The sequence below is a fragment of the Schistocerca americana genome, chromosome 3, assembly GCF_021461395.2.
Source record: "Schistocerca americana isolate TAMUIC-IGC-003095 chromosome 3, iqSchAmer2.1, whole genome shotgun sequence".
Classification (NCBI taxonomy): Eukaryota; Metazoa; Arthropoda; class Insecta; order Orthoptera; family Acrididae; genus Schistocerca; species Schistocerca americana.
The window spans coordinates 269,068,520-269,212,698 of record NC_060121.1 but is presented as its reverse complement, the minus strand read 5'-3'; positions in this window follow the sequence as shown (position 1 = coordinate 269,212,698).

The window sequence follows — 144,179 nt, the reverse complement described above, 5'->3', positions numbered from 1 at the left end:
AGTAAAACTACCTACATAAACATATACTTAGCTGGCCACGTTGGACTGATAGCGCAACCTGTTGATTGGTGCAACAAGCTGAACGGGTCTCGTGAAGCTTACCAGACTTGCGGAAACCCAAGCTGGCCTTTTTTAACCACTGTGCTTCAGCACACATGTGCTCTTGTATCTCCGTTGTGGCAACTTGAGCTGCTGTAATGGTTGCGGCGGAGATGGGGCAGGCACGCAGGAAGGAGAATTTGTTGAACACATCTGAACGCAAATGCTGACAGATTCATTGAGAGAATCTTGGTGGCATCCTTCAGTTGTCTGTCAGTCTTTAAACAGGTCACGTCTTTCACAAAGGAGGTAACAAAACCTTCATTTGACCAATACTTCAGTATGCGCGTTAGTCTGGAATCCATACCAGTTAGGCCTGATCGAGGAAATGGAGAAGAATCAAGGAAGAGAAGAAATTACGAAAGCTTCACGAAGATGCTTAGCCAACTTAAGTGGCAGGCGCTGCAATAGAGGCGTTCTACTTCATGTTGTGGGCTACTGTTTAAGTTCGGGAAGCGTACTTTCCTTGAATAGTTAATCGATGCATTGGTTCGTTCCATGTGTATCTCGCAGATAAGACCATGAAGATAAAACTGGAGAGATTCGAGCCCACACGGAGTCTAACCAACAATCGTTCTTCCCGCGAACCATTCACGACTGGAACAGGAAAGGGGGGAATTACAGAGGTATACAAAGTATCCTCCACCACACACCACAGAGGGATTGTGGAGTATAGATGCAGATGTAGATATGTACAAAAGCTGGATTATAGTGTAAATCTTTCTCCAGCTACTCAAAAACTAAATAAAGAATTCAGAATCAACTGATCTTAGGAACTGTTTTTATATGGCTTTTAAAAAAGTTTTGTGTCTTTCGTCCAAATGGATAAATTGGAATAAGATTATTTTACGATAGGTAATCGACAATTGGGCGGCATTCAAAATTTGTGAGTTATAGTCATTTTTCAACAAACAAGAAACACACTGCTGGATTCTAACGTGCTCGTATTTTTCTTGAATATTGAAATTTTGATATGGTATTGACCAAAATATCATGAGTGGTGTATGAAATAGTTGAAGTCATGGATGTGTGAAATATTTGATAACGTCGGTGTGTCAAAAGAAAGAGCAGCCTACATTTTTATGAAGAATTAACTACGAAGAAGTTTTGTGAATGATGGAGTGTCACTTTGTGGAATAAGACCAAAAAGGAGGACAATAATTTCTCAGCAGTTTTTTCAACAGTGTTCGAAGGACTGCAACTGGTTTTGTGCACCAGTTACTACTGCCAGATAGACACTGGATTCACGGCTTCATGCCAAAACCGAAACAGGAAACAAAATAGCAGGAATAAGATCTGAAAAGGCGAAGTAGATTTCTTTTCCCAGAAGTTACTCTGCAAGCGACTGGAATGTATATGAATCATTGGCCTAAATAAAGCACAGCTGAGTATTTGCCGGCCGGCCGTGTGACCTAGCGGTTCTAGGCGCTCCAGTCCGGAACCGCGCTGCTGCCTCAGTCGCAGGTTCGAATCCTGCCTCGGGTATGGATGTGTGTGATTTCCTTAGGTTAGTTAGGTTTAAGCAGTTCCAAGTCTAGGGGACTGATGACCTCAGATGTTAAATCCCATAGTGCATAGAGCCACTTGAACCATTTGAGTATTTGCGTACTTGAAAAATACGAATCTATAAATCTAGAATGCAAACATTTACTTCGTTATTCTAGAACAGTTGTAATTAATTGAATCAACCTGGCAAACAAATATTCAAAATTTATAGAGAAGAAGCATTACCTGTGAATGAGAACTGAATTTGCTTGATGATAGAGCTCATCACTACCGATTCCCTTTCACTCTGTGATATACGGTGGGCCAGAAGTCGCTCCCTATTTTTAAACGTCCATAAATTTCTTGATTGCTGATGTTTATAAATGAACGATCCCTGAGAATACCTTGACTGTCCTTAGCATCTTGTTACGGTGATCCTCGAGACGGAAGGGAAGTTGACTGTAAAAGAGCGCGCCCAGGTCGCTTCACAGTCTGAAGTGTGCTGACCTATAGCCATTGTTCAAAGATGTTCGTGGCCCTCAAGCCACACCTGATGTTACAACCATTAGGAATAGTCAGACTAAAGCTAATAACAGCTGGGTCAGTTGTGAACAAACCACTAGGAGTACGATCCTCGGTGGCGCAATCTCCAGAAAATGTAGCGGCAGTGAGGAACGTCCGCGCAGGCAGCTCGTGAGAGTGGAATCAGGAGGAACACGGTGCGTGTTGTGTTGAAGAAGTACCTGATCTACAAACCCTGGAAGCCCCATCCTGTTTAGGAAATATCGCAGGAGGTTTGTGGCATGCGGTGGAATATGGGGAACTTATGTCATCATGGTATTAGTATTGGCCAGATTTATTCAAGAACATTATTTGGGACGATGAGGTGGAGTTTCACGTTGGGAGGTTCGTCAATCAACACGATTACCATTGTTGGGCAGAAACAAATCCAGGAAAAACAATGGGAAAGTGCAAAGTTCACCGAAGTTGACCGTCTGCTGCGGTATGGTCGCACATCATCTCACTGGTCCATTTATTCTGCAGGACACCAGGAACGGCGACCGGTACTGCGAGATGCTGAATGAATATGTGTGGTCACTGATACCACAGTGGGATCTGTTACGTACATACTTTTTCAGCAAGACGGAGCATCAGTTCGTTTTTCCTGCATCGTTCTTCACTAGCTGGACGAACACTTTCCAGGACGTTGGCTGGGACGGCGAGAACCCCATGAATGGCCTCCGAGAAGTCCCATCGTAACCCCTTGTGACTTCTTCTTGTGTGGTTGGGCCAAAGACGAGGTGCACCGAACAAATCCAAGCACTCTGAACACTTTAGAGAAGAGGATCACAGTCGTCCTCTGTAATGGGTAATGTACCTCTAACTTTCCTGCGGACATCAATTCTTGACATTCCTATACGTTTACGTCGGTAGGTCCACAACACACGAGCATGTGTGAAATTGTACTATAGTACACCCATTCTCATGGTCCTGAGAACCCGTTGTTCCATGTTCAAATATTCAGTAACAAAAAATTTTTGTCATTTAAAAACAAGAGACCGACTTCTCACACAAAGAGAGAGAGACGGTGTGGGAGGGAGGAGGGGGCGGGGGGTTGGGCAGTGACGGCTACTGGATCCGATCGTTCGAGGTGGAATATGCATTGCACTTGCTGTTGTGCACTCTAAACATGCCACAACAACGGCTTCAGAATTTGCGTGTTAGATGCCGTTATCTTTCAAACGTTGTGATCTATGCATCTGTGTCTGAATTTCGAATTATGCTTGTGTTTTAATATATCGCAACATTTTAACCTCTTCAGTCGCGAGGTATCATATACAGGGTGATCAAAAAGTCAGTATAAATTTGAAAACTGAATAAATTACGGAATAATGTAGATAGAGCGGTACAAATTGACACACATGCTTGGAATGACATGGGGTTTTATTAGAACCAAAAAAATACAAAAGTTCAAAAAATGTCCGACAGATGGCGCTTCATCTGATCAGAATAGCAATAATTAGCATAACAAAGTAAGACTAAGCAAAGATGATGTTCTTTACAGTAAATGCTCAATATGTCCATCTTCATTCCTCAACAATAGCTGTAGTCGAGGAATCATGTTGTGAACAGCACTGTAAAGCATGTCCGGAGTCAAGCTGAGGCATTGGCGTCGGATGTTGTCTTTCAGCATCCCTAGAGATGTCGGTCGATCACGATATACTTGCGACTTCAGGCAACCCCAAAGCCAATAACCGCACGGACTGAGGTCTGGGGACCTGAGAGGCCAAGCATGACGAAAGTGGTGGCTGAGCACACGATCATCACCAAACGACGCGCATCTGTCGGACATTTTGTAAACTTTGTTTTTTTTTGGTTCTAATAAAACCCCATGTCACTCCAAGCATGTGTGTCAATTTTTACCTCTCTATTTACATTATTCCGTGGTTTATTGAGTTTTCAAATTTATACTGACTTTTTGATCACCCGGTATAATAGGTTTTTTTTTTTTTTTTTTTTTGTCGGAAGTTTTTGCAGCTGAAACTTTTCTGCCTGTGGTTTCATGTACGACATACATTGCACTTGCCACAGCTCACTTTTTCACCCTTCTTCCGAGCACCACAAGGTGGCAGCACTGATTGCAAACTTCGGATTTTGCAACTACACAGCATGTTCGGCGAAATAAACATAAAGATATACACTGATCAGCCAGAACATTATGAACACCAGCCTAATATCCAGTACGTGGTCCGGTGACGTGACGCTTTTTCATCCATAAAAATTCCATCATGGAACCACCACCAGCTTGCACAGTGCCTTGTTGACAACTTGGGTCCATGGCTTCGTGGACTCTGCGCCACACTCGAACCCTACCGTCAGCTCTTACCAACCTAAATAGAGACTCATCTGACAAGGCCACGGTTTTCCAGTCGTCTAGATCCAGTCGATATGGTCCCAAGCCCAGGAGAGAAGCTGGAGGCAATGACGTGCTATCCGCAAAGGAACTCGCCTCAGTCACCAAATTTCGCTACACTATCCTAATGGATGCGTTCATCGCACATTCCGCATTGATTTTTGCGGTTATTTCACACAGTGTTGCTTGTCTGTGAGCATTGGAAACTCTACGCAGACGCTGCTGCTCTCGATCGTTAAGTGAAGGCCGTCGCTCGCTGCCTTGTCCGAGTTGAGAGGTAATGATTGAATTTCGGTATACTCGGTACACTCTTGAGACCGTGGATCTCGGAATATTGAGTTTCCTATCGATTTCCTAAATCTAATGTGCCATGCGTCTTGCTGCAGCTACCATTCCGAGTTCAGATCATGTTAATTCTAGTCGCGCGGCAATTAATAACGTCGGAAACGTTTTAAAATGAATCACCTGAGTAGAAATGACGGCTCGGCGAATGCGTTGTCGTTTTATATGTTGTGTACGTCATACTACCGCCATCTGTTATACTTGCATATCGCTATCCCATGACACCTGAGTGTATACGACTGTATGTGAAATACACTCCTGGAAATGGAAAAAAGAACACATTGACACCGGTGTGTCAGACCCACCATACTTGCTCCGGACACTGCGAGAGGGCTGTACAAGCAATGATCACACGCACGGCACAGCGGACACACCAGGAACCGCGGTGTTGGCCGTCGAATGGCGCTAGCTGCGCAGCATTTGTGCACCACCGCCGTCAGTGTCAGCCAGTTTGCCGTGGCATACGGAGCTCCATCGCAGTCTTTAACACTGGTAGCATGCCACGACAGCGTGGACGTGAACCGTATGTGCAGTTGACGGACTTTGAGCGAGGGCGTATAGTGGGCATGCGGGAGGCCGGGTGGACGTACCGCCGAATTGCTCAACACGTGGGGCGTGAGGTTTCCACAGTACATCGATGTTGTCGCCAGTGGTCGGCGGAAGGTGCACGTGCCCGTCGACCTGGGACCGGACCGCAGCGACGCACGGATGCACGCCAAGACCGTAGGATCCTACGCAGTGCCGTAGGGGACCGCACCGCCACTTCCCACCAAATTAGGGACACTGCTGCTCCTGGGGTATCGGCGAGGACCATTCGCAACCGTCTCCATGAAGCTGGGCTACGGTCCCGCACACCGTTAGGCAGTCTTCCGCTCACGCCCCAACATCGTGCAGCCCGCCTCCAGTGGTGTCGTGACAGGCGTGAATGGAGGGACGAATGGAGACGTGTCGTCTTCAGCGATGAGAGTCGCTTCTGCCTTGGTGCCAATGATGGTCGTATGCGTGTTTGGCGCCGTGCAGGTGAGCGCCACAATCAGGACTGCATACGACCGAGGCACACAGGGCAAACACCCGGCATCATGGTGTGGGGAGCGATCTCCTACACTGGCCGTACACCACTGGTGATCGTCGAGGGGACACTGAATAGTGCACGGTACATCCAAACCGTCATCGAACCCATCGTTCTACCATTCCTAGACCGGCAAGGGAACTTGCTGTTCCAACAGGACAATGCACGTCCGCATGTATCTCGTGCCACCCAACGTGCTCTAGAAGGTGTAAGTCAACTACCCTGGCCAGCAAGATCTCCGGATCTGTCCCCCATTGAGCATGTTTGGGACTGGATGAAGCGTCGTCTCACGCGGTCTGCACGTCCAGCACGAACGCTGGTCCAACTGAGGCGCCAGGTGGAAATGGCATGGCAAGCCGTTCCGCAGGACTACATCCAGCTTCTCTACGATCGTCTCCATGGGAGAATAGCAGCCTGCATTGCTGCGAAAGGTGGATATACACTGTACTAGTTCCGACATTGTGCATGCTCTGTTGCCTGTGTCTATGTGCCTGTGGTTCTGTCAGTGTGATCATGTGATGTATCTGACCCCTGGAATGTGTCAATAAAGTTTCCCCTTCCTGGGACAATGAATTCACGGTGTTCTTATTTCAATTTCCAGGAGTGTAGTAATGAAGAGCGTAACAGCAATGAGCTAAAAGGTAGTACTGCTGTTTTATTTGACGGCTTTGTGCCGTTCGGGGTAACTGTCGGCGTGGTAGATATCTGTCACTGCGAGCTCCCCTTGTCAGTGTTTAGCGCTGCACAGAGGCGCCCCGTGTTGCTGGGGGTGAGTGCGGCGCCAGCGTTGCGGCGACACGGGGTGGGGAGCGGGCTGTCACCCCTAGATTAATGGTTTAACGACGCCGGGGGCGGCGGCAGCCCCGAAGAGGAATACCAGATGAGCGCCCCTGTTCCCGCGCGCTCGCGTGCTGCGACAGCGCGCCACGTGCACACAGCAAACCTTTCGCACACTTCCTCCAACCTGCGTCTTGTACAGCCCTCCACTACACTCAGAACAGTACACGTTCACGATACTGCCCTGAAATGACAATCTTCAACTTATTTTTCATTTCCAGAATGAGATTTACACCCTGCAGCGGAGTGTGTGCTGATATGAAACTTCCTGGCAGATTAAAACTGTGTGCCGGACCGAGAGTCGAACTCGGGACCTTTGCCTTTAGCGGGCAAGTGCTCTACCAACTGAGCTACCCAAGCACGAGTCAACGCCCCGTCCTCACAGCTTCACTTCTGCCAGTACCTCGTCTCCTACCTTCCAAACTTTACAGAAGCTCTCATGCGAACCCTGCAGAACTAGCGCTCCTGAAAGAAAGGATATTGCGGAGACATGGCTTAGCCACAGCCTGGGAGATGTTTCCAGAATGAGATTTGCACTCTGCAGCGGGGTGTGCGCTGATATGAAACTTTATTTTTCATTTATTAGTAAAACCCATGGACATTGTTCCCAAATCTTCAATGACAAATGGTATCCGAAGTGCCTGAAACATAACTGAATGTGTGACGAGACCTTCCTGTTACGCCCACTTTTTTAAGCAACACTTCAATAATAACTCGGTGAACAACGGTACCGTGGATTACTTTCAAGCAAACGCGCACGTGATACATATAGTAGGCTGTGACATACGCTCTTTGGTTTTATAGATCATATGTGACTCTGTTCCGTATTTTAGAAACAATAAGAAACCAGCTGCTTTTTTTATGAAGAAGCAACTATTGTTTTGCCACGTTTTCATCTGCTACAATTGTCAGAATTGCAACTTATGATGAAGTTTTTGTATTTAATGGCGGGAACGTACGGAAGATGAAGGTGTTAGAGAGAATGGGTTTTAAGACAGGAAATCTCACTCCAGACGTCTTGAGATAAATAGATTTATAGCGCCTCTCTGCAGCTCAAAAGTCAGCCGAAGAGGTGGTTAAGGAATGAAGGCAGAAAACAACATATCAGAGAAGAACCCTTGAAGGGAAAGAGAAGCTTGAGTAAAAATCTGGGGCCTACATAAAAGGTCACATAAGAAAAAATGTAAGGTGAACTTTGAATTGCAATTTCTTAATGTTTACGTACCCTTCCCTCAGAATTTATGAAGGCTAGAATTATGAAATTTTGTACACTTTTGTACAAACCCAGTAAATGTTGTCTCAAGAGTAAATTTTTATATTCGCAATGTAAGCTGAGATAAGGGGCGGAGTGCTTGGAATTCTGCATGAACTTTATATTATAGTTACAGAGTCATAATTTAAAAAATATTAAAATTCTTCTATTTAATACATCAAAAAACTTCATGAGAGGAGCTTCCTACACGCAAAGTGATTAAACAGAGAGAATTTTCTAGAAATCTCTAGAACAGTTTCTGACAAAAGGTAGACATATCATTTTCGAAAATTAAATTTTCCTGTACAAATTTAAACATATATAACCCAGGAAACTTAACAGCAATGTGTTAATTTCATGTAAAGTACGGTGCAAAATTTCACTGACGTAGCTTTAAAACTGTGGTTTTGGTGCATGTTTCAAATGGCGTGTTTTTCAGGAATGTCCCCCATTAATCTTGATATACATGAGGTATTTGCAAAATTTTCTGTTGTCGACGGTGGATGTTTCGGTAGACACCTTGGTTGTAGAAGTCTGCATCCCGGCAGTTCAGCAAACTTTCCGCTTCAAAAAATCATGCCACGCGAAAAATGACTGCCACGCAGCAGTTTTTTCGTCCGAAGAAAGAAGAAGACGTCAACAGGCGCGGATCCAGGGTTCGGTTTATTTTGGAGGGGGGGGGGGGGCGCCGTTTGTTGCCACTACGTTTTGCACTGTCAGTACGAAATCCGTTGCGATTTGGTTAAGACGTGTGAAATAAATATCTCAGCGTGATTAATCCTCTTCAAGAAAGGATCGCAATGTGAAAGCGGTTCTTCAAGGAAACGCGGAACATTTTTGCAAAGAAGTTCCCCGGCGTTTCCACACTATCGGAGAGGAGAATACAGGATTTGATGACAAAGTGACGTACTACAGGATAGTTGCAAAAGCAAAGAAGAATTGACTCCGTCCGTACCTTCAAATGGTTCAAATGGCTCTGAGCACTATGGGATTTAACTTCTGAGGTCATCAGTCCCCTTGAACTTAGAACTACTTAAACCTAACTAACCTAAGGACATCACACACATCCATGCCCGTGGCAGGATTCGAACGTGCGACCGTAGCAGCAGTGCGGTTCCGGACTGAAGCGCCTAGAACCGCTCGGCCACAGCGGCCGTCCGTCCGTACCTACCCCGCTGTGATAGCGGATATTCGAGCACGAATGATACAGAGTCCAAAGAGGTCGACAGTAAATCGTCGCAACAAGTGAACATTTCGCGTAGATCTTGTCAACATGTTTTACAACGTAGAGGGATGACGCCTCGCAAACTGACATGTGTTCAAGAACTGAAGGGGGAAGACATGGCAAGACTTTGAATTGCTTTACACGAGCGTGTCAAATAGTTGAGAGTGGAATGTTGGATCAGCTTCTGTATTTGATGAGTGATGAAGCCTGTTCCGTTCTGTCATTTGAACTGCCAGAACACCAGATACCAGTCAACAAACAATCCCTATACGGTTAGTGAGGAACCTCTTCACGATGAAAAAATCGGAAGGTGGTGTGCCGTGTCCACAGGTCGGATTGTGAATCCCATATTCTTTTATACACGAATCTTTGAGGAAATCTGCGCGCAGTTGACTCCCAAGAGGAACGTAATCTTTCAACAGGATGGGACGATCTCACATACTTAAAGCGAGGTAATCTCACGAATTCAAGAAAGATTCATAGAAGAAAGATCTGTCAGCAAAGGTTTGTGGCCGACGCGTCTGCCGCACCTAACTACTTGTGTCTTTTACCTGTGGAGCAGTCTAAAGGGAAAAATGTACGCAAATAGCTCAATATCGTTAGAAGACTTGAAGGACAATATTCGTAATAATATTTTGATAATTGTTGTGGCAGAGTTGCGGAAAGTGTATACTAAGACGTTAGGGCGCGCGTGAAAGTGTACTGAAGCACAAGGAGGTCCTTTTCAAAATTTCAAATGGCTCTGACCACTATGGGACTAAACATCTAAGGTCAGCAGTCCCCTAAAACTTCGAACTACTTTAACCTAACTAACCTAAGGACATGACACACATCCATGCCCGAGGCAGGTTTCAAACCTGCGATCGTAGCGGTCGCGCAGTTCCAGACTGAAGCGCCTAGAACCGCTAGGCCACAACGGCCGGCAGGTTGTTTTCAGTGCCTAATGTAATGTAATATGAAAGACAAGATCGACTCAGTAAATATAGATCTTTGCATTATATTATTTGTTATTTATTTCTCATATGATTTTTACATGTTTATCTGTTTTTTGTTGTATCTGCTCGTGGCGGGCATCAACTCTTGCGTAACTGGTGAGCAGTCTGTGCTTGGGGCCAGTTTCTCGTGCGCCACCCTGCATTTTTAATAACAATAAAAGGTATAATATGTTTCAATATACAGTGCCTGACAAAAAAGTTATGTACGAGGGTAATCCCAAAAGTAAGGTCTCCTTTATTTTTATAACTAAATAACTCTGTTTGTGTGGCAGTTGGTCACACTGTTACGAAGAGTGCTTCACGCACTGTGTGTAAACATGCGCACGCCGCGCTGAGGCGCTCAGTCTTGGCTTGGCAGCCGTTGAGAATGGAGCCCCCGTTGGATGTTACCGCCAAGTGCGAATTGCGCGCAGTTATTCGGTTTTTGAAATCTAAGGGCACTGCGGCGATTGAAATCCATCGCCAATTGACGGAAGTGTATGGTGAGTCGTGCATGGATGTGAAAAATGTTCGTAGGTGGTGTAGAGAGTTTGCAGCTGGTCGGACCGAAATTCATGACGAACAAAGGAGCGCGAGACCGTAAGTTTCTGGGGAGACAGTGTTGAAGGTTGAGCAAAGCACGCGTGAAGATCGCCGGATCACCCTGGATGATCTCTGCACGTTGGTTCCTGAGGTTTCCCGAAGCACCGCTCACAGAATTTGGACGGAAACATTGAACTACCGGAAGGTGTGCGCAAGATGGGTGCCACGCATGCTGACTAAGGACCACATGTGGAAACTTTCTGAACGGCATGGCGGTGAGCTGGTATGACATGGGCATACAAAAACTGTCACAGCGTCTACAAAAATGCATCGACAGAAATGGTGATTATGTCGAAAAATAGCTAAAAGCTCAAGCTGTAAACTGATGTAAACCATTGTAGAAATAAACAGGTCCACGTACTTATAAAAAAATTGGAGACCTTACTTTTGGGATTACCCTCGTACACAGAATACATGGTCTGATGTTAGTGTAACGTCTTACGCATATTCACCTTCAGGTAGGTGAATCATTAGGATTACAGTTCTCTGTGGCAGGTAGAACGTCCATCAGAGTGAGTTAATATTCTTCGTGTTTAGTGTTGTTCCAAGGCCTGGAAAGACACACCAGGGACGTGAACAGCATGCGGTATTTGGTTGTTACTGTGAAGAGCATGGAGATGTCGCATATTCGTGTAAGACGGTGTTGTGCACCTGACAGTTTGAAAGGGGTCTCCATTTAGCCGACTGTTCAAATCGTATAATACCTGTATTTGTGGGGCATTACGATGTGGCAGTGGCCCGATGACTGACTTAATGCAACGTGAGGGCAGACATACAGGGGATAGGCAAAATAATGTGAACACCTGCACTTACTTGGGAATGGTTTATTAAAAAGAGGTTGGATCCCCATTCGATCTTTATACATCTGCCATTCTCCTTGGAATACTGACCTTTAATGATTGCATAGTCTCCAATGGAATGCTATGCCACCCTTTGATCGGAACCTCTTCTAACTCCTGTAGTGACGAGGGAGGCGGAAATCTGCTGCAGAGTCTGCGCCCACAAGGATTCGATAATGTTCAAGACTGGGACTGTGTTGCCCGGGGAAGACGCTGCAGTTCAGTTGCATGTTCGTCATACCACCATTGTACTGTCCTGGCTGTGTGAATGGGTGCATTATCATCCTAAAATATGGCACCATTGTTGGAGAACAACATTTGAATCAGGGAGTGCACCTGACCACCTAAAATGTTCACATAATCGTTGGCTGTAACACGGCCTTGTATTGATGGGACCAGCAGAATACCATGATATGGCTGCCCTACCATCACACTTCCACCTCCATGCTTAACCGTTGGACTGAAGCAATCAGGATTGTAGGCTTCTTTTCGCCTTCTCCGGGCGGAAACCCGCCCCGGTGTTGGGAATAACGAAAACGTTTACTCGTTGGACCATATGACGTATTTCCACCGATAAGCCGTCCAGGATTTACTCTCCTGACACAATGTTTTAAACTTCTTTGCATTGGTTGTAGTCACTATGGTTTCCGTATAGTAGCCCATCCATGAATATTCGCTTTATGGAGTTCTCGGCGGACAGTGTCGATAGATACGGGGTCTCGAAGATGGCTATTCAGCTCTACAGTCACTTTAGCAGCCGTAGTTTTGTGGTGTTTTGACATAGCGTACGACGATCTCTATCATTTAGCTTTGATTTGCGCCCAGTATTACGTTTACACGATGATGTCTTTCCATGTTTCGTATGGGCAGTCATGACTGCTGAAACAGTTGCTCTTGAAACATTCAATAAGTTGGCTGCCTTGGTTACTGATGCTCCAGCTAATCGGGTTCCCACAACCTGTCCTCTTTGAAACTCTGTTAGGTCTTTTATTGCACGTCCATCTCGGCCTCCGAATGCAAATACGAAGTGTTCACTACTCGTAAACATCCTGCACTGATGGCTACTCCGTACTGAACACGCACAGTCCAGAGCGACACGTCCTTACCTGCGTTGTTGACCGTCTTCCGATTACTAACACTGTTCATATTAGTTTTCCTATCCCCCGTAACTCGTCGTCAAGGTTCCTGTCGACCACATGCGACCACCAAAAAGGAGGACTGCGTATTGTACACCAAGCAACCGTATCCCGTTCTCATCTGCGCCTGTCACCCGAGAACAAGTAGCGGACTACTCGCAACATCTGTCACCCGTACCCCTGGTTATAGACTAGCCGCAGCCAGAGGGGAATTACCGTCCCATGAGTGAACTGTAGTCACCTCACCACGAAGAGCAGCGTTTGGAGTGGCCTGTTGATGAGTGGCGTCGCATTGTATTCTCTGATGAATCACGGTTCTGCACTATCCCGGATGACCACTGTCGGCGAGTATTGCAGCGATTCAGGGACAAGTACAGCGGTGTTACTGCTGGAATCATGGTGTGGGGAACCATCTGGTAAGACTTCAGGTCATGGCTGGTAGTGACCGAGGGAACTTTGAAGGCACAACGGTACGTCACGGACACTCTGTGTTACCTCTCACGCGACAGTATCTTGGCACCAGTATCCAACAAGACAAACACGTTGAAACACGGCACGTGTCTCTACAAACTGTCTGCGTGATGTTGAGGCCAGCAAGATCCGCGGAGTTGTCCCCAATGCAACATGTGTGGGTTCAGTTCGAATGCCAACTCCATGCTACTGCCACTATCCAGTACATCAAGGACCAGTTACATCAGTTGCTGACCAGCTTGCCTTAGGAGAGGATGCAACAGCTTTATGTCGCCTCCTCAAGATAATCAGTGCATGCATCCAGGTCCGACGGGGTGCAACGTCATATTGATGAGTGGGCACATACTGCCAAGTTCGTTGTTCATATGTTTCGATATGGTATCGGAATGTTCCATGCGTTTTCCTTCTTTGAAAGAATGAACCAGTATCTCTGTTGCACTGTCAACACTATCTACGCTTTTCTCGTTCCTATATATTTCTGTTTTCTATCTTCTACCTCGCCTAATAACCTTACGCTATTACTTCTCTCTCTTCTCCGGGACAGCCAACTTCTTCTCCAGATCTGATTCCATCTGTTCTGCAGCCATACATTTCTGCTTGATATCATGACTCACATTCGAAAAGTTACGAAGCTGTTTAACACAGTGTTCGTTACACTCACTTCTCTGAAGAACCATATTTCATTATTATATCTATTATTGTTGTTACTTCTACTACTACTGCAATTACTATTATTATTTCTTTGTTGCGGCGTTCTGGAAGTCACGTCTGTTCAACTATCCATTTTTCCCGAGCTTTAACTGCCGTCCGGTACTGCTGCATGTTCTGTTCTCTCTTTGGTCCACGACTAGACCGAGGTATGAGTCATCGGAGGTGATGTTCCTGGTCCTAACCAAACTCGCTAACATCTGTAAGGAATCATATAGTGTTTCGTTTTGCAGTCTCCCATGAAGCCCACCATAGACCATATTAAACGTAAAAGGAACCGACCCATTTGCTTCATTTGTCTAAGCAGGAGGAAGTGTGTAGTACGAGGGTCGTCCACAAAGTAAGTTCCGTTTCTGTTTCTATCCGCGGCAGCACTACGATCGTAGTTCCCAGCATGCACGGCAGTACTCTGACTCAAGGAGAAGACATGTACGCCATTTTCAGATCGCTGCTGCCGACGTGTGCTTTGTAGCGCTTCTTTATAATGTCAGCCGTAATTGAAAATGCCGCCGCGTGTGAGATCAGATCTGTGATTCGTTTTCTAAACGTAAAGAAAGTTAAATCCAAGGAAATTCAATCTGCGAGGCTTACAGACAAAATGCCATGAGTGATTCAATGGTTAGAAGACGGGTCAGACTGTTCAATGAAGGACGTGATCAAGTGCACGATGAAGAACGATGTGGACGCCTGTCTGTGATCATTATTGATGAACTGGTTCACACAATCACCCTCCGTACAGCCCGGACCTCGATCCTAGCGACTTTCACCTCTTCTTATACCTAAAATCTGTCCTTGGTGGTCAACACTTCAACGATGATGACGAGCTGAAAGAACATGTTACCACATGGTTGAATACACAGGCGGCAACCTTCTATGAAGGAGGCATACAAAAACTTGTGCCACGCTATGGCAAGTGCCTACAAAATTTCGCATGCTATGTACAAAAGTAGTTTAACAGTTGAAGATTTTTGTACAATAAATATTTTTTCTGTATCTGTACACGTTTGTTTTATATAATCAAACGGAACTTACTTTGTGGACATACCTCGTATTCATACTTTGACCCTGTAGTGTAGGATAGCGACATTAAGACGATCTCTACATTTACATCTACATCCATACTCCGCAAGCCACCTGACGGTGCATGGCGGAGGGTACCTTGAGTACCTCTATCGGTTCTCCCTTCTATTCCTGTCTCGTATTGTTCGTGGAAAGAAGGATTGTCGGTATGCCTCTGTGTGGGCTCTAATCTCTCTGATTTTATCCTCATGGTCCCTTCGCGAGATATACGAAGGAGGGAGCAATATACTGCTTGACTCGTCGGTGAAGGTATGTTCTCGAAACTTCAACAAAAGCCCGTACCGAGCTACTGAGCGTCTCTCCTGCAGAGTCTTCCACTGGAGTTTATCTATCATCTCCGTAACGCTTTCGCGATTACTAAATGATCCTGTAACGAAGTGCGCTGCTCTCCCTTGGATATTTTCTATCTCTTCTACCAACCCTATCTGGTATGGATCCCACACTGGCGAGCAGTGGGCGAACAAGTGTACTGTAACCTACTTCCTTTGTTTTCGCGTTGCATTTCCTTAGGATTCTTCCAATGAATCTCAGTCTGGCATCTGCTTTACCGACGATCAACTTTATATGATCATTCCATTTTAAATCACTCCTTATGCCTACTCCCAGATAATTTATGGAATTAACTGCTTCCAGTTGCTGACGTGCTATATGGTAGCTAAATGATAAGGGCTCTTTCTTTCTATGTATTCGCAGCACATTACACTTGTCTACATTGAGATTCAATTGCCATTCCATGTACCATGCGTCAATTCGCTGCAGATTCTCCTGCATTTCAGTACAATTTTCCATTGTTACAACCTCTCGATATACCACAGCATCATCTGCAAAAAGCCTCAGTGAACTTCCGATGTCATCCACAAGGCCATTTATGTATATTGTGAATAGCAACGGTCCTATGACATGCCCTTGCGGCATACCTGAAATCACTCTTACTTCGGAAGACTTCTCTCCATTGGGAATGACATGCTGCGTTCTGTTATCCAGGAACTCTTCAATCAAATCACACAATTGCTCTGATAGTTCATATGCTCTTACTTTGTTCATTAAACGACTATGGGGAACTGTATCGAACGGCTTGCGGAAGTCAAAAAACACGGCATCTACCTGGGAACCCGTGTCTATGGCCCTCTGAGTCTCGTGGACGAATAGCGCGAGCTGGGTTTCACACGATCGTTTTTTTCGAAACCCATGCTGATTGCTACAGAGTAGATTTCTAGTCTCCAGAAAAGTCGATATACTCGAACATAATACGTGTCCCAAAATTCTACAGCTGATCGACGTTAGAGATATAGGTCTATAGTTCTGCACATCTGTTCGACGGCCTTTCTTGAAAACGGGGATGGCCTGTGCTCTTTTCCAATCCTTTGGAACGCTACGCTCTTCTAGTGACCTACGGTACACCGCAGCAAGGAAGGGGGGGGGGGGGGGGGGGCAAGTTCCTTCGCGTACTCTGTGTAAAATCGAACTGGTATCCCATCAGGTCCAGCGGCCTTTCCTCTTTTGGGCGATTTTAATTGTTTCTCTATCTCTCTGTCGTCTATTTCGATATCTACCATTTTGTCATCTGTGCGACAATCTAGAAAATGGTTCTAATGGCTCTGAGCACTATGGGACTTAACATCTGAGATCATCAGTCCCCTAGAACTTGGAACTACTTAAACCTAACTAACCTAAGGGCCGGCCGGTGTGGCCGTGCGGTTCTAGGCGCTTCAGTCTGGAACCGCAAGACCGCTACTGTCGCAGGTTCGAATCCTGCCTCGGGCATCGATGTTTATGATGTCCTTAGGTTAGTTAGGTTTAACTAGTTCTAAGTTCTAGGGGACTAATGACCTCAGCAGTTGAGTCCCATAGTGCTCAGAGCCATTTGAACAATTTTTTTGATGACCTCAGATGTTAAGTCCCATAGTTGTCAGAGCCATTTGAACCCAACCTGAGGAAATCACACACGTCCATGCCCGAGGCAGGATTCGAACCTGCGACCGTAGCGGTCGCGCGGTTCCAGACAAAGGCGCCTAGAGCCGCTCGACCACAACGGCCGGCCGACAATCTAGAGAAGGAACTACAGTACAGTTTTCCTCTATGAAACAGCTTTGGAAAAAGACATTTAGTATTTCGGCCTTTAGTCTGTCATCTTCTGTTTCAGTACCATTTTGGTCACAGAGTGTCTGGACATTCTGTTGCGTGTACAAATAGTCCCTAGCCAAGGGCTATGCAAAACATTTGAGCCTGCCTTTTTATCATCTTTAGAATTCCATGTATGAGCACCGGAAAATTGCGTTTATATGCTCGGCGTTTTGTAACATGCATTCTGCCGCACACTTACAGATTAAAAAAAATGAACATGAATTGTATTTCCCGAAAGTGAAATTTGGCCCCTCAACGGGTCCGTCGTAGCAGTAGCAGATGCTGTGTTGAACAGCGCAGGTATAGTATATGGACCCCCTGTGAGAGCAGAGCACGTGCTGCGTTGTACAGCACAGGAATACATGCAGGCCCACAGAGAGCGGCGGGTACTAAGAGGCGTGAGCGGCACACCAGAGCTACTGTGTGATAACAGCGGCTGTGGGCTCCGCTATGTGTGGGCCTCGTGTTGCCGCCGCTGGCGTTCCGGGTAAACCGCGGTCCCCGTGCTGCTGCTGCTGCTGTCCCACGGGACCCTGGCTGGGCCGGCGTGGCCTTCCTTATCGCCTGCAGTCAGCACGCAGTAGTGTCTCCTAGCGCTGCAGCTACCTGCGTGTCATACACCGCGCTTTCTGCGGTTCGCACCTGGCTGAACAAGTCGCTGCGCCTCTACTCCCCTGTTCTTCTTGTCTTGTTAATCGTCAGCCGACCGGAGTGGCCCAGCGGTTCTAGGCGCTACAGTCTGGAACCGCGCGATCGCTGCGGTCGCAGGTTCGAACCCTGCGTCAGGCATGGATGTGTGTGATGTCCTTAGATTAGTTAGGTTTAAGTAGTTCTAAGGGACTGATGACCTCAGAAGTTAAGTCCCATAGTGCTCAGAGCCATTTGACCAAATGGCTCTGAGCACTATGGGACTTAACTTCTGAGGTCATCAGTCCCCTAGAACTTAGAACTACTTAAACTTAACTAACCTAAGGACACCACACACATCCATGCCCGAGGCAGGATTCGAACCTGCGACCGTAGCAGTCGCGCGGCTCGGGACTGAAGCGCCTAGAACCGCTCGGCCACCACGGCCGGCCCATTTGAACCATTTGTTAATCGTCTGCTGACATACAGGGTCTTTCACGTCCCGGTGTCGCGCGGGAAAACAATAACTTTGTAGGCACCCTGGGGTCGTCGATTATTATGCAGCTTGCTGCTTAAGCCGTCGGCACACGGACCGTGCTGTCGAACGTTAACGTTGAGCGTGCCAAGTTCAACGTGCTGCTGAACGCTCAGGAACGATGCGACTTGTGCATACCGTACGTGGGCCCCAACGTGGTATACGCCATCGCAACGGACACCAGCAGCTGTTGAGGGATGTTTCTAGTTCGTTAATCACACTGTTTACTCAACGGGTCCGCGTAAAATTCTCACGTTAGCTCTACTAAAACGCACATTTCCTCAATCGTTCACGAAAAGGAAAGTACCATGTCCAATCACAGGACACAGGCTTATAAAAGTTCCATTACAAACAGTGCAGCACAAATTTGGAATACTTCTCCGTATAAGAATAATAAATAATGTTTATTATTTCATCATTCCCACATCTTAATAGAACCCCAAGGTCAGTCTTACTTGATAACTGTTCCTACCCAGTAGCAGAATCTTTGCAACATGTGAATTACGAAGCGTAGAAGCAAAAGGACCAAATATACAAGTAGCGCAACCTGTATAGTAGATTAAGCCAATCGAACAAAGTCACCCCTCAAAAAAAAAAAAAGGTGAACTTATATTCACATGACATCATATATTATAGTATATACTTATATTAAACTAATAATAAAGTATCTGCACCTAATAAAACGCGAATGTTAGGAAAAAAATTGTAAGTGTCAATACGCGAACCACCGCCCCGACAAACAACTCTCTACCAAACGGTGATTCTACTCATTACGCTAAGCCAACAAAAACCCTTAATTTCTAATCATAGTATGTTACCCCTTACTGAAAACCTTAATCGTAGATATGTTACTAATTGAAATTTAATTATAAGAAATTGTGTCAAGAACAATGCGTTTTGGGTGGATCTTCAGTGTGTCGCTACCTTCAAATAGCCTACTCTCACAATACGCAAGTTACAATAATTCTTTTGCCGCGAATATAATGTTATATGTATATATATATATATATATATATATATATATATATATATATATATATATAACGTATAGGCTTGAAATGAATGCCAGTATGGCGCCTCACAAGTGCGTACTGAAGGGAGACGGCGTGCGTGTGACGGTTGGCGTTGTGCCATCTCATTGATCAACGCTCAGACGCACGCTCAGAATATCTGAGTTCAACGTGCTGCCGAACGCTCAGGAACGATGCGACTTGTGCATACGGTACGTGGGCCCCAACGTGGTATACGCGATCACAACGCACTCCAGCAGCTGTTGCGGGATGTTTCTAGCTCGTAAATCACACTGTTTACTTAACGGGTGCGCGTAAAATTCCCACGTTAACTCTATTAAAATGCACACTTCCTCCATTGTCCATACGCGAGTCACGATATTCTATATGTAATATACACAAATAAAAACTTCTATGTCCATGTACATGTTTTAAGACGAAAAGGAAAGTACCATGTCCAATAAGTAAGGACACAGCTCTATTACAAACAGTGCGATACAAATTTGCGATACTTTTCCACATAAGATGAGTATTACTTCATCATTCCCACATTTTAGTAAAAACCCAAGGTCATTCTTACTTGATCACTGTTCCTGCCCAGTAGCAGAATCTTTGCAACATGTGAATTACGAAACATAAAAGAATTATACAAGTAGCGCAAGCTGTCCTGTAGATTAATCCAATCGAACAAATTCACTCCTCACAAAAAGGTGAACAAAAAGGTGATAACATCAAATACGATAGTAAGTACTAATATTAAGCCGGCCGGTGTGGCCGAGCGGTTCTAGGCGCTTGAGTCTGGAACCGCACGACCGCTACGGTCGCAGGTCCGAATCCTGCCACGGGCATGGATGTGTGTGATGTTCTTAGGTTAGTTAGGTTTAAGTAGTTCTCAGTTCTAGGGGACTGATGACCTCAGATCGTAAGTCCCATAGTGCTCAGAGCCATTTGAACCATTTGAACTTATATTAAACTAATAATATAGCATTAGAACCCATTAGCGAATGTTAGGAAAAAGATTTAGACACGGCGAGACGCGAACCACCGTCATTTCATTCAATTTGACAGGAATCTGTAGCCGGCCGGAGTGGCCGTGCGGTTCTAGGCTCTACAGTCTGGAGCCGAGCGACCACTACGGTCGCAGGTTCGAATCCCGCCTCGGGTATGGATGTGTGTGGTGTCCTTAGGTTAGTTAGGTTTAATTAGTTCTAAGTTCTAGGCGACTGATGACCTCAGAAATTAAGTCGCATAGTGCTTTGAGCCATTTTAGTAATCGGTAACGCTACTCACTACGCTAAACCGACAACATTTCTCATTTACCCAATCCTACAATGTTGACACTTGCTAAAATCTTTAATCGTGGCTACTTACTAATTGAAATATAATTATAACAAATTGTACCAAGAACAATGCGTTTTTCGTGGATCCTCGGTGTGTCGTTGCCTTCAAATAGCATACTCTCATAACACGCAAGTTACAATAATTCTTTTGCCACGAATAAGATGTTTCTCATTATTTTATTGCAACGAATCACACAGTTAATAACGGGTTTTCGAGTGATTCTCAATTAGCTGGTACTCAGAAACCGCATATACACGTATAGGCTTGAAATAAATGCCAATATGACGCCTCACAACTCTGTGCTGAATCTAGATGGCGTGCGTGTGACGTAGGTGGCGTTGTGCCATCTCATTGGTCAACGCTCGCACGCACGCTCAGAATATCTAACATGCTAGACATTGCCCTGCAATTTCGGAAAGACTCCCGAACGTGCTATTCCACGCTATGACTTCAGAAACTCGGCACGTTCAACGCTCAACGTTCGGATACACGGTCCGTGTGCCGACGGCTTAACACTCGATCATGAAAATAACAGTGGTCTTTGTCATTTCTGTGCAAAACTCCACCCTTATCTGTTAGCGTCTTCAGACGGTCGCATGTTGTAGCTGCACTAGGAAGTGCACGCGTGAATGTTATAGCTGCAGTACGAATGTGTCTCTTGGTGTGTTCACATGCAGATTACTGTGTAAACTGTGTGCAGTGATATCATGAATTAATCCTACGTATATGGTCCGAATGTCAGGGACGAAGTTTTGACTTGCTTAATATGGAAGTGAAATCGAGATCGAGAATTGAGAGTTCGCGGATATATTATATAACATGATAATTCAGAAATATGACGGGGATGACACAGAAATACGTGACGTTCGCTGGATAGATATACTGATTTTGAAGGACAGGAAGAACCTGAACCTGAGGTTGGCTGTTCCAGCAGCACAAGACGTTCATCTCCAGAGCATCACCGAGCGAGGTGGCGCAGTGGTTAGCACACTGGACTCGCATTCGGGAGGACGACGGTTCAATCCCGTCTCCGGCCATCCTGATTTAGGTTTTCCGTGATTTCCCTAAATCGTTTCAGGCAAATGCCGAGATGGTTCCTTTGAAAGGGCACGGCCGATTTCCTTCCCAATCCTTCCCTAACCCGAGCTTGCGCTCCGTCTCTAATGACCTCGTTGTCGACGGGACGTTAAACACTAACCACCACCACCACCATCCAGAGCATCGAACAGTCCAGTGAGCGTGAGTACTATCTATCTCCACCCAAACAGTCGAGGCCGAGTGTATTAGAAGAAACTGATGACAGCGTACTAGAGAATATTTGTGAAGACTATTACAATCGAGGTTTCAGTTTCTATAGCAAACTGATGAGGCGTTAAAATCGCATTAAAAATAAATTAAATTGCAAATTACTTCTGAATTACGTGTCTGAGCCTGTTTCGAAGGAAACAGACTGTCGCAATTACAAACTATGACAGGATGAAACGTCGCAGTTTCATAGAACGAGGTCGTATGGATCTACAGTTCACGAATGGCATCTGCAAATGTAGGCACTAGAAGTGTCTAAAATGCTTGTCTTCCACAATTTCGAAGCTTCGATTTCTTTTATCGACAATCTTAAGGTTGAATTATAGCATTTCACCAGGCATAATTACTACATTTGACACGCGTAAGGACGTAGAAGACTATAATAGTATACATGCCTGCCGAGGTGGCCGAGCGGTTCTAGGCGCTACATCTGGAACCGCGCCACTGCAACGGTCGCAGGTTCGAATCCTGCCTCGGGCATGGATGTGTGTGATGTCCTTAGGTTAGTTAGGTTTAAGTAGTTCTAGGTTCTAGGGGACTGATGACCTCAAGAGTTAAGTCCCATAGTGCTCAGAGCCATTTGAACCATTTTGAAGTATGCGTCAGAAGGCACAACAGTTTGTGGAGAAAGTGAACAAGTTCGTGACAGAGCAGTGTGTGCAGAAAGGTAACAGTGACCAGAGTCAATTCTAGTATGGAATGCCTTCATCATTATCAACACTGTCTCATAGAGGAGACAAAACTAGTGCGTTGCAGTCTGTAGATAGCAGTACCTGCAGCCACATAATTAATGTGGTTTTATCAATGACAGTAGACTAACAAACAAGGTACACATCTATTTTCAATAGTATACGCCTATGTTTCAATATGCTTGACGAGAGGGAGGTTATGATAATGACGTGTCAATATCATCATTTTAAAATGTAATAAATGTGGCTTTTTATATTGGACTGCCTGAATTCAAAAGTGACTTTGAATGTAAACACGTGGCTTGAACGAGGTGTGCATCTTGTTCTCTTCCACTTTGTTTTATCCACTTCATCGAAATCCCGTATCTGCACTATGAGGCTTCATCGAAATCCCGCATCTGCACTATGAGGACAAATAGAAGCAATATCAGGTGTGTAGGATGTGTGTGTTTTGCGCTGTTGTAATTACTTTAAGCAAAGGTTTTTTGGTACTGCTGTTTGAAAATGTAATGATACGTTGATGTCACTGAATACCGTACAATTTCCTTCCTATGGCATTGGTATATTGTTACTTCTGTCTGTTAAAATGTCGATAGTGGTTCAATAATGGTTCAAATGGCTCTGAGCGCTATGCGACTTCTGGGGTCATCAGTCGCCTAGAACTAGAACTAATCAAACCTAACTAACCTAAGGACATCACACACATCCATTCTCGTGGCAGGATTCGAACCTGCGACCGTAACGGTCGCTCGGTTCCAGACTGTAGCGCCTAGAACCGCACGGCCACTCTGGCCGGCGATTGTGGTCGAATGCAACATTTTGCGTGGTAATGACACAGACCATTGATTTTTTTTATGATCAGTTGTTAATTTAAGCATGGTTTCTTGCAGTTCCAACACACACACACACACACACAAGCGAGCGCGCGTACACACGTGCATGCACACTTCTGAGTTTACAGATGCAACGTAGCATTCGTCATGTACCTAACTCACGCGTTTGTTTACATCGAGAATTACATCTAAAGTAACTGTGGCGACTTTATTGTACGCCCCAAAATTTCCTCAAAGTCTATTGTATTTATAAACTTAATATTGCCGATCTTAACACCTCACACATGGCTCCATTTAACTAAAAAAATCAGTGCTGTCACATTCCTTTTTGGGCGTACACTATGTGATGGAGAGTATCCGAACACCTATTAGTGTACATTAAGGGGAGGTTTACTATCTTTGGCCAGAAAAAAGCATGTTCTTTGAGAATTTTTTTCTCGGGATGTGTTATAGATATCGATGTCAAATTTGGTCAAAATGTTTATTGATATTTCCTCTACAAACTGGAATTTTTTCTACCGAAAATGTCGAAGAGCAAAGGCGGAAGTGCCGTCTGAACGGAACAAAATTTCGATGTAGACCTCCACGCACGGAATGTCACAGGTCACCCGGCAAGTCTAAAATCAAAATTGAGTTGACGATAGCGAAGTATACAAGATTCTTTAGGAGTTGTACCTCGTTTAAGTTATTTGGACCACAGGAAACAAAATGGCGGCCATTTGAAAAAATAGGGTTTATTTCATCGATTTTTCGACTTCGTCGGCCAAGTAAAAATATTTATAGTTGATGAATCGGAATAAAAGTGGTAAACTCCCAGACAATTTAGTTAGCTTCGTCTGAAACAAAGAATCATGCCAATCGGTTCAGCAGATTTGAAGTTACCATACCGCGCGTTAAAAAAAAGTCACTTCGAGAAAAACGCGTTTGATATTTGGACTACATATAAATGCAATATTACGCAACTTACGTTCAATCTGCTATTCCGGGTCAGTAAACTAGTCCTTCCTCTTCCTCATAGAGGGCGTTCCGCTCGATCTGAGCCATCCTGCTCTGCCCCAGAGCCGCTCGTACGGCCTTCGACAAGCGGTTTTCGGCCACTTGAATCCGGTGGTCGTCCGAATGCTCGGCGAACTGCATCGAATAGAGTCCCAGGGTGACGTCCGTCGTTGTCATGGTCTTCAGAATTGCTGAATTCCCTTCGTTGAAGTTGCTCACAGACAGGAAAGTCGCAATCTCCACAGTCTTCGCACCAGAATGCAAATGCTTCGGGGCTAACTTCGAAACACACGCGTTCAAACTTTCATTTGAATTTTGTGTGTTTCCTCCCAAGAACGGGTGCAATAACTCGTCCTCCGAAAAAAAACCTGGTGCGTGAAAATGGCCGATTTCAGGCAGGTCAATTTTTTTGTTCAACCGCGAATAACAAACATTTCCGTTCCGTATTCGGAAAAATTGTTTCAGGGGTGGATTCTAAACACTTTTACGGATCCAAAAATGCAATTTAAAAATCGATTTTTTGAACCAAAATATAGTAAACCTCCCCGTAATATGGGATGTACCCATTCTTCGCCTTTATGTCGGCTGCAACTCTGCTAGGAACACTTACAATGAGATGTCTGGATGTCTGTGGAGGAATGGCAGCCCATTCTCCCTCAAGAGCCGAAACCAGAGAAGATAGTGATGTTGGATACTTGGGTCTGGACCGAAGTTGACGTCTTTACTCAACCCAAAGGTATTCCACTTGGTTCAGGTCGGGACTCTGAGCAGGCTAGATCATTTCAGGAATGTTATTCTCCGCACATCATTGCCTCAGAGATGCTGTTTCATGACAGCCCATAGTGTCATGCTGACACAGTCAGCGTGTCAGTACATTACCTCTACCGTAGACAATACACTTTGCTGTAGAACGTGTCCGTATCCTTCCCCGTTTACAATTTTCTTAAGCGCGGTAAGGGGATCACATCCTAACCACGAAAAACACTTCTATAGCGTAAGATCACCTGCTCCGTACTTCATTGTTGACACTACACGTGAACGACAGGTAACGTTCGCTAGGCATTCGACAAATCCAAACTCTTGCATCGGACTGCCACACAGCATACCGAGACGCATCACTGCAAATCCATTGTGTAGTGGTGTCGCACCTTACACCACGTAAAGCGTCGCTTAGCGATGTCTAGAAATGTGTGGGTTATGAGGAGCTGCTCCTTCATTGTCTCCCTTTCTTTCTAGCTCCATACGCACAGTCTGTGTGCTAGCTGGACTGCTCGTAGCGCCTTGGAACTCACAGTTAATCCCTTTCGCTGATTCGTGTGATGTTTTGCAACTATACTACGCAAAGCTCGATAGTCCCTGCCAGATAGTAGGCTACATTAGGTCTGCCTTATCTTGGTTTAGTTGTTCTTACGCGTTTCCGTTTTACAGTCACGTCATCAGAACCTTTAGAAGGCTTGGAATATCCCTTCTGGATTTTTTAACCAGGTAACATCGATTAGTCACAGAGCTGACCAGACCTACCCATTCTGCTGCCACATTTTTGACAACCCAATAACCCTGTTTCCTTTTATGTTGGCGGGTCCGCCTCTCGAGATATCAATAGGACAATTCCGCATCACATATGGGTATTCGGATACTTTTGATCAGACATAGTACAATGTGTACTGCAATGAGTCTCGCTTTGTTATTTTTTTGCAGATTTTTTCAGAGTATTGATGTATAATTACTACTTTAGCAATTTAAATATTTATCTACCCAGTGTAGTAATTACTGGATAGTATTACCCATGTACCTAGTGCAGTGGTGAACGACTAGCGTTAATCATTTATGTTAACTGCTAATACGATTCACGAACAGACGGGCACACGACTTCCCTCCCTTAGACAAATGAATACCGGAGAGGGAGGAAGGACATGCGGCCTCGAAATTAAAACAAAAATAAATTTGTCAAACCACTAAAACATCAAACTATGTATAACAGCTTAAACGCAGTAGCACGTCCTCTTGCATTGGTACATGCCTGTATTCGTCGTGGCATACCATCCACAAGTTCATCAAGGCACTGTTGATCCAGATTGTCCCACTCTTCAACGGCGATTCAGCGTAGATCCCTCAGAGTGGTTGGTGGGTCACGTCGTCCATAAACAGCCCTTTTAAATCTATCCCAGGCATGTTAGATAGGGTTCATGTCTGGAGATGTCGTTATCCTGAAGGAAGTCATTCACAAGATGTGCCCAATGGGGGCGCAAATTGTCGTCCATGAAGACGAATGCGTCGCCAATATGCTGCCGATATGGTTGCACTATCGGTCGGACGATGGCATTTACGTATCGTACGGCCATTACGGCACCTTCCATGACCACCAGCGGCGTATGTCGGCCCCACATACTGCCACGCCAAGACAACAGGAAACCTCCACCTTGCTGCATTGGATGGACAGTGTGTCCAAGGCGTTCAGCCTGACCGGGTTGCCTCCAAACACGTCTCTGACGATTGCCTGGTTGAAGACATATGCGACACTCATCGCTGAAGAGAACGTGATACCAACCCTGAACGGTCCATTTGGCATGTTGTTGGGCCCATCTGCACCGCGCTGCATGGTATCTTGGTTGCAAAGATGGACTTCGCCATGGACGTCGGGAGTGAAGTTACGCCTCATGCAGCCTATTGCGCACAGTTTGAGTCGCAACACAACGTCCTGTGGCTGCACGAAAAGCATTATTCAACATGGTGGCATTACTGTCAGAGTTCCTCCGAGCCATAATCCGAAGGTAGCGGTCATCCACTGCAGTAGTAGCCCTTGGGAGACCTGAGCGAGGCATGTCAACCACAGTTCCTGTCTCTCTCTGTATATCCTCCATGTCCGAACAACATCGCTTTGATTCACTCCGTCTGGACACTTCCTTTGTTGAGAGCCCTTCCTGGCACTAAGTAACAATGCGGACGCGATCGAAGCGCGGTATTGACCGTCTAGGCATGGTTGGACTAGAGACAACACGAGCCGTGTACCTCCTTCCTAGTGAAATAACTGGAAATGACAGGCTGTCGGACCCCCTCCGTCTAATAGGCGCAGCTCATGTATGGTTGTTTATATCTTTGGGCGGATTTAGTGACATCTCTGAACAGTCAAAGGGATTCTGTCTGTGATACAATATCCACAGTCAACGTCTTTCTTCAGGTGTTCTGGGAACTGGGGTGATGCAAAACTTTTTTTAATGTATGTATTTGACTTTAGTTTTTGATTTGTCCTCGTACTTGGTGCTTCTGATATTTAGTAGTGAGCAGTCTGTGTAAAGCGAAATAGGCTTGTTTCGGTATTTTCTCCGGGAACCTCCTGTTGGCAGACAGTCCCCATGAACTCACAAGTGGGCTTAACTACAGGTCTTTATGATATTGAGGGCGGCATCATATAGCACTTTCACCATTGTTGGTACCTCTAATACATTGACAGTTAGTACAGATAATGTGCTACCAATATCAGGCGAATTCTCCCGTGACTGTGAAGAACCCATCACCGAAAGGTACTGTCAAGAGGATTACTAGCGCTTCGATTATCACCGATATATTCAAAAATTGCAGATGAGGAAAACAGTTTCCTCAATCCTAGAAGATTATAACAAATATATTGATTATTCTAACGTCTGAGTCTTCAAGAAGGTGAGGAACAGGCTGTAGAGATGGCAATGGTCCAAGATGTACGTTCGTGGCCCTGCTGCGGACATGGGAAAATAATAGACACCCCATTAATCAAAACTGTGAAACACAGAACCGTGCCATCCGAATTACAGAAAAAAAAGGTTCAAATGGCTCTGAGCACTATGCGACTTAACTTCTGAGGTCATCAGTCGCCTAGAACTAATTAAACCTAACTAACCTAAGGACATCACACACACCCATGCCCGAGGCAGGATTCGAACCTGCGACCGTAGCGCTCACGCGGGTCCCGACTGAAGCGCCTAGAACCGCACGGCCACACCGGCCGGCTCCGAATTACAGAAGTGTGATTACGTGGAGGATGTTTTGAGGCTTTCTGCCCAGATGAATGGATGTAGTTATGATGACATGCATGGGCTACTTCAGGCGCTTCCTATAGCAACTGGAGAAGGGATTGCTATTACATAAACATGCATCAAGAACTAGGATACCGTTTATCTCCTAAATCATTTATATGCAGTAGATAAGAATTGGCAGAGAGCCTCAAACACTTCCTTGGCGAACGTCAGATATTAGTTTCTGTTCTACTCGATGACTTCCCGTCATGACCTTTTTGACAGGAAGTCACGAATTCGGTCTCTCAACTGAGACGATACACCACGGAACTGTATTAGAAACCGCTTGTGAGGAACGGTGTCAATAGCCTCCTGAAAATCTCTACACATAGAAGGCAATGCCCCAACTGACTGATTCACTAAGTGTCTCATCATCGCCGAGCCCAAACGACTAAGGATAGAAACTTGAAATTTGGAGAGGGTGTTGCTTGTTTAAGAAGGGATTTTTCGATATTCCGCCCTAAGGGGAAGAAATAGGCCACGAATGTTTTTTTTTTTTAACATTTTGAGGTTGAGGCCATTTTGAGGTTGCATCTACGAAAATTGGTATCTGGTTCCTCGGTCAGAATTAAATAAATACGTGCTTCAGCATTTTTGGAAATTAAACCGCTAAGGCGGTGAAATAGTGGGTGAAAGATTTGTTTGAAAAATAAATCATTATTAAATAACTGTTAAGGCATTTATATAGCTACGTCTATGAAAACTGCTATTTGCATTCTCTGTTACAAATAAAAAGTCCGTGTTTCGTTGATTTTCGAAATTCAAACTCTTAGGGAGTGAAATAGGGGTGAAACTTTTTATGAAATATTTCATGATGAAAGCATTTTTAAAACTAAATCTATGAAAATTTGAATTTGGCTTCTCGGTTAGAAATAAAATAACTATGTGTTTCACTGTTTGGAAATGCGATCCCTATAGCGGTGAAATAGTGGATGAAAGTTGTTATGGAAATATTACATTATGCAAACGTTTTTGAAGCTATATCTTTGAAAATTTGTATTTGGTTTCTCTGTTAGAAATAAAAAAAATTCTCATTTCACTGTTATAGTTATCTAAGCTCTAAGGGGGTGAAATAGGGAATGAAATATTTTAAGAAAATATTTCACTGTGAAAGCATTTTTAAAGTTAAATCTATTACAGTTGGTATTCAGCTTCTTGGTTAGAAATGAAAAATACGTTGAAACACGTTTTTGGAAATTCAACCCCTAATGGGGTGAAATAGGGCCAGACCGATTCACTGGCCCATCCTTGCTAAGCCAAAACCGCTCAGAATATAAACTTGAAATTTGGAGATAGCATGGATGTTATATCGTAGGAAACATTTATGAAGGGATTGTTTGAAATTCTATCCCTAAGGGGGTGAAATAGGACATGAAAGGCTTTTGGAAAATATTCGCTATTAAGGCAATTTTGAAACTAGGACTATGAAAATTGATATTTGGTTTCTCAGTTAGAAATAAAAAATAAGTGTTTCAGAATTTTTGTAAATTGAACCACTAAGGGTGTAAAACAGTGGGTGAAAGTTTTTTTGAAAATATCATCATTGTTAAGGAACTACTAAAACATTTTTAAAGCAGCATCTATGAAAATTGGTATTTGATTTCTCGGTTACAAATAAAAAAGTCCGTGTTTCAGTGTTTCAGGGAATTCAACCCCTAAGAGAGTGAAATAAGGGATGAAAGGTTTTATGAAATTATTTCATTATGGAAGCAATTTCAAAACTTAATTTACGACAATTTTTATTTGGATCATCATAGAAATTTTAAAAAAATACGTGTTTCAATGTTTTTGTAAATGTAACCCTAAGGGGGTGAACGAGAGGATGAAAATTTTTAAGAAAATATTTCATTATATTTAGAAGATCAGTAGTTCACTTCTTGCGTCAGTGTAAAGAAATACATACGTATTAGGGATGAAAGTGTCAATGGAAATATCACCACAAGAACGCAAAAGGCATAATCAACAAATGCCTTGGATTCCAGCTACCAGAATCGCTTTTTGGACAGAAATACATTTGGAAAAGACCATGATTATACGGCCTTAATTAGCGTGAAAAGATTAGAAAGTGTTGCAATTTGTGAATAACATAAGAAACATTCGATTAACGAAAAACAAAACAATACCACGCAGTCCATACGAACGAAGCATGGAATCAATCTGAGGTCTTCTGTCTATAGCACTCATTAGCCCGTGTTAATAAAGAGACAGTTGTGTTTCACTGGTTCGATATTTTCTGAATCCGCGCTATACATTAACAGATCGTTTGTTCGAGGTAATTCATAATGTTCGAACATAGTATACGTTCAAAAATCCTATTGCAAATGAAGTCAGTGATATGGATCTGTAATTCAGAGGATGACTTCTATTTTCTCTCTTGCGTATTGGTGTAATCTGTGCAACTTCCCAGTCTTTAGGTACGTATCTTTCGTCATGCGTACGGTTGTAAATGTTTACTAATAAGGGAAAATCAGCGTCGCATCCCCCTCAGACTTAGTGGTAAGTTGGCCCAGTACATAGCGCGTCAAAAACAACACACATCAAGTACGAGAACAAGAAGAAGCTGTACTGAACCGTGAAAAAAGAAGCAAAATAGAAACAGTGAACGGTGCAGGCTTAAGATGTGCAACATCGAGCGAATTTCGTGAACCACACCGTTGTGATTGGGCGGTCATCGTGTGACTTCCAAACGGGAGATCCGTGTTCAAATCTCCCTCGTGCCTCTTTTTTTCACAAATTTATGAACTCTCCGTCCGGTCATTCTCGTGACTGTTCTCCCTCTGTACTTGTAATACTATACATTGGCTATAGACCATGACTCATGTGGTAAGAATATATTACCGTCGCAAGTACTTGTAAATGTGATGAATAGTGAGAGAAGGCGAGATGCCGCATAGACCTCTCACAGAAATGAAAACAGCAGGTAAACGGGTGTGAAATGTGTTACAACAAAGGAAGACAAGAGTCAAAAGTTGTGAAAAGAAACACAAGAATCATTACATGCGGTATGTGTGTAGAACGAATAGGAGATATGTACGTCTGGAGGCCTCATCGTTACATCTCGTTGTTGCAGACGGACGTTACACCACTACACAGACACGAATTGGAATCAGCAAACCGACACGTTAATGATCGGACGGAGAGTTCATGAAAAAATGGGGGCTGCACGAGGATTGTTTGAACACGGATCTCACATTCCACAGTCCACACCGTGACCACATAGTCAAGACGCCGTGGCTATTCAAATGCGGTCATTGCTGCACATCTTGAACTTGGACCGCTCACTGTTTCTATTTTGTTTCCTTTTTCATAGTTCGGTAAACCTTCTTCCTGTTTTCATGCTTGATATATGTTCAGATTTTGACGGGCTGTCCACCGAGCCATCTTACCACTAAGTCTGAGGGAGGAGTGCGATGGGGAGTTTCCCTTGTAAGAATAAAGCTATTAGAGCAACATAGTCTAAAGGAACCTAACACAGGTCAACGACGGAAAAACATTTTTGCTGAAAATACCTTATTCTTGTGTTTTTTACGGTAGGAAATCCAAGTATGATACTTAAAAAACCGTGTCGCCCACCATTTCTTCACGTTTTACAGTTAAATTTATTAAATTGAGGGATTTTTTAGAGAATTTAACAGCTTTTATATAGTTAAAGTAATTTAAAAAGGAGGTGTAATGAATGTATATGACGTTGGTAGCAATGCTGAAAAACATTTGGTGGCAAAAAAAAGTAGATTCTGTTTTTGTGTTAAGAGATGGTGTTTTGTTTACTGTCAGCCTAACCTCACTTCCCCATTTACTGTACATGTGCTCAGTACAATGTCTAATCGTGGTTGTAAAAACTCTGTTGACAGTTTTTGTTATATTTGTGGTGAATTTGTGATTACAAAACACCAAAGAAACATTACAGACTTTGTGAAAAAAGCTTATCTATCATACTTTGGATCTAAACTTGGTGATCAAGATAAATTTCGGGCGACGCATAAGGTATGTTATGTGTGTTGAAGATCTGAGAAAATGGACGAAAAAGTAGAAAAAAAGTCTTTAGATTTGCTGTTCCTGTGATATGGAGGGAGCCAATAAATCATTCCAATGATTGCTACTTTTTCAGTGTTGATATTACTGGTCATAATTCGGAAAACAAGAAGGTAATGAGCTACCCTAACCTTCCATCTGCCATCCGACCAGTAGGGCATGGTGTAGATTTGCCGGTTCCTGAACCACCAGATGATTTAAATTCTATTCCAACAGAAGTATTTTCTGATGTACAATCTGATTTACATGAACCAGATAATGATGAATTCCATTGTAATACACAAAGTCTAGAGCCCAAATTGTTTACTCAGCCCGAGCTTAACCATTTGTTTAAGGATCTGGGCTAAACAAAAGAAAAGGCTGATTTGCTTGGCTGTAGTTTAAAAGGAAAGAACTTATTGGCATTTGGAACCAGCATACACATGTTTTTTCAACAAGAAGGTGATTTAGTGTAGTGCTCAGACATTCCCAGTCTTATGAATGAGTTTGGTACTGAATACAAAAAGGAAGACTGGAGGATGTTTATTGATTCATCCAAAACTAGTTTAAAGGTTGTTTTATCACACAATGGTAACAGGTATGCATCTATACATGTTGGACATTCTGTACATATGAAAGAAAGCTATGAAAACCTAGACATAGTGCTAAATAAAATAGGCTATTCTGCTCATGGTTCGATGATGTGGCGATCTAAAAGTAACATGCGTGTTCCTTGGTCAGCAAGGTGGCTTTACCAAATTTCCATGTTTCCTGTGTGATGGGACTAGCGCTAGGGATCAACACTGGTGGAGTAAGAACTGGCCTGTGAGGGAGTTTTTAAAACCTGGTGAGAAAAACATTCTACGCAAAAACCTTGTAGATCCAAAACAACGTACTCCTACCACCTCTACATATAAAGTTAGGCCTAAGGAAACAGTTTGTAAAGGCTTTGCCTAAAGAGGGACTATGTTTTAAGTATCTTTGCCAAAAGTTTCCGCACCCTTCAGAAGCTAAACTAAAAGAAGGCGTCTTTGGCGGACCTGACATTAGAAAACTGATATTTGATGTTAACTTTGAATCCACAATGACGTTAAATGAGAAAGAAGCTTGAGTATCATTCAAGCAAGTCGTTACAAAGTTCTTAGGGTACTGAAAAGACTGAGAATATGTTTCTATTATAGCTACATTGTTAAAGAAGTTTAAACCTTTAGGATGTTTAATGAGCCTGAAAGTTCACTTTTTGAACAGTCACCTTGATTACTTCCCAGACAAAATGGGAGATGTTAGTGAGGAGCAAGGAGTGCGTTTTCACCAGGACATTAAAGTGATGGAAAAACGCTACCAAGGCAGCTGGAACACCAACATGATGGGGGCTACTGTTGGTCACTTCACTGAGAAGTTCAGCAAGCGACTCGTCGTAGAAAAAGCTACACAAGAAGTTTGAAAGAAAAAAGAGAAAGAAAATACAAACCAATTCCAGCTGACATGTGAAACATCTATTAACACATATCATTAAGTAGCTTACTGTAAATACAAACCATGCTTATGTTGTAACAAAGCGTTTCATTAATTTCTCCGTTTACCGCATAGCATAGGATTTTTATATTATATAGTAAAAAACATTTTGCTCGAAAACTATGCGTGATACAAAAAAACTAGGGCTAGATTTGGATTAAGTTCATAAAAATCTATAAAGATCAGCTATCAAAGCAAAAAAAGTTTTTCAAAAAAATGTTTTCTTTGGCCTGTGTAATTGGTATGCAGTCTGGTCCGGAAGATTTTCGTCCATTAAATGATTTAAGTTGCTTCGCTACACCGAGGCTATCGAGAACCAAATTACTCATCTTGGCAGCTATTCTTGATTAGAATTCTGGAATATTTAGTTCGTCTTCTTTGTTGAAGTAATGTCAGCAAATTATGCTAGGTAACACCGCATTAGTGGCATTTTTATCCCAGAGTGAGAGTTTTATTGTGTCTTGCCGCTGGTGTCCTCTACCATACGATTCTCTTTGGATTTTGTGCCAGAATTTCAGACAGAGTTTCGTTGCGGACACTACTAAAAGCAACTCGCATATAAGTCTGTAAAACATTCCCAATCCTCGACATCCAGTGTTCTTTTAAATGTGGCATGCTTTTTTCGTAGCTTCTGCAACAGTATTTATGTACCACAGGGGTTGACATAAATCTCTCTCAATTGTCATCAATACTTTTTCTTCAATTTCAGCTACATCTTGTCTACCTTACAGAGTTAGTTTGCAAGAAATGGAAACTGTCTCTTAGGAAAGCTTCGGGCAATTTTTTACATTCTTTTCTAAATAGATACTAGCTGAGAAACTTGGTGTTCGTTTATTCGAATCTTCCATTAGTCAAACTCATTTTCCTCCCTCTCCGTCCGTCACCGCCTCCCCATTCTCTGCCCATCGCCGCCTTCCCCCCGCTCTGTCCATCTCCTCCTACCCCCCCCCCCCCCCATCACTGTCACTCACCCCGTTATAACTCCCACCCTCACCCTAATTGGAGATTGGTGTTTTTTGCTTCTGCAGTACTTCTTTCCAGACAGAAAGTAATACATTTACCATGTTTGGTTGAAATCGACCCAGGGGCTTAGGACGAGTTGTTGAACTTAGACGTATGAGGCGTGTTTTTTTAAGTAAGGTCCGTTTCAACATAAGTACACAACGAAAGGTTATTTCAAAAAAGTATTTTCAGAAAGTACATACTTCACTCTATATTTCGACATAGTTGATAAGTTTGTTCAAACACATATCATACTTCTCAACCACTTTTAAAATACCCTCTTCATAAAAGCTTGCCGCCTGCTCCGATAACCAAGAGTTCACTGCCGTTTTCACGTCGTCGTCATCATTGTAACGGTTGCCACTGAGGTGTCGTTTGAGGTGAGGAAACAGATGGTAATCGCTCGGCGCAAGATGAGGACTGTAGGGTGGATGGTCTACAACTTCCCAGCCAAAACTTTCCAATAAATCTCGGGCTGACCTCCAGTGTGAGGTCTTGCATTGTTATGGAGAGGACAATTACCTTTGTCAGCATGCCGCGTCTTTTGTTTTGAATCGCTGTGCGTAGCTTTCTCAGGGTTTGGCAATATGCTTCTGCATTGATAGTGGTTCCTCGTTGAATGAAGTTGACCAACAAAATACCATGCCTTCCCAAAATACCGACGCTATGTTTTCGCGCTGGGACAGGCGAGTGTGTGTGTGTCTCCATTCCATACTCTGTTGCTTCGATTCGGGCGTGATATGCGAAACCCATGTTTCGTCTCCAGTTACGATCTGACTCAAGAAGCCGTCACTTTTTTCGTGACAACGAGTCAAGAACTTCATCGCACACTCAAATCTTTGGTTTTTGTGATCCTCTGTTAGGAGTTTCGGGACCCAACGGGAGCACAGTTTCCTAAACTTTAGGTGTACAGAAACAATGTTGTCAAGCACTGATCTCGACGTCAGGAAATTCGTTTGAGAGATCTGTTATCCTGAAGCGCCTGTTCTCATGAATCCTCGCTTCAACTGAAGCCACGAAACCGCCACAGAAGGGTGACCGGAGCGGTCCTCATCGTGGACGTTGTCATGGCCATCTTTGAATTCTCTTACCCACTTACACACTTTGCTTTCACTCATAACAGTATCACCGGACACTTCGAAAATCTGCCGATGAATTTCTGCAGCAGACAGGTTCCTTGCTGACAAAAACAGTATCACTGAGCGAACCTCATGAGCGAGTTGATAGTCTTAAACATTTTGAAAGCACAGAACAGAGCTGTACAGGTTAGCTACAGAGCTGAAACTGAGCACAGTTGTTCCCGAGGCACGCCGGGACACGACGCACGCGCTCGTTGCGGTATGCGTGCGAACTACTAGTATCTACAACAAACGGACCTTACTTAAAAGCCGGCCGGTGAGGCCGAGCGGTTCTAGGCGCTACAATCTGGAACCGCTCGACCGCTACGGTCGCAGGTTCGAATCCCACCTCGGGCATGGATGTATGTGATGTCCTTAGGTTAGTTAGATTTAAGTAGTTCTAAGTTCTAGGGGACTGATGACCTCAGAAGTTAAGTCCCATAGTTCTCAGAGCCATTTGATTTTTTTACTTAAAAGACTCCTCGTACATTGCACACATATGTCTCATTCTCTGCTGCTTTGCACCATGAGACTCGAGGAATGATGTTGCATTCACCTATGTTATTCACCTCAAGTCGCGAAACACGTTGACAGAATTGTTGGCGGATTATAGTTTTAAAGGTATTCCAAATCAACTAAATACAGGAAATAAATATCAATAGGTTGTTTTCAAGCATGTTTAGGTCACTGTGTCTCACCCACAACGATTTCCTAGTGTAGTGTGGAATCTTACTACCACAGTATTTTTATGTAAATAATAAGGCATGTGCCTTACAATTTTGTTTGAATTTGCTCCAGCTGTCCCTGAGTTACGTTTCAGTGTCACCTCCTCTTCATTCCCAACCCTGTGGCTTTTAGGTGGTTGTTAACCCCACAGTTCTTCTTTTCAGATAGTAAGAAAGCAGTAAATCCTTGATTCTTTAAAGAATCGAACTCTTGTCTTATAAACTGGCTTGACTTTGACTGTTAACATGTTCTAAGAAATTTCAGACTACAAACCCTTACACAATGAATGGATGGATGTAGTCCCTTTAACTCTGTCTTGTTTGCTTATGTGTCGTCGGAATGTTGGCATGCAAGCACGTTTTCGCTGCGTTGTGGCAAGCGGTTATAATTTATCGTTGAAAGACACATTTGAAGCCAGCACCATTCGGGGAAGCTAGCTCCCACGAAAATCACTATAGACGCTGTATGAAAAATATACCATAGGATGTTTAAAAAGTATTCCGTATTTTGAGAAATGGTAGTGTGTACCAAAACAATAAAAATACATCCTTTGAACATGGTCTCTGAAACGCATAGCTTAAGAGCTAAGAGCACTTGATCAGCTTTGTTACTATGAACCTAATCTCTTCTGACGCACACGCTCTGCAATTGCCAACAATCTATGGAATGCAATAAACTAATGAGGACATATTCCTCAATTATTGCCCATGGATACAGCATGCAGTAAACATATGTTAGTGCGGAAGTAAGTCTGTCAAGGCGGGTAGTGGACCGTGCTTGGACAGCTAAGGTGACAGAGCATTTGCCCTTGAAACGCAGAGGTCCTAGTTTCGAGTTCTAGTCCGACCAAAGTTTCATTCTGTCAGGAAGTTTCAGTTACTGTAAACCGTATTCAGGTTTCTGGGTAAGTGCACCGCATACATAAATTCTAATGGAATTCGTCTGTGCTGGTAAGTGCAAACATAGAACTACAATAAAAAAGCATTTCACAAACTTATCAGAACACAAAACTGGTTCAATTAGAACTAATGTATGCGCTGTACTTATCCAGAACTAACAGAACTAACAGATGTTTACTCAATGCTGTATCCATGAACAATAAAGAGAAACGTTTCCTCATTTGTTTACTGTATAATGCAGGCCGTTCGTAATAGCAAAGAGCTTTCAGTACAAGAAATGTGGTTGAGATTAGCGGAAATGAAAAAGTGCTCATAGCACTTAAGGTATGCATTTTAGACCCCATGTTTACTGGACATTTTTGTCTTGTTTTTGTCCGTAATACCGCTTCTCATAGTCTGAAATACTTCTTTTGAACACCCAGTACGCTTCTCTATTTATTTGTCTCAAGGAATTTGCTCATGGCTATTTCGCATATAATAATGAAACATGATGTATAGAGGACCTGGCCTGCCAGCCGAAACAGACAGCTGCTCAAGAGGGTTTTCTAATTGTGGTATGGCGCTGTATGATGGAGCATTAGTGACTTCTACTGTCACGTTTGCGAGCAACTAATCTGACGCACAACATTTCATTTCGAAAAAAAGAGGTCGTACATGTGTAATAAGTGTCAAAATAAATTTCTCATAGCGTAGGTAATAAAATTATTTACTTCAGTACCTACCACTTTATTAACTTAAACCATTGCGGTCGGCTGTCAAACGGGATATTCCTTTGTCAATCATCCAACTGTCTGGACACACATAATTTGCCCTGATATGAGAGTTTCTAGCATTTGTAGACTTAGAGAAAGCTTTTGACAATGTTGACTGGAATACTCTCTTTCAAACTCTAAAGGTGGCAGGGGTAAAATACAGGGAGCGAAAGGCTATTTACAATTTGCACAGAAACCAGATGGCAGTTATAAGAGTCGAGGGACATGAAAGGGAAGCAGTGGTTGGGAAGGGAGTAAGACAGGGTTGTAGCCTCTCCCCGATGTTATTCAATCTGTATATTGAGCAAGCAGTAAAGGAAACAAAAGAAAAATTCGGAGTAGGTATTAAAATCCATGGAGAAGAAATGAAAACTTTGAGGTTCGCCGATGACATTGTAATTCTGTCAGAGACAGCAAAGGACTTGGAAGAGCAGTTGAATGGAATGGACAGTGTCTTGAAAGGAGGATATAAGATGAACATCAACAAAAGCAAAACGAGGATAATGGAATGTAGTCAAATTAAGTCGAGTGATGCTGAGGGAATTAGATTAGGAAATGAGACACTTAAAGTAGTAAAGGAGTTTTGCTATTTGGGGAGCAAAATAACTGATGATGGTCGAAGTAGAGAGGGTCTCAAATGTAGACTGGCAATGGCAAGGAAAGCGTTTCTGAAGAAGAGAAATTTGTTAACATCGACTATAGATTTAAGTGTCAGGAAGTCATTTCTGAAAGTATTTGTATGGAGTGTAGCCATGTATGGAAGTGAAACATGGACGATAAATAGTTTGGACAAGAAGAGAATAGAAGCTTTCGAAATGTGGTGCTACAGAAGAATGCTGAAGATTAGATGGGTAGATCACATAACTAATGAGGAAGTATTGAATAGGATTGGGGAGAAGAGAAGTTTGTGGCACAACTTGACCAGAAGAAGGGATCGGTTGGTAGGACATGTTCTGAGGCATCAAGGGATCACCAATTTAGTATTGTAGCGCAGCATGGAGGGTAAAAATCGTAGAGGGAGACCAAGAGAAGAATACACTAAGCAGATTCAGAAGGATGTAGGTTGCAGTAGGTACTGGGAGATGAAGAGGCTTGCACAGAATAGAGTAGCATGGAGAGCTGCATCAAACCAGTCTCAGGACTGAAGACCACAACAACAGCAATGAGAGTAATATCTATACCCAATGCTCTGCAGCGATTTCCAGGCCGGACGTAAGTAAATATGTTACAATCGTTAATGAAATGTGGACCCAAGTTTTCGTTCTCGAATGGAGACACTGACTATGACAGCTGCAGGATATTCACGCAGATAAAACGTCGACGTTTTTCTTGCTGTTACTGGGACCATACTATACCGTGCAGTTGCAAACCACAACCTAAATTCAAAGTGCAAGCGATGAATGTATGGATATTTAGAGTTAGTCGTGAGTAAAGAAATTTCAATTGGCCCAGAATTGCATTTCTGTTCCTCTGAGCTTAACGGTTAAACATGACTGCTGACACCATTAAATTAAATTTGCAATCATTACCAATACAAGCACTATTCTCACGGTCACAATACCGGGGGGTAAAGCCACGCCGTCTCCCCTTCCCTCCACTTGCCATAGCTCTCAAGGAAAGGAAACAAATACCGTGCAGTCACGTGTTTTTCTTTCACTAAAATACTTAAAAGTCGGTATTACGCATGTTTCTAACAGGGCCAGACCTGGAACTTTGTTTTGGCTACTTACAAGTCGTTATTCGTTTCCCAGTATAATAAAAATAATTCATACCCCGCTATCTAAGCCCCCAACCCCTACACTCTATCATATGGTCGCCCTTGACTGTTCCACATCGGCAGTTTACTTATTTAAAATTCTCTCTCCGGTACATTGACCTACAGCAGCTTGTCGTAATTATTTTCCTTTATCTCAATGGAAAATTAAATGTTTAGTTCAAATGGTTCTGAGCGCTATGGAACTTAACATCTGAGGTAATCAGTCCACTAGACTTATAATTACTTAAACCTAACTAACCCAAGGACATCACACACATCCATTCCCGAGCCAGGATTCGAACCTGCGACCGTAACAGCAGCGCGGTTCAGGACTGAAGCGCCTAGAACCGCTCGGCCACAACGGCCGCTAGATGTTTAGTTGTGGCTGAATTTGTGACACTGTTGCAGTAAAGAATAACATTACACATATCTTTTACTGCGGATGTCAATGTATGTGGTACGTAAATATTAGAAAATGGAAAACGAGTGCTGGTCTTACTTCCAATTACAACTGTTATGTGATGGCATCTAACAGTGTCTCAGATGTCTGGGTATGTCGCATTGGCTTTAGACGAGGCGAATTTGGTGACCAAGACATTAACGTGAACTCGCTATTATGCTCCCCAAACCACTTCATCACGATTCTTGTCCTGCGACACAGACAGGTATCGCACTGGAAATGACATTTCTCTTGGGAAAGACAAGGTATGAAGGGGTGGCGCGTGATGGCACGGTAGTCCTCAACTGTCATTGTGCCTTCGATTAGTACCACGGGTTACGAACTTATGAACCAACCCAATACTGTCTTTACAGCGTTTCGTGCCCGCAATGCCAGGTATACTTCTTTTTTTTTATTGCTAATGTTTGTAATTTTTTTCTTTCCTTTTCTTTAAGTATTTGTATCTTTTATTTTTTCCTATTTTGGTTAATTTTTAAATGTCTTATTTTTTTTCCTAAAAGTTTTATTCTTGCTTGTTCATTCACTTTTTCTTTGTATTATATGTAAGTTTTGTTAAACTAAATGTTCTTTTTGCAGTAATTTGATTTAATTATCAAGTGATTTTGGATTTAGCAATTGACTTAGTATCGGCGTAATTCGTGCCAGCAGCCTCGGTTATAGGATTGATACAAATGAATATTATTGGTTAAAACAGTTGTTTATATTATTAGGGTTAAAATATAAATTTGTAAGGTGAAATGTTAAAATTTATTTGTAGCTCTTTTTATGAATCCGTGAAATTTAAATAATAAACTCGGAATAGATACCCTATTATTTTAAATGTTAATTATATTTACCAGGGTACTATTAGTTAAGGTCTTTAAACCCAAAGAATTTGGCGGTATCTCATTCTCGTGATGGCAATGGTCATAATGTTTGGGTTCGTCAGGGTATATTTATAAGAGGCGATCAAAAAGTTTCCGTTTGAGGGCGTTGCTGCAGCATGTATACAACGTAGCGCGACTCGGATGCGGGTGTATAAGCAACGACATGTAGACAAGGGATTAGTGTTGCATTCGTGCCTTTCCGACGTACATAAGGTAAGTTTAGAAACATGAACTATGGCGACGTTATTACCAAATACGTCCAAACACGACTATCGTGTTGTTATTCCTTTCTTGGCTGCCGAAGGATAACCACCGGTAGACGTCCATAGGGGAATGAAGAATGTGTATGGGCGGCATGTCTGTCGAAAATGTGTGAGATTGTGGAATGGTGCGCCAAGTCCTGTCCTGGTCGCGTTCGATACAAGACGCCGGTTGATGTGCAAAGCCAGCCACATCCATTACAGACAAATGGGAGACACTCGAGCACCCACCCTGTAGTTCTGATCTCCCCCCCCCCTTGCGATTATCGGGCCTCCGGTCCGTTAACAATGGCCTTCAAGGGTCGGCGATTCCTGTCGCGCCCGCATCTCGTGGTCGTGCGGTAGCGTTCTCGCTTCCCACGCCCGGGTTCCCGGGTTCGATTCCCGGCGGGGTCAGGGATTTTCTCTGCCTCGTGATGGCTGGCTGTTGTGTGCTGTCTTTAGGTTAGTTAGGTTTAAGTAGTTCTAAGTTCTAGGGGACTTATGACCACAGCAGTTGAGTCCCATAGTGCTCAGAGCCATTTGAACCATTCCTGTCGCACGAGGATGTGCAGTAGGCAGTTATGGACTTCTCCACCCAACAGGACACGGTGTTTTACTAAACAGGCATCTTCAGCCTGGGACGCTGATGGGATGATTGCCTCAATGCTCACGGCGATTTTGCCTGATTGGCCTTCCGATTGCTGATTGTACGGTCTCGAACGCAAACTTTTAGATCTTCCCTTACACGTGTAGACGTGGCTCTGCGCCCGGAAGCCGGCTGCCCGCAAAGCCAATCTGTTTTGCTAGTTGCTTTAATGATGGCGAGAAGGCGCAGTGAGTTCCTGTTCTTGAAACGCTGTTCTTAGAAGTAAATATACCCCACGGGAAATGCTTAGATTTTGACCCTCTTTGAATATGTTGCAGTGTCGAGAAAATAAGAGACATATTTTTCTACACGTGCCCACAAAACCGTTAAGGGGGTAAAAATGAAAAAATTGAGTTTAATGTTTCTGAATGAATACGGTTGAAACGGTAACAGATATTTAAAAAAACTTCAAATGAAAGTTCTGTGGTTTTTAACGTACTTTATAAGGGTGGACCCACATCTGTCGAAAAAATCATTTTTTTCGAAATCCTCTCCTCCCCTTCTCCAATAATTTTGGTTTCAATTTCAGTATTTGACTAATAGAAAAATGTATAACATAGCTAATACCTACTTTAGTCATATGTGGTTAGTGATTAAGTGGTATTCCAAAGACGTATATCTCAGAAATAAGCTAGAAATATCTCTGTATCACTGTATACGTGCTCGGGCACATGTACAGTGATACAGAGATATTTCTAGTATACATATAAATGGAAAAAGAAAATACAAATACAGCACAAGGTATTTTATATTAGATAAAATTAAAAGAATATGTGTATAGATTACATTTATCTGGGAAAGCCGTATTAAACAACCCAACATGACAACTGGCATTGAAGCAGACACGTATCAGACATGCGAACAGCGATACAGACATTTCTAGGTCATTTATGACCAATGCGTCTTTGGAATATCAATTTATGATATATGACTTAATTTGTTACTAACGACGCTATGCACTTTCTCTTAGTCAAATGCTGAAAGGAAAAGCAAAATATTGGGAGGACGAGATTTCGAAAAAAAGGACATCTGGGTGCACCGTTGTAACCTACATTAAAAACCATAGAACTTTTATTTGCTGTTTTTTATATATGTTACCGTTCCAACTGTATTCATACCGAAATATAAAACTCAGTTTTTTTTTTCAAGGTAGTGTTTCACCCCCTTAACGACCGTGTAGGCACATATAAAAAATGTCTTATTTTGCTCGACACTAAAACATATTCGAAGCAGTTTAAAATCGAAGTGCATCGCTTGGGTAGATTTACTTGCAGGGTTTAAACGTCGACGTCATGGACAAAACGTAAAGAATTTGATCCACTTTCAACGTCACTGTACCTATATCACAGTTGTAGAGATCATACAACGTGCTACTGACTATACTCAGGCAGTCACAATGTAAGCGACAATCTAAAAAGCGGATATTGTTTTCGTTAACTGCAAAATTCGACAAATTGTTGGAGTGGCGGTGCAGTTTTTTGCTGAAATATATCTTGATCGTGCCAAGCCCTCAGAACCTTCCTTTGCAAACTTTATAATAAAATCAAAGCACTGGAAGTGTGGAGAGTGAAATAAATCAACGATAAGCAACATCAACGAATGAGAGAAACTTAGCTAAAATGTAGGAGCGATTGGTATGGTGTTTCTGTACTAGATTTTCTTTACTGGTGAAACATCGTTTACAAACCAAGGGTAACTACTGGTGCGTTGAATTACCATGATAACTGAGAGAAACTTATTAAGAACAATCTCGGTCCGTCAACGTGTGGCGGAGGCCATTCAAGAATCACATCATTCATGACTGACTCCAGAGAGCCACAAGTCTCACAGTTCCTGAAGGAAGTAATCCGTGTAATAGCAACATGATGAATTTCCAACCAACTCCACGGAGATAATTACAGACCTTCTTTACCCACGTTCGTAGGTCATTGAATCGGATCTTCAGGAAGTAAAGAATGGCTTGATAACACTTCTCGATTTTTATCTCTGGGGAAAGTTAAAAATGGTATTCTAATGTCAAATACAGATTAATCTCGAAGATATGAATACCGTATAACACGAATTGTGCTTCAATAAGTTCATATGAATTTCATTATAATGTATTGTCTGTCCGGAGTCGCTTTACAAAAAAAATGTGTGAAATCTTATGAGACTTAACTGCTAAGGTCATCAGTCCCTAAGCTTACACACTACTTAACCTAAATTATCCTAAGGACAAACACACACACACCCATGCCCGAGGGAGGACTCGAACCCCCGCCGGGACCAGCCGCACAGTCCATGACTGCAGCGCCTTAGACCGCTCGGCTAATCCCACGCGGCGGAGTCGCTTTACAGCGTGTATCAATGTTCCACGTCTTCATTCTGAGCAGTCGTAACTATACACACGAGAAGTGTACCTGTATAACATGTTAGCTTATATTTAAACGATACGGCAGGCGATTATGGGACCTGTTCTCTTGACGACGGGATGGTGGTTTGTGGCGCTGTTATCTTCTTACTTTTTGATCAAGTTCGACAAATGTTATGTAGTTGCAGGACTCTTCGTAGTCTCTTTCCAATGCCACACAAAATGTATACAGCCCCATTAAGAAAAGTCGGTGTCATAGTTCGGCATCTATGAACGGTAAAAATTACTTGCGTTCTTCAGAAAATTCGCCGCATTATCCACTATAACTCAGCGAAATTCGCACATCCATATTTATTCGTTCTGGATCTATTTACATAAATGTGTCTTAGCTGTCACACCGAGTGTATAATGGATATTACGATATTAGACGTTTCTGAATCCCCTAACACCGACTGTCTCTAATGACGTTGAAGGCGAAGGGACATTAAACTCTAATACGGGATGAAACTTCCTGGCAGATTAAAACTGTGTGCCGGACCGAGACTCGAACTCGGGACCTTTTCCTTTCGCGGGCAAGTGAAAGGCAAAGGTCCCGAGTTCGAGTCTCGGTCCGGCACACAGTTTTAATCTGCCAGGAAGTTTCATATCAGCGCACACTCCGCTGCAGAGTGAAAATCTCATTCTCTAATACGAGATGTTTCAAAAAGAATGATCTGACTTCAAAACTCCATATTTTCTTGATAAAAGCATTCTAAAAATTGCAAAATACTCACAAAATCTTAAACTTTTAGCTATACTATTACAAATCCTCCATGTGTCCACCAGCAGCAGCCCGAACAATATCTAGACGATAGCTAAATTCGTCATAAACTTTAAACAATGTATCTGCTTGTACAGCAGCTATGGCTGCTTTTATTACGCTCTTCGCGTCTTCTATGTCACTAGGTAAAGGGGAGATGAACACATTTTTCGTCACATATCGAAACAATAAAAAAAATGCATGGTGTCAAGCCTGGCGATCTTGGAGACCAAGAATGCAGGCCTGTCTCTCGGGCTACCGTACGTCCTGTCCAACGTTGATGCAGAATGTCATTTAGAGACTGACGTACGTTGTTGTACCAGTGTGGTGGAGCTCCATTCTGTTGGAAAATGAAGTCGTCAGAGCCCTTCTGGGGTTGTGGAAAAGCCATTCCAGTTACTGTGTTTTTCTCAAAAAAGAAGGGACCGTATTCATTTTCACAAGAAAAGGTACAACAAACTCTCACTTTAGGTGAGTCTCTTTCGTGCTCAACAACGTCAAGTGGGTTCAGAAGACCCCATACGCGTACGTTATGTTGGTGTACTTTACCGCTAACACGAAATGATGCTTCATCACGGAAAATTTACCGTGGTAAAAATGTATCGTCTTCCATGGCCTCTAGCAGAGTACTGCTGAAGTTAATCCATTTCCTTTTATCACCAACCCGAAGGGATTGCATTAATTGTAATCTATATGGTTTATAGACCAAACGACGCCAGACAGTCTTATTTGGCACTGCCAGTTCTCCGCTTGCGCGCCGAGAAGACTTTCGTGCACTCTGCACGTTTGCCGAATTCTTTCCTCCATTCAGATTGGCAATACAAAAGACAAATATTTTTGGATGGAGGCGGATCAGTGCTAAAACGTCGACGAAAAGCACGCTGGATAGAAATAACTGACTCACTCTTTACAAACTGCAGCATACAAAACGCCTTCTGTTTAGCGGACGCCATCGTACTTCTGAAAGACTGTAAACTGAGAAGACGCATTAATTGACATGTAAGGGTGATTTTCTGAAACTCTAGGCCACGTCCATTCAAGCAACACATATTTCCTTGTCATCAGGTCCCGGATTTCGTAATTATTACCGTCCAAAATCAGGTTATTCTCTTCGAAACACCCTGTATTCCTTTACATCTGTTAATCTTAAACATATTGAATGATGTTAATCTTAACTCTATATTTATTGTGTCACGGCCGATTTCGTTCTTTAAACATCATCAGGTGACATTGCCGACAGTCTTCATAACAAATTCTCACAGAATTCTGCCAATATTATTGCTCAAGAAGTATAAATGTCTTATGAAATCTCAAAGGCACATTACGGAACATGTTGCGTAAACAAACGCTGTGCTGACTGCCTGGCAGAAGCTCAGCGATCTATGATTATTGAAACGTGGTATGCTCTTCGTACTAGACTCATCGCTTTCGTTAGCCTCGATGAACATGACAAGAAAAATCGAAGAAAATAGCCAACGGTTACGCTATATGACTATGTACGCAGGAAGTATTCCACCTTACATTTCCAGCTACTGACTACGGCGGAAAAAATACTATCCACCACGTAACACTGGCATCATTAACGGGTGTTATGTGGTATTTTAGAAATTAGAATCGGTCGTGTGCAATCCAGCTCGCTCTATTCGGCCAAAGACCCAGGAGACAGCAAATTTACGGAAGGCGTTCCACACAGTTGCGTACTGTCACCGAATAAACTGTTACGACTTCTGCACCACTTGTTAGCTGTAGACACAGTGGCTGCGCCAAAGACTGAGACGGCGTGGAGCAACAAAACCAAATTCGATCGTAAGCAGCATCAGACCAGCTTTGCGACTGGGTCAAATACAACACCGTGTGTCATTCTTAACGTAAAGAAATCTCTAATGTAACTTCGAGGTTATCTCAAAGGAGTGTCATAGTGCCATAGGACTATTAGTTTTCACCTATATTAATATATATATATATATATATATATATATATATATATATATATATATATCCTGGTGGATGATATCGGAAGCTCCATAAGGTTGTTCGCAGATGATGTTGTTGTATACAGAGAGGTCGCAGAGCAAGAAAATTTTAGCGAACTGCAGGAAGATCTGAAGAGGATCAACGCTTGGCGAAGGGATTGTTAGGTGAACCTCAATAATTGTAACATACTGCTTCGAAACAGGAAGAGTAACCCGTTATTTCACGCTTACACGAATGCACAAAATCACAGGAAACTGTCACATCCATTAAATACACTGACTGAAAAAGAATAACAACACCAAAAAACTAATTAATGTAGATTAATGAAATATGTCTAAGTAACATATTTAAGTGAGTGGCAGTGCAAAGTCACAGGTTACTGTAAGCTCTAGACAAGCCATTGCAAATGTGAGATGCTGGTATATTAATAACTGTTATAAGCACTAGAATGTTGAATGCAAGCATGAAAAGGTGCACGCATTGTGTTGTACAGGTGCGGAATGTCAGTATGTGGGGTGGAGTTCGATGCCTGTTGCAATTGTTCGGTCAATACGCTTAACGCAGTTTGTCGATGACGATGGAGTTGTCACCCGATGATATCCCATATGTGCTCGATTGGAGACAGAATTAGTGATCGAGCAGGCCAAATCACCATCTCGACACTCTGCAAACTACTTTGGGTTACAATAGCTGTATGTTCACCGCCGTTATCCTGTTGGAAAACACCCCCTGGAATGATGTTCGTGAATGGTAGCACAACAGGTCTTATCACCAGACTGACGTACAAATCTGTAGCCAGAGTGCGTAGGATAACCACGAGAGAGCTCCTGCTCTCATACGAAACAGCACATCAGACCATAACTCCAGGTGTACGTAGGGTCAGTGTTTCTAGCAAGCTGACAGGTGGATTGGACGCCCTCACCTGCCCTGCACCTAAACCATCACTGGCACCGAAGCAGAACCAGCTGTCATCAGAAAACGGAACGGCCCTCCATTCCGTTTTCCAGAGCTTTCGGTTGACAGCAATGAAATGGAAAATGCGGGTGCTTTGGAATCATTGTAATCCACACTACAGGGCGTCTGGCTCGGACCTGTCCTTGAAGTAACCAGTTTCTAGCAGTTCTTTGTGTCACTGCGGTGCCAACTGCTGCTCAGATTGCTGCTGGAGATGCAACACTGCGCGCTAGATCCCAACGCCGAACATGATGGTCTTTCCTCTCTGAAGCGCCACATGGCCGCCGGAGCCCGGTGTTCTTCTGATCATACTTTTTGTGACCACTGCTGCCAGCAATCATGTACAACGGCTACATTCTTTGCAAGCGTTTCTGCAGTATCGCAGAACAGACATCCAGCATCTCATAGCCCCCGTTCAAACTCAGTGAGACGTTGATAATGGTGTCTTTGCCGCCTTAAGGGCATTCTTGACTAATATAAACTCAACCCGTCCAGTCCCAAAGTAACAAACTCACGACGCTACAGCGTGTATTTGAAGCAAACCTGATTTGTAACTTCATAGGGCGCTATTAGTGCCAGTCTTATGGGATTGGTGCGATATTTGAATTGACATCATCTTTCAGCTGTAGAGACGCGCCTACCAGTTTTCATTTATGACTCACAACTCCTTCTTGCTGTTACGATTTTTTTTACGTCTGTGTTTGTGTAAGCGCATGGATCGATTTAAAATCGGATCTCTAAGTAAAACCAGTGGCAGGTAAATCAGATGACAAACTGAGATTCATTGGAAGAAGCCTCAGTCTACTCACGAAGGAGACAGGTTGGAAATCCTCTTTGACCAATACTTTAATACTATTCGTCAGTCAGGTACCTTAAGCCGGCCGAAGTGGCCGTGCGGTTAAAGGCGCTGCAGTCTGGAACCGCAAGACCGCTACGGTCGCAGGTTCGCATCCTGCCTCGGGCATGGATGTTTGTGATGTCCTTAGGTTAGTTAGGTTTAACTAGTTCTAAGTTCTAGGGGACTAATGACCTCAGCAGTTGAGTCCCATAGTGCTCAGAGCCATTTGAACCATTTGAACCAGGTACCTTAAGCAGAGAGTATTAAAAGTAAAGTCCATGACTCTTAACCCGTGAACGGGCTTCTGATCTAACTGCAGGTAGAGTGCAGCGTTTTGTTCTCCGCGCCAATGTAATCCGCTCATCATAAGAATAAACATGAAGTAAACAAACACAAACGCGATTGGTCAGAAGCCGTAGCACACGTACATTGGTGTTGTTGCGCTCTTGGAAGTAGTCCTACTTATGTATTAGATATCTTATTACTAAGTTACGTTAAATAAAACTTTAAGATATTCGAATGTATTAACAGCCATCAACGTTTGTCTTAGTCACACTTTAGCAACGTAGTTTTTATTTCAAAAATCATGTACAGTCAACCTCTGCAGCGTTATGCTCCGATTGTCGCGCTGTTAATGCGCAGTATGAAAATGGCTAGAAGCTGCTTTCTATTCTGTAGTGAAACATGCGCGTGGAGCACGGTTAAAAAGTGCTAGGAAATAGGCTGTTCTTAAAGTTTTTCATAAATTTACGGAGATAATCGGCTTTGAAGTTTTCCCAGCGTTGTACATAATGCAGTTGATAAACAAACTCACATTGAACATGTATCGCAGTCGGTAGCGTAATGGAATGTAAAGCATATGCGGTTATCCGTGCGTTTGTTCAATTTTCCCCAGCATCATTTTTTTCTTCTCGTTAATTTGAAATACCTACATCTCGTAGTTACGAAATTCATCATAATTTTTATGAATAATTCACGTCTTCTTGCTTCTCGTTACATATTGGACGCGAAATTCCTTTCTCCATTTCAAATACAAATTCTTAATTATCGATGTTTTATGAAAGACTGTTTACGAAAGTTATTTAAATTAAGAAAACAGTACAATTTAATTTTAAGGCAAAAATGAGAAACCAAATCCTCTTTATTTAGACTATGTCCAACGTTTTATAGTACAGAGGCAGATAAGTATCGTAGAAACATGAAAAACAATCATCTTCCCAGCATCGAGCACATCGTACAAATGCTGCATTTTTAAATTTGCTACTGTACCATTACAATAGGAACCCAACAGAACTGATCTGCTGCGGGATTTGGTCCGAGAAGTAACAAGACTTAAGCTGCCAGACGTACTGGAACTAACGCAGGCAGTTTTTCACATGTCACTGCCGAACGCTGGCGGGATATAGAACGGCTTGCCATAAAATAAGGAGAGAAAATGCGGCGCCTGGGTGGATTCGTGGATTCTGTTGTTGATAGGCTCGTTACGCACGTAGCAGGTGACTCTTCCAGAATTGAAATGTATTTCTCGAATTCGGATAAGGAAAAAGAAGACTAACTATAAGTAATAGCTTCAGTGGCTTCAATATATAACTATACGGCGATATCCTTAAATACTCTCTTACGTTACACATAGCTTATGCAGAAAAATTGCCCTGTGGTTAAGTCAGTAATTTTCATTTTTTAGTTACAATAGTACGTTAGTTAAAAACGATAACGTGTTGCGGTTTTCTTCTAGTTGTCTAAGGAGCGTAATGTGGGAGATTTGCAGTGTATTATTTCATGCTGCTTAAAAATGAAATGATATTCGAAGCTGTATTGGTCCTCTGCTCGTCTTATTTTACGCGTGAACTGCATCTGGCCACGTCACTGCAGTCTAGCTGTATCGGCCAGTGCTAAGTTGAATGCGCCGGTAAAACTGTTGTCCCGTATTTTCGCTAAGTCGATGTGCGCGTAACGCACAGCTCAAAACGTACCCTTATTATCGTACTTGACAGTGCTCGCGACAGGTTGGCTGCAGTACCACGTGAAACAGAAATCCAATGAGGTTCCAGGAAACTCGGAAGAGCACGTAGTGCAATGTTTACGTCAGGTTTATTCTTATGATGAACGGATTATAGGAGTGGGGCGGGGGGGCGTTGTGAACCGTCGCCCCGGCCGCCTTCTAGCCCCGAAATAGATTCCTGGTACTCAGTTTTATAGCAGATTGACTGGATCTGGGCCTGGGGTTGTCCTGAAGGGAGAGGAACGAGGAACAATATCATTCCTACGACTGGCTGAACATGTTATCTCCAGGGCCAGAGTCTAACATTCTACCCGATAGACTGATAGACTGACACGGCCACATCAAAGAGGATCGGTTGACGAAATAGAGAAGATCCAAAAAAGAGCAGCACTTGACTCCATAGTTTCGTTTAGCAAGTGCGAAAGCGTCACAGATGCGCCATCTAACTGTAGTATAAGGGACGTTCACAAAAAAAAAAAAAGAACGAGCCGGAGGCATAATTACCGAAACCAGTTCGTGTATGTTAGAAATATTGACCCTGGCTGTTGAGACACTTATCCCACTGTGACACAAGACGATGAATGGCTGTCTCATAAAATTCCCGGGGCTGCGATGTTAAGCAGTTCCGCACGTACAGCTGGACGTCCTCGTCCGAGGTGAATCGTTTGCCCCTCAGAGCATTTTTAAGGGAACCAAAAATGAAGTAATCACAGGGAGATAGGTCCGGACTGCATGGAGGGTAGCCGAGAACCTCCCATTTGAATTTATGCATGAGTGCCGCGACTGTGCTGGCCGTATGAAGCTTTGCATTGTCGTGGAGCAGAATGACCCCACAGGTGAGATTGCCTGGTCGTTTAGATTTGATCGCTTGGCGAAGGGTGGTCAAGGTTTGCGAGTAACGCTTGGCATTCGATGTTGACCCTGTGATTACGCCATTTTTGGTCCCCTTAAAAAGGCTCTGAGGGGCAAACCGTTCACCTCGGACGACGACGTCCAGCGGTATGTGCGGATCTGGTTAACATCGCAGCCCCGGGAATTTTATGAGACAGCCAATCACCGCCTTGTGTCATAGTGGGACAAGTGTCTCAACAGCCAGGGTCAATACTTCTGACATACAGGTACTGGTTTCAGTAATTATGCCTCCGGCTCGTTTCTTTTCGAACGCCCCTTATAGTAGATGCTACAAGAAAGGCGTTTTGCAGCACTTGTAAGGTTTTCGTACGTTTTCTGCCGTTGTAAATAATTCACATTTATTATACTGGGACAAAGATGCATGAGCGCGATGTGCATGTAACGGATAGGATCATTGGTTCTGTGTTTCAAGTAATCTGTGGTGTGCTTGGTCGCCAGTTAGTTGTACAGCGCTGAGGCAGTCTTATTAGAGGCACAGTAGCAAGCAGATGAGTTTTAGAGAAGGAGATCTGATATTTGTGAATGTGTAAGAAATTATCTGGAACACTTTATTGTGGAGATGAAAAACTTGTTTATAAAGCTATTTTGTTGATTGTATTGATTGACTAGATTTTTTGAGGAGTATTTCAAGGTGAAATATGCACGCACAAGAATGAGGTGTGTTTGTCAGATCTATTAATTCAAGGAAATCTGCGTCCGTTAGGTAGCTAATAATATTCATAATTCCAGTTAATTTGATCTCTTTGTTTTCATTACGTCACAGATTACGCAGTTGGCTGAAATGTCTGTAATTTTTGTAGTTAGGAAATTTCGTAACTGTTAAAGTTTTCTTATGTTACATCTACATCTACATGGATACTCTGCAAATCACATTTAAGTGCCTGGCAGAGGGTTCATCGAACCGCCTTCACAATTCTCTATTATTCCAATCTCATACAGCGTGCGGAAATAATGAACATCTATGTCTTTCCGTACGAGCTCTGATTTCCCTTATTTTATCGTGGTGATCGTTCCTCCCTACGTACGTCGGTGTCAACAAAATATTTCGCATTCGGAGGAGAAAGGTGGTGATTGGAATTTCGTGAGGAGATTCCGTCGCAACGAAAAACGCCTTTTAATGATGTCCAGCCCAAATCCTGTATCATTTCTGTGGCAATCTCTCTCCCATATTTCGCAATAATACAAAACGTGCTGCCTTTCTTTGAACTTTTTCGATGTACTCCATCAGTCCCATCTGGTAAGGATCCCACACCGCGCAGCAGTATTCTAAAAGAGGACGGACAAGCGTAGTGTAGGCAGTCTCCTTAGTAGGTCTGTTACATTTTCTAAGTGTCCTGCCAACAAAACGCAGTCTTTGGTTAGCCTTCCCCACAACATTTTCTATGTGTGCAATCTTTTATACGACGATGTCCGCCCCCGGTAGCTGAGTGGTCAGCGCGACAGTATGTCAGTCCTAAGGGCAAGTTTCGATTCCCGGCTGGGTCGGAGATTTTCTCCGCTCAGGGACTGGGTGTTGTGTTGTCCTAATCCTCATCATTTCATTCCCATCGACGCGCAAATCGCCGAAGTGGCGTCAAATCGAAAGAGTTACACCAGGCGAACGGTCTACCCGACGGGAGGCCCTAGTCACACGACATTTTTGTATAACAATCAGAGTTTAATTTTTCAAAAATGCCTTTCCTTAAAGTAAAATTCTCCTCTTTTATTCTTAGTAAAGTTTACAATATTTTATAGTACGTGCATTGCAGCTTAAGCCAAATGCAGTCACAGAGTGTTTCTGACAAGCAAAGTAAAATTTAGAAAAGATTATTTTTCTTTAGTTGCTGCATTTGCTGATTTCAGTTTACTTTCGAGAACGTCAGAACGCCATACACAAAACAGCATGCCGATCACGCGGAAACTTACTTTTCCTTCAAGGAAGTTCTCACGTTGCATTCTTGTGAGCAAATAGTTCGTCGTCAGAACATTCAGGTGTTGCACTAAGAAAGCAGATTAATTTACAGTAAACAGCGAAGGTAATATTAAACCGTTATTTTCTTCCATGTTGAGCAATATTTTATTTCGTGGATATTTGAAGTCAGACACTGCATTTCATGTTACGTAACTGTCATAACGTACTTCAATACCGTGTGTCAGGTAAATAGCTTGCGCTGAGGACATAATTAGTTTCTTTTGGCATTTAATTACGTTCGTTTTTTGAATTTCAAATTCAGTACTTCATTCAGATTTAAGCTCTGTTCACATGTGCAACAAAGGGCCAACCAACAGTCAGTATTGATCGGCATTTGAATACGATATCTAAAGGACACGTTACTCGTGGAGAAAGTTTTTGGAAAGAAGAATTTTCAGTATTTCACATATCGATAAATCACACAGAAAGCTTACACACTGTGTGGTTAACTGTTTTAATACCGAGACCCTACGGTCCCCGAAGATTTAACCAATATACTGTTTCCTTCTACATTTATCTCGCGAAGGTAGAAGTAGAGACATTCGAGCTCACAAACAGGCTTTCCAACAATTGTTCTCCACGCGCACCGTTCGCGACCGGTAGAAGAAAGCGGGTACGTGATAGTGGTACACAAGATACCCCCCGCCACATACGATAAGGTGGTTTGCGAAGTATAGGTGTAGATATAGATAGAGATATAGAAGCAAAATTATGGCGTGTTCTGTAACCATGTGTAGTCGCTAGGAGGAGGAAGGACCCGTGATACAGTGAGACTGTTCTTTTTGCGCTGGTGCGCACCGTCCTTCTCCAAGGCGGCTGCGCCTGACTTACACTTCCCCACGGTTTTGCCACGGCTTTCGGCTGCCGGTTTCCCCGTCTGGCTTCCATGGATCTCGCATTAACGCTATTAGGCGCCCACGATTAACACTGTACGCTAGTCACCACGGTTTTGTCCGGTTTGAATTGCTCCTAGGGAAGCGTCCTGTGCTGCACCAGGTTCTAGGAAGTACTGTCTGCTTGTGATAGGTCACTCTGCAGTTTCGGACGAAACACTAGAAACATAATGATGCTTTCTGCAAAGTTACGTGCGCATTGCAGGTAATAGTTTCAATTTTTCCTGTCTGAGGAATCAGCATGTCTTACTCCGATGACACGGATTCTGTTCCCGGTACTGCCAAGAACTTTGTGAGAGAATTGCAACATTGTACACTCCGGCCCGTGAGGACAACTGGTTAGCTACATCTAAGGGAAGCAGTCGGTATACACCGAAGGAAAAAAACCTCAACACCAAAAACCAATTATGTAGAACAGTGGTTCCCAAACTTCTGTAACGCGACCCCGTATTTTTCAGCAAATATTTTCGCGACCCAGTACATACATATGTATACTCTTCCACTACAGTCACTATGCAGTAGCTAATAGTAATATAAAAATTATATATTTATATGAAACTGAACTTAGTATTGTACGAAAAAATGCTTGCTGAGCAATAATTTTGAAAATGGTGAAAGGAACTTAATTAAAGAAAAGAAAAATATTTTGGCCCATAAGAATTTTATTTAATGCAAATTAAATGGTGAACTTAATGAGAGTTGTGGTATTGTTTAGTCCTGGTGTTAAGGACACTTTCTATGTCTGGATGGAAGCTTGTTAGTTTTAGTCGTAAATCGTTTTCCGCGCTAAGTTTGTTTCTATATTTATAAGCATGTTTACATGAGTAAGTAGTTGTGAATCCCATTAGTTCCTTCAAAACTATGTTTGCAAGCACTCGATACTCTCCCTTTAATTTGATCCACAGTGGAATTAGGCTTAATTCTTGAAATAAAGTTTTCAAAGAAGAATAACACGATAGTTCTATCAGGAAGTCTTCCGCAGATACCGACAGTTTAAACTTTTGACGATTGTCCTCTTCAAACAGATTTCTTATCTATAGCAGTTCATCAGGAATTCTTGGAAAGTAATTCCTACAACAAGAAACCAATATTAAGTAACACTCTTGAATAAGCAAACAACTATCAGTGGGATTAACGTGGAACTATCAGATTCTTTTGAGTTGGCTATGTGGGGACGGCGTAACTATCGTTATGAAAATGGAGGTGGTTCAGCCGGCTGCGGTGGCCGAGCGGTTCTAGGCACTTCAGCCCGGAACTGCGCTGCTGCTACGGTCGCAGGTTCGAATCCTGCCTCGGGCGTGGATGTGTGAGGTGTCGTTAGGTTTAAGTAGTTCTAAGTTTAGGGTACTGATGACCTTAGCTGTTAAGTCCCATACTGCTTAGAGCCATTTGAACCATTTGATGTGGTCCAACTTAATTAATTACTTTTCTGTATTCGGTGAAAAACAATAACATGAAAATTATAAACATGTTTAATAAGAAATACTTCAAATCTAACTGATTACTAGTAAAAATTTTTTCAGAATAAGTACCTGAAACCCCCTAAGAAATCACTGAGAAGTGGGAATGCATCAAAACAGCTCTCTTTCACTTCACTGGACCATCTTTAAAGGTTTATAATAGTCGCTTCTATTATATCTTGAACATAGAACTTGTGGACGTCCTTCCAGTGCAGCGAAAAATTGAGGCTGTAAAGAGCACTGAATATGTCATCCAAACATGAAAGACGTATTGGCCAGTTTTCGTCATTTAACATTTCCAAGAAACTACTCACAGATTTCGCATCACTTTTGTTGTCCAACTGAAAGATTCTCATCTCGAAGCTCAAATAATCTTGACAGCACTTTCCCTTTTGAAAACTAGCGTACTTCACAGTGCAGAAAAAGTGTTTTGTGCTCACTGCCCATCTCATCGCACAGTACGGCAAACAATCTTGAATTTTTAGGTCTAGATTTAATGACATTCACAATTTTCACTGTGTCATTAATGCTTTTCTTTAGGCTCTCAGACAGACCTTTTCACACAAGGGACTCTTGATGCAGGCTACAGTGAGTCCACTGAGCAGAAGGGGCAGCTGCCCTAACTTTGGCGATCAAACCTGAGTAAACGCCAGACACAGCATGGGCACCATCAGTCGTCAGTGCAACACATTTTGTCCACTTTATTTCATTTCCTGCTCTAATGCCATCAAGACATTTAAAAATTTCTTCCCCTGTTGTAATTGGCGAACATTTACAAAAGAGCATTTCTTCTATACTTCCATCAAATTCAAACCTAACAAAAGCTAAAAGAATAGTCTTGTGAGCTATATATGTGTTTTCATCAAGCTGAAGTGAAAAGTAGTCACTTTGCTTGAAAACTGTGAGTTTTACAAACTCTGACATTTCATCGATCCTTCTCTTTACCTTTGTGTTTGATGAGGGTATTTCGTCAATTAGTGTTGTGTGCCTTCCGCTAAATAAAGCATCAGATATTATTTTGGCCGCTGGTAAAATAATATCCTCTCCTACGGTGTGAGCTGCCCCGTTTTTGCCTATCAATAATGACAGTCGATATGAATCGATTATAGCTTGCTTACTTTGTTCCCAGAAGTCGATTTTGTCATCACTGATTTTGACTTTAAAAATTCTCGTTTATTGTTTTGGAAACAATCGATTTGCTTACTTACGTATTCTGGATGTTTCTTCGCTAAATGTCTTTTCAGTTTTGAGGCTTTCATACTCTCGTTAACAAGTACTTCAAAACACACAACACACTGAGGAAGCGGCTCTTGATCTGTGCCCAAAAACACAAACCCATATTTCAAATAATCATCGTTGTATTTAGAAATGCAAAATTTTGCCTTCTTCTGGAAGAAGTTGAGTTCACTAACTTCACTAACACAGTCACCATTAGTTGTATTACATGATGCACTGGTGCTGGACGTGTATGGTTCGTCGTAATTGCGTGAAGTCTGTCTTTTACGGCAGGATCCTGTTTTAATCCGCTTGTCCATAGTGAAATAAAATAAAACAAGCGGCCACAATAAACACGCATGCACACACTGTATCAACAAACAAACAAATAAAGCACGATACCACAGTCATGAGTCACATTGTCGTAAGTGGAACGAAAAACTGTGTTGCATTATCGCAATTACCGATGAGTCCTGCGCTGTTCTCGTTTCGCCCAGATCACGTTATTAAGCCACAATAGTATCTTGCTTAGAATGAGTTTGTATATAACTGTTCAGAATATAAAACTTTCCTCTTGAAATAAGATTTCATATTTTCCGTCGGTAAGATATTTTACTTAGTTATTTTAAAACTCGTCCGGCGGCCAACCTGAATAGGTCTTGCGACCCCCTAGTGGGTCGTGACCCATATTTCGGGAAGCACCGATGTAGAGTAATGAAATTTCGGAAATACATTTGTCTAGGTAACATATTTAAGTAATTAACATCGCAAGATCGCAGGTTAATGTAAACGCGAGATAAGTCACTAAAGATGTGAAATGCTTATATTATACTACCAGTGTTATTGCCAGAACGTTTAATGCAAACATTTAAACGTGCGAGCATTGTGTTTTATGGGTGACGGATGTCAGTTTGTGGGATTAAGTTCCACGTCTGTTGCTCTTGGTCGGTAAGCACAAAGACGGTTAATGTTGTTTCGTGGATGACACTGGTGTTGAATTAAAACTGTGTGCCGGACCGAGACTCGAACTCGGGACCTTTGCCTTACGTGGGCAAGCGTTCTACCATCCAAACTTTACAGATGCTCTTCTGCGAACTCATTTTGGAAACATTCCCCAGGCTGTGGCTAAGCCATGTCTCCGCGATATCCTTTCTTTCAGGAGTGCTAGTTCTCCAGTTTCGCAGGAGAGCTTCTGTAAAGTTTGGAAGGTATGAGACGAGGTACTGGCAGAAGTAAAGCTGTGAGGAAGGGGCGCGAGTCGTGCTTGGGTATCTCAGATGGTAGAGCACTTGCCCGCGAAAGGCAAAGGTCCCGAGTTCTAGTCTCGGTCCGGCACAAAGTTTTAATCTGCCAGGAAGTTTCATATCAGCGCACACTCCGCTGCAGAGTGAAAATCTCATTCTGGACACTGGAGTTGTCGTCCGATGGTGTCCAGTCTGTGCTCGATTGGAGACAGATTTGTTAATCGAGCAGCCGACTGCAACATGTTGACACTCCGGTATGTAGGCGACCGATATCCTGTTGGAAACCACCACCTTGAATGCTACTCAAGAATGGCAGCACAACTGGTCTGACGGAAAATTTTGCTGTCAGGGTGCCTGGGATAACCACGGGAGTGCTCCTGCTGTCGTATGAAATCGCACCCGAGACCATAACTCCAAGTGTAGGTCCTGGGCGTCTAGCATGTAGACATGTTGGTTTCAGGTCCTCAGCTGGCCTTCTAATCAACACACGGCCATCACTGACACAGAGGCAGAACCAGATTTCATCAGAAAACACAAGAGACTTCACTCTTCCCTCCAACGAGCTCTCGCTTGACATCACCGTAGTCGCAAATGGCGGTGGTTTGGTGTCTGTGGAACGCACGCCGCAGGTCCTCTGGCTCGAAGCTGTATTTGAAGTACCCGATTCGTAGCAGTTCGTTGTGTCACTGTGGTGCCAACTGCTGCTCAAATTGCTCCTGTAGATGCCGTACGCAGCGCCAAAGCCATGCGCCGAACGCGATGGTCTTCCCTCTCGATATTGCCACGTGGCCTTCCGCAGCCCGGTCTCCTTGCGACCGTACATTCTCGTGGCTACTGGTGCCAGTAACCATGTACAGTGACTATATTACTGCCAAGTCTTTCGCAATACCGTAGTAGGAACATCCAGCTTCTCGTAACCCTATTACGCGACCTCGTTCGAACTCTGTGATAATAACGTCTTTGTCGCCTTAAAGCCATTCTGGACTAATTTTAACTGACCATGTCCAATCTTAAAGGAACCTAACACTCGCTACCGTTACAGCGTGTATTTAAAGAAAATCTGATTTGCATCCTCACAGTCGCGATACTAACCCCACTTTTATGCAACTGGTGCGAAATTTAAATACACATCATGTTTCAGATGCACAAACATGCCTGCAAACTTTCGTTTGTATCGCCTTGGTGATGTGATTTCTTTCCGTCAGTGTATTTCGAAAGTTACCATTAAAGAATAGCAGAGAGATTGCTCTGCACACATCCATCCACACTGGTGTACAGAATAGGCAAAATAAAACAGGCCGTAAAATATTTCATGCACCTTAAAATAGGCAATCCTAGTGACATCATTTACACTTGGAATATATGCTTTAATTTGAGTTGCCCGTCTTAAAGTGCATGAAATATTTTTCGCCCTGTACAAGTGGCTACTAAAGAGAGAATGACTCATTACTAATCGTTGGCGGTAGGCTCCTAAGAGTTGATCCTACGATTAGTTTGAATGTTTATGTGCTTAGGTGAACGACGAAAGCTACAATACATTACACACAGAGTGCAAATAAATAAATAAATAACTAAGTAAAAAAATACCATATTAACACAAGTCGCAAATGCATCGTTGTGGAGGTATAGTCACGAAACGGAAATAAATTGTAACATCCACATGCCCTGATCGGTTAAATCACAACGACCATGTAATCACTAGCCGAACAGATCGGAAATCAGGTAATCGGTTCCGAAGCACAACCAGAACGACATGGGGAATCGTACATTTACTGCCGAAAATGACGGTCTCCTCTCCTACTCAACTGCAAATAAAAATGAGTGGTGAGCTTGATAAACGTAGTGCAAATTACTATGGGTCTAAGTCGGCAAAAATACTCACTAATCGTGAAAATGAAAAAGAAAACAAAACAATACTTTCGACAGTCCCCAATCGACAATTTTATAGCGAAAATTCTTAGAAGTTCTAGTATCTTCGATATTCACGCGAGTTTAGTATTAATGCAAATGCGAGGGGAGTACAAGTGGAAATTTCCCTCTCCGATTCGAAATTAAATTAAATTCACTTGAAAGCCTACTGACGTCTCGATAAATTAAGCTAAATGCTCAATTAGCATTCTAAGACAAGCTTTACCCAGATCTCTACCTAATTTTCAGATGTGACTTCCTGATAACGCAGTCTGACTCGGAAATTTCAGTGACAACGGTAGCGCTTTCGCAAACGCAGAGGGAATTTCAGTGAGAAGTACCTGAAAGAAACACATTAATAGATGTTAGCTAGGAATACTATCTCACTGATGAGTTGAAGTGTAATGAGCCTCATCTTGCAGACGAAGCCCATGCAAGACAAATACAGGGTGATTATTATTAAAGTTAAACTTTCAAACCGCTGTAGAAATAACAACACTGGTCAGAATGACGTCAAATTGTAACAGAATATTATCGAAGACGGGGGAAAACGTATCGCAGAAGAAAAATAAATATTTACAAAATGTATCAATAGATGGCGCTGTAAGCATCATAATTTATGCCCGCATCTCGTGGTCGTGCGGTAGCGTCCTCGCTTCCCACGCCCGGGTTCCCGGGTTCGATTCCCGGCGGGGTCAGGGATTTTCTCTGCCTCGTGATGGCTGGGTGTTGTGTGTTGTCCTTAGGTTAGTTAGGTTTAAGTAGTTCTAAGTTCTAGGGGACTGATGACCATAGATGTTAAATCCCATAGTGCTCAGAGCCATTTGAACCATTTTTGAATTTCATAATTTAATAGTGGTAGGCTACAAATGACAAATGAATCATACAACAATGCCTAAGGTGTACGTTTGACATTAAACAAACTGTTCTGCTCAGTGTACATGGGTGTACAGGTGTGATACTGTTAGTTACGTAAGCCCATCCATCACGGCAAGGTCATATCACTTCCGATGGGAAAAAAACGCATAAAAAGCATCAACACATCGGTTTTTAATTGTCGTGAGGCCAAAAACCGCATAAAAAGTATCAATCAAAATAAAAATCGGATTATTAATTTCGGTATGACCAGCGCAAAACATGCTCAACATGCTGTCCACCGATTTCTGCAACAAGTTGAAACAGAGAAACAGCATGTTCCACAACTGATCGAAGTGTTTCCGGGGTCACGTTCATAATGTGTTGCGCAATGCGTGCCTTCACTGCAGCTAAGTTTGCAATCGGAACACTGACCACAACATTTCTCGGATAGCCCCAAAGCCTAAAATCACACGGATCGAGATCAGGTGATCGGGATGGCCAGGCTGTAGGGAAATGGCGGCTGATGATTCTAGCAATTCAGAAAAGGCACTTCAGCAGCTACTTAACTGAATTTGCGATGTGTGGAGGTGCCCCATCTTGCATAAAAATGATCCCATCCACACATCAACGCTCTTAGAGAGCTGGAATGACGTGGTTGCGCAAAAGACACTCATAGCGTTGACAAGTGACGGTACAGTTAACAGGACCGGAAGCACCTGTCTCTTCTCAAAAATATGGCCCTATGATAAATGATGCTATAAACCCGCACTACACAGTGACCTTTTCAGGATGAAATGGTACTCGTTGATTTGCGTGTAGATTTTCCGTCGCCCATATTTGACAGTTCTATTACTGACATATCCTGTCACGTGGAAGTGGGCTTCGTCTGTCCACAAAATCTCCCACGGCCCATCATTGTCAACTTCCATGCGAGCAAGAAATTCTAAAGCAAAGATCTCTCTTGCTGGCAGGTTAATCGGAAGCAACTAGTGCTCATGGGTAATTTTGAATGGATAGCAAAAAAGGATGTTTCGTAGGATTTTAAGCAGTGTTCACGGGTATGTCCAATGGTCGAGCAATTCTCCGTGCACTACACGTTTGCACACCACCACTCATCTCCTCTTGCATTACTGTGCCCCGTGGCCACTGCTTCCACTGACGTCGAATCAATTCGTTTCCTCCCTCTACCAGGTTGCACACCAAAAGAACCCGTCTTTTCGAATTTCCGAATATTTTCTCCAGACCCACGTCATCGGAGCAACGTCTTTCTTCAAACCCTTCAGTGTCCGACACTTGTGCAGAGCGACGTGCGCACAGTCATCATTCTTGTAATACAGCTTTACAAGCAGAGCGCGATCCTGGATTAAGACAGTTATGGAGAACAAGCCGTGTACCCGGCGTGTTTATACCAACTCAATTGGCTGTGGGCATGACAGGTGTTTTCATTTACGTATTTTGACACATACAGCGCCATCTATTGATCAATTTTCACACTATTCTTTTTTCCTTCTGCCATACGTTTTCCCTCTACTCCGATAATATTACGTTGCAATTTGACGTCATTCTGACCACTGGTGTTATTTCTACATCGTTTTGAAAGTTTAACTTTAATTGTAATCACCCTGTATATTTGCCATCTGTGCTAACCCAGGGAAATTCAAACTTACTAAACAATGATGAAATTTATGTGGTGAGACTTATGATGACGTTACTGGTCCGAACTGAGGACATCACTAAAATGTATCTTTTTTTTTTTTTACTTTATTGTTATTTTAAAACCTGTACAACTCAGGTAGGCTGGCAGTGGCACACTACGCCGCTCTTCAGCCATAGCGTTTTACAAGAGGATAAAAAATGGTGAATGACAATGAACAAAGTGACGGGCAAAAGAGAGAGGACACAGAGACACAAAAAACACGGAGTCGTTCACATGGGACGATAACAACACTGAAAACACGTTGGCACGGCGCACAAAAAACTGATGAGTCCGACGGCACAAGTGAACGTAGGAGTGGGACGGCGGACACCAAAAACACTATACGACGTCACACACACGAGACACAGAAGGCGACGATCTCCGGCGCGCAAATGTTCACTATGCGTGTGCGAGTCCGGGGACCTGCCAAGAGAGGAGGAGGAGGAAGGGGAGTGGGAGAGCGAGAGGGAAGAGCAGAGATGCCATGGGCAGGGGAGATAGGGGGGGAGGGAGGAAGGGGGAGAGGAAGCCCGGGGGAAGAGGGGGAAGGGAGGGGACGGGGAGATGGAAAAAGAAGGGAAGAGAAGAGAAGGGAGGGAGGGTGCCGAAAGGAAAGGACACGGGAAGTGGGGGGCGGGGCAGGGTCAAAGTTGATAGGAGGGGTAGATGGAGGGGACGAGGACATCATCAGGGAGAGGGATAAAATGTATCACGTCTACTTACCTGATAACTGTAAATATTACGAAAGGCAGCACAAGAGTGCATGGCAAATTAAGACAAGTTCGTTTCTTATGGAAGCAGAACCGTTAAATGTGAACAGGCACTATGAGGACAGGGCCGGCTAGAAAATTCTGTACACGTGCGGAGCTACTGCACATATGCAATTTCCTGATAACACAATGCAGGCGGGTAAAAAGGAAAACGGAACCGTCACCGCTCATTTAGTGTATGCCTCTAAACACAGATGACGCTGCTGCCCTTTAGACACTGACTGGGATACACTGCACCTGCGCACTCTCGTGCTCTTTTCACAGTACACAATGCAGTCATGGGAAGGTATCGAGTTATTCCATCGTCCTATCATCACAGTTCTGAATCAAAACATAAAAACAAATGGTGCATAAATATGACAGATTAGTCTTATGCCCACCTATAGTCCACGAGAAATGCAAAGTCTGATATCCAGCAACGTTCTTGTAATTTCTGTCCACTCTTTCCCTTTTCAGGGAAGAAATATGCTATGGACAAACGTAAATCCCTCATCCGCTCCATCCTCTGCTATGCCCATTCCACCTGGATTTCCGCCCCTCCCACTTACTATAAGTCCCTCGAAACCCTTGAACGCCACACGCTTCGCCTCGCCTATCACATCCGATGTCTTCCATCCCCCACGTGGATCCTATATGACTTGATGCCCTTCCCATACCTTCTCCTTTTCCTCGAACGGATAACGGATACAGGTCCTTTACACCTCCCGCGAGCTTGATCCCCCACACCTGCTTGTCCCTCCCATCCTCGCCCATCCCAGCCCACTGCCGATCCTGTAATCTTGCACCCCACCTGCTCTCCATCTTCACACCCTCCATACCCTTGCCCAAGGTGCCTTCCACTCCCCCTCCCTGATGATGTCCTTGTTCTGTCCATCTACCCCTCCTACCAGCTCTGACTCTCCCATTTCCCCCCCCCTTTTTCCTCCTCCCCTTCCTTTTCCCCCTCCTCTCTCCCACGTCTCCCGCTTCCACCCCCCTCCCTAGGCTTCCAACCCCTCCACTCTCCCCATCCCCCACTCTCCCTTCTTTCTCCCACTGGCTCCACCCCCCTCCTCCCCTCCCTCCTACCTCTCCCACCTGGAGGCAGGCTGCCCTCTTCATCAGTGTGTGAGCCCTTCACCGATGATCGTCTCCAGTGTTCCCATGCGCGTCAGTGTTTCTCTGTTGTGTGCTAAAGTGTTTTCTTTGGTGTTCTCCTATGTCCGAATCTCCAACTGGACGTCTTCATCTGTTCTACTGGTGACACCCTTTGTGCACTGTGCCTTCCGTCGAACGGCTTCTAATACATCATGTAATGTTCATCACGTATTACCATGTTTTTTATGTTCTCTGTCTTCTATATCTGTTGAACCTATTGGCCGAAGAGTTGCATATGTAGGCCGCCGCCGGCCCGCTTCATCTGAGGCATGAAATAACAATAAAGGAAAAAAAATGGACAAACGTAACTCAAAAAGTCTTGTCATCATTTTACCTCGACTGAGTCAGCGTGTTACGGTATAGTAAGGCACGTCGCCAAACGCCTCTCCTAATTCCTCCAAGAACTCCCGAAACTGGCGACCTGTGAGCCCATGTGATTTCAGATAGTTTACACTACGCACAACAAATTGCATGACGTTTTCTAACGTTAATAGGTTGGTACAAAGTGCCTGTCAATGTAAAATGCAGTGAAATCCATACAACTTCTCTTCTGTGCATGCTAGCTTTTTGCGCATCGCTCCTATGAGTCCTCTCTGCTGGCTTCGCATTGCTGGCGCTCCATCTGTGGGCAATAACAAGGGGGGCCACGACGTTGGGATCACAGATTTACTTCAAACTTTGTACGCCTTCAGTAGGCCATTTGAACAACATAATGTACAAGTAGTAACGTGCACTAATCTGGCAATACCGAGAAAATCGCAAGAGAAGCTTTACGCGTCTATTATGTAACTGATATATCTCTGCGAAGATGCTGGCTATAAGAAGTCAGTGTGATCAAGAGGTTAGCGTTCGCGCTTTTACGTGACGCTCGTGGACGAGGGGACGATTCGAATCACCATTACATTCATTATCTGCACTAGTCGAAGAACAATAAGTCATCTTTATTTTTATAGTGCACGTGTAAATTCTCTGATAGTCAAAAAATTTGCACCTACACTATTCGTTCTTGCTAAATTAGCAACGTCTCAACGCTATGTGGCTTAAGTGTCAAATGGGGTCTGCCTCTGTATCTACAGCTTGAAGCGTCGAGGTGCAAAATAACTCCAGGTATCTTACCAGGCTGCATGAACACTACTGGCCATTAAAATTGCTACACCAAGAACAGATGCAGATGATAAATGCGTTTTCATTGGACAAATATATTATACTAGAACTGAGATGTGATTACATTTTCACGCAATTTGGGTGCCTAGATCCTGAGAAATCAGTACACAGAAGAACCACCTCTGGCCGTGATAACGGCCTTGATACACCTGGGCATTGGGTCAAACAGAGCTTGGATGCCTTGTACTGGTACAGCTGCCCATGCTGCTTCGACACGATACCACAGTTCATCAAGAGTAGTGACTGGCGTATTGTGACGAGCCAGTTGCTCGGCCACCATTGACCAGACATTTTCAGTTGGTGAAAGATCTGGAGAATGTGCTGGCCAGGGCAGCAGTCGAACATTTTCTGTATCCGGAAAGGCCCGTACAGGACCTGCAACATGCGGTCGTGCATTATCATGCTGAAATGTAGGATTTCGCAGGGATCGAATGAAAGGTAGAGTCAAGGGTAGTAACACATCTGATATGTAACGTCCACTGTTCAAAGTGCCGTCAATGCGAACAAGAGGTGACCGAGACGTGTAACCAGTGGCACACCATACCATCACGCCGAGTGATACGCCAGTATGGCGATGACGAATACACGCTTCCAATGTGCGTTCACGGCGATGTCACCAAACACGGATGCGACCATCATGATGCTTTAAACAGATCCTGGATTCATCCGAAAAAATGACGTTTCGCCATTCGTGAACCCAGGTTCGTCGTTGAGTACACCATCGCAGGCGCTCTTGTCTGTGATGCAGTGTCAAGGCCCAAGGGTAACAGCAGCCATGGTCTTCGAGCTGATAGTCCATACTGCTGCAAATGTCGTCGAACTGTTCGTGCAGATGGTTGTTGACTTGGAAACGTCCCCATCTGTTGACTCAGGGATCGAGACATGGCTGCACGATCCGTTACAGCCATGCGGATAAGATGCCTGTCATCTCGACTGCTAGCCATACGAGGCCGTTGGGATCCAGCACCCTCCTGAACCCACCGATTCCATATTCTGCTGACAGTTATTGGATCTCGACCAACGCACGCAGCAAAGTCGCGATACGATAAACCGCAATCGCGATAGGCTACAATCCGACCTTTATCAAAGTCGGAAACGTTATGGTACGCGTTTCTCCTCCTTACACGAGGCATCACAACAACGTTTCACCAGGCAACGCCGGTCAACTGCTGTTTGTGTATGAGAAATCGGTTGGAAACTTTCCTTATGTCAGCACGTTGTAGGTGTCGCCACCGGCGCCAACCTTGTGTGAATGCTCTGAAAAGCTAATCATTTGCATATTACAGCATCTTCTTCCTGTCGGTGAAATTTCGCGTCTGTAGCACGTCATCTTCGTGTTGTAGCAATTTTAATGGCCAGTAGTGTATAAAGGATTTCGCAAATCACGACAGGCATACATTTTCAGGAAAACTGTTTTGTTTTATCTACATCTACATCTACATTTATACTCCGCAAGCCACCCAACGGTGTGTGGCGGAGGGCACTTTACGTGCCACTGTCATTACCTCCCTTTCCTGTTCCAGTCGCGTATTGTTCGCGGGAAGAACGACTGTCTGAAAGCCTCCGTGCGCGCTCTAATCTCTCTAATTTTACATTCATGATCTCCTCGGGAGGTATAAGTAGGGGGAAGCAATATATTCGATACCTCATCCAGGAACGCACCCTCTCGAAACCTGGCGAGCAAGCTACACCACGATGCAGAGCGCCTGTCTTGCAGAGTCTGCCACTTGAGTTTGTTAAACATCTCCGTAACGCTATCACGGTTACCAAATAACCCTGTGACGAAACGCGCCGCTCTTCTTTGGATCTTCTCTATCTCCTCCGTCAACCCGAACTGGTACGGATCCCACACTGATGAGCAATACTCAAGTACAGGTCGAACGAGTGTTTTGTAAGCCACCTCCTTTGTTGATGGACTACATTTTCTAAGGACTCTCACAATGAATCTCAACCTGGTACCAGCCTTACCAACAATTAATTTTATATGATCATTCCATTTCAAATCGTTCCGCACGCATACTCCCAGATATTTTACAGAAGTAACTGCTACCAGCGTTTGTTCCGCTATCATATAATCATACAATAAAGGATCCTTCTTTCTATGTATTCGCAATACATTACATTTGTCTATGTTAAGGGTCAGTTGCCACTCCCTGCACCAAGTGCCTATCCGCTGCAGATCTTCCTGCAATTCGCTACAATTTTCTAATGCTGCAACTTGTCTGTATACTGCAGAATCATCCGCGAAAAGCCGCATGGGACTTCCGACACTATCTACTAGGTCTTCGTTTACTTATCAATAGTTATAAATATGTTTGTTCCAATAATTAAATGTGATTAAAAATTAAATTAAATCCATAAAACTTCATGCAAATACACGTGGTTTTTAAATTACATTACCTCTGAAATGTCGTGTAAATTAAATAATATGACCAGTTATGAAAAAAATATAGATTAGACTACGTTTGAGTGAGAGTCAATAGTTACTTTATACCCGTTCGTTTTAGGAAGCTCGAACGGTAACGACTTGACCACTGAACTCCATAGTCTAGCACCTACGCCCAGACACATAAGCCACATAATAGAGCCGTAAAACTTCTCTTCTGATTTTCTCGGAATTGCCAGAGTAGTGCCCTTTACAACTTGCACATTATGTCGTTTTAACGACCCTGCTAAACGTGTACAAAGTCTCAAGTAAATCTGTGGTCCCAACGTCGTGCCCCCCTCCCCCCCCCCCTCCCCCTTGTGAGGTTAACCCATGCCAATCCATACCAACACCATCAATCGCTCGCTCGACAGCTTGGGGTAAGCCTACACATGTGGAGTCCCTTTCCAAAGCACTAAGACCAAAACGTTTTCTGTTACACGCAGAGCGTTATCGACACCTAGTATGCATATCACTACCTGAGCTGTTTCTGCAAGATCTGTTGCTTCGTCAAAAGCAACAGAGAAACCAACAAAGTCCTTAGCCTTATTTATTAACTACTTGTGTACATCGCGGGCCATAGCACTTATACGTCGTGTCACTGTTTGTTTGGAAAGTCCGATTTCTTGAAACTTGCTAACGTTCGTGGGACACAAAAGTTCTGCAGCATCATTGAAACAGTCTTTTACAGTCGCGCCTTCGGAAAACGGTTTCCCGGATCTTGCTATTCTTAATGCAATTTTGAAACTTGGTCGCAGTGCAGATGTACTCTGATTGTCATTCTGGAAAACTGAAAATGTACGTTATACAGTAACATAGATAGAAATGTAACACAAGAAAAGAAGAGTTCAAGAGGAGGCAATTATTATGACTTGTGTTAAAAACCTGTTTATGTGCCTCATCCATTTTCTTAAATGCACTAAATTTTTCTTGCCGTTCTTCACTGTTCATTAGACTACACTCGTCTTTGTGAAAGGAGTTGTAGTGTCTTTCAGCCGTGAACTTGCGCTGGCCGCCTATTATTCGGCGACACAGCAAACACTACAAGTTTTCACCTACTGCTGTAAACAAGAACTGCAGTTCCCAGTTGTGTTCAAATCACTGAGAACATAGATCTCCCGTTATTTGCTTTTTTTTGCAATACTCGCCATTTCTCACTGCGTAAGGTTACAGTGGCCAGAGAGAAGCAAGAGTGTGTGAGCTTCAGTCCGCCTGGTAACGCGCAAACAAGGAAGCCGAACCGTCGCCGCTCATTTGGTCCACGTGTCTATAGTTGGAGTCACGGACCATGACCCTAGAGCTTAGGCTCGTTCTGCGCACCTACGTCACGCAGTGTCCGACAGCCAATGAGCGTACAGCAGTGTTCTGAGTGCTGTGCTGTTAATGTTGTATGCGGTGGGACCATTAAACGTGATCGTAGCGAGTTATTCAGTGATTTTGTATTCCATTTGTTGCGAGTTGTGGATGACGGTGTGGTAAGCGAGAAATTATACACAAGCAAGTGAGAGACATAATTTGGGAGATACAGGCTCACATCAAGTTCAAAGCACGTGTACGCGCCTACCGCAATTGTCGCTTGGAACCAGCAACAATGCAATCCTCATCCTTGTCTCGAACTGCGCGAATGCCATCGTTCGTGTCTCCGACTATAGTCACAGATGTTGCTGTTCTTCTTTCCCCGCTGGGTGAGACGTGCGCACCTATGCCGCACTTCCGCACTTCTGCATAGTGTGCAGCATTTGAACAGAATTGCCTAAAACAAAACAAAAAACGCAAAACGAAGGAGTTACCCGAATGGGAGAGAAATCGGTAGACGTGATGTATAGACAAAAAAATGATTACGGTTTCAGAACAATTGGATGATTTATTCAAGAAAAAGAGCTTAACAAATTGAACATGTCAATAACGCATTGGTCCATTTGTGGTCCTTGCAAGCGTGTATTCGGCTTGGTATTTACTTATAGAGCTACTGGATGTCCTCCTAAGACGACAGCATGCCAAATCCTGTCCAATTTGCGCGTTACATCGTCAGAGTCCCGAGCTGGTTGGAGGACCGTGTTCATAATGCTCCAAATGTTCTCAATTGGGGAGATATCCGACGATCTTGCTGTCCAAGATACGGTTTGGCAAACACGAAGACAAGCAGTAGAAACTCTCACCTCGTGTGAGAGGGCATCATTTTTCTTTCAGCCCAGGATGGCTTGCCATGAAGAGCAACAAAACGGGAAGTAGAATGTCGTCGACGTACCGCTGTGCTGTAAGGGCGCCGCCAATGACAGCCAATTCCCATCCCATTAGAATAATTCCTTTGCAGTGCGTCGTTACCTTTTTTTTTAGATTGTACATAAAGCTAAGTAGTAGCACAGTCAAAGAATGGTAAACTTTTAATGAAAAAAAAGATGAACGCAAATTCTGGTGGAAGGACATTCTAACGCTCAAAAAGATCAATTACAGGATACACAATCTCATATGGGTGATTACAGTCAGTCTCAAGTCCAATACAAAAGCATTTTTGTAGCTATTTAAGAAGACCTGAAAAATAATACAATGGATGTGTCCTTCCTACTTTTAGTTGAGAGAGAGAGGTTGAATAACACTGGCGCTCATGTCTTTGTTAGTCGAAGCTAGGTATCTCCATCTTATTCGCTATATGGTTCCAAATTGGCCACTGAGAAATGCTGATTTTAATTAACATTCGAACAAATTTACGACGCGAGAACTTACTCTGTATAAACTTGACTCGGAAGCAATATGAAACGAAACTGATGTTCGTGGAATGAACAGGTTATGCAAAAAGTATACAGCGATCCTCCCCAAACACACGAGGCACCATTTTGAAACTGCAGATCTGCATCCTCCTCCTTACAGTATGAAATCTAGCGCCAGGGTGGCTTCTTGTTCTGACCACGTTGTCTCAAACCAGAATTTTCGCGGCGAGCACCCTGATTGAATCCAGCAGTTCAATGTCCTTGAGCTCCGTAAGGCATGGCATACTACGCGGCTCAGAGATAGCTGAGGCAGACCAAGGTGGTGAGAATATCTCCTTGAAGCAGATATACAAGCCAAAGATAGTTTGCAAAAACAGACGACTGGCGGCCAGCGTGCTGGCACGCTTATGTAACAAGTGTGTGTGGGAAGAGCCGATATGTTTCGGACTTAATGAAGCGCATTTACTGTCTAATTTTAAAAAAACTAGTGCTATCATCAGTAGGACACTTACTGTAACTCAAATAGTACCGGGGATGTCAAAGTAAATATTTTTCACCCGTCAATTCTCAACCTTATTTTATTTGGCAACCAGTTTCGGCATTTTACTACGCCATCTTCAGGCTCCTGACCGACATGCAGGAAGAATCTACCTCGGTTGTGTTCAGAACTGGGGCCAGTAATACTGGTAATTTTTTAATGTGTAATGTGCGCTGAAGAGATCGTCCTTGACGACTTATTCTTCTAGGATGTGACGTAAGGATAAAAGGAAAACATGTTATTTATAACATGTTCAGTTAGGCTTGGGCACTCAATGGGTTCTTTAGCGTGCTGTCTTTGGTGATGTATATCTCCTGTGGAGGGTGAGTTGTGTCTAGGCTGTTGTGTGTGACTGCTTCCTCGTGTTATGACAGATGGCCTATGGGGGTTGAAACGATATTGGCTTCGGTACTCCATACTTGTGCCATCTTGCAGGGTTTACCGTTCCTACCGATTCTAATTGTCGAACTTCGTTCCTAAGGGCACCGATTCTGTCAAACTCGTAGAGCCTTGTCATGGACCTTCTCTTGTATAGTGGTCTCGTGGAGTGCGATGCGGATATCGATGTTCCTTGTCCACCATGGAGCTCCTGTGAACCATCGGTAGCAAATGTTTTGCAGCGCTTGGAGTTTGTTGTAGTTGGAGACGCACGTAGTTCCCCACGAGGTGGAGCCACATAACATTGTGGGTTCCACCGTCGCCTTATACAATTGGAGTTTAGTCTAAGGGTGGAGATCCCTACTCTTCAGGAACGGAATCAATGAACTCGCCATCTTCTGGGCTGCCGTCTTCCTGTCCGGTGAGTTTGTTTCAAGTTGGAAGTGGAGTGTTGTACATAGGGAGTGTGCTTTTACAGGATTGTTGATTACAAGTCTGCGTGTGTAACTAGTTAATATCTTACAATAATGTCGGGAAGTGAAATGTCAGACGAAGAGCAGTCTATGTCCGATAGGAGCATGAGATTCCTTTTTAGGGCGATCGCTAAATTAAAACAGTCTAACGAAGAATCTACTGCTAGATTAAAAGAGGAAGTAAAACAGGAATTAAAACAGTCTAACGAGGAATCTACTGCTAGATTAAAAGGGGAGCTAAAAAAATCTACAGACAGGTTACAGGAATATCTTAATGAAACCAGTCGAGAATTAAGTGATAAAATAGAGTCTTCTAAAGTTGAAATGCAGGAAAAACTAGTAGGACTTAGTAATAAGATTGCAGATAATTGTAAAAGGTTAGAAGAACATATCCAGGAATCGCGCGAGGAAAAAGCTCGCATGCGAAACGATATTACTGACTTAACCGAGAGACTAAAATGGTTCAAATGGCTCTGAGCACTATGGGACTCAACTGCTGTGGTCATAAGTCCCCTAGAACTTAAAACTACTTAAACCTAACTAACCTAAGGACAGCACACAACACCCAGCCATCACGAGGCAGAGAAAATCCCTGACCCCGCCGGGAATCGAACCCGGGAACCCGGGCGTGGGAAGCGTGAACGCTACCGCACGACCACGAGATGCGGGCCCGAGAGACTAGATAGTGTCAATATCTTAGTTGTAAATGAAATACAGAAAAATAACGATAAGTTACGAGATGAATTTTCTATGCAAACAGAAACTGTTCGTAGAGAATTATTGGAATCTATTAAAGAGGTCTCTACCAAACCTGTAGGGATTTCTTCAATAGATAATGTAGAATTAGAGACATTAACTCATCAAGTAGAAAAGGATCATACCGAAATCGAAAACATGAAATTTTTAATTACTGAAATATGCAGTAACCTTGAGACTGCCAAAGATAATAACATTGACGAAGGTACAGAGCGTTCACAACGTGAACACAGTGAAGAATCGATATTAGCTAATCGCGTATCCAATACAGAAATGCGAATACAGGAAATTACTAAACGGTTATCGGAATTAGATAATAATGAAAACATTTCAAGTAGTAGAAGCAATAACGTAATCAGAGACAACAGTCGCATCGAATTTGCTAGCTCGGACGACAACAATACGAATAAAGAAATCACGGCAAGCCAATCCGATGCAACTCCGTCTCTGCAATCTAAACAAAATCCAACTATTTCTCTCGCAGAATGTTTGGATGATATAACGACAAATTCAGATGTAGCAAGTCGATTTCCTGTATTCAAACCAGGAGGCGAACTTCACCCTATAATCTTTATAAAAGCTTTTGAAACATCATTATCTCCTAAATGGAGTAATGAAAAACGGATTCAATTTGTAATAGGACATTTAGAAGCAGAAGCTGCGGAATGGGCAGTACTGCATAGAACTGAATTTAGGGACTGGGATGATTTTGTTAAGCAGTTTAAACAAAATTATTGGTCAAGAGGAAAACAACAACACTTGACTTTAGAGTTGTTAGACCCTCCTCCATAATCTAAACGGTGGGGAGGTTATAGGAATTATTTCAAATGGAATTTAAACCGTGCTCAATTAATTGAAGAACCAATTATTGAAAGTCATCTAATACGAGTCCTAATTAGTAGGTCACCGTATTATATAAAGGAAAGAAAAATGTTATTCTACGAATTATCCATCCGAACGAGAAAAGGAGATCGCGTATTAGTACGATCTCATCCTATAGTTCGAAGATCAATAAGGAATGTAGAAAATTCTTCTTTACCTTTGAAGGTCCATATGTTGTACATAAGATTGTACATCCCAAAGCGTTACTTCTTATGGAACCTTCATCAGGTGTAATTAAAGGATTAGATAGTGTTGATCAGATGAAACCCTCCATTCCTAAATAAGTTAATATTAAGTATATGTTACACACGGAAGAGCGTTCATAGTTTATTCATGTGAAGTTTTTCGTGATAGTTACGTATTATTTTAAAGAATGAAACAGAAAGCTTAAACAAGTGTTCTACAATAATCTACTGGTACCTCAAAAAGAGAAAGATAACCAAAAGGGGGATTTATATGGAAGAAATTTTGCTATTAGGTCAAAAGGAATTTTGTATATTTTAAATTTACTCGGATAGTAGGAACCAAAGGGGATGGTTAATAATTTTAGGGACCATGGGCGTCCAGAGCTATATGGCTCACGAGAACATAGCAGAGTGCCTTTAATAGAGGTTTGTAATAGTGTAATATAGAACACACCAAACGGGGCTCTCTCGCTTGTTTCTCCTAAATAAATTGCCATTACCCAACAGGGTGTCCGAAGGTAAAGAAAGCCGTGCCGAGATTCTAAAGAAAGTTTTGCTTGATTTCTTCTTGACCTCAGGCATAAATAAGGCATTAGGGAAAAGGACGTAAAGTAAATAGTACTATTAGTTATTGTGAGCAACTTATTAGTAATATACATTTTTGGAAAGAATAACTCTAGTAAGTGAATAAAACTGAAACTAATTTATCACAATTTGAACGCTCTGTCCTAATGTAACAACGTTAAAGAACGTACTAAATTAGTATTTATTAGTAACTATTAAATGAAGAAGAGTAATCTCCATATATTCGGTTATGGATTACCATAATAGCACAATTAAGAGTAAATGACAAATAGTCACAACAATATCGTATTAAAAGGATTAACTCTATCTAAGAGCAAGGACTCTAGATTACGTAAAATGTGAGGAAAATGTATTAACAGTTAAATATGGTATATAGAAAAGGTCTTATTTTCGGTTAAAACCTGACAAACTGAGCTTGTGGGTGGGGTATGTAGTGGGACGAAATTGAAGCGTCACCCATCCACCAGTGTCAGCCCAGTTTGCAGGTGAATATAAGTTTAATTTAGTTTTGTTTATGTATTTTTCTTAATATTTGTAATAGCTGTGAATTATCTAAAAGTTTTGTATTTTTTTGTGTTTCATGTACGGAGAGGACGGCGCAACGAACGGAGACAGCATCTTCGCTTCCGCGACCAGAGAGGAAATTGCTGGCCACTATACGTCGCGGGTCGACAGCCAAAGAGCAACAGAAGATCCTGGAACAGAGTTGTTGCGTCGTGCTTCTAAAAATTAAAATGAATTTTTTTTTACTCTTTTTGTACAACAATGACGTCATAGAGAGCTTAATCTTATTGCAAAGTCAGTCCTAGTTGGTCAACGGTCAAGTTCACATCTGTATGTGTAGGAAGCTAATAAAATAGTGGATGCTACTAAAGTTGAAACACGTGTTCTGAGGATTTATTTATGAAGAATTATGTGAACGGATTAATAATATATTTGACAAGATTATTGAATTCTGACAGCGTTCATCGAAACTTTGAATCTCAAAGGTTTATTCAATGTGTGATTCTGATATCGATTAAATCAAGATAACGTGTGTCAATATAATTTCTGAGGAGAAACAAACGAAATTTAAATCGAAAAAGTTTACGAAAACCAATTGGCCCAAGTGATGTAATTCTTTGCATACGACTCAACTGATGTTTTACAGTTTCGTTCAAGAACCATTCTATGACAATTTAAAAAGAATATAAATCATTTTGAAGTGGGTTGTAACTGACGTAGGTGACGAAGTCTGCACATGGTCATATATAAAACGAAAATCGGTTATAAAAAACTTATGTCGTTACACTACAACAGCTGTTGAAAATTCGAGTAAGGAGCACAATTGGCTTCCTGGGTAACTGTTTCAAATCGGTGTTGCTTGTGAAGTCGTTGCCTGGAGCGTTATTCCGAGTCTTCCGGATAATTTTACGGATCTCTGCTGGTGTGGTGAGTTGTGGGCGTACTGGTATTAGTAGATACTTGCAACAGTTATCACCTCAACCGTCACCTGCCGGCAGGTGTTACAGTCGCGTTTCGCCTTTTATTTTAAGGCATCTTCACCTTGTTCTTGCTGAAATGTATTTTATTTGTTCGAGCCGCGTTTTGCCTTTTTTCTGGATCAAATAAAATACATTGCAGCAAGAATAAGACGGTTTTTATTTACAAAACGAATACTGCAGTGCTTGTTGCGAATGATGGTCACGCAAACAAACTTGTCATGTAACAATAATTAGACGCCGGAATACCGCATGCCAAGCCACAATACGCGTTACTCAGTAGACATAAGAAATACGAGAACGGAGTTCGAAAACGTGAAAAAATTGGTGCCAGCGTACTTACTAGCGAACTAATTAAATCTATTTACATGGGTGCTACTGATTGCTTTCCGACTTTGAAACTGAAGATTTGTAGTGAGCAGTTTAATTAAAATGCTGAGTCAGCTTAATGAGCAAGAAATTTGATTTGTAATTACTACTGGGAACAAATTTAGTGGCTTATTTGCATAGCCACGTAGATTATTTCGTTAGCCCGATAACACTGAAATGTAATTAGGATTAGGCATAGAAACTTACCCCTGATGATAATGACATGAGGATAATGAAAGATGCTATTGAGCCACAAGTACACCAAAGCCACTGTGTTTTTGCTATCACAGCACAAAAACACGCACTGGATCGTCTTTTACTTGCTGAGCGGTATAAACGATGTTACTTAAATTTTCGATGTTTATATTATGATGGCGTGAGATGTCGATCGTCTTCAACAATCTTTCGGGCTCCCGTGTACATCTTTCTGGCTCTGACTACGAACCATACAGTAATATTTCCTGGAGCTTCTGGCCCACAGCAACTGGTTCGTTGCTGCCAGTAGAGATCTCTTACAACGGGATCTCCAACCGATTCTCAATTATTCCAGCGCGCCTCGCACCCGATGGTTAGCGCTGAGTGCCTCCAGTTCACCACTTCCAGATCGTCACCGGAACGTTTCGCGCAGGCTTTTTATGATGTTTCCAAACTGCCTAAGCAAGCTCCAGTGTACACATTTCTTTTCTCGTCATCTTTTTTTCAAGTTTGGAACACAGCGTCAATTAATTTTCAGAATCAAATTTATTAAATTTGTATCGTGCCACTTAGTCTCCTTCCCTGTCAATTTCGAATTCACACCTTATATCGTTCCTCTGTATTGCACGGTGTGTTTGACATGCTACGTACGCACGTTGCTGTGCGGTGGCGCTAGCGGCGTCCGCGGTGGCCGCGAGGTGTGGTACTCGCTTAGGCGGCTCTCAGTTCCTAACCGCTCGTGTTCAAGGGCAGGCAGGTTAAAATGTTGGTGTTGGCCAGTGTCGTGGGTTTCGATAGCTCGGCTGTAGTCTGTGATAAGCTCTGCAGTGTGGTGCTACTAAGCGCGTCGTTTTATGAATTCTAACGTTGTTGCTCGCTGTTATGGTTATTGCCGTAGCCATAGTCAAGATACAGGTTTGCGTAATTTGTGGCCAAGAAAGGTGATTATTCAGTGGTCGGTCGCTTTCTGTAGTATATAGTTTCGCCGTTGACAGAAAGGTGGTTAACTGTGCCTTAAGGCAGTGAAAGACGACTCGAAAACGTTTACATAAAGTTATAAGAAGAAAACACAGGTATAGCACGCCCCCGTCAAGAAGTTGTGTGGTGCTGACGTTGTGGATTATTGTAAGGACAGGCTTCGACAGTAAAGTGTGTTGTTGAGGTCTATTATTTGAAATGGTGTGTTATATCGCTGACCTGCCGTCGCAGACCCGCAGAAACGACCGTTACTGAGTTAGCGGTCACCTCTCAAGCGTGTGATACGCGTCGACTTTCTTTGTCGTTTTGTTGTTATCGTATTAATCAAAACTGAAAGATCTGGTGGGCTGCCGCCTTGGTACGGTTTCCAGAATGGTGAAACTTGGTGTGTGGAACATTGGGGCATCCTTGTGAGGTGTTGTCGCACGGTCAGACTGTTCACGACAGAGGATAGAGTTGTGAGATTAATCGTCTTGTTTTTCATTGGTGTTTGTTTGGTTGAGTCGACTTTTAGTTTTATAGTGTAGTTTTTTTCCCCTTTTGTGGCGACTGTTATTGTGGAGCACGTTGTGTGAAGTAGGGCGCTTCGCTTGTGTAGCCTAGTGAAGTGGTGCACCACATTAGTCATTTATTTTAATAAAGGGTGCTTGACCATAAGTACTGATCTGGGTGCAGTGGCTTCTTATTTGACTTGTTCTGCACATCGCTCTAGGGTCAGTTGGGCTAAAGCCTGCCTTGCCTGCGCGACCACGTCCAGTTATGATTTAGTTTATCGGCATCTGTGGCTGGTTTTGTGACTCTGTGGGCGTGCTGGGCAGCCTTTGTGCCAGTAACTTATTTTTATCTGAGCAGAGTAGTTATAAGCTCGGCAAACCTTAAATATTTTCTTAAAGTATAGTAAGTTTTGCAAGTTTGTTGCTAAAGCCTTAGCTCTGCTTCTCCAGCAATTTAGGTTGTACGCTTGATAAAACTAAGCCCTGGTATTTAAGTTACCTACCGCCCTTGAGGTCTTTGATGCATAAACATATAGTAGTGCCAAGTTGTTGGGTTTCTTAAGGAGCATACTCGTAATATTTAAAAGAGGGCGTGTTGAATAATATTTATCTGTTTATTGAATTTTAAGCCCTTATGTTTATATTAGAGGAATGCTAAGTTTTCATGCTATCGTCATGTTTGGGGATAGATATTTAGACTGCACTAAATCACTTACAGGACGAAAGCAACAACTCAGCGATAGTTTCAAGGGTGCTGCCTCAGCGTGTTGCAGTTTCGCCCTGGGTCAAGTATCACCAGCCGGTCCTGCTCTCTGAGGTTCGACCGAGATTCAGAATTCCGCCAGCAGAACCGAGAGGGCGGCTTCCATCTTCCCATCATCCAGCCGGTGCCGGCCATACCGTAGAGCTTGACCTTTTTATTACTTAGAACTGTTTAAAGAAGTAACGATTTTTCATTCATTTCAGCCACGACAATTAATACCCAGACCTCTACTTATATCAAAATTATTATTTGCATACATCAAATACACTTTCAAAGCGAAGGTGTGCCAACCGCCTTGCCGCAGTGGTAGCACCGGTTCTCGTCAGATCACTGATAGCGCCGCCGGGCTGGGCTAGCACTTGGATGGGTGACCATGCGGTCTGCGCTGTTGGCATGCGGGGTGCGCTCAGCCCTTGTGAGGCAAACTTGAGCAGCTACTTGATTGAGAAGTAGTGGCTCCGGTCTCGGAAACTGACATACGGAAGGGAGAGCGGTGTGCTGACGATATGTCCCTCCATATCCGCATCCAGTGACGCCTGTGGGCTGAGGATGACACGGCGTCCAGTCGCTACCTCTGCGCCCTTATGGTCTGTGCGGAAAGAGTTTAGTTTAGTTTAGTTTATCAAAGGTATCCGACAGTCCTGTAGAGTGCCGAATCGACCATTAGAGACCACGAAAGGCGGATCCGCGAATATAAAAGGATGTGCTATCTGTGGAAAGCAGTGCAGGACAATGGACCGGCCAAGAGAGATCAGCGACTTCGACCTGTTCAAATGGCTCTGAGCACTATGAGACTTAACTTCTGAGGCCATCAGTCCCCTAGAACTTAGAACTACTTAAACCTAACTAACCTAAGGACATCACACACATCCATGCCCGAGACAGGATTCGAACCTGCGACCGTAGCGGTCGCGCGACTTCGACTGTTGTAGTATATCGAGAGGTTGTAAGAATGGAAAATTGTACTGAAATGCAGGAGGATCTGCAACGAATTGACGCATGGTTCAGGGAATGGCAATTGAATCTCAATGTAGACAAGTGTAATGTGCTGCGAATACATAGAAAGAAAGATCCTTTATCTTTTAGCTACAATATAGCAGGTCAGCAACTGGAAGCAGTTAATCCCATAAATTATCTGCAGTAGGCATTAGGAGTGATTTAAAATGGAATGACCATATAAAATTAATCGTCGGTAAATCAGATGCCAGACAGATTCATTGGAAGGATCCTAAGGAAATGCAGTCCGAAAACAAAGGAAGTATGTTACAATACACTTGATCGCCCACTGCTTGAATACTGCTCACCAGTGTGGGATGCGTACCAGGTAGGCTTGATAGAAGAGATAGAGAAGATCCAACGGAGAGCAGCGCGCTTCGTTACAGGGTCATTTAGTAATCGCGAAAACATTACGGAGATAGATAAACTTAAGTGGAAGACTCTGCAAGAGAGACGCTCAGTAGCTCGGTACGGCCTTTTGTTGAAGTTTCGAGAACATACCTTCACAGAGGAGTCAAACAGTATATTGCTCCCTTCTACGTATATCTCGCGGAGAGACCATGAGGATAAAATCAGAGAGATTAGAGCCCACATAGAGGCACTGCATTAAAGACACGTAACGTGTATCCACAGGACATGTGGCCTGTAATTGAAGAAGTGTCATGATGATCTCTCCATTGGCAAAAGATTCCGCAATAGTCCCCCAATCGGGTCTCCGGGAGAGGACTGCCAAGGGGGAGGTTACCATGAGAAAAAGATTGAATAATCAACGAAAGGATAACGTTCTACGAGTCGGGGCGTGGAATGTCAGAAGCTTGAACGTGGTAGGGAAACTAGAAAATCTGAAAAGGGAAATGCAAAGGCTCAATCTAGATATAGTAGGGGTCAGTGAAGTGAAGTGGAAGGAAGACAAGGATTTCTGGTCAGATGAGTATCGGGTAATATCAACAGCAGCAGAAAATGGTATAACAGATGTAGGATTCGTTATGAATAGGAAGGTAGGGCAGAGGGTGTGTTACTGTGAACAGTTCAGTGACCGGGTTGTTCTAATCAGAATCGACAGCAGACTAACACCGACAACGATAGTTCAGGTATACATGCCGACGTCGCAAGCTGAAGATGAACAGATAGAGAAAGTGTATGAGGATATTGAAAGGGTAATGCAGTATGTAAAGGGGGACGAAAATCTAATAGTCATGGGCGACTGGAATGCAGTTGTAGGGGAAGGAGTAAAAGAAAAGGTTACAGGAGAGTATGGGCTTGGGACAAGGAATGAAAGAGGAGAAAGACTAATTGAGTTCTGTAACAAGTTTCAGCTAGTAATAGCGAATACCCTGTTCAAAAATCACAAGAGGAGGAGGTATACTTGGAAAAGGCCGGGAGGTACGGGAAGATTTCAATTAGATCACATCATGGTCAGACAGAGATTCCGAAATCAGATACTGGATTGTAAGGCGTACCCAGGAGCAGATATAGACTCAGATCACAGTATAGTAGTGATGAAGAGTAGGCTGAAGTTCAAGACATTAGTCAGGAAGAATCAATACGCAAAGAAGTGGGATACGGAAGTACTAAGGAATGACGAGATACGTTTGAAGTTCTCTAACGCTATAGATACAGCAATAAGGAATAGTGCAGTAGGCAGTACAGTTGAAGAGGAATGGACATCTCTAAAAAGGGCCATCACAGAAGGTGGGAAGGAAAACATAGGTACAAAGAAGGTAGCTGCGAAGAAACCATGGGTAACAGAAGAAATACTTCAGTTGATTGATGAAAGGAGGAAGTACAAACATGTTCCGGGAAAATCTGGAATACAGAAATACAAGTCGCTGAGGAATGAAATAAATAGGAAGTGCAGGGAAGCTAAGACGAAATGGCTGCAGCAAAAATGTGAAGACATCGAAAAAGATATGATTGTCGGAAGGACAGACTCAGCATACAGGAAAGTCAAAACAACCTTTGGTGACATTAAAAGCAACGGTGGTAACATTAAGCGTGCAACGGGAATTCCACTGTTAAATGCAGAGGAGAGAGCAGATGGGTGGAAAGAATACATTGAAAGCCTCTATGAGGGTGAAGATTTGTCTGATGTGATAGAAGAAGAAACAGGAGTCGATGTAGAAGAGATAGGGGATCCAGTATTAGAATCGGAATTTAAAACAGCTTTGGAGGACTTACGGTCAAATAAGGCAGAAGGGATAGATAACATTCCATCAGAATTTCTAAAATCATTGGGGGAAGTGGCAACAAAACGACTATTCACGTTGGTGTGTAGAATATATGAGTCTGGGGATATACCATCCGACTTTCGGAAAAGCATAATCCACACAATTCCGAAGACGGCAAGAGCTGACAAGTGCGAGAATTATCGCACAATCAGCTTAACAGCCCATGCATCGAAGCTGCTTACAAGAATAATATACAGAAGAATGGAAAAGAAAATTGAGAATGCGCTAGGTGACGATCAGTTTGGCTTTAGGAAAAGTAAAGGGACGAGAGAGGCAATTCTGACGTTACGGCTAATAATGGAAGCAAGGCTAAAGAAAAATCAAGACACTTTCATAGGATTTGTCGACCTGGAAAAAGCGTTCGACAATATAAAATGGTGCAAGCTGTTCGAGATTCTGAAAAAAGTAAGGGTAAGCTATAGGGAGAGACGGGTCATATACAGTATGTACAACAACCAAGAGGGAATAATAAGAGTGGACGATCAAGAACGAAGTGCTCGTATTAAGAAGGGTGTCAGACAAGGCCGTAGCCTTTCGCCCCTACTCTTCAATCTGTACATCGAGGAAGCAATGATGGAAATAAAAGAAAGGTTCAGGAGTGGAATTAAAATACAAAGTGAAAGGATATCAATGATACGATTCGCTGATGTCATTGCTATCCTGAGTGAAAGTGAAGAAGAATTAAATGATCTTCTGAACGGAATGAACAGTCTAATGAGTACACAGTATGGTTTGAGAGTAAATCGGAGAAAGACGAAGGTAATGAAAAGTAGTAGAAAGGAGAACAGCGAGAAATTTAACATCAGGATTGATGGTCACGAAGTCAATGAAGTTAAGGAATTCTGGTACCTAGGCAGTAAAATAACCAATGACGGACGGAGCAAGGAGGACATCAAAAGCAGACTCGCTATGGCAAAAAAGGCATTTCTGGCCAAGAGAAGTCTATTAATATCAAATACCGGCCTTAATTTGAGGAAGAAATTTCTGAGGACGTACGTCTGGAGTACAGCATTGTATGGTAGTGAAACATGGACTGTGGGAAAACCGGAACAGAAGAGAATCGAAGCATTTGAGATGTGGTGCTATAGACGAATGTTGAAAATTAGGTGGTCTGATAAGGTAAGGAATGAGGAGGTTCTACGCATAATCGGAGAGGAAAGGAATATGTGGAAAACACTGATAATGAGAAGGGACAGGATGATAGGACATCTGCTAAGACATGAGGGAATGACTTCCATGGTACTAGAGGGAGCTGTAGAGGGCAAAAACTGTAGAGGAAGACAGAGATTGGAACACGTCAAGCAAATAATTGAGGACGTAGGTTGCAAGTGGTACTCTGAGATGAAGAGGTTAGCACAGGAAAGGAATTCGTGGCGGGCCGCATCAAACCAGTCAGTAGACTGATGACCAAAAAAAAAAAAGAGGCATACCGACAATCTTTCTTCCCACGAACAATACGAGACTGGAATAGAAGGGTAACCGATAGAGGTACTCAAGGTACCCTCCGCCACACACCGTCAGGTGGCTTGCGGAGTGTGGATGCATGTGTAGATGTAGAACGTGAGTTAATCAAGCTGTGTGTCCTGAATAACAAATCCATCAGGGATATTTCAACCTATCTAAAGCTGCCTGACTCGACTCTTCACCAGTGTCATTTGAATGCTTCTAAAGCTGCCCGAATCGAATGTTGGTGGCGTGATTGCGAAAAAAAACAAACGCGAAGTAACAGCCACAGCTAAACCATACCTGGCGTACGTCATGTACTTACAGACAGGGTCCGTCGATCATTACAGACGATGATTATACAAAAAGAGCATGATATTGGTAGAAGGAACCATTCGTGGTTTTCAAAGTGCTACCTACAGTCCACCTAACATAATGGCTACGCCTAGGGAGTCAAAAAGGATGAGGTGCAATGATCAGGCAGCTCCTCGTAAGGAACTGACTTCAGAATTGTCAGTTCTAAGCGACGCTTGAGGTGGTGTAAAGAACGTCGCCACTGGAAGATGGAGGACACGAGTGATTTGGAGTGAGGAATCACGCTATACCCTGCGGCAATCCGACGGAAGAATTTGGTTTTGGCAAATGCCTGGAAAACAACTGCCTTCAAGCGAAGCGCCAACAATGAAGTAAAGGGGAATGGTGTTTCTGGTTTTTTTTCTTTTTTTTACAGTTAGGGCGTTGTGATTAATAAAACGCTAAATGCGGAAAGATATGAACCCTTTTTGCAGCATTGTGTACTGCGTACATAGAGGAACGGTTCGCAGACGATGACTGTGTCAGCATGACGATGCCCACTGTCATAAAGCAGCATCTGTGAGGCAATAGTTTGCGGACAACAACATTTCAGAAATGGACCAACCTGCCCAAAGCCCCAGCCTGAAACCAATGGAACACCTTTGGGATGAATTAGAACATTGACTTCGCTCCAGACCCCAGCGTCCAACCCATACCGTCTCTGGTTTTGGATCTAGAGGAAGAAGGGCTGTCTTTCCTCCACAGACATTCAATCACCTGACTTAAATAGTCACCAGCTGCGTTCCAGCCATCATGAAAACGAAGTGCGAACACACCTCACATTACTGACCACTTGTAGGTTCCGGACACTTTTCATCAGATAGAGGACTTGAGAAAACAGGGTCAAATTTAGCAGTTGTGGTTGATTCGTCACAAATCAGGCAGTAGTCGGGGCAAGTTGGATTACTTTCATACACTTATGTTGCGCTCTTAGGTGTCAGGCTAAACAGCTGGGTACTTTAACCCAAGGTAATTACACTAGGTAATCAAAAGTATCCGGACACCCCCAAAAACACACGTTTTTCATATTAGGTGCACTTTGCTGCCATCTAACACCAGGTACTCCATATCAGCGACCTCAGTAGTCATTAGACATCGTGAGAGAGCAGAATGGGTAGCTCCGCGTAACTCACGGACTTCCATCGTGGTCAGGTGATTGGGTATCACTTGTGTCGTACGTCTACACGCGAGATTTACACACTCCTAAACATCCCTAAGTCCACTGTTTCCGATGTGATAGTGAAATGGAAACGTGAAGGGCCACGTACGGCACAAAAGCGTACCCCCCAACCTCGTCTGTTGACTGACAGAGAGCGCCTACAGTTGAAGAGGGTCGTAATGTGTAGTAGGCAGACATCTATCCAGACCATCACACAGGAATTCCAAAATGCATCAGGATCCACTGCAAGTACTATGACAGTTAGGCGGGAGGTGAGAAAACTTGGATTTCATGGTCGAGCGGCTGCTCATAAGCCACACATCACGTCGGTAAATGCCAAACGACGCCTCGTTTGGTGTAACGAGCGTAAACATTGGACGACTGAGCAGTGGAAAAACGTTGTGTGGAGTGACGAATCACGGTACACAATGTGGCGATCCGATGGCAGGGTGTGGGTACGGCGAATGCCCGGTGAACGTCACCTGCCAGTGTGTGTAGTACCAACAGTAAAATTTGGAGGTGGTGGTGTTATGGTGTGGTGGTGTTTTTCATGGAGGGGGTTTGCATCCCTTGTTGTTTTGCGTGGCACAATCACACCACATGCCTACATTGATGTTCTAAGCACCTTCTTGTTTCCCATTGTCGAAGAGCAATTCGTGGATGTGGATTGCATCTTTCAACACGATCGAGCACCTGTTCATAATGCAAGGCTTGTGGAGGAGTGGTTACACGTCAACAACATCCCTGCAATGGACTGCACTGAGTCCTGACCTGAATCCTTTGGGATGTTTTGGAACGCCGACTTCGTGCCAGTCATCACCGACCGACATCGATACCTCTCCTCAGTGCTGCACTCCGTGAAGAATGGGCTGCCATTCCCCAAGAAACCTCCCAGCACCTGATTGAACGTATGCCTGTGAGAGTGGAAGCTGTCATCAAGGCCAACACCAAATTGAATTCCAGCATTACCGATGGAGGGCGCCATGAACTTTTAAGTCATTTTCAGCCAGGTGTCTGGATACTGTTGACCACGTAGTGTGGGTGAGCAAAAGCTGCGTTTGTTCGGTTTGAGAAAACCATCTGCGGCACAGTCTCTGGCAGGCTGCTCGAATATGTGCGTGCAACGACTTGACTGGCTAACTTCAATGCTAACCAACTTATCGATTTTTTTCGTAACGATTATTTATCAACACAACCTGACCTGCAATACCCTTACAATCATTTCAGACTGTTTCTGACCACCCTATACACCAATTTAAATATAAGCTAGCGTATAACGGCTGGATCTCCAGGAGGCTATTAGCAGATACCAATTCTACATATAAAAGACGACAAATCAAGAAATTGTAGTGAAGCGAGAGGTTCGACTTTTGATCGAATGACTGGTAGTTGATCTTCGACAAAAAAGTAATTTATTACACTTTAACAGACGGAAAGATTGTGATTGTTCAATTATGACGATGAATGGTGAAACAGTCACTACCAAAAATTATATAGTAATATGTGACAGACACTATTTAAGTTGGAAAACCATATAAAACTTGTTGTAAGGGTGGCAGACGACGGACATATACGTAGGAAGAATCCACTGGTAGCGCAGTTCATTCAAGAGCTTACAAAACTCTTGTTCTATTCCTTAGTATTGCTCATTACTCTAAGACAAGTGAGATGTACTCACATCGTGTCAATTTAGTTTTTAGTTTTAGTTATGTCATATTCCGTAGATCATTTTCCCGATTATTTTATCGATATGATGTGAAACCAAGCCAGATTACAAGGTACATATACGCACATGAATCGTGTTAATATTACTGAAATTTTTATTTCTACCCATGCAACTACATTTAGAAGTACAATTTTTTTTTTTTTTTTACCAGTTCTGAAACAGAAACTCGTCCATGGAATAGAACGAGTTGTCCAAAAGAAATGATTTTAAACTAGATTTAAAACTTGATCTGCTACCTGCCAGACACTTTATGTTGTTGGGCAAATGATCAAAGATTTTTGTTGTTGAATAATGTACTCCGTTTTGAGCAACTGACAGTTTCAATAACGGATAGGATAGGTCATTTTTCCCTCTAGTGTTGTATATATGAACATCACTGTTCTTCGCGAATTGAGATGGATTATTTGTAACGAATCTCATTAGGGAATATATGTACCCTTATGGTGCAGTTAAAATACCTAACTCCTCGGAAAGATTCCTACATGACGTCCTTGGGTGAACGCGTCTAATTATTCTCACTGCTCTCTTTTGTGCAATCAATATTTTGTGTCTAAGTGGTGAGTTACCCCATAAAACTATTCCATAAGACATTATTGAGTGGAAATATGCAAAGTACGTTAGGAGGCTGATCTCTTTATTACCAAGACTAGCGATAATATGAAGAGCGAAAGAAACTGAACTTAATTGTTTGAGAAGCTCAGTAACATGGTTCTTCCAGTTCAAGTTGTCATCAATGTAAACACCCAAAAATTTGGAGAAATCTACCCTGTTGACTGAGCCCTGTTCATATACTACATCAATTGTCAGTATGACTCTATTCAGTCTACAGAATTTGATATGGTGAGTTCTTTCAAAATCAAGGGAGAGTACATTTTGTGAGAACCACTTAATAATTCTTTGAAAAATATCATTAACCATCATTAACAATATCTTCAGCTGCTTTTTCTGGAATGGGAATTATTATAACACTTGTGTCATCTGCAAAAAGTACTAGTTCCGCTTGCTGAACGTTAAGTGAGAGGTCATTCACATGAATAAGGAACAGCAGAGGACCCAAAATTGTACCCTGTGGGACTCCCTTTGAGATAACTCCCCATTCACTAGAATTTACCACCCTCAAACATTATTTGTGCTATTCAGCACAACTTTCTGCTTTCTGTTCATTAAATCTGATTCAAACCAGTTGTGTGTATACCCTTCAATTCCATAAAACCTGAGTTTTCCTAAGAAAATGCCTTGGAGATATCACAAAAAATACCAACTGGCGATAATTTGTTATGTAGGGCTTGTACTATTTGATGGGTAAATGTGTAGGTAGCATTCTCAGTCGAGTAACCCTTCCGAAATGCGAACTGTGATATGCTGAGTAAATTATTTTCACTTACATGTGAGACTACTCTCGAATACATAACTTTTTCTAATATTTTAGAAAATGAAGTCAGCAAAGAGATTATTTGAGTCACTCTTGTCCCCTTTCTTATGAAGAGGTTTGACAAATGTGTATTTCAATCTGTCTGGAAAAATTACTTATATCGCTAAGAACTACACTTATTAAATTAGAACAGCACTTCAAAATTCTGTTAGAGACTACATCAACACCACATGAGCTCTTGTTTTTCAGTATATGTATAATTCCTTTAATTTCAGAGGGGGATGTTGGTGCTATTTCTAAAGGCCTAAAGTCCTGAGGAATGACATTTTTAACATATTTTTTGCTTCTTCAACTGGACCCTTTAACACTATTGCTGCTGCTACATTCAGAAAGTGATTGTTAAAAATACTTGCAACTTGTGAATTATCACTCACATCATCATCATTTAGCTTTATTGTTATGGTATGCTGTGCACTGTCAGGCTGCCTCGTCTCCCGTTCGACAATATTCCATATAGTTTAATATTATAACCCGCATTATTAATTTCTGTCAGAACACATAAGCTTCTCGACTTCGTAATGACTTTCCTTAAAATATTACAGCATCTTTTGTAGTAAGCAAGTAACGTCGGATCCTGACTTATTCTGGTCTGTCCATATATTTCCCTCTTCCTCTTACACGATATCTTAATTCACTTTGTAATCCATGGCTACCTGACTTTGTAATAGCTTTTTTGGATAACGTTTCAGGAAAGCAACTCTCAAATATTGAGATAAATTTACGCTGGAATAAATTGAATTTGGCATCAGCATCATTCTCTGTGTATACTTCATCCAATTCTACCTCTTCTAGGCTGCATTTAAAACTCTGTATCCTGCTCGCATTAATAAGCCTCCCTGCCTTGTATGAACATGCCTGAATCCTGTAAGGTGCTATATATATGTTATTTCCATTAACTGTGCATCATGATCAGATAGCCCATTAACAACTGGGTACACATTAATTGTTTCTGCCTGAACATTATGTATGAAAATGTTATAGATAAGTGACCTACTATCCTGCTGCACACGAGTTGGAAAATTTACAACAAATACTAGATTGAAACAATCAAACAAAGATTCTAGCTCACTTTTCCGATCCTTATCTTTTAAGAAATCTACATTAAAATCACCACAAACCACTGACTGCCTCTTTTTGTGTGACAGGTAGCTCAATAATGCCTCAAGATTTTTCATGAATAGCTGAAAGTTACCTTGAGGGGATCTGTAGATTGTTAGAATTACTATAGAAGTATATTGCAGTAGCAACTCACAAGCACGTGCTTCAAGAATCTGATATACACAAAAACGATTTTTTTCAATATTTTTATGTAAGTACTAAATCCTCCTTTTTCCATGTTGACACTACATGATTAAGATGCTAATCTATAATCGCTTAAATTTAACGTCTCCATCACTGCCGTTACATGGTGTTCGGAGAGACACAAAACATCTATACCTTCAAAATTTACTTCATTTTCTAGGGATACAAGAAGCTCATCTATCTTATTTTTGAGTCCTCTAATGTTCTGATGAAACACACAAATTTTATTTCTTTGGAGACTGCTACAAACATTATGGCACTGTACTGTTTTATTCTCTTTCAGTACTCTCTGTCTTGTAACCTGACTAACCTAAAAAATGTGTCCCTCTGACTCCTGTAATCACAGGTATTTTGTCTTGTGTGCATGTAGCCCCCCTTACATTTTCTGCAAGAAGATCAGCTAATCTATCCATCCCCCTCTTGTTCAGGTGCAGGCCCTGACTAGTGTAACCCCACCCCTCAATTGCATTAACGGGCACAGCACAGATACGAGATTTAGTTTTTGCCAACAGTACCCCCACCCCCAGCTCTCTGTTAACACGGTTGACAGCCGTATTAACCCAGTGCTGGTCATGGCGCTGCAGCTGTTGCTGCACTTATTACATCAGTGAAAGAATAACAGATGTTACGTAATATTTATTGCTAAAATATATTAAAACTCTCTTTTAATACTCCTCAGTCTGTTGGAGATGAAAGCTGAAAAGTTATACAAATAAAGAAGAAAGCTACAGAAAATTTTGATCTGGTAATATGGATATAAACTGCCATCTGTTCCTGTAATCGCAGCTGCATCCGTGAATCTACTGGAATACACTTGATTTGACGACCAGGCGCGGCGGCATTTGATACGGTTTACGACGTAACATAGACTTGACTCCACATTAAAATTAAGGGTAGAACATATTGAAAGAAATAAAACTGCAAATCAAACAATGAAAAAAATACACTAACGAGTAATTGGGATGTTAAATAGGCTTCTGGGACCTCAGTCTAGTCCGAGAAGTTACTAACACGAGTACAACCCATATTTTTCGCAATTACTGCTGTAAAACCAGAACGTTGAATAAACTTCTCCGTATCTCATCTTGACATAGCCCGATTTCTTTTCTCTTGAATATACAAAACAAAGACTTGTCAGACGTGACCGCAGTACAGCAACGTGCAATAGACAATTAGACATAAACATCTTCTCTTACGATACCGCTGTGCAGGAGTTAACTCGGGATATTTATCTCGTACTGCCCTATGAGCTGGTACGCAGGATGTAGCCGTGCCCGTAATGCGCGCGCACACACACATACAATGTCTCTGCATTTAGTGGCGAATAAATGTGGATTCAGGCACGCGCCACTTAATGAATGCACCCCGTGGGCAATCTACAGTGTTGCCAACCTGCTAGCTTATCGGAGCGCCGCTCGGGTAATTTACTCCTCTCCCGGGAGCCCTCAGCTTCGGTCTGCGAAGGTTCTCACACAATAATCGCAACGTGCTGCATTTTGGTCACGGCTGCAACTAATCAGCAAAACGGGTAGGTCTGGAGAATGAAAAAGAACGTACGCAGGTCTGGGGTACCAACTTGTACATATATATTCCTGTCGTCTGAAAGAATTAGCATTCTCTCGCTAACTCGCCCGAACATTTAAGCGGGACAGTTTTTATCTTTCTTGTGACTACTTTTCGCATGATCCGCTTGTCCCCTTGTATGTAGCAATTTTCTTCTTATGTGCAATAAATATTTGCGAAGGTATACGTTGCAAAACGAAATACACACACACACACACACACACACACACACACACACACAAAATCTAGCGCGCTCAAGCGAAAAGGTAATTCTATGAGCATCAACAAAGCGATGAGGCTAAGTACAGCATATGTTGCCTACTGGGCAATGCTTTGCCTATATTGTGGTTCCTTCCTTGCTTGTCTTTTATTCAGTCTCCTGGCTGGATTCATGCATCCCATCGCAACTTACAGTCCCATTCCAGTCTCTCAATCTGATCACAAAAATGGTTCAAATGGCTCTGAGCACTATGGGACTTAACTTCTAAGGCCATCAGTCCCCTAGAACTTAGAACTACTTAATCCTAACTAACCTAAGGACCTTACACACAACCATGCCCGAGGCAGGATTCGAACCTCCGACCGCAGCCGTCGCGCGGTTCCAGACTGTAGCGCCTAGAACCGCTCAGCCGGCAGTCTGATCACAGAGTAGCACTTATACCCAACATCCTCTATTATTTTTGGTAATATTCTAATAGCTCTCGTCCCTTACCGTTCTTGTCATCTATGGCTCCCTCTTGTACCCATATTGTATTCCCTGATGTCCTCGCATTATGGCCCTGTTCCTTCTTGTAGTTACTGCAGTATTTTCCTCATATACCTGTTCTTGATCTCATAATTTCTTAACAGTTCATTTAACTCCCAGCGTTGTTATGTAACACCAGATCTAAAACGCTTTGACGTTCTCCTTTTTTTCCCATAATTCACGGTTCACTTCCGTACAATGCCGCGATCCAAACACACATACTCAGAATTGTTTTCTCCAATGAAGGCCTATGTTGGATGCCACTAAACTTTTTTTAAAGAAAGAATGATTTTATTACTTGTGCTGTCCGCCCCTGGCAGCTGAATGCTCAGCGCGACGGAATGTCATACCTAACGGCCCGGCTTAGATTCCCGGCGGGGTCAGGGATTTTCTCTGGCTCGTGATGACTGGATGTTGTGTGTTGTCCTTAGGTTAGTTAGGTTTAAGTAGTTCTAAGTTCTAGGGGACTGATGACCGTAGATGTTAAGTCCCATAGTGCTCAGAGCAATTTTTTTGAATAACATCGGGGAGAGGCTGCAACCCTGTCTCACTCCCTTCCCAACCGCTGCTTCCCTTTCATGCCCCTCGACTATTACAACTGCCATCTGGTTTCTGTACAAATTGTAAATAGCCTTTCGGTCCCTGTATTTCACCCCTGCCACCTTCCGAATTTGAAAGAGAGTATTCCAGTCAACATTCTCAAAAGCTTTCTCCAAATCTACAAATACTAGGAACAAATGTTTACCTTTCCTTCATCTATCTTCTAAGATAAGTCGTAGGGCCAGTATTGCCTCACGTGTTCCATCATTTCTACGGAATCCAAACTGATCTTCCCCGAGATCGACTTCTACCAGTTTTTCCATTCGTCTGTAAAGAATTCGCGTTAGCATTTTGCAACCGTGACTTATTAAACTGATAGTTCGGTAATTTTCATATCTGTCAACACCTGCTTTCTTTGGTATTGGAATTATTATATTCTTCTTGAAGTCTGAGGGTATTTCGCCTGTCTCATACATTTTGCTCACCAGATGGTAGAGATTTGTCAGGACTGGCTCTCCCAAGGATGTCAGTAGTTCTAATGGAATGTTTTCTACTCCCGGGGCCTTGTTTCGACTTAGGTCTGTCAGTGCTCTGTCAAACTCTTCACGCAGTATCATATCTCCCATTTCATCTTCATCTACATCCCCTTCGCCACGCGGGATTAGCCGGCGGTCTTAGGCGCTGCCTTCATGGACTGTGCGGCTGATCCCGCCGGAGGTTCGAGTCTTCCCTCGGGCATGGGTGTATGTGTTTGTCCTTAGGATAATTTAGGTTAAGTAGTGTGTAAGCTTAGGGAGTGATGAACTTAGCAGTTAAGTCCCATAAGATTTCACACGCATTTGAACATTTTTACATTCTCTTTCATTTCCACAATATTGCCCACGAGGACATCGCCATTGTATAGACGCTCTATATACTCCTTCCACCTTTCTGCTTTCTCTTCTTTGCCTAGAATTGGGTTTCCATCTGAGCTCTTGATATTCATACAAGTGGTTCTCTTTTCTCCAGAGCTCTCTTTATTTTTCCTGTAGGCAGTATCTGTCTTACTCCTAGTGAGATAAGCCTCTACATCCTTAATTTGTTCTCTAGCCATCCCTGCTTAGCCATTTTGCACCTCCTGTCGATCTCATTTTTCAGACGTTTGTATTCCTTTTTGCCTGCTAAATTTACTGCATTTTTATATTTTCTCCTTTCATCAATTAAATTCAATATTTCTTCTGTTATCCAAGGATTTCTAGTCGCCCTCGTCCTTTTACCTACTTGATCCTCTGCTGCCTTCACTATTTCATCCCTCAAAGATGCCCATTCTTCTTCTACCGTATTTCTTTCCCCCATTCTTGTCAATTGTTCCCTTATGCTTGAAGATCGGTAGAACTTTGATACATGTATCCGTTTTGTGTAAGTTGTAAATAAATAGAGGGAATTATTAACGTTCCCACCATCGTACGTGTAGATTTGGTAAAGCATCCCTCCACTCTGAACTTGAGGTGACTATTTATTTTGCTGTTTTTCCCGCAATAGTGATAGAAAGTATTGTCAGTAACCATTCGGCTAGGAATCATTTGTGTACCCAACACAAGGATCGTCTTTGTACCACTATCCTACAGTTCAGACTCAATGTATGAATATTACACATTCCCTCCTGCTTAGACTAATGAAGAAAATCGGTTGGTTCTTTTTCCATTTAAGGTGGTCTACGGTTTGCCGTAAGGGAACTGTGAAGGAACCATTAGTTCAGGGATGGTTCCCTAGAAAAATTCCAGAAAAAGGCCTTTTACAATTTTTTTCGTATCAGAATCAAGCCGCGGATTCCAAAACGTCTATGCACAGGAAATAGCTGAAAGTTTGACGATATTTTCCTAAAATCCCGATCACGAACAACCTTGAGGATTTTCTTGATGTCTTTATCCATTTCCGAGTAAGAGAGGTCCAAAGTTATTACCTCGTTGGTGTTTCCTTAGAAAATCACAAAAACAAACTTTTTTTTACCTTTTTTCGTACCAGAACCGCGCCTCGGTTCCAAGACGGATATACACAGCAAATTTCTGAATTTTTACAATTTATTCCTTTGATGCTGACTCGAATAATCCTGAAAATTTTAAAATCATTCTATTTCATGACTGCTGCTGTGGCACTGATACAGCAACCGCAGTAAATCTTTAGATACAGAAAAAGCAGTCTTCATTGCACAAGACAGGTTTATTTAAGCTTCACATGTGATGCGTTCCGCCTGTTCTAGACATCATCAGATAGTCTGAGGAAATTACAAAATGTCTGATGATGCCTAGAACCGGCGAAACACGTCAAATGTGAAGAATACGTACACCTGTCTTGTGCAAGCTAGTCTGATTTTTTTTTCTGTATCTGAAGATTTTGTTTATATCTTTATACGTTTCCGAGAGACAGAGAATGAAAGTTACGTTACACGTACACAAAAAATACGTACGTAAAATTCGTTGTGAGGCGAAACCTGAATAATAAATAAAGGCAGAAAATTGCTCAAATTTTAACTTTATATCCTCTAGGGATTTATATAGGGGTGCCATTTTCACCTTTTTCAAAACTCATTATCTGTTATCGACAAACGCTCCAAAAATATGGTTTTTTTGTACCAAAACGGAGACGAAGATTCCAAGATCTCGATATCGACAACTTCGAAAATTTTACTAACATCATTATCCGTTTCAGAGATAAAGATGTTCAGAATTACCCTACGTGTACAAATTACGCAAGTAAAGCCCGGAGTGAGACGAAAATGTAGTTCATAAAGTGACCCAGTACTGAGAAAGATGCTGTAAAGTCTCTTCGTTATCATCGGAAGGGTTCTTGGAACCCCATGTTGTAGTACTGAAGCACAAGCAAATTGTTATGCGCTCGTGATATCCGGTCTGAGGTGTCAAATTAGTTCTGTGTTATCTCAATTTCACGTTAGTAGACTACCAAAATTTTACTAACCCGTACAGTTATTTCCGTCTGAGTCACATGCTCTACTGTGGCATGGTAAAAAAGGAAACTAGCGGAAAACTGTTCCTACTGGAGGTCAAAAAGGCGTAAATGCTCCTGTTAAAATGATTGTGAAAAGTTTAAGTACCAGCTGCCTTCTTCTATATTCCTCGGCACCTATAAAATTTTTCCCAAAAATTTTGGCATACGAACTTATTCGCACTTTTTTGTGCTCAGAGACGAGACAGTAGCTATGGGAAAGAGACAGAAAAGTAATAAATACCGGGAGGTAGTAGACAACGGTTCTGGTATAGAAATGGCGAAGGAAACAATGATAATGTGAGAGAAAGAGAAGGACACAGTGGCAGTGGCACGTAGTTGACACTGAAGAACAGCGCCAGAAGAAGAGTTAAGAAGACAGTGCCAGTGGGAAAGGAATAGAGAGACACAGCAAGTTGAAGTGGTTGAAGCCACTGATAATGAGAGACAGTGCCTCAATGACAATGAGGAAGAGAGGGACAATGACAGGAAGAAGAGACAGCAACAGTGGGAAGGAAGGAATCAGACAGTAGCAGTAAGAGAGAGCAAGAGTGAGACAGTGACATTGAGAAGAGACAGTAGTAGTAGGACAGGATGAAGAAGACTGTGGCTGTGAGGCAGGAGGCAGTGACAGAGAGACATGAAGAGATAATGAGAGTGAGTTGGGCTGAATGAGTGAGCGATAACTGGCACGCGGGAATGGATGGGTATGAGCGACTTGCAAGGCGAAAGCCTCAGACACGGCCAACCGATTCGGCTCGAATTTGGCAGGTCGCTTGTGTACAACTTAAAACGAAGGACTCTAAGATATTTTGGGTTAACACCCCCGCAATTTTGAGAAAAACACCCCTAAAGGTTATGACGATCAATCGGCTCAAAATTGGAGGGATCGATAGATAACTGTAAATGGATCATTTTTCATCATCAAGTATGGGGTCCGCAAACGCATACTTTTCCAGAAATCGAGGAAAGAAACTTTTACAACTGACGCTTCGGTATCCACATGGTAAACGCTTTTGACCGGCAGCGCCGATAGCGCAACGGCCACTGTAACTAGTTGGGAACCGGAAAACCCGGGTTCGAATCTCGAAGAAACCTAGCGGGTTTCTCTTTTCGTTTTTATTTTTCCATATCTCAATTTGTAGGGATAGGAGGGTTTATACGGTAAGCATATCAATAAGGAATGTTGATAATAAAGTAGGCAAATACATTTCTCAAACCTCTTGGGATAGTAAACAACTAAAATGTTACTCCAGGTCGCTTTAGAATGGCTCTTCCAGTCCTTGTTATGTGTCCTCACTTTTCTTCGATCAACTAAATGGATGGTACTTGTCATATAAACGTTCGAAACAATCATATTCATGGCATCTCAACCAGTTACCTTGGCCTTTGCTCTGTCTGTGTTGTCGGCAAAAAGCGTTTACCATGTGGGTACAGAAGCGGCAGTTGTAAAAGTTTCTTTCCTCGATTTCTGGAAAAGTATGCGTTTGCGGATCCCATACTTGATGATGAAAAATGCTCCATTTACAATTATCTATCGATCCCTCCAATTTTGAGTCGATTACTCGTCATAATCTTTAGGGGTGATTTTCTCAAAATTGCGGGGGGGTTGACCCAAAAATCTTAGATTTCTTCGTTTTAGTTTCTACACTAGCGACCTGCCAAGTTTGAGCCGAATCGGTTGGCCGTGTCTGAGGCCTTCCCCTTGTTAGAGCGACAGACTAGTGGCGGTGAACGAGTCAGTGGCAGATACAGAAAAACCTCAAGGAGGGGGTGCTAAAGATATCTTGAGCTGCCTTTACTTTTACCACAATAAAAAATAACCAAGTCACATGCAAAATTTAAGAAAGTCTTATTTAAACTGGTTATACACATATACAAGACAATGCCATCTTATGACATAAAAAAGTTACAATTGTGGTTCTCTTCCTTAAATGATGAATTCAATGTGCCTATTCTTCCTGCCAAATTGGTTAATAACATCGTCAATACGGCACTCAATGCCAGGGTGGGTGTTCAGCAGAGCTAAGCCATTAAGTCGATCCTCCTCCATTGTCGACCTCAGCCATGTCTTCGTACCCCACAATGTTGGAAAACTTCTTTCTGCTGTAGCAACAGATGCAGGTAGACAAGCAAATATTTAGCACTGCGTGTGCAAAGTAGGGTAGTCAGATCTGGGACAAACAGACAACGCCTGCATAACAGAATCACGATCATTTAGGGCGTTTATGTTCGTTTGCTTGTACTGAAGAATCTCTCCCATCAGTCTCTCTTTAATCACAAAAGAGTGGAATTTTTCTCGAACAAATGCCAGACAGAATAGCGTATCGAGATCACTAGAATGGCCGCGACTTTCCTCGTAGGTATGTGTTACGCTATCTATGTGCCGTATAAAATACGATGAGGCGGACATGCGCGCTGCATAGGAAAGTACAACTACTCGATAACTCGATTCAGTCGAGTCGACTGACGAAAGAAACGAACGAATAGCGTGCGGGCTGATTGACGGGGCGGCGCGGGTGGCAATGCGTGCGGCCCCGCAAAAGGGGGAGGGGGGGGGGGCGCCCCCCCCCCCCCATATGTATCCACCACTGGAACGGGTTACTGTTAGAAAGCTTGAGGAGGGGAGAGGTGAGTTGTGTGACTACTCCTGGCAAGACATCGGTGTAATATACGTATAAAAAAAAATAAAAAAAACATTTATCTGTGTTATTATATTTCATTTCTGTATGAACAGTTATCGAGTAGTGGATTATGTAAAAAAAGGAAATAATTATTTTTCATTTTTATGTTTGTGTAATATTATGAATGACCATTTTGCAAATAACGTCTGTGGTCGGCGAGGAGGGAAATCGAAGCATATTAAACTGCTTATAAATAGTGGAGGCTTAGACATTACTCTGTCTTCTTGTAGCCGTGAATGTTGTAAGAGCCTGCGACGCTCTCTCAAACGCTTAGTTAGCTTCTTTTGTTCTTTCATCGAGAAAGACGCCATTCGATACTGAAGTATAAAAAAGCCGTTTCCAACGAATTTAGAATTTTCCGTGACGCAGTGCTGCGCCACGATCGCGAGAGCCGCTGCCGCGGCAAATTCAAATTGTAATTGAATGAAAGCAGTTTTCCCGCAACTAAGCGGGCAGGTAATGGTAAATTGAAATTATTTCTTTCAGCTTCCTGGAGACCCCAGAGGAGAACTGTAGATTTTATAATGTTATTTTCATATGGACATGGGCAACTGCTATTACAATATCAATGACGTAAATAATTTACGTAGATCAGAGTGTTATAATTTTACTTGTGTGATATCAACGACTGCTGTGTTGAAACCTGGTCTGGCTAATAATATTAAAATCAATTTTCATTTTTAGTTTCGTGCTCTCGTGTTAGCCGTGGCAATATTAAAAAATCCACTGCAGTTTTTATGTTTGGCAAACACTGCATACTGTAACTTCTGCGCGTATAATAAGAGTAATTTTCAGTGCACTTCAGAGACGAAAGTAGGGAAAGACATGTTTAATTTCGTAATCAGTTACAGCAATGATACAGTGTTCTATTTCTAACAGACCAGATCAGAATTAAACTTCATTCATCCACAGCAGGTAATCTTTCAGTGTTGTGCGTGTGCCCACATAATAGATCAGAGGACACAAAGTTAAAATTTTCAGCTACAGAAACCAGTAGCGAGAACCGCATTTTATCTTGTGTGTCCGCAACAATAATCAACATATAGTTTACTTACAGTGCTATGCAACATAAACTGTATAAATCAAAGTGCGTGGGGATACGCGACAGATGCATGTTAACGAAAAGCGCTAATACGTTCGTCGCCATGCCAAAGTCTTTGGGGGACTTTTTAAAGGTCTGAGGAAGATAGAATGATGCAGCTGGAACCCGACTTTTCACTAAGAGTACTTTAAACAGGAGCGTATTCATTTTTTGTGCTCCGATAGGACCTTTCCTTTGCTGGTGTGTTATATACACAACCCTTCATCGTGAATCAGTCATCTGTTACTGAACGCAGATCAAAATCCACAAACTAATTTCTGATACTAGCGTTCTCATAAAAACAGAAAAACGCGCGGGAGGAAATCAATTCAATAAGGTGTGGAGGCGTATAGATATTCTATCATATTCTTATTATTTTTTCTTGAATCTCTCTCCTATTTAATAGCTGCCTTCTTTTTGTTTGAGATTTTTTTCCTTTTGCTTTCTGTGTGCCTACCGCATACTTTGATGTTTGTCTTCATCCAACAAATAATATTGCACATATTCAACAGACAGTTAACAAAATTAAAAATTTTACGCTCACGGAGTTTCAACAAATAAAAATAATAATAATATAATAATAAACTGTAATAATAATAATAATTGTTTGGGTAAGTAATTGAGAGATTAAAGTTGGTTTCGCCTTTAAGATTGGAATTGAATTTCTTAACGTTTCATAAAATCTTACGTAGCATTGTTCATTGAGGTCACACAATAAAGTAAATGCAATTTACGCCGTGAATTTATCGAGCTTCGCACGTCCGAAGATGTACGGAACCTAGCCAGGGCTCATTATATATTTTTTGTAGACAGTCTGATATCTGACCTTAGCTTCAATCATGACAATGGGGTGACTAAAACTACTAAAACAGAGAAAAGCATACGATTAAATAAAACATGTATTCATTTCAACATATACATTACGATATGAATGACACTCACTTAAAATTCTAGGTAAATAATTGCAGATAATTCACAAATGAGAGCGACTTATTAATACTGCGCCTCTTTTCAGGAAATAAGTATCAATATGGCTAACCGTGGAGCCACACAAAATATTACGTTCTTGTAGGACAACGAATGACATAAGAGAGATGAAGCCTACTGGCTGCGACAAGAGAGCGGTGATAATTCCTTTGTCTTACTTTCTCTTGTCTTAAAAAATCGATACATATAATCTTAGTTCAGTAAATTAAATATCGTCTGTGCTCGAGTGCAAATGGTTCCTTAAAGAGTGCTGCACATTATTAGTAAATTTTATCATTTTCTTTTCACTGATCCTTGGCGCTTTGGATGATCAGTTAGAGCCCGTAAATGCTCGAGAGGACCGCCTAGTGAAATATGACCAGAAAAAGTATTCATCTCTTTTAGAGCTGCAGTCATTCTTGCTGGTGGAGCATAAAACGCCGGGAGGCAGCCGTAATCTCACGTAATGAGACCAGGCGGCGAGCAACCGCGGTGGGACGATGCGACGATGGCGGATTAGCGCGCAGCTGCGGAAACAGAGCGGGCGGCCGGCCGCGATATTACGACGCGGAAAGATGGCGCCACGTCACCAGAGCTGCTGCGTCCGCAGCTGCATCTGTCTTTTCTCAGGATACGTTACTCTTCATTCCTCAGCAGCAACTACTTCGGTAAGTGATTCGGCTTAACACCCAGCAGAAAGCAGGTAATTTACGTTCATTGGCAATAATTTTTTAGAGTTTGCCATTCTTCTTCTATATTGTCTTTAGTTTGAAAGTTTGCTAGTTCTTCATATAATCTTCTTTGGCAGAGGTGTCTGATACTGTCCTCTTCAAGCAAGTATACCTTATAAACGCTTTGATCTTGTTGACTTTAAAAAACGCCTGACAATGTCAGTAGAAACTTTGGGAAATAATGACAAATCATGGATATCCAAAACATCTAGTAAATGCAATAAATATTTTATATCAAGATAATATCACTCTAAATCTTAATGGTAAAACAATTAATGAGATACCATCTAACAAAGGGGTACAACAAGCCTGGTGCCTCTCCAACTTCGTTTAACATCTACACCACTGGTCATTAAATTTGCTACACCAAGAAGAAATGCAGATGATAAACGGGTATTCATTGGACAAATACATTATACTAGAACTGACATGTGATTACATTTTCAAGCGATTTGGGTGCATAGATCCGAAGAAATCAGAAACCACCTCTAGCTGCAATAAAGGCCTTGATACGCCTGAGCAATGAGTCAAACAGAGCTTGGATGGCGTGTACAGGTACAGCTGCCCATGCAGCTTCAACACGATACCACAGTTCATCAAGAGTAGTGACTGGCATATTGTGACGAGCCAGTTGCTCGGCCACCATTGACCAGACGTTTTCAATTGGTGAGAGACCTGGAGAATGTGCTGGCCAGGGCAGCAGTCGGACATTTTCTGTATCTAGAAAGGACCGTACAGGACCTGCAACATGTGGTCGTGCATGATCCTGCTAAAGTAGGGTTTCGCAGGGATCGAATGAGGGGTAGAGCCACGGGTCGTAACACATCTGAAATGTAACGTCCACTGTTCAAAGAGCCGTCAATGCGAACAAGAGGTGACCGAGACGTGTAACCAATGGCACCCCATACCATCACGCCGGGTAATGACGAATACATGCTTCCAATGTGCGTTCACCGCGATGTCGCCAAACACGGATGCGACTACCACGATGCTGTAAACAGAACCTGGATTCATCCGAAAAAATGACGTTTTGCCATTCGTGCACCCCGATTCGTCGTTGAGTACACCATCGCAGGCGCTCCTGTCTGTGATGCAGCGTCAAGGGTACCGCAACCATGGTCTCGGAGCTGATAGTCCATGCTGCTGCAAACGTCGTGGAACTGTTCGTGTAGATGGTTGTTGTCTTGCAAGCGTCCGCATCTGTTGACTCAGGGATGGAGACGTGGCTGCACGATCCGTTACAGCCATGCGGATAAGATGCCTGTCATCTCGACTGCTAGTGATACGATAAAACTCAATCACGTTAGGCTATAGTCCAACCTTTATCAGAGTCGGAAAGGTGATGGTACGCAATTCTCCTACTTACACGAGGCATCACAATAAAGTTTCACCAGGCAACGCCGGTCAACTGCTGTTTGTGTATGAGAAATCGGTTGGAAACTTTCCTCATGTCAGCACGTTGTAGGTGTCGCCACCAGCGCCAACCTTGTGAAAAGCTAACCATTTGCATATCACAGCATCTTCTTCCTGTCGGTTAAATTTCACGTCTGTAGCACGTCATCTTGGTGGTGTAACAATTTTAATGGTCAGTAGTGTACATTAATGAACTAATACACATATGGAAATCATAATTTTAGAAAGGCATCTACCTAGAAAGGAACAATCTTTTAAATAATTTACTATATGCCGATGATGCAGTGATCCTAGCAGATAAGAAAGATGACGTTCAGAAAGGAATCTACTTGCTAAAACAAATAAGTGCAAAATTTAACATGGAAATTTCGAAAGAAAGAACTAAGACAATGCCCTTCATGGGGAAAGAACCAATCAGAACCAAAATTGTGATCGATCAGAAGATTATAGAGCAAGTAAACCATTTCAGCTATCTCGTATGTGAAATGGCATATGGCTACAGCAGAGATATTGAAATTAAGCTTAGTAAATTCAGCCGGGTATGTGGAACGATGAACAGAAACCTAAAAAACAAAACCATGAAAGACAAATTAAATTTCACAAAACTGTTGCAGTTCCCATACTATGTAAGTGATATATGGATGATTACCAAGAAGCAAGAAAGCCGGATTCAGGCACAAGTAATGAAATTCCTGAGAGGTGTTAAAGATTGCATAAGAGAAGACAGGATGAGAAATCAAGAATTAGAGAAGAACTGCAAATCTTTAGTCTCAATGATAAAATTCGATATTACAGAAGAAAATGGAACGAACATCTACAAAGAGTGGAGAGAGAGAGAGAGACTTCCCTTAAAGGCAAGAAATTATAAGTGCCACGGGAGAAGAGACAAAGGAAGACCCCGACACAGATGGGTACCGTAACAGCCAAATCCTGCCTAATACCTGAAGAGTAGATGATGATGATGATGATGATGATGATGATGATGGCAGTATTCTGCCTGACCAACAACGATGTTCTATTAGTCTGATCGTTTCTTAGATGTATTTGCATGAAAAACGGATGAAGTGGATTCTGAGGTTCACGAGAACAATTTGTCAGATACGAGGGGTAGCCATAAAGTTTTCTGTTATGACTTCGCATACACAAAGCTACGAAACATGTTTGTTTGCGTGGTCATCATCCGCAGCAAGCGCATAAATTTTATAATAATAACTTTAAACATCTTGATCTTGCTGCAATATACTTTATTCGCTCCACAGGCGCTTAGCCTTTTATATTAAGGCATCTTCAGTGGATTTAATCTAGAATGTCACAGTTTTGTTTTTGTGTGTGATATTTGGTGATTATGCGTGTACGAGGTGCGTGAGAAAAGTAATGAGCTCACAACATTGGAAACGATCTGGCAAAGCTGTTTTGTTGTATAGTATTTTATTTCTCCAGATGCTAAATCTTGGTTTCTGCTCCGTGCAGTCATCACGTGAGTTTTCAGAGCGCCATCAGTGAAGTCGTGTTTTGTTGTGTGTTACGAAATGGAATTATGGAATTTAGAGCAATGTTATGCCATCAAGTTTTGTGTTAAACTTGAAGAATCTGCAAATGTCACCTTTCAGAAGTTGAAACAGGCCTAAGGGAACATTCGCTATCAAGAGCACAAGTTTTCCGCTGGCACAAATTATTTTTGGAAGGCCGAGGACACGTTGAAGGTGAACCTCGCTCAAGGAGACCTTCAACTTAAAAAACCGACGAAAACGTCGAACGTGTGTGTGCTCTTGTGAGATCAGACCGACGTTTACTAATAAGGATAATGAGTGACTTGTTAAACTTACACTTTCACAGTACTTCAAATTTTGGCCGAAGCTTTGCACTTGCGTGCCAGATGGTGACGAAAAACCTAACAATAGAGCGAAGAAATGTATGTGTTGATCTTATTAAGAGGATTGCTAATGACCACGAATGGTTCATTCCCGATGAATCCTGGATTTCTGAGCACGACCATGAGACGAAGCGCAAGGGGAGAAATGGCACACTGCGACATATCCTCCACCAAAAAAAGCTCGAATGAGGAAATCAAAGATCAAATCAATGTTGATTTATTTTTTTGACGGAAGGGGTGCCGCGCATAAGGAATTTGTTCCTCCAGGACTAACTGCCAACAAAGTATTTTACAAACATGCCCTTGAAAGTCTCATGGAAGTGGTGAATCTATGTAGACCCAACATTGCAGACAAGAGGATGCTGCATCATGACAACGCCCCATTGTAAGGTGTCAGGCCAATCAATCACCTTCCATGAAAACCCTGACATGATAGCAAATCCGGCAGTATGTCACATAGCTCCGAATAAATCCTGACATTAAATTAACCAAAGTAATACGATCAACAAGTGAGCAAATGGAATACCACAAACTAACACAAGAACTCCTAAATGCATGTCATACCTTCCCAACGTGAAACAGACGCAGTTCCGAGGGGAGAAACGAGAACAGAAGCCGAGAGCAGAGCTGTGTAAGCTAGAAGGCCCTACGATAAGGGACGGACGCCCACATCGCCGGCCGATCGCCAAGAACAGTCCCCAGCCCATGTTAAAAGATAGAGCCCTCCAAAAGAACAGTATAGATCTTACGATAACACTAAAAGGGCCACACCAGCTGCAAGTTTTAGCGTGAGACTATACGCGTCTCTGTCACGTAGCAAACATTAAAAACATTGCCCCACCACGAAAAGTATAACGTTTCTCATTGGATAGACAGAATTTTTGTAGGTGGAGCTTACGGTTAACATTGAGACGCTGATTGGTCAGTTGAAAACACAGCCATATACCTTTCTATTAAACCAACTTCGGTAAATTGTAGTAAAAAGAAATTCGTGAGAGCTGCTTCCGAGACGGCGAGGTGTGTGGAGCTGCGCCGCCCGCCACTCCCTGACGCTGCCTAACCACCGACAAGGTAATGAACGCACTCGATGCTGCATAAGAGCGCATAAGGCTTCACTCAGAACTGCAGAAGTCCCATCTGTTACATCACCTATTTTAGATAGTTTTCTCTTTTATGAAACTTAATTTAAACCTAGATTATACATGTGATATGGCATAGGTCATCCTTCGATCCATTATGGAACTTGGAAACCCATTCGGGAAATATTCGTTCACATTTTTGTTGAACGCAGTTGGTTTTTATCATCCTGTATTAAAATATTTCCTTTTATCAATTGTGCAATTTATAAACAATGTTTTGTGAGTAGAATAAAAATTCCAATGGTAAACGTAACCGCTTTTTCGACGTTATTTTACCAGCTAACTAAAAATAGAAAAGCCTTGAACCCCTTCCACTAAATTTAGTTAGTATTAAGATTCTTTTACAGGGAGTGCAGTGGAGCTGACGCTGAAATCAGTAAGTATTTGACTTATCATCGCTAATCTCATTGAACTCTTCTGAACTCTACATCTCATGTGTGGTCTGGCGTCTCCTTACCAGCAACGGGTCCCAGGTTCAAGCTAGTCAATTCTCTAAAAAACACGCTCAGAGCGTCGTTGCGCGAAAGTGGTAGGGGGACTCGACTTAGAACAAACAGACACCTCCTCATGCGCGGCACCCCTTCTGTCAAAAAAATAAATCAACATTGCTTTGATATTTGATCTCCTCATTCGAAAGCGCGAATGAGGAAATCAAAGATCAAAGCAATGGTGATTTATTTTTTTGACAGAAGGGGTGCCGCGCATAAGGAATTTGTTCCTCCAGGACTAACTGCCAACAAATTATTTTACAAACATGCCTTGAAAGTCTTATGGAAGTGGTGAATCTATGTAGACCCAACATTGCAGACAAGTGGATGCTGCATCATGACAACGCCCCATGTCATACTGCCCCCCCCCCCCCCCCCTCCCCGCCCTCCTCGTATTCACCTGATTTGAGTCCTTGTGACTGGTTTTGTTTTCCAGAAATTGAAAACTGTCTTAAAAGGACATCATTTTGGGACTCTGGAAAGCAACCAAAGGAATGTGACCGACATTTTAAAGGGCCGACCAGTTGAAGCCATTCAGTACTGCTACCAAGATGGGAAACAATGACTCCACCGAAATATAGTTGCCGAAGGAAAGTACTTTGTAGGGAACAAATTTGTAATTTGAAAAAAATAAAAACTTTGGTAGATAAAAATCATTCTCATTACTTTTCTCACGTACCTCGTAAGTGCTACTCTGAGATGAAGAGGTTCTCATTGGAGAGGAAGTAACAAACCGAATAAATCACAATTTCACTACTACTCTGAACGAGCCACCGAACACCACGGATCAAGTGTACAAAAATACTCATAAAATATTCCTGAAAAACTTCCAAATGTTTGTCTGCGGAGTTCGCATTCACCCTGTTCAAGCCTGCCTTCAAACTTGCCCCATCAATTTCTTCCAGGCTAGTGACAAACAATACCTTGTTATCAGCAACACGAAGGTGGTTCAAATAAGTTGAACTAAAACTTACTTCTGTTTAATTTTAGCAGTTTAAGGGTCTGAAAAGTCTCTCTGAGAGAACAGAGAATAGTTTTGATAACACAGAATACCCTTGCCTGACGCCTCTTTAAATTCTGAATTTTTCGCTAAGCTGATTTGAAGTCCACATTGAGTGGAATAATCCAAGTAGTGGGAAACTGTCTCGCTTCCCAGACACTCTGTGGATAATTCTGCGTGTCCTTCATCTTCGTTATTATCCTCCATCTTCAGTTTCTATTTAAACAGCTATAACGTGTCGCCCACTGAATTTTTCTGTTTCATTTGTAAATGGTTATTTGCGCAACGGATTTTTTAAAATATCTGTTTATGTGATGTAATCTGACTGCAATTAAATGTTAATGATAGAATATGCAAAATGCACACTTCCTTCTCCTTTCATTGAAGCTCCTAAAACATTGTTCTGGTGTATCTTCTGCCTTGAAGAAGTATTCTGCCACACGTGTGTATAAATGCGTAATGTACACTGTGTTATCACCAAGATGAAGGCAACCTCCGCTTAATTATCTTTTCTTGACGTTGATAATAAAAAAAGGTTAAATAAAATATAATACCTACAATTATTACTTTTAAGTTTCAATTTATTACTTTCACTTTGTTTTACTGCACCAAATGTTACCGTATAATATTACTACTGAGTGCTCCAGATATTTTACTTTGCGCAACACTTCATTAAAACTAGAACTTATTAGTTAATTTTCTTATTCAGCAGTGATACCTTCTTGTGCCATCAGTATTCATTCAAAAACTGTTAATGACCTCAATATTTCTACAGCACTCTCATAACATTCATCGTCGTTGAGACTAAAGTCCACAATTCTCGAAGTCCTAGACCTCTCTGCTCTGCTGTGAAGCTACCTCGGCGTCCTCCAGAGGTTTAACGTCCCCAACGTCTCTACGTCGCACGATACGCTCTTCATCGATTGCACTGCAAGGTTCATGTGATTTGCCGTGATTACAGGGTTCTTCCAAACAATTCCCTTTTCTCGCCTATGCTTTTCATCTGATAACTGCTACATAAAAATGAGATTGAGTTAAGGGTGAAATTAAAATATTTATCTAGCTACTGCAACGCGCTCTTCAGTTATGAATATCGATTGACTTGTCCTCAGACCAGACGTTAGTCATTATTTTGAAGTGAGTTGCATCGTTAGACACATCCACATAAGAGAATATGAAGTTCGACTTAGCTGATTATCTTGTTGCTGGCTTTGTTGTTTTTCTTTGGAGTTACGATAACGTCCTCAGGCTTTCTTCCGATACGGAAAAAATAAGCTGATGAAGGTGTTGTGAAACCCTTTTAGTTCTCGATATTAGAGGGTTGCCCAGAAGGTAATGCACTGCATCTTTTTCTTCAACAATTCCTTATTGAACATAATGAGAATTACACACACAAAAGAATGATGTTTTATCTACACGGCCTATTTTTCCACGTAATCTCTATCCCGTTCTATGGCCCTCCTCCAGCACAAAACAAGGGCGTGTATGCCCTGTCAGAACCAATCCCTGTCCTGGTGGCGGAGCCAGTGCTTCAATATGTGAACTTTCTTTGCTGATTGACAGATGCAACTCCAACTGCCAAGTAGTAATACGTTTGTGCTCGTCAATGACAATATCAGCTCGCTGCAACATGTCAGGTGTGACAGCCGTGGATGGTCTCCCCGACCGCTGCAAATCGTGGAGCTTCGCCGAACCGCCTTCTGATGACCTCACCCTCCGTGCACAGCGACTAACTGTACTTCTGTAGACAGCAAATGCTCCATAGACTTTGCACAAGCGTTTGTCAATATTTCTCACAGTTTCTTTCTCTGCAGTGAGCAGTTCAATGACTGCACCTTGTTTGTAACGTACATGATCTACAGACGCCATTTTGAAACTGTCCTGCAGTTACGCTATCTATCAGAAGTGGCGGAATCTTGGGGCGCTCACTCAGGAGACTTCAAATAATACATAAGTAACGTTTCGCACTCGTAGGATTGTTTTCGGTTCAGAAAAAAATGGGGTGCATTACTTTCTGGCCAACCCTCGTACTGAATGAAGTAAAGTATCTGAACTTTTAAACGTTTGTATTCTGCAACATTTCACACGTTATGCAGACATAATTTCAAGAAACAAAACAAAAGATACGAGGGGCGTTTGAAAAGTCCGTGCAAAAATAAAAACTACTTACGTGTTTTGTGTAAACCTTTTTCATTTTTCAACATAGTCCCCTTTTAGACTTATACACTTCGTCCAATGGTGTTCTAGTACTAGCAATCTCACGCACCTTAACTCTTCTGTCATCCATAACCATATCATGGATTTTATCAATGATTTCTGGAGTCGTAACCACCACAGGGCGTCCAGAACGTCACTTGTGCCCATATGGCCACTCCGAAAATTTTGAAACCACTTATAATCTGTTCTAATCGAAGGTGCAGAGTCACTGTAATGTTTATCAAGCTGAGACGTTTTGCCTTTCATAAAGTAACATTTAATCACAACACGAAATTCTTCTTCGTCCATTTTTTGACAACAGTCACTCGACTTCCTTGATTCATACAAATGCCAAACACAAAGAAGTAGACCAATATGGCTGAAACTCGGTGTGCGTTCTTTCCAAAGATGCTACTAACTAAATATGACCTCGATACGCACCGGTGGTGCCATCTCTCGGACTTTGCACGGACTTTTCAAACGCCTCTCGTACATGTGCTTTCCGCAGCCACACAAAACAACTTGACTTTCATTTACTACCACTTTCCGTCAGGTCTCAACACTGTGACGGAAAGCACAGACGCTACTCAGTCCAGTACAGTGTGACTACCTATCAAAAGCTTTAATAACCATCCTTTGCAGCGTGGACGCGCAGGAAGAAAGTCAGTGAGGGTCTGGAAGGTGCCGACAGGGATCTGGAGCCATCTCGACTGCAGTGCCGTAACCAGCTGTCTAGTTTTCTCGGTTGAGGATCCATGATGCGAACATCTCGATTGATGTGGTCCCATAGATTCTCGATTGGGCTTAAACCCAGGGAATCTGGTGGCTGGAGTAGTATGGTAAACTCATTGTGGTACTTTTCGAACCACGTACACACACTGTGAGCTGCGTGACTCGTTGCATTGTCCTGCTGGTAGATACCGCCGTGATGAGGAGAAACAAACAGCGTGTAGAGGTGGACATAGTTCCCCAGTATAGATGCATACTTATGCTGATCCACTGCGCCTTCCAGAGTGACAAGGTCGCCCGGGGAATGCCACGAAAACATTCTCCGAAACATAACACTCGCACCAGTCTTTGTTGCTATTGAACACCAATCAGCATGGGTGTTGAATCAAGCAATGTTCGCTGGCCGGACGTTGACGAGGCACTGTTACCCCCTCCCGGGATGGAGCGCGTTTCCTCAAAGTGGAGCAATTCAGCGGCGCTGTGCGGGTACCATATCCCTTAGGTTCCTTTCATCGCTTATAAAATCTACAGTTTTTTACTTATCAGTGTAATTTTTTTTTGTAAATGAAGCTTAAAACACGCTCTTCACTGGCATAGACCCTACTATTTTCATTATTCCATATCGCGCACTTTTTGATTTGGCAATGGTGTTGAAATAGAAAAAAAGGAAAAATTTGATTATTTTGTTACTTTTTTATTTGAGAGGTAAAGCATTGAATCAGACATATTAAAATTAGTTGTTTCTTATTTTTTAAAGTTTTGTTTTTAAAATGGCATATAAAATACAATTTTATCTATATTTTAACTAAAGTTCAGTCTTGATCACAACACTTATGTCTCAATAACATAGGTGACCGGTTTTGGTTATATTTATATAACCATCTTCAGACCTGTGAATTAATTTTAGAAAATACTAGAGACCAATCTTAAAATAAAATGAAAAGTGTCTAATGACGACAAAATTTTAACAAGATAAAATAAAACTTATTATGTCCATGGCTTCCTTGGAGGATGGTAGGCGGAGCTCTCCCCAGCTGCTACGAAGTCAACTGATGGTTATGAGTGCTGAGCACGAGCTTAAATATGCAGAGGCTCCGCCTACTTCCTCTCACACTACTTCACAACTGCAAATCAGCTTTCATAATATGACAATGTCGTCAAAGTACGAAATACACTAATGACATAAAATTGATTCATTTAAAATGTCTGATTAACAGATAGTTAGTATGTGTGAAGCTTACTTATATTTTAGATAAAAACGGTAAACTACGATGTGTAATACTATCACAGTGTCAGTTAAATCAAAGATGTAAATGTCCTTGGAGTTGTGGTATATATCGATTATACCGAGTCGCCTACATCACAATTGCATCTTTGATGGATGTTGCAGAATCGTCTTACTTTAACTGTAGTTTTCATACTGACATTCTTTATAACAGTAGGGTAGCAGCCAAGAGTACGTTCTGCATTGTGTATGTCTGAATAACTTGTTAGACCGCTGATTAAATATTTAAAACTCTTCGATCTAATAGTTTTCATAATAATCAATCTCAATGTAATAAAAATTTTATATGCTGTGTAGTATATTTTTCATACATAGCTTTTGCCATGGTTATAACTAATCTTATATTTTAAAACAAAAGAGTAGGTGCATCTTCATTATAAAATTTCGTGAAAAAGGTCGTAAAAATATTTTAAATGAATCAATTTTGTGTTGTTAGTGTATTTCGTACTTTGATGATAGCGTCATATTATGAACGTTGATTGGCAGTTGTGAAGTAGTGTGAGAGGAAGTAGGCGGAGCCTCTGCATATTTAAGCTCATGCTCAGCACTCATAATCATCAGTTGACTTCGTAGCAGCTGAGGAGAGCTCCGCCTGCCATCCTCCGAGGAAGCTATGGGTATAATAAGTTTTATTTTATCTTGTTAAAGTTTTGTCGTCATTAGACACTTTTCATTTTATTTTAAGATTGGTCTCTAGTATTTTCTAAAATTAATTCACAGGTCTGAAGATGGTTATATAAATATAACCGAAACCGGTCTCCTATGTTATTGAGACATAAGTGTTGTGATCAAGACTGAACTTCAGTTAAAATATAATACTCTATTGATCACTGTTTTCAAAAATGTTTACCAAAAAACAATTTTATCTCTTATGGGACGTCCGTGGGAAGAAAAATAAAAAGTCCATTTTGAGGGTGAAAAATTTTATTTATGTCAATAAACTACAAAATTTCATAAAATTTGCTTAAAACAAACTTTACAACTTTGGCATATCGATTTGTCGATAGGCAACCATATTTTACAAGTCCTTTCGGTCGGAACTTTGCTACTTTGTGATAATTCTTGAAGCACTCAGGCACATGAAGAGAGGGGTTGAACGGACAAATTTCGCAAAAAAAAGAAAAAAAAAATGGGGACCGTTTACGCCCTCCTGGCTTGGAGCGATCACTGCAAACGACATAGTCATCCTGTTTTCCGGTGTCTATTCTTGCGATAGCATGGTACGGGCCGTCCATCCTGTGTAGATCACCATCCTCAGATAGTGGCCTCTTCCTCGACGAGTTGGCTGAGCCCTGACGTCGCCCACAAGCTCCTTGACGAGACTCTTCCGAAACTGCAAATGACTCTTTGGTGTCTCTCTTCTTTGCTATGATGACGTACAGCAAGAAAGCGTTGACTATCCCCACTTGAAATTAGCCAGAACAATTACCCTTTTGCCAGGATGCGCCCCGTCCCTTGTCGATACTCCAAGCCAGTCCCCAGATACAGCGACGGGTGTGTAACACGACAATCGGGCCACGTACACGGGCCTCGCGTCCCGAAAGGGTTAATGTTGTTCCTTGGTTAATGTGGGCGAACAGTTTCTAAACAGTCGCAGGTCTATTCGCCTGTGGACATCTCCGTAGACGTAGTTCACCTTTCATCTAAGGCCTGCGTTGCGCCACAGTTTCCCCGGCGCCGGGTTTGGATAGCACCATTTTGCCTTCCACGGAATATTTTTACCATGACAGCACGGGAACAACTTACAACCTTAACCGTTTTGGGATTGCTCCATGGTTAGCCCGAAACCCAATGAACATGTCGTTTTGGACGTCAGATAAATTGCTCCGATTCCGCATTGCGACAACGACTGCTCGTTTCGACGTCCCCTCGACACACTTTATATACCCTCCACTGCTAGTGCTGCCACGTGCCTCTGTGAGTGGTTATTGCAGGTTGACTTCTGACATAGGCAGTGAACACAATAATGTGGTTGGGTCGTGTATATAGAGAAAAGGCTTTACGCATTTGTCAGAGGCAATCGCTGGTGCATTTTAGCAGAATTAAGGGGAGGTTTACTATCTTTTGGTTAAAAAAATCGATTTTTTTAAACTGCATTTTTGGACCCGTAAAATTGTTTAGAATCCACGCCTGAAACGGTTTTCCCGAATACTGAACGGAAATGTTTGTTACTCGCGGTTGAACAAAAAATGCACCTGCCTGAAATCGGCCTTTTTCACGCACCAGTTTTTTTTTTCTTTCAGAGGACGAGTTATTGTACCGGTGCTTGGGAGGAAACACACAAAATTCAAATGAAAGTTTGAACGTGTGTGTTTGGAAGTTAGCCCCCAAGAATTTGCATTCTGGAGTGAAGAATGTGGAAATTGCGACTTTCCTGGCAGTGAACAGCTTCAACGAATGGTATTCAGCAATTCTGAAGACCATGACAACGATGGACGTCACCCTGGGACTCTATTCGACACAGTTCCCCGAGCATTCGGACGACCACCGGATTCAAGCTGCCGAAAACCGGTTGTCACCGGCCGTACGAGTGGCTCTGGAGCAGCGCAGGATGGCCCAGATCGAGCAGAACGCCCTCTATGAGGAAGCACTAGTTTAATGACCCGGAGTAGCAGATCGAACGTACGTTGCATAATATTGCATTTATATGTAGTCAAGACTTCAAACGCGTTTATCTGGAAATGCGGGTTTTTGTATCGCGCAGTATGTTAACTTCAAATCTACTGAACCGATTGGCATGATTCTTTGTTTCCGACGAAGCTAACTTAATTGTCTAGGAATTGTACCACTTTTATTACGATCCATCAACTATAAATATTTTTATTTGGCCGACGAAGTCGAAAAATCGATGAAAGAAATCCCTATTTTTTCAAATGGCTGTCATTTTGTTTCCTATGGTCCAAATAACTTAAGCGAGGCACAACTCCTAAAGAATCAACACAATTTTGATTTCAGACTAGCCGGCTGACCTCTGGCATACCGCACGTGGAGGCCCACATCGAAATTTTGTTTCGTTCCGACGACACTTACGCCTTTGCTCTTCGACATTTCCGGTCGAAAAAATTCCAGTTTATAGAGGAAATATCAATAAACATTTTGACAAAATTTGACATTGATATCTGTAACAAATACCGAGAAAAAATTCTCAAAGAACATGCTTTTCTCGGGCCAAAGATAGTAAACCTCCTCTTAATGGACTTTCATTTTTCGAAATTTTATGATAAAACTTGAACAATATTTTAAATATATGAAACACAAAATTTAGGCGTGAAATAATTTATTTTCATTGACATAGTTTTTCAAGAATATTTCTTTATGCGAACGAAGATATCGATACCCACTGGTATCGCTGGATTGCTAATGCAGCACTGGCTTGATAACATTACACTATACAAAAGGTTTAATTATCTGTCAAGCAATAAAAATGTAAAGTGACATCGAAGTTTTCCGAAGATTTAGTCACGTTGTACAGCTTTATTTCCCGGTATCTCGCTTATTATTGGCAACAATGGCCTTAAATGAAACAACAAGTTTACTGCTACCAGTCACCGTTTTATTTATCTCCACGACGCCTTTCAAAGGTTTAAACCTCCATCACCAGGTAGATTTACATTAGTTAGTATGACATCTTTGTGTGTGTTGTGTTACGAGTTTTTGGAGGAACTTGTGGCACTGTCTAGTGGAGAAACAAGAATCTATTTCAGACCATGGTTTTGGGTTTCTTCCGACAAAAAATTAAACTTATATCTAACGGTAAACATAAAATAAGTAAAATAGAGTACCTCCAGTGGTCACAGGTTCCTTTCGCTGTCATAACACATCACGCTTATACTGTCATATTTGTAAACAATTATGGTGTCTGGAAACTGCTGGGTGCAAGGTTCGCATGTCATGGGTTGGGTTGTTTTGGGGGAGGAGACCAGACAGCGAGGTCATCGGTATCATCGGATTAGGAAAGGAAGTCAGCCGTGCCCTTTCGAAGGAACCATCCCGGCATTTGCCTGGAGCGATTTAGGGAAATCACGGAAAACCTAAATCAGGATGCCCCGACACGGGATTGAACCGTCATCCTCCCGAATGCGAGTCCAGTGTGCCAGCCAAAGGTTCGTATAACAGAAGAGAAGACATTATCGCAAAGTACAATGAATATACATCGTAACAACATTATTACAGAATAATTTTTTAAAGGATTTGGAGGTGTTTGTTTCGTGGTGTCGAATACATGTGCTGGAATAAATACTTCAGGTGGCACGACAGTGAAAGGAACCGGTGACCATTGGAGGTACTCTATTTTACTTATTTTATGTTTACCGTTAGATATAAGTTTAATTTTTTTGTCAGAAGAAATCCAAAACCATGTTCTGAAATAGTGTCTTGTATCTCCACTAGACAGTGCCTCAAGTTCCTCCAAAAAATCGTAACACAAAACACATACAAATGTCATACTAAATAATGTAAATCCACCTGATGAAGGAGGTTTAAACCTCTGAAACGCGTCATGGAGATAAATAAAACGGTGATTGGTAATAGTAAACTTATTGCTTCATTTAATGTCAATAACAGTCACGGTAATGCCTAACCTAAAATGTTCGTATTTAAAGAATGGCCGTTTACAACTCATGTGGCATATACTCCAGAAATGTCATTCTTTTCACTGTGACTATCTCTGTTTTTCTGTGACCTGTAAAACAATACAAAGAGATATGCTCTGCAAACCTCCTGGACAAAAAGCACGTCAGAGAGAGAGAGTGTAAAGAGCCGAGTAAATGTGCGAGCAGTAAAGTCGACTTGGGGCCTGCTGACGGCTTGATTACCTGCGGCGCCTTCCGGAGGGGGTAAAAACCGTCTGTCGAGTCAGCGCTCCCCTTCTTCTCGCCGTGAGGGGAACAGCGCTGAGGGAGGCATCCACTCGATTTGCCGCTGCCGACGCGCAGATTGGATTCGGCTGTTGCTGCTGTAGCTCCGTCGTTTAAACGAACCTCGCGCCTCCCCCCGTACTTCTGCGAGTTTGCTATCCTCAGCGATCTCAAATTGCTGTGGCAGTACTTAACTCTTAACACGAGACCGTGCGCACACATCAGCACTACACTGCAAGATCGAGTGTTACACAGACATAGCGCATAGGTGGTGTCAGAAACGAGTTTCGTTTCAGCACTACACGGGATGAGGTACCTCGTTTCCCCATTTCAAAAATATTCTGAAGCAATAAATACATTCGTCATATATAGAATGCTTCAGCACCTTGCCGATAAATTTAAGGGACGTCCATTTGCTGCCTTCTTTAAAGAGCCCGTAATTCTTTCGTCTAAAGAAATGCTTTCCTAAAATTGCAAATTCTCACTGCTTCTGGATTATTAAAATGCGGAACTCGACGCCTTTATTGTCTTCATCTCATCATCTACCAGATACTGTTGCGAGCTGTGGTGCATGCAGTGTTGTGTAGGGGTTAGCTTATCCGGCTAGCGTGCTGCAGAGTGCCTATTCAGACGCGACACCAGTCCGCCCGCGGTAGCTGAGTGGTCAGCGCGACGGACTGTCAATCCTAAGGGCCCGGGTTCGATTCCCGGGTGGGACTAGGTGTTTTGTTGTCCTAATCATCACCATTTCATCCCCATCGACGCGCAAGTCGCCGAAGTGGTGTCAAATCGAAAGACTTGCACCAGGCGAACGGTCTACCCGACGGGAGGCACTCTTCACACGCCAGCATCTCACGAGCAATTACAATGAGGTGAATAAACTCATGTGCACTCCGTCTTCAGGCCACAAGTGGCCCATGGGGACCATCCGACCGCCGTGTCATCCTCAATGAGGATGTGGATAGGAGGGACGCGTGGTCAGCACACCGCTCTCTCGGTCGTTATGATGGTTTTCTTTGACCGGAGCCGCTACCATGCGCTCGAGTAGCTCCTAAATTGGCATCACAAGGCTGAGTGCACCCCGAAAAATGGCAACAGCGCATGGCGCCCCGGATGGTCACCCATCCAAGTGTCGGCCACGCCCGACAGCGCTTAACGTCGGTGATCCTGCGGGAACCGGTGTTTCCACTGCGGCAAAGGCCGTTTCCAGACGAAAGTCATGGGATACCTTCTAATTATTTTCAACATTTGGTGGCCCTGTCACCAACTGTATAAATATTAATTTTAGTTTTAATAACCAACAGCCTCAGTTGCACCGTTTACCTAGAATTTACCTAGGTTTCAGTCTGGATAACCCAACCTTCTTCAGAATTACAGTAAGTACCGTTTGTCCATAGTGGACATCGTCAGGCTAAAACTTCAAATCCATAAATTATCGTCAGACTGAAGAAACCTATCTGAAACTGCCTCGGCCCCACTTCGCCACCGCAATGCGGCAACCACGAGTGGGGCCTAGGCAGTTTCAGATAAATTTTTTACAGTCTCACGATAATTTATGGATTTGTAGTTTTAGCTTGACGATGTCCACAATGGACAAACGGTACTTACTGTTATTCTGAAGAAGTTTGGGTTATCCAGACTGAAATCTAGATAAATTCTAGTTAAACGGCGCAACTGAGGCTGTTGGTTATTAAAATTAAAATTAATACCTTCTAATGTCGTGTCGGACATTCGTCTGCCCAGCGTAGTGCACCAACGCGACGTGGCACGGACAGAACATCTCCTTGGAAGTCCTCTGCATAAATATTGTACCACATTCGCTGTGAAGCCATGCGTAACTGCGAAACTGTTGCCGGTGCAGTACTTTATGCACGAAATGACCTATAAATTATGTCCCATAAATGTTCCATGGGATACACGTAGGGTGATCTGGGTGACAAGATAACCCCCTCGAAGTGTCCAGAATGTTCTTCAAACCCATCGAAACAATTGTAGACTGGCAATACTGTCGTCCATAAAAATTCAATCGTTGTTTGGCTGCTGCCTCGGGCATGGATGTGTGTGTGACGTACTTTGGTTAGTTAGGTTTAAGTAGTTCTAAGTCTAGGGGACTGATGATCTCAGATATTAAGTCCCATAGTGCTTAGAGCCATTTGAACCATTTGTTTGGCTGCAAATTGTCTCGAAGTAGCCGGACATACCCATTTCCAGTAAATGATCGGTTTAGTTGGACCAGAGGACTCAGTTCATTCCATCTAAACACAGGCCACACCGTTACGGAGCCATCACCAGCTCGCAAAGTGACTTGTTGACAAACTGTCCACGACTTCGTGGGGTCTGCGCCACACTCTAAACCTAGCATCAGCTCTTACCTAATGCCGGCCGTGGTGGCCAAGCGGTTAAAGGCGCTACAGTCTGGAACCGCGCGACCGCTACGGTCGCAGGTTCGAATCCTGCCTCGGGCATGGATGTGTGTGATGTCCTTAGGTTAGTTAGGTTTAAGTAGTTCTAAGTTCTAGGGGACTGATGACCTTAGAAGTCCCATGGTGCTCAGAGCCATTTGAACCATTTTCTTACCTAATGAAATCCGGACTCGTCTGACGAGGCTACGGTTTTCCAGTCGACTAGGGCCCAACCGCTACAGTTACGAGTGCAGGAGAGGCGCTGTGGGCGTTACTGTCCTCTTAGCAAAGTCACTCGGGTCCATCGTCTGCTGCCATGGCGCATTAACGCAAAATTTCACCGCACTGTCCTAATGGATATGTTGTTCGTACGCGCCACACTGAGTTCTGCGCTAATTTCACGCAGTGTTGCTTCTCTGTTAGCAGGAACTATTTCACGTTATTGACAGTCTGGATCTCAGAATAGTGAATTCCCTAACGATTTCCGAAATGGAATGTCCCACGCATCTGACGATTACAATACCACGTTCAAAATCTGTTAAATCCCATTGCGCGGCCATAATTACGTCGGACACCTTTTCGCATGACTCATCCGCCAGTGCACCGCTCTTTTATACGGGGTGTTCAAAAAGTCTCTCCGCAGTGCCGTATGATTGTTCGCCTGCCTGGGTTACTTCCCTTCAAGTGGACTCTCCCAACATTCCACTGCTTCGTTTATCTCAGCCAGCGTCAGTAGCATCGTAGGTGTGTGTCGTTACGTGTTGAAGTGAAAATTTAAGTTTAGTTCCTTTGTTCGTTTGTTTCGTTTTTGTCACTGTTAAAATACTAACCATTGAAGAACGTGTTGAAGAACGTGTGTTTTTAGTCGAACAAGTGTTCAAAGCTGACGGTAAATACACTGTTTCAGTTCGTCAAACATTTAATTCAGTTTTCCCGGAGACAACACACCCACATCGCGATACTGTGCGAGATTTGATTAACAAATTTCGAAGTACGGGTTCAGTGACAGATTCACTCAGAAGTGGTCGTATTAGCGTTTTGTCTGAGGATAAACTACTCCATATTTCCGACAAAATTTAGTTCACAAAATGGAAGGGGTATTCTTAATGAAACGTATATCACTACTCGATATTTCCGACAAAATGTCCATGAGTCCGAACAAGTCAGTAAGAAAACTCGCCCATGAAATCGATGTTCGTATCGGAACGGCCCACACAGCTGTAAGTAAAAAATTAGAACTCTTCCCATACAAAGTGACAGTGGTGCAAAAACTGAAAAATATTGATCAAGGCAAGAGACTGCATTATTGTCACTGGTTCAAAACTTTAGTTCACAAAATAGAAGGGGTATTCTTAATGAAACGTCTTTCACTGATGAGGCGTGGTTTCATTTATCCGGGTACACGAACTCGCAAAATTCTCGTATGTGGAGTACTGCAAATCCATTGTGTATTCATGAGGAACCACTTCATTGTGCGAAAATATGAGTTTGGATTGCAATTTATAGACGTCGGATTGTGGGTCCCATATTTTTCAACGAAACAATAAACGCACAATGATACCGCAGTGATATTCTGTACCCGTTCATAGGAGAATTTGTGTTAAGTGAAATACGGAACGGTTATTTTCAACAAGATGGTGCAAATGCGCATACAGCTCGAGTTTCAATGTCACTGCTTGCTGATGTTTTTGGTGATCGCATAATTTCACAGGGACTTTGGCCTCCACGATCGCCTGACCTAACACCACCTGACTTTTTCTTCCGGGGTACAGCGAAAGCAACTGTCTATAAAAATGGTCCAAAATCCATCAATGAATTGAAAACTGCAATATCCACTTTCACTGCTTCTGTTACTGAAGAAATGTTACATCTTGTGTTTGGAAACACGATTAGACGAATTGAATTGTGCATTCAACAACATGGGGGGACACTTTCAACATTTAATGTGAAAATTTGTAAGTAAAAATGAATATTCAATAAATTGATATCTTGTATTTCTTTGAGTTTCATTTCGGTATATTCACTGCGACATACGGCACGCGTGGCTAACCATCATACGGCACTACGGAGAGATGGTGGTGGTGGTGGTGGGTAGTGTTTAACGTCCCGTCGACAACGAGGTCATTAGAGACGGAGCGCAAGCTCGGGTTAGGGAAGGATTGGGAAGGAAATCGGCCGTGCCCTTTCAAAGGAACCATCCCGGCATTTGCCTGAAACGATTTAGGGAAATCACACTACGGAGAGTCTTCTTGAACACCCCGTATCTTGTGTAAGCGGTACTTTCGACATTGGTGCATGTGCATACCACAATCCCATTACTCTTGTCACCTCAGTGAAATGAGAAAGTGATACCTTCGTCGAAATGGCTACTATTTTATATTGCAGATGCTCACTGCATCTGATTTACTAAACGTACCTTTTCTATAAACAACCAAATTATTTAGAATGCGAAACTCGCAACTTTTATTTGCTTTATTTCAACATATGCCAACAACTGAAGTGTGGGCATTAGCATCGCTGGCTGGTGTGCTGCAGGCCGGCTGTTCAGATCCGACCATGAGCAGTTATTAAGTATTTAGTTTTTACCATTCCTGGAAGTTTCTTGAAATATCTTATGTTTGTAATGTTCGTGTAACCTAGAATATGCATTTTTTGTGTAAATACAGCATTCTGGAATATTCGATGTTTGTATACAGGATGTTACAAAAAGGTACGGCCAAACTTTCAGGAAACATTCCTCACACGCAAAGAAAGAAAATATGTTATGTGGACATGTGACCGGAAACGCTTAGCTGCACACTTCGTCCAAGAGACCGGGAATCGCCACTGGAGATTTAAACGCAAAACAACCCGACTGAAACTCACGAATACGTACCTCCAACGGCAAGAAACTATACCAACATGCACTAGGCCGAAACTACATTATACCTGGGCCAGACGTCCCCACGTACGGGCCAGCACAGGGCTCACTCAGGCCAGACGTGTTAGACATGGCCCTCATCAAGGGCATCATATGCATACTCAACCTTACGGTTGAAAAAGATGTGGACTCAGACCACATGTCTGTAATACTACACAAGGAAGAAATACTGCAGGACACAGAACCACGCAGAATACTGAACTACAAGCGCGCGAATTGGACCCCGTTCAAGGAAACGCTTGATAATCGTACTCCGGACATTCACGAAATTAACAACACGCAACAAATTGATGAGGCTGTGGAGGCTCTTACCACTACAGTCCAAGACACGATGACTGACTCCATACAATACCACAACAACACTCGACGGCCCTGCCCCAGGAAATCCCAGGCCTTATGTCAATGAGGAACCGCCTTAGGAGATACTGCCAGTGTACCAGGCGACCGTTCTATAAACTGCACGTCAGCAGACTCGAGGGTATAATACGGGACAAAATACAAACATTTAGAAACGAGCAATGGGGGCAGGAACTAGCAGGGGTAGATACAACACGCCCCGGCGTGTGGAAGATAGCCAGACACTTCACCAGGGAGAAACATTACATTCGCACGCTACAAGGACCAGACGGCCCAGCTTACACCGCGAAGGAGGCAGAGCTTCAGATCCAGTATCCGCACTTGACACGGACCAGGAGGTTACATGACTTGTAGCCCAGCCCACCCGCGACGAAATCAGACGTACTAGTACAAACGATATTACTTGGGCTATCAAGCATACTAATGCTAGGAAAGCCCCTAGGCCAGATGGCTTTCAAAACCGTGTCCTCCGGGAGTTCACGGGCAGAGCCATAGAATACCTTACAGAAATAACGAATGCCATCTTAAAACATCAACACTTTCCTGACTTTTGGAAGGCGGCCAAGGTCCCTCCCACAAAATTGCCGACCCATCAGTCTGCTGTGTTCGCTCAGAGAGAAGGTAATACTAAGACGCATCACTAGGCACTGCATCGCCAACGACATCCTAAGATCGGAGCAAATCGGCTTTAGGAATCACCACACAACAACACAACACCTCCACGTAGTCGAACATATAACGCACGGCTACAACACGAACAAAGCCATAGGGGCCGTCTTCCTGGACATCGAAAAAGCTTTCGTCTCTGGCACAATGGCTTTATACGCAAATTATGCGACGCTCGTTTCCCCGACAGACTCTTACGTCTCATACACTCATATCTCACGAACAAATGTTTCAACACGGACGTGTAGGGCAAACATTCGACACAACACTGTATCCAAGCTGGAGTACCCCAGGGAAGCATCCTAGGGCCCATCTAGTTCAAACTCTACATTAACGACTTTCCTGAAACACAAAACACGACGTTAGTCATCTACGCGGATGACACAGCCATCCTTGCGTAAGACTGGAAACCGTCGAACATAAACTCCAGAACACAGACAGCACTCAGAACTGCCGAGACTTGGTTGGAACGATGGCGTGTGAAAGTAAACGTCGATGGGAAGCAGTTCTGTTCACACGCAGACCGAAGCTACTGCGCAAACATCAACACTGTTGGCAGGTAACGTTACATGCACGCCCAAAACAGCAGTATGTCAGCTTCACGTCAAGCATCCATCAATGTTTACCGGAGATGCTGGTCAGGGCCCGACGATCTGGCTAAAAGAATTCTACCCAATCGCCAAATACGACAGATAGGGTGACATGATGTGTTTGGAAAATGTGTACTTTTATGTGGACAGCACAGCCCAGCGGTGGTTGGAGAACAACGAAGAGCTGTTTCCAAAATGAGATTTTCACTCTGCAGGGGAGTGTGCGCTGATATGAAATTTCCTGGCAGATTAGAACTGTGTGCCGGACCGAGACTCGAACTCGGGACCTTTGCCTTTCGCGGGAAAGTGCTCTACCATCTGAGCTACCCAAGCACGACTCACGTCCCGTCCTCACAGCTTTACTTCTGCCAATACCTCGTTTCCTACCTTCCAAACGTCACAGAAGCTCTCCTGCGAACCTTGCAGAACTAGATCACTTGCCCGCGAAAGGCAAAGGTCCCGACATCGAGTCTCGGTCCGGCACACAGTTTTAATCTGCCAGGAAGTTGCAACGAAGAGATGCGGACAATCAACAGAAAGTCCGTTTAGAGGACGAGCAATTGGACTGGACCCAATGTCGTGGGGAAACGCTGTAGTCCTGTATAGAGAACGTTTTGGCCCCATGCCACATAATGAATCCTAACGTGACAGAAGCCGACAAGCTGAAGCAGAAGACATGCAGCAAGCTCTTCTGGCAAAGGACGTGACAACAGCGGAGGAACTAATCAAGTAGGGACAGCTAATCGAGGAAATGCAACAGAAAAGAATCGGACGAAAGAGGTATGGTCGACTGGTCCCTATGGTAGTTGTTGAAGACCGCCATGAGATCGCCTCTCCCATTACCCAAATAATAAGAGAAAACAACAAAAATAATTAATGTAGACAATGAAATTTCGGGAATACATCTGTTTAGATAACATATTTAAGTTATTAGCATTAAAACATCACAGGCTAAAGTAAGTGCGAGATAGGAATGTGAACAGATGGTCATTAATAACCCGTGTACCTACTAGAACGTTGAATGCAAAGTAAAATGGCACACATTGTGTGTTACAGGTTCCGGGTGTCAGTTTGTCTCAATGCAGGGACAGAAATGCTGTTTGTGGATGACGCTGAAGTTGTCACTCGATGATGTCACATATGTGCTCGACTGGAGACAGATCTAGTGAACGAGCAGGCCAACGCAACATGTCGACACTCTGTAGAGCATGGTGGGTTACAACAGCGGTATGTGGGCGGACGTTATCCTGATGGAAAACACTCCGTGCAATGCTGTTCATGAATGGCAACACAACTGGTGGCATCAACAGACTGACGTACAATTTTGCAGTCAGTGTACATGCTCCTGCAGTCATACGAAATCGCACCCCAGTCCACAACTCCGCGCGTATTTCCAAGGCGTCTAGCACGTAGACAAGTTGGTTGCAAGCCCCCGACGGGCCGCCTTCTAGCCAACACACGGCCATCACTGGTACCGAGGCAGAACCAGTTTCTGTCAGGGACCACAACAGAGCTCCATCCTGCCCTCCAATGGGCTCTAGCCTGACACCACTGAAGTCGCGAATAGCGGTGGTTTGGGTAGGTGGAATGCACGCTACAGGGCGTCTGTGTCGGAGCTGTCCTTGAAGTAATCGATTTGTAACAGTTCGATATGTCACTGTGGTGCCAACTGCTGCTCAAATTGCTGCTGCAGATGCAGTATGATGCGTCAGAGCCATACACAATGCTCTTCCTCTCGGTAGTGCCACGTGGTCGTCCAGATCTTCTTGCGACCATACGTTCTCGTGACCACAGCTGACGTACCATGGCTACATTCCGGCCAAATCTTTCTGTAATATCGAACAAGGAACATTCACCTTTCCGTAGGCCTATTATACGACCTCGTTCAAGATGAGTGAGGTGTTGATAATGGCGTCTTTGTCGCCTTAGAGGCATTCTTGACTAACATCAACATACCACGTCCAATCTCTGACGATCATTTAAGCGCATATTTAAAGCAAACTTGGTATGTATCTTCAAAATGGCGCCATTAGCGTACCTCTTATGCGACTGGCGCGAAATCTAAATATACGTCACCTGTCAGACTTAAAAACACGCCTACCGACTTTCGTTTATGTCGCACAACTCCTTCTTGGTGTGGCGATTTTTTTCTGTCAGTGTATTTCCTCTCAGATTGATCGGTAGGATTTTATTTTCGAATTCGCTGAGCGCTTCTCGTATTACTCTCCTTTCGCCAACTTTGGCATCGTACAGCGCTTGTGTTTTCTACGAGGCTTTGGCTATGTTAAAATCTGCAAGAGAGGCTTTCTGTGTCAAGGTGTGCTTTACTGTTAAAGTTACGAGTAAGTAGGTTCCTAGAACAGCCAATCAATATATTGATTCGTCCTACGTAAAACCCACGAAAAGACCATGAAGATAAACTTGGAGAAATTCGAGCTCGTGCGGAGAATTACCAGCAATCGTTCTTCCCACGAACCCTTCGCTGCTGGAACAGGAAAAGGGGAAAGTGACACTGATACGCAAGTATCCTGCACCACACGCCGTAATGCGGCTTCCGGAGTACAGCTGTACAGGAGTTGGACAAAAATATGGAAACATCGTGATAAACGCATGACAAGACAAATGCACATGCTCAGAAATGGGACTCAACATCTGAGGTCATCAGTACCCTAGACTTAGAACTACACTCCTGGAAATTGAAATAAGAACACCGTGAATTCACTGTCCCAGGAAGGGGAAACTTTATTGACACATTCCTGGGGTCAGATACATCACATGATCACACTGACAGAACCACAGGCACATAGACACAGGCAACAGAGCATGCACAATGTCGGCACTAGTACAGTGTATATCCACCTTTCGCAGCAATGCAGGCTGCTATTCTCCCATGGAGACGATCGTAGAGATGCTGGATGTAGTCCTGTGGAACGGCTTGCCATGCCATTTCCACCTGGCGCCTCAGTTGGACCAGCGTTAGTGCTGGACGTGCAGACCGCGTGAGACGACGCTTCATCCAGTCCCAAACATGCTCAATGGGGGACAGATCTGGAGATCTTGCTGGCCAGGGTAGTTGACTTACACCTTCTAGAGCACGTTGGGTGGCACGGGATACATGCGGACGTGCATTGTCCTGTTGGAACAGCAAGTTCCCTTGCCGGTCTAGGAATGGTAGAACGATGGGTTCGATGACGGTTTGGATGTACCGTGCACTATTCAGTGTCCCCTCGACGATCACCAGTGGTGTACGGCCAGTGTAGGAGATCGCTCCCCACACCATGTTGCCGGGTGTTGGCCCTGTGTGCCTCGGTCGTATGCAGTCCTGATTGTGGCGCTCACCTGCACGGCGCCAAACACGCATACGACCATCATTGGCACCAAGGCAGAAGCGACTCTCATCGCTGAAGACGACACGTCTCCATTCGTCCCTCCATTCACGCCTGTCGCGACACCACTGGAGGCGGGCTGCACGATGTTGGGGCGTGAGCGGAAGACGGCCTAACGGTGTGCGGGACCATAGCCCAGCTTCATGGAGACGGTTGCGAATGGTCCTCGCCGATACCCCAGGAGCAACAGTGTCCCTAATTTGCTGGGAAGTGGCGGTGCGGTCCCCTACGGCACTGCGTAGGATCCTACGGTCTTGGCGTGCATCCGTGCGTCGCTGCGGTCCGGTCCCAGGTCGACGGGCACGTGCACCTTCCGCCGCCCACTGGCGACAACATCGATGTACTGTGGAGACCTCACGCCCCACGTGTTGAGCAATTCGGCGGTACGTCCACCCGACCTCCCGCATGCCCACTATACGCCCTCGCTCAAAGTCCGTCAACTGCACATACGGTTCACGTCCACGCTGTCACGGCATGCTACCAGTGTTAAAGACTGCGATGGAGCTCCGTATGCCACGGCAAACTGGGTGACACTGACGGCGGCGGTGCACAAATGCTGCGCAGCTAGCGCCATTCGACGGCCAACACCGCGGTTCCTGGTGTGTCCGCTGTGCCGTGCGTGTGATCATTGCTTGTAAAGCCCTCTCGCAGTGTCCGGAGCAAGTATGGTGGGTCTGACACACCGGTGTCAATGTGTTCTTTTTTCCATTTCCAGGAGTGTACTTAAACCTAAGGACATCACACATATCCATGCCCGAGGCACGATTGGAACCTGCGACCGTAGCAGTAGCGCGGTTCCGGACTGGAGCGCTTAGAACTGCTCGGCCACCGCGGCCGGCTAAATGGAGATGCTATCCGAGCCTACAGGTTGCGCTGTTGTATTTGACCACGAACAGCACCTGTGCTATTCCCTCTTTAAGTTGCAAATATCACTCGTTGTCAGAACAGTGTCCTGTGTAGTTGTGCTTGCGTTATGACGGAGCTAAATTAATTCTAACGTGGGAAAATTGTTAGTGTCCGTATGGGGGATGCTTCCGTAAAAGAGGTAGCCGAAGTATTTGGTATTTCAAGAGGAAGCGTACTGAAGCATTGTGTCAAATACAAAGAAACCGGAAAGACGTCATCCGCTAAGTCACAACGCGGACGAAAGTGTGTGTTGAGTGATCGTGATAGACGCTCACTGAATAGGACTGTGATGAAAAATAAGGGGACTACGGCTACAAAACTCACTTCAGAACTCAATCTCGCACTCACGAACCATGTCAGCACCAAATCAACAAGAAGGGGGACAAGCAGGGAATTCCAGGGCTAATTGGAACCTCAAAACCACTCATCAGTGATACATAAGCCCGTTACCGGAGAATGTGGTACCAAAGCCATAAGACCTGGACTACGCAGCAATGGAAGATAGTCATTAGGTCGGATGAGTCTTGTTGCGCACTGCTTGCAACTTCTGGCCGAGTTTACGTCCCAAGAGTAAAACATGGCGGGGATCCAGTAATGATTTGGGCAATCATATCGTGATATGCCATGTGCTCCGAGTGTAGTCTGTAAGGTAGCAGTAATGCCAAGGATCAAGTAACCATTTTGATTGATCAGGTCCATTCCATAGCACAGTGTTTGTTCCCCAAAGCTGATGCTGTGTTCCAAGACGACAGGGCCACTGTTCACACAGCTCGCTACAAGCAGGACTGGTTTCGTGAGGACGAGAATGAAATGTCGCATCTTCCCTCGTCACTACAGCCACCAGACCCCAATGTTATTGACCCTTTTAGATCTACGTAATTTGGAGAGACGTGTGCGTGATCGCTACCTACTTCCATCATCGTGACCTAAACTTGCCAGTATTTTGCTGGGAAGAATAGTATAAGTGTGGTGTGCGTACTGTAAGACCTTCGGTACACTCACCATCAGATTATTTGACTTGTTGCACTAACGAAGTAGGCGAGTGTCAGCAATACGTCTCGTGATCTTATCGTGGCATGTTTATCTTCTGCCGTTAGGTCAGACGATAGAAATGCCACTTGCACGCTTAGAGTAGCAGATTGGCAGTGACCAACTTTAAACAGAAATTGATTATTTTTCACACACATTTATTAAAATAATAAAAAGCGTAGACATTACATAACGTGATTCTGGATGCTGTTTACAATTGACAATCTGAAGTTCCTTTGGCCTTGGTACGTTAATCTTATTCTCACACATCTCTGATACCTGACAAAGTGTCTATACATTTACCTTCATGGCTATGTACAGGAATGGCTATGATAATCTTATTAGGTGCAGCCTGAAACTTGATTATAGACTGGTGCAGACTGGTAGAGACTAATGCAGACTAATGCAGACTAATGCAGACTGGTACAGACTGGTGCAGACTGACTAATCGGAGGTCTGTACACTCGTTATAATACTTCGCGCATTCAGGTATCACTGCCCGAGTGTGATCTGTGAGGTGAAAAGGTTCTACGTTAGCAGCAATCTCATTGGCTGCGTTACATATTAATACATGGATTGGCGGAAGCAGAATTTGGTCCATCTCTAAGGCAGCGCCATCTCGTAGTGCGGAGACGGACGAGCGCTGCGCCTGCGCTGTTGTGCTTGGCGGGGCGCGCTCTAGTGGGAAAGTTGTGTACGTGCTGACTACGCGGAACTATGTACACAACAATAATATCTCCTTGAGAACCAAATATGTCCCGTATTTATCCATTCCGAGATGTCTGGAAGCTGTTTTGAATGACAACGGGTCATCCACACCTTATTAGGTATGGTAATGTGTGAGGTTCTTCGTGTTACCACATTTTAGTCCACACCCTATAGATGTAGATGCAGATGTAGAGGCTCCATTTGCTTTCGGACCAGCTTTGAAAACTAAGTGTTTCCGCTAAATCTATTCGTATAAAGACAAGGCACTATAAGAAATTTCAAAGTTAGGGCAAGGAGTATCTTGCCAGACACATTTTTACCTTATTGTGATATGTTTTTACTATAGTAAGTGGCCACAACATCTTAAGTCTATAGTTCTCCTCCAAAAGTCACTTTGATGGTGTGTGGCGGATGGTACTTCTGGTACCACTGTCTTGACCCTTATTCCTCTTGCGTTCACGTATTGTGAGTGAGTAGAATCACTAACAGTATGCCTTCGTTTGAACTGTGCTGTTGTAAGTAGGCTGTTTAGGTTTTTGTGTTGGTAACGCCACGTAGCGCTCTGTATGAAAATCACTGGCTGTGCTGTGTGCAGTCTGTGGCTGGTTAGCATTGTTGGAATTCACCATTGTAGTGTTGGGCAGTTGGCTGTAAACAGCGCGTAGCGTTGCGCAGTTGGAGGTGAGCCGCCAGCAGTGGTGGATGTAGGGAGAGAAATGGCGGAGTTTTGAGAGCGGATGATCTGGACGTGTGTCCATCAGAGACAGTAAATTTGTAAGACTGGAAGCCATGAACTGAGGTAAATACATTGTTTGTTCTCTATCAAAATCTTTCATATGCTAACTATGCCTATCAGTAGTTAGTGCCTTCAGTAGCTAGAATCTTTTATTTAGCTGGCAGTATTGGCGCTCGCTGTATTGCAGTAGTTCGAGTAACGAAGATTTTTGTGAGGTAAGTGATTCATGGAAGGTATAGGTTATTCTTAGTCAGGTCCATTCTTTCGTAGGGATTATTGAAAGTCAGATTGCGTTGCGCTAAAAATATTGTGTGTCAGCTTAGTGTTGATCAGAATAAGTAAAGAGCGAAATGTCTGAGTACGTTCAGTTCTGCTCAGCTGTTTGAAAATCAAATAACGTAAGGGGTTTACAAGCACAGAAATTCAATAATTTTTCTAAGGAGACGTTTCGCTGTGCTTGATTTTATCGTTGTAGCCGCTGTGCGAGATGTATGCAAAAGAAGCTGTATGTTGCCGGTCTATAACTGTAACGCGCGATATCGTAACTTCAAGAACAAACCTCTCCGATTTGCACGACGGCGCTCTTGTAGCGTCCGCCACTGGGTTATTTGGAGCAACTCTCCATTAATACAGCCAGATAAGGGTCCCAGGCTGAAGCGCAATACTCGAAATTGGTCGAAAGAGTGGTCTATTAGCCACAGCTTTCCTGTACGTATTACCCTGAGTTGAAATATGCCATAATACACGTTCTACACTACTGGCCATTAAAATTGCTACACCACTAAGATGACAGACGCGCAATTTAACCGACAGGAAGAATATGCTGTGATATGCAAATGATTCGCTTTCCACAGCATTCACACAAGGTTGGCGCCGGTGGCGACACCTACAACGTGCTGACATGAGGAAAGTTTCCAACAGATTTCTCATACACAAACAGCAATTGACCGGCGTTCCCTGGTGAAACGTTGTTGTGATGCCTCGTGTAAGGAGCAAAAATGCGTACCATCACGTTCCGACTTGGATAAAGGTCGGATTGTAGCCTATCGCGATTGCAGTTTATCGTATCGCGACATTGCTGCTCGCGTTGATCGAGATCCAATGACTGTTAGCAGAATATGGAATCGGTGGGTTCAGGATGGTAATACGGAACGCCGTGCTGGATCCCAACGGCCTCGTATCACTAGCAGTCGAGATGACAGGCATCTTATCCGCATGGCTGTAACGGATCGTGCAGCCACGTCTCGATCCCTAAGTAAACAGGTGGGGACGTTTGTAAGACAAGAACCATCCGCACGAACAGTTCGGCGACGTTTACAGCAGCACGGACTATCATCTCGGAGACCATGGCTGCGGTTACCCTTGACGCTGCATCACAGACAGGAGCGCCTGCGATGGTGTACTCAACGACGAACCTGGATGCACGAATGGCAAAACGTCACTTTTTTGGATGAGTCCAGGTTCTATTTACAGCATCATGATGGTCCCATCCGTGTTTGGCGACATCGCGGCGGACGCACATTGGAAGCGTGTATTCGTGATCGCCATACTGGCGTATCACCCGGCGTGATGGTATGGGGTGCCATTTGTTATACGTTTCGGTCACCTGCTGTTCGCATTGACGGCACTTTGAACAGTGGACGTTACATTTCAGATGTGTTACGACCCGTGGCTCTACCCATCATTCGATCCCTGCGAAACCCTACATTTCAGCAAGATAATGCACGACCGCATGTAGCAGGTCCTGTGCGGGCCTTTCTGGATACAGAAAATGTTCGACTGCTGCCCTGGCCAGCACATTCTCCAGATCTCTCACCAACTGCAAACGTCTGGTCAATGGTGGCCGAGCAATTGGCTCGTCGCAATACTACTCTTGATGTACTGTGATATCGTGTTGGAGCTGCATGGGCAGCTGTACCTGTACACGCCATCGAAGCTCTGTTTGATTCAAGCCTAGGCGTATCAAGGCCGTTATTACGGCCAGAGATAGTTGTTCTGGGTACTGATTTCTCAGGATCTATGCACCCAAATTGCGTGAAAATGTAATCACATATCAGTTCTAGTATAATATATTTGTCCAATGAATACCCGTTTATCATCTGCATTTCTTCTTGGTGTAGCAATTTTAATGGCCAGTAGTGTAATATCATGTCGGGCCTCCTTTTGCCCGACGTCGTGCATCTTCTCGTCGTGGCATGGACTCAACAAGTCGTTGGAAGTGCCCTGCAGAAATATTGAGCCATGCTGCTTCTATAACCGTCCAAAACAGCGAAAGTGACGCCAGTGCAGAATTTTGTGCACGAACTGACTTCTCAGTTATGTCCCATAAATGTTCGATGAGATTCATGTCGGCTGATCTGGGTTCCCACATCATTCGGTCGAATTGTGCATAAGATTCTTCAGACCAATCGCGAACAATTGTGGGCTGGTGACATGGCGCATTTTCATGCATGAAAATTCCATCGTTCTTTGGGAACGTTAAGTCTTTGAGTGGCTGCAAATGGTCTCCAAGTAGCCGAACATAAACATTTCCATTCTATGATCGGCTCCAGAGGACCCAGTCCATTCCATGTAAACACAGCCCATTCTATTATGGGGCCTTTCTCGACAACTCGGGGGCCGGCCGGGGTGGCCGAGCGGTTCTAGGCGCTACAGTCTGGAGCCGCGCGACCGCTGCGGTCGCAGGTTCGAATCCTGCCTCGGGCATGGATGTGTGTGTTGCCCTTAGGTTAGTTAGGTTTAAGTAGTTCTAGGGGACTGATGACCTTAGAAGTTAAGTCCCATAGTGCTCAGAGCCATTTTTGACAACTCAGGTCTATGGTTTCGTTAGGCCTCCGCCACATTCGAACCCTACCGTCAGCTCTTACCAACTGAAATGGGGGCTTACCTGCCCAAACCACGTTTTCCAGTCGTCTAGGTTCCAACTGATATGATCGCGAGCCCAGGAGAGGCGCTGCAGGCGATGTCGTGCTGTTGATAAAGCCACTCGAGTCGATCATCTGTTGCCACAGCCCAATAACGCCAAATTTCGCCGCACTGTCCTAATGGATACGTTCGCCGTATGTCCCACGCTGATTTCTGCGGTTATTTCACGCTGTGTCGCTTGTATGTTGGCACTGACAACTCTACGCAAATGCCGCTGCTCTCGATCGTTAAGTGTATGTCGTCTGCCATTGCGTTGTCCGTGGTGCGAGCTAGTGCCTGACATTTGTTATTCTCGGCACACTCTTCAAAAAATGTTTCAAATGGCTCTGAGCACTATGGGACTTAACATCTGTGGTCATCAGTCCCCTAGAACTTAGAACTACTTAAACCGAACTAATCTAAGGACATCACACACATCCATGCCCGAGGCAGGATTCGAACCTGCGACCGTAGCAGTCGCACGGTTCCTGACTGCGCGCCTAGAACCGCAAGACCACCGCGGCCGGCCACACTCTTCACACTGTGGCTCTCACAATACTGAACTCCCAAAAGATTTCTGAAAGGGAATGTCCCATGCGTCTAGCTCCAACTACCATTCCGCGTTCAAAGTATGTTAATACCCGTCGTGTGGCCATGATCACGTCGGAAACCTCTTCATACGAATCACCTGAGTACAAACGACAGCTCTGCCAATGCACTGCCCTTTCATACTTTGCGTACGCGATACTATAGCCTTCTGTGTATGTGCATATCACTATTCCGTGACTTGTCACCTTATTGTACACTGCTGGCCACCGTAAATGCAACACCAAGAAAGACAAGAGGTAGCACAACAAAATTTATTTTGTAGATAACATGTTGACCAAGTATCAAATGATTACGTTTACAGACGTCTGTGACATGTGGTTCCTGCCAGAATCAGTACCCAGAGTATCCGCCATTGTTGGAGAACACCGCTGCCACACGTCTCGGCATTGAGTCAAAGAGACGTTGGATGTGTTCCTGGGGTACAGCAGCCCAAGCAGCTTCCACACGTTGCCAAAGATCATCTGGTGTGGCAGCTGGGAATGTAATCTGGGTGACTCGTTGAGCAACCATGGACCACATGTGTTCTATCGGCGGAAGATCCGGAGAGCGAGCCGGCCAGGGAAGCAATTCAATCTGTTTATTGACGAAGAACCTTTGGACAATGCGTGTCACGTGTGGTCGCGCATTATCCTGTTGAAATATGGCTGTGGCCGAGCCCTGAAGGTAAGGAAGGACAACTGGCTCCAGCACCTCGGATATGTAGCGCCGGCTATTTAAAGTACCGGCAATGCGTACTAGAGGCGTGCGAGAGTAATATCCAATACCGCCCCATACCATAATACCCGGTGCAAGACCAGTGTGGCGGTGCATAATGCAGCTGTCCAGCATCCTCTCTCCACGGTGTCTCCACACTCGAATCCGACCATCGTGGTGCTGCAGACAGAAGCGTGCCTCGTCAGTAAAGACAACGTCATTCCATTCTGCCGTCCACATCCGTCTGTCATCACACCATTTGCGACGGAGACGTCTGTGGTTCTGCGTCACTGGTAGACGAAGCAATGGACGTCTTGCGGACAGACCGCTCTGCTGTAAACGGCGTCGAATGGTGCGCGCAGACACTGGATGATGCGTTACAGACGCAATGTGCTGTGCTACGGTTCGGGATGTCACTGAGCGATCCGTCACTGCCATGCGCACAATTTGCCTATCAGCACGTGCAATGGTGCACCGAGGTGAATGCGATCGACCACGAAGGTCCGTCGTACCCTCCTGCATCCAACGGTCACATATCCGCATTACAGTTGTTTGGTTCGTCCAACACGACTAGCGATTTCTCTGTATGATAATCCACAATCTCGGTAAGCCACTATCCTTCCTCTGTCGAACTCGGATACTTGATCAAACGATGTTCACTGTTGTCTACGAGGCATAACTGATCGTCTTGTGAAACAACCACAAGGTAAACACACGTGCCGAACGTAACCTCGTCGAAATCGTCAAGCCTTAAATGGCGCTATGAGGTGGCGCCACAGGCGCGCGTGATGTGCGTCTGCGCCGAAATTCTAATCAGTTGCATATCTCATCGCTGCAAACCCATGGTGTAAATTTCACTTGATTCGGATGCTTCCTTCAGGATGTTGCATTTACGGTGGCCAGCAGTGTATATTTCCTTAATATTCTCCAATTTCCAAACTCAACTACTTTTCCTAGATATAAGTTTTTATGATCATTCTTTAGGTCGCTGCATACTGTAACTAACAGATATTTTACAGTCGTTTGTTCCTAGTAATTTATCGACTGTAGCGTAATCGAACAGTAATTGACCAAAGCAGTCTAGACTATCCCGCCGACCAATCATTCCTGCGGAGATCGCATTTCGACCGCTTCTTTGGACACTGCCACAAATTGAAATACAGCCAACTGGCGTCTTTGCTCGATGCTTCACTATTTTCCATTGTATTTTACACAGCAACACGTTCCGCTCGCTGGTTCTCTCCGTGTTAATATGGGAAACAGGACTGTTGAGCAGATACTACAGTTAAGATCGCCCACAGCTAAACGGCGAATTGTTTGCGATATTGACAGTAATTGCATTCTCGTTTCGCATACTAACAAAGTGTTGCGCTGAATAGAGCCGCAGGAGCCCCACACGACGTGTATTAATATTCAATTTAAATTCCAAAATTAATCTAGTGCCCTACTCTACAAGGAAAATTGCTGTAATTAACATATTGATCTCGCGATTTGTAGCAGCTGATTAGTTATAATGAACCTGTGTGTTTCTGATGCGAAACACAACACCCCACAATCCCTTAAACGTTGTTTAAGCAAACAAAACCATTATTTTAAAAAATGCCCCGCGAAAATATCACATGAATGTAAAGTTTTGCATAGTGACTGGAGCATCAACCCTCGAATACTTAATACGTTCCTACCAACCAGCTATTGACTTTTTTTCCTATTCATTCTCATTTTTCAGTCTAGTGTTTTCAGTCTGGTGCTTCTTTCGAATAGCGTTCCCTTCTCTTTGTAGGAATATATTATCTGATTGTCGTGCGTCTACCTTTAATGCGTTGTGGAACACCGTTGTTCCCTGTAGCCTTAAATAAATATCTGTAAATAGGATGTATTTAGCAGTATATAGAAACCCCTCTGCTATTGCATCGTCCACGTCATGTTGTTTCTCGTCAACAGTGCTTCATTAGTCAACTTTTTGTGGTCTTTACCTCTGCCACAGAACTGTTTCGGGAAGACAGTCAAATGTACTATTCTCGAAGGGAAACAGTCGCAAACAGTTACAAGCACATGCCCGTTAACCTGACTGAGGTCTGAGACAAATGGATTTCCAGGCATTTTATCTGTGTCGCTATCAATTGTAGATTGTACCTGTACTAAAACCAAGTTTTATGTTTATACGCTCATGACAAGCTACTAAATATTCGTGCCCCCATCTTCTGTGTCTTGTTCCTCGGTAAACCCACAACTCATCTTTATAGTTTCTTAAAAAGCTGCTGTGGATATGATTCAACACTGGAAATAGTGTTCGAACAGAAATTGTAAATGTTTCATACATCTGGTAGGCTCTTCCTACCGATTTTCATAAATGCAAATGTATATATAAAGTACAGTGTAAACAAAGTAAAATTGTGTTATGCAACTGAAGCGTAGTACATCGTTTACAAAACAACTCTCAAGCAAATAAAATTTCGTCACGAACTTGTGCTTGTATCAGCTGAACGAATCGACTTACCAGCAACCTAGGCCACAGAAAAGAACATACATGAACATGTGTACTTCGAATTGTTACAAAAATTGCTTCAGCACAATCAGTACAATACGGACACTGATACCGAAAATTGATTTTTTTTCTTCGAAACAGAAAAATTCGCTATTTACTACCCAAGAAAAGGAAATATTATCGTTGCATTTAAAGTCCTACATAGTCAGAAACTTTTTCCCTGTTTTACGGAACATTTTACTGAGAGCTGTGCGAAATCTTGTTAGACACAACCTTTTGTAAGCCCTCACGTATAACTTTTGCTTTCTGGCTAATGTCTACGCAGATGCACTCCACTGCACCCATGTAAGATGAAAACGAACGACAGTCAGAAAAGCCATACCTTTAGAATTTCCTTCAATCATGAAATTCACGGATTAGTGACACGAACACGCAACGCCTAACAGTGAAGGATTTAAGTACATCTACTTGGATTAAATGTATCTACATCGAAAACGTTTTACTTTTATCAGTCACTGGAAAACACAACAGTACGAAAAGACAATATTTACTCTGGCAGTTATCTGACAAAAGTACTTCGATTCACTTGGAGCAGGAAAATTTCGAAGATTACATTCACTGCTTGGAAACTCATTACATTTAACTAAAGACTGTAGTGGTCTTAATGCTTGGTGTATGTTTGCGATGGAAGTACATATATTTCCAATAGGAAATCCTGATGCGAGAAACAAAAAACCAACCTTCGTGAACTATTTTACGAGAGGGAATAGCGAACCGGATACAAGTATTAATTACTTGTATACTCAATAGTTTTAGCAATCACTTACCACAACTAATACATCAGTAAAGTCTTACGGTATGTTGATAATTATTACTTTATGGACCGTCTGACAGCAACTGAATGAAAGACAATTTTAGTGCCATACGCGTTCCGCCTTTATTTTCTGCAAGGCATCTTCAGTGACCTGGAATATGTACATATGTTTGCTATTTAATTTACATATTAGTCACTGTACCTATAGGTTATAAACAGCTCGGGTGGTTGGTATTTCCTACTAAGTAGTAATATTTTGAACTGTACTTGCAGGTTACGTGGACGATTTCCTACGTATTACGCTCCTGTTGCCGTTTTGGTGTTGATCTTCTTCTAAATGCCAATTTGCGGTTTTGTTCCCACATTTCACCGCACTATGAACGAAACACTTGTTTCAATGCAATGTTTTGGTTTGTGTTGCCGACTGTCAGACGTTATTGCCAAAAATCGAACGTTATTGCCAAACTTTCGAGTGTATTCCAGGCCACTGAAGATGCCTTGCACAAAATAAAGGCGAAACGCGTAAAGCACTAAAATTCTGTTTCATTCAGTTGCTATCAGACGGTCCATAAAGTAATAATTATCAATATACCGTAATATTACACGCAACTGAGGAAGACAGGACTACGAAAGTTGAAGATATCAGTAAAGTCGCCTGCTTTATTTGTTCCTTCTGATTCTCGCTCTGTGATATAATACTGAGGTGTTCTCTATTCATCAAAATGACTATCTTCTTACACATGCACTCCATGAGAATAGTTCACGTTAACAGCTCTTCAGTGACAGCTTCGCAGTAGATTAATAAATAAAATGTGTCGTTCCCACGCTCCAGTCTGAAATTGCCGTGCTTTTGATTCTATCATCGACATCACGAAAAAGAAATAATGTTTTATGTTCTACACTGACACTGTTACAAATGAATATCCTGCGTAACACTATGAAATATTTTGACCGTAAATGATACAAAATTTAAAAAGTACCTAAAGCCTAAATTGTAGTTTAATGTCAGCGGCTAGACACGAATTGCGTACTAACAGTGTTGGAAAACTGAGACTATAATCATAAGAAAGTATCGCGCACGACGAACGAGGTCAATAGAATTTGTAATTATTTTACACACAAAACTAAATGTTATGCACGACTGAGAACGTTGTAAAAGAGTCTTTGTGTAATGATTACTCTAACATATGCTGGGAAAATATGATATTTTTATCTCAACATATTTCAAACAAACAATAAAATACTCTAAACAGATGAAGCAGCCACTGTTCATCCACACAGCTCTATGCCAGTTGTCCTTTTACAGAAACTCATGGTCAGTGTTTTTTCAAATCGAGGAAACATTTTGCTGCATTTAATGGTGGCGGGTGATTAGAACGTTGACCGCAAAAGTTATTAAGTGTATCTCCGTAATTAATGTTGTTGCTTTCTAGTTTTATCTCGCCTTTCTTACTGTAACGTTTGCGGTTATCAAGGTGGACGCTATCTTTAAAAATAAAAATATGACGCAAAACATCAAAGCTAACGTACATAAAAGCTTTATTTTTAGTCCGGAATTTACACTAGAACATGCCACTGACTGCAGAATAATTTAACGCAGTGATTTAAATAATACAAACTCCACCAGTTATTTATTTTTCATGCTTATCTCAATGCGTTTCGAGAATTTATTCTCAGTTTTAAGTGCATTTGTACATTTTTTTATATGAATACCACGTTTATGGTGATGTTTGCATGTGTGATTTTCTGCCTCTCTTGTTCTTTTTGGGGTTATGCTGCAGTCGGAAAATCGGACAAAATTGAATCTTTGAGTGTTTTTAAATGCTGGTGCTGGAAATGACATTTTTGTTTGCCTATTTATAGGAATTGTGCCTCCATCATTATAAAGAACATTATGCACACGCAGTTCATCACTTACGCTATTTGTTTTAGTAATCAAAACATGCAACAAACATATTACGACACTATGATTTCACAAAGAGTGAGTACGCAGGCAGAAGCGTTACAGTGTTTCTGGGTTACATTATGTATAAGTTCGTCATTTATAGAATATATTTTTACTATTATTGACTACCGAGTTATAGATTACATTTTTCTTATACTGAGGAGAAACAATTGGAAACATTAACTGATTCACTATCTACTTCGTTATTGAGAATTTTTTCCCCTTGCTTTTTGTAATGTACAAAAGCGTCAGTCTTTTCAATTAAAGCCGTTGTATGTGATTTTTGGAAGTGGTGGAAAATCGTAAGATCTTCTCCTATGTTTTCGATTGCGTCTCCAGTGCTATTTATGTGTGTTGTTAATGCTGATTTTGTAAATTGATTATGTGTTTTGCTGAATCTGAGAATTCATCTTTTTTATTGTTTAAGTTGTGGACTAATTTTTTTTATAGTCTATTGTTCGTGAAGAAAGTTACTTTTACTTTATGTGACGTAAGGGAGTTTGCTACTTTTTAAAAAATGTTATCTATATAAGTTATGCTTAGCTGTACAATTGATTGTACTGCTGACATCACAAAAAGTAAGGAAAAAATAATTAGTGACAAATAAGATAGTGTATTAGTTAATGTTTTCAAATGTTTCTCCTGCATATGACAAGTGTAGCAATTTTCATAAATAAGAGAGAGAGAGAGAGAGAGAGGTTGGGGAGAGGGGGGGGGGGGGATATGGAATGCAGCGCCTAACAGTGAAGGATTTAAATACATCTACTTGCATTATATGTATTACCATCGGAAACATTTTACTTTTATTAGTCACTGGAAAACACAGTAGTTGAGAAAGACAATATTTACACTGCCAGTTTATATTTCATGCACGCCATACCACTACCGTACTGCCCAGTCGCTACCTTTGTCTGATAACATTATCGCCGTATCTTTTTCATAAGCTGGTATTCTCGTTCGCGAGAGGTATACTTGACATGAGTCAAGTCTCGTATGTATATATCCCGAAAACACAGTAACACCTCTGACTGCGTAAAAACCCGTTCTGAAATCATAGTGTTGTAATATCTTTGTAGCATGTTTTGATTGCTAAAATAAACAGTGGAGGCGATGATTTGTGTGTGTATGATAGTCTGTATAAAGGAGGAGGTACAATACCTCTAAGCAGGCAAAAAAAAGTATCATTTCTAACATTGACATTTAAAAACATTCGAAGATTCATTTTGTCCGACTTTCCGATTGCAGTATAACCCCAAAACGACGCAAGAGAGGCAGAAAACCAAGTATGTAAACATCACCGAGAATACGGTATTCATGCAAACAAATGCACAAATGCACTTAAAACTGAGAATAAATTTTGGAACGCGTCGTGTTAAACATGAAAATATAAATAACTGATGCAATTTTCATTATTTTAAATCACGAATTACACAACTGTAGGCTTCTCTGAAACATCAGATATAATAAACAAAATTAAATTTAACAGACAGGACTAATGTACAGTATTTCGGAGAAGTCTGTCATCAGTTATTCGGGAGAAATGACCCGATTAATGGGACTCAGAAAAACGGGAAAGGCGCTAGTACACGTAAAATCTCATTGAGCACAAGCGTACATTTGGGTACAAGCAACAACTCACAGAATGGCCTTAAACAAAGAGAGAGATTCTCAGTTTCTGCCTGACGTAATATAACAGAGCAAATCAAATAATATTTAAAGAATGTTGATGACAATGTACATTTCGTAATTTTAAATAATTATGGCATCAGAAACAGTAACAACGAAATTAAAAATACGTTTTCGGTGATTATCATGTAATTAATTGAATTAAATTATGAATTTGTACTTCGAAATATTTTTAAATTACAATTAATTGTCATGTTTTGTCTTTAAAATTTCTTTTTGTGATCTCAGATTATTAGCGCGCGGCACACAATAATACGAAATTAAAAATATTTTTTTGACGTCATTAACTAAATACTGGAATAAAATAATAAGAAATAGGAGATAAAATTATATGGACACTCATGCAGGATGAATATGAGAGAATAACTGATCAAATATTTGACTTATTAAACAAATATAAACACAAAATAACGTGACTGGGAGAAGTAGGAAGAAATATGGAAAATGTAGGAGTCTAGTCGGAAGCAATAAAAGCAGAATAATTTATAAAGAAGCAATAGAAAAGCCAGGCTCTCAGTACAGAAAAATATTAAGAACTGGAAGAAAGTGGACACAAGAAGAGAAGGAACAATATTCTCGAAGAATGAAAGAAGTGTGCGCCCAAAGGAAAATTACAGTTGAAAACAAAGAAGGAGAAGCGGTGTTATCATACCCTCCAAAAGGATTATTCTGAATGAAGAAAATAAAAAAATAGGAACTCGGGGGATTTGTACTTGAACACACTTTTCGAATGCAATTAATTGCTACTTTTGTGACCAATGTTACATTATTATTTATAATCAGTTACAGATCAGATCAGGTGGTGTACTACGTAACATTTTTTTAGATGCTAACGACGGACATTAGAATTCTGCTTGTGATAAGCGTAAGTAGGTAATTATCTAGTGAAATGCGACACGATGGAAGTAGTTGCATTCCTGATACAATAAAGTAGATGGTTCGATAAAAGCGTAGAGCTGTGTGCAACATCGAAAGAAGCTGGTAGAAATATACTGCAAGGAACATAGGTAGACGGTACTCATGTCGAGTACATCTCTCGCAAACGAGGATACCAGCTTGTGAAAAAGGCACGGCGATAATGTTATCAAACTAAGGTTGGGACTGTGCAGTATGGTGGTGGTATGGCGTGCGGCGGTGACGGTGGGGTAAGGCGAGGCGTGGCAGAGGTCTTACCTGGGAAGAGAGACGTGTGGAGCCCAGGGGAGGCCCGTGTGGCGACGCCGGACGGACGCCGGGCGACGCCGCCGACGCCTGCTGGCGACTCCCGCGTGGGGCGCCAGCGGCTCTCGGGTATCGATTCGGAATAACCAGCTGTGACCCGCATCTCGCCGCCTGGGCCGCCGGACGGGAGATGACTGATGTGCGAAGCCGCTTGGCGCCTGTTCAAACCGCGACTCGCCGCCACTGAGCGACCGCCGATCAGATCTCTTCCTTCCACGCCAACCTTTCGAAGCAACTCTTCAGTGCTACGCTGAAGAGCCAAAGAAACTGGTACACCAGCCTAATATCGTGTAGGCACCCAGAAGTGCCGCAACACGACGTGGCATCGACTCGACTAATGTCTGAAGTAGTGCTGGAGGGCAGCGTGGAGGGTAAAAATCGAAGAGGAATACCAAGAGATGAATACACTAAGCAGATTCAGAAGGATGTAGGCTGCAGTAGGTACTGGGAGATGAATAAGCTTGCACAGGATAGAGTAGCATGGAGAGCTGCATCAAACCAGTCTCAGGACTGAAGACCACAATAACAGCAGTGCTGGAGGGAACTGACACCATGAATCCTGCAGGGCTGTCCATAAATCCCTAAGAGTACAAGGGGGCGGAGATCTCAATAGCACGTTGCAAGGCTTTCCAGATATGCTCAACAATGTACACCTTCATGTTTCCGCGGCGTAAAGACTGTTCCATAAAAATTCGGGCGTGCAGCCGTATAAATTCGGCTTCTTCTTCTAATATTTTGGCTGAATACCGTCCAGCCATCTTCAGAGTGAGCCGAGGTGACCTTACACTCCAGCATTTGCTCCGTCCTTTTAAACCCGTGGACCGAACCACTGCGTACGTGGCCAAAGATACACAAAGCGCCAGAGACGTTGATAGGCAGAAAATAGGTTGAAACCTCCCCTTGGAAAAATTAGTGAATGCTGATAAATCCCTTACATTATTTGATTTTCAAACAGCTGAGCAAAACTGAACGTACTCAGACATTTCTCTCTTTACTTATTCTGATCAACGCTAAACTGACACACAATATTTTTTTGCGCAACGCAATCATACTTTCAATAATCTCTACAAAAGAATGACACTGACTAACAATAATCCACACCTTTCGTTAAACATTTACCTCACAAAACTCTTCGTTACTCGAATTACTGCAATACAGCGAGCGCCACTACTGCCAGCTAAATAAAAGATTCTAAGTACTGAAGGCACTAACTACTGATAGGCATATTTAGCAAATGAAAGATTTTGATAGAGCCGCCAGCAGTGGTGGATGTGGGGAGACAGATGGCGGAGTTTTGAGAGCGGATGATCTGGACGTGTGTCCATCGGAGACAGTCTAGT